This window comes from Anabrus simplex, chromosome 2 (assembly GCF_040414725.1).
Source record: "Anabrus simplex isolate iqAnaSimp1 chromosome 2, ASM4041472v1, whole genome shotgun sequence".
NCBI classification, from domain to species: Eukaryota; Metazoa; Arthropoda; class Insecta; order Orthoptera; family Tettigoniidae; genus Anabrus; species Anabrus simplex.
This window is the reverse complement of record NC_090266.1, coordinates 540,504,698-540,648,876: the sequence shown is the minus strand read 5'-3', so window position 1 is coordinate 540,648,876 and position 144,179 is coordinate 540,504,698. Positions and strand designations below refer to the sequence as shown.

Here is a 144,179-nt window from a genome sequence, read left to right as displayed (position 1 = left end):
TCCCACTAATTCGACTCTCATTAACTCAACATTTGTATAAAACTACAACTAGACGAGCACTAATTTTTCTTCGTTTTGTTTTTATTCGCTAAATTATCTTTGCTGGTCAAGATATAAGAGCTACGTTTCTCTCTTCTAACATGACTTTGGTGTGTCAACCAATGGAGCAGGACATTTTGGAAGCATTAAAGAAGAGATACAGACATAAACTTCTTTCTTCTCTTGTCTTAGCCATGGAGGAAGGATGTGACATGATCGATAAACTAATGAAAATAGACATGTTGGACGTGGTGGGGAGAATATCTGAATCTTGGAATAAAATCACGCATATAAGCCTCATTCGTTCCTGGAGAAAGTTGCTGGACCATTCAGGAAACAAATTTCAAGAAAGCAGGGAAGAGGCAGAAAATTCCAGGTTGTGAAAATGTTACTGGTGGTAGTGTTGGACAATGGATGGGGCAGGATGAAAACTGTGAACTTTTAAATAGTGTAATGCCCTCCCACTACAATTAAATTTGCTTTTATTTACCTCGTCATCTATGCATCGCCACTTCTACCTGCTATTGCCGGCTGCCATCAATCAACTGAACGCTCTGCCAGTCTACTCTGCTGTTCGCCACATCATTCTGACATCACGTTCTTAAAAGAACTCAATTCTTCAACATGTTCTAGTGCTTTTCTTCTGTGTCACTATATAGCACGATCCACTCCACTGGCACGTCAGTCCAGTTTCAACTCCGGTGTGGCGTGGAGGGACCCTGCATCGCAGCGTGTGGGACACACCATTTATTGTTCCCAATCATATGGACATCAGCTGTGTGACACTGGGTGAGCAAAGCTATAATCTTTGTCTTAAGATCCATATTGAGACTTTTCCCAAAGCCCTTCAGGCTTCAAGCAGCGACAGTACTTTGGCAGCCCTTATCTGTCAACGCAGTCATAAACTATGTCCGAGTGCGGCGCTTTGCTTTCCTTAAGTCTTGGACATTCAAAGATGAACTTTCTTGGTAACTAGTGGCAAGAAACATTCAAGAATAATTCACTACACCTATTTTCAGTATTACTGAAGAAGTGTTCTATGTGCCTTCATTTGAAATTCAATAAAATGTTTGCAGAAAGAATCCTCCTACACTACCCCTGATCCCTGTTCCTCTTCCTTCCTTACAATTGGGTTGAGCATTTTGCTCATGTGTTTTTGGCCTTCGTGCCTTTTCTTACGTACCTCCTCTGGAAGGAAATTTGTAAATTAATCTTTGAATCTTTGTTAATCAGTAATCAGTACCTCTTTTGAAATTTTTTTAATATGGCTCAACTACCTCAGAATTTAGCTTTGTTTTATCTTGTTAATGCTTGATTATCTAAAATACATGTTACTATTTCGTTGTTGAAGTTGAGCTTGTATTAACCGGTATATGAATATAGTTTTCAACTGATTCCCAACAAATCGCTAACTCTGCCTCAACGAGATTGGTTACATTATTATTATTATTATTATTATTATTATTATTATTATAATAGCCATTGCTGGTCTCGACTATATTTCGTGATACGAATTGGTACTAGATCATTGCTTATGCTAACAGTGCATAACAGATTGCCAGTAGAGTTTGTGCCCCTAACCTATAATGGTTTCAATTTGGTAACAGAATGTCACAGTCTGTTAGCAGAGTTATGTAACTTCCCCATTACATACTGTTGTTATTATTCTCCCTACAAATTGTGACCACCACAATAGTGAAACTGTTGCATTAGTGAAAGAGAAGGAGGAAAAAAATGGACGTGAATCAGAAGGGGAAGAGATGGCAGACAACGGAAAAGTTTAAAAGATGACTCACAGTGATGGACTAAAGGTCACCGCTGAAGTAATGCCCTGTTACATGGAGAAGCAGGGTGCATCTGCTATGGACATTTTGATTCTGCATGATGAAGATGCATGGAAGATGAAATGAGTGCGAGAGACAGTCAAGCATAACAACGTAAAAAAGAAAAAAAAAAAAAAAAAAAAAAAAAAGAACTAGTTATTTATTCAGAATTGTATGTACATTTCTTTTAACTTTTAACAATTAGTATTGTGTGTTAGAACTTCCGTTAGAGTAATAAGCAGTAAAATATTATTCAACATAATAACCCACCCCTTATTCTGTAAAACTCGACACCCTCTCAGTCCACATTAGATTGAGTTTGTGGGACTCTACTGTATTACACTTGTCAACAGCAATTGAAATTAGAGTATTTATTCACAAGTGTATCCGAGGGGTTTTAAGGTAACAATATAACAATTTTGGTTCACAGATATCACCGGCTCTTTTACGTATTGTGTAATTAAAATAGCAAAGGGTACATATGAATGCCATGCAGTGGCTTCACAGTTAGTTCCACATCTGCCAGATATTTTGAACATAATCTGTTCCATTACCCACAATGCAATGAGACACAAAAGGAAGCCAAATTACAATGCAGGTCCTATCACCACTAACCGGTGAAGTAGAACAAAGGCATATGATGCTGTTGATGGTGATTTGTCCATCGGATGGAGACGTTAAATCTTGAACAGACCCCTTGGTGTAATTCAACAGGAGTAGGCTATGTACCGACACCTCTCCCTGCCTCATTAGCATCACATGCCCATGGGCATCAAATAGAAAAATCTGCATTTGGCAAGCCAAAAGTGTCCTTGGACACTCCGAACACTAAAACCCACATGTTAAATAAATAAATAATAATAAAAAATAAAAATAATGTGAAAAACAGACTGAAACTACTATTAATTTTTTTGGTATTGCACTGACACAGATAGGTCTTATGGCAATGATGGTACAGGAAAGACCTAGGAGCGGGAAGGAAGCGGCCGTGGCCTTAATTAAGGTACAGTCCCAGCATTTGCCTGGTGTGAAAATGGGAAACCACGGAAAACCATATGCAGGGCTGCCGACAGTGGGGTTCAAATCTACTATCTCCTCAATACTGGATAGTGGGGATCTACTATAGACAAAGCCAATATACATTTGGATTTGGTGTTTGAGTTTGTGCTCAGTTTGATACTAGCAAAGAAATCCTCTTATACTGAATTGCTCATGTTGTTTCTTTTCTTCTTAATGGGCTTCTTTTGATAATTATGGGATTTAAGATCAAGATACCAGTAAATACATTTATTTCCTTCCAAGAGCTTACCATAAGTTAATATATTTTTGATACTTCCAGTTCAAGTAATGTAAGGTAGATATCAATCTACTTTTGCTAGTTGCTTTATGTCGCACCGACACAGATAGGTCTTATGGCGGCGATGGGACAGGGAAGGGCTAGGAGTGGGAAGGAAGCGGCCGTGGCCTTAATTAAGGTACAGCCCCAGCATTTGCCTGGTGTGAAAATGGGAAACCACGGAAAACCATTTTCAGGGCTGCCGACAGTGGGGTTTGAACCTACTATCTCCCGGATACTGGATACCGGCGGCACTTACGTGACTGCAGCTATCGAGCTCGGTATCAATTAATCTAAATCTATGAAGTTTTATATAGAAGTTTTATGTACTTATAGCCAAAATTTTAAAATAATGTTCTATCTGATTGTTATGAACAACCTTTTGAGAATATTTATGACTGAATATTATTATGTTTACAACTCAGCCTATATTTATAGACTTAGGAGATAGTCCACTTGGTAACAGGAGAAAAAAAAAAGAGAGAAAGCAGCTTCTTATTTGGTTACCAGTGGGCTTTTAATTAAATGGCTGGTACTGTATGCAAATTAAATTCTAATAACATTTAGAGACAAAATTTGTATAGCATTGTTATGCCATTCATCACAGCTCTTATGCTACTCAAATTACATAGCAGTTGCTCTCGTCAGAGAATGAACAATTTCCTCCAATTCAATACCAGAGAAAAGGATATGCACTCTTCTTAAATGAAAGAATCCAGTACAGAGTTTGCCACAGTTAATTTGCTCACTTAAATAAATGCAGCAAAGTCAGTGTAAACTATTGTTCAACTCTATCCAAACAATAAATAGGATATTAACCTTCAAGAAATTACCTAGTTAATTTCAAAACTGCAGCACTGTATGTACACAACATAAATTAAACACTGAATCCCAGATGAGGCCCTTTAATAATATCCTCACAAACTACAGCCAGGGATTAAATGACACTAAAAAAATATGTGCAAATTACAAAATGAAATATGGTAATTTATATATTGCTTTTCTACAACATGTAATTAAGTTCACTTATACACTTTAAAAGTAATTCAGCATTTCCCACACAATAAACATGAAGACAAATATAGATATGTTAACAAATTATATTGCTCAGACTTCAGATTCATCTTTAGCCTAACAAGAGAACAGTTTGTCTCCCTCATTGATATAGACATATTTGAAATCCCAGCACACTTACAAGAAAGTATAAAAATCTGTTCATATATACAACAATCTTTTTTTTTGAGATAGGGCAAAGGATATGCACTCTTCTTAAATGAAATAATCAAGTACACAGAGTTTGCCACAGTTAATTTGCTCACTTAAATAAATGCAGCAAAGTCAGTGTAAACTATTATTCAACACAGTAACCTGCTTAATTTTATAAGAATTACAGTCATATACTATTCAAAGTATCTATAGGATTCCAATGATTATAAAAACACATGATAGGAAATTAACATTAAAGTATCTTTCCAACAATTTCAGGACCTTAACATACACACGCCACTTCACTTCTCTTCTATGGGGATTGTTATCTAGATGTACTTCCCCCTAAAACAATAATCACCATCACTATCACTGGTTCCCTTCCATAAAACTTATGAGTGCAAGTTTGTTACAGACTATGATCCCTCTTTCAGACACTCCTTAGCATGCAGAGATTAATGGCCCAAGTTGTGAATAAATTATCTCTAATTAGGGGAGCACGAGTAGTGCAGTACCGGTAACTAAGTTGCAGGCTTACCGTCCAGATAGCCGATGTTCAAATCCGGATGGAAATCAGGATAGAGTATTCACCTGAAAAATGAGCCAGAGTGGCTCCAGCAAACCCAGAAATAACTGGGATAAGCTAAAGATAGTTTTAAATAACTCCAATAACAAATCAAGAATGAATTTTTGATTAGTGAACACAATACAAGAGGCTGATGCTTCCATATACATAGTGAAAGTTTACTTTGCATAAGGTATAATTCATAGAATAAGCCATTAGCTCATTCAGTTTCTCTACAATGGTTCTAGCAACATCTGGCAAAACATTACCTCAGTAAATTCTCATCTTTGATCAGAAATTTAGCAATTTCTTTATTACATCGATACCCAAAAACAACCCTAACATATTTGTATTCTTTTGCCTGTTTGTTTCCGAACACATTATTACACAAAATTAAAATTAGGCAGGATAGTCTTTTGGTCTGTTTCATCGTGGTTTACTTCTGAAAAAGCAGAGATCAGTCTTTGTGAAAAAACCAAGTTTTCTAGTAGATTCTTTTGTTTCACACAGTATACACCAAAAAGACTCGTGTGACTAGTATTCCAGGCCGTGAAAGCATAAATGAAAAACACTAGCATCTCTCAAAGATCAAATTGCATAGGACAATATTTTATACCGTCTTTACTGCAGGAAAAATTATTCTACCACTAAATGTAGCCGACACCTTTTGCAATCATATGAGCAGCATTACAGAAATTTTAAATAATTCTCTTCTTGATCTAAAGACAATGCTCTTTTTCTAACAGATTTCCATCATTCTATTAGTTCTATGTGTTAACCCTCAAAATATCTAGATATTTTATTTGTAGAATAACACAACTGCATAAATAATTTTAAAAATACAGTAGATTTCTCAAGTTTAATGGGCATGTTGAATAGAACTTAGGGGCAGGTAACTCTCTGCTGTTTCTGTTCATTTGTCATCTTTTTCCAGTACCATGAAGCCAGAATACAAACTGCTCTCATGAATAAACTCAAACATGGTTGTATTTGAGAATTTGGAACACTATATAATTTGCTTTCTTTGCTTGAACCATATAGTTCATTAATTTGAAACAGCAAGTTATGTGAATTCAGGATATGTTATTCATAACCTGAATGTAACATACATACATACATACATACATACATACATACATACATACATACATACAATATCATTATAGACTGTTATGCCTTTCAGCGTTCAGTCTGCAAGCCTCTGTGAATTATGTAACAGACATAAAATAATAATTCCTAGTACCAACAGGTGGGAACAATGGCAGAAAAGACACCTGTAATGAGGAGTTAAAAGCCAAGTTAAGAATAATCTCAATGGGGAGAAAGATGTATATGCAGGAGTCATCTTCAGTGATGGGAAAATATGAGGTGCATGGAGGAGGCTAGTTTACTTAGGAGAATAATGAACTCAGCCATGGAGGGTAGGTAATGCAGAAGGCGATTCTTTTTCATGATTTAAGAGTAATAGGAATAGAACTAAAGGAGGCCAACGAGCTACTTGCAAATAAAGGATAATGTAGGTGCTTAGTTAATTGCAGACAGAACACTGAAAGGCATAACAGTCTATTATAAAGATGTATGTACGAATACTAGCATTAAAGAGTATAAACACACCGTAAAAAAACCAAAGAACATATTTTAAATCAAAATTCAAACATAGAGATCAATTCATTATACACAAACTGACAAATTATACAGCAATTTATGCTTCAAATAATGGAAAACAATGTCGTTTAAAACTATAATGTTGAAATTACGTACTCATCTTTGCTCTGATTACTTCTTGACAAATACGTGGCATTCTTCTGGTTATAGACATGATATTGTACAGGCTCTTGGGCTTGTGCTGTGTCAAGAAAATATGGTGAAATTCTTAACGTCGCTCATGTCTCTCATTGAACACCTGTTCCCTGAGGACATTACTAAGCTATTTTACCACTGCATGACATCGAGCTATTTCTTGTGGGATGGGAATTTTTATGAACAGACGGACAGAGTGGCTATGGGAAATCCACTTTCGCCCGTAGTGGCTAATTTCTTTATGGAGCATTTGAGGAGGAGGCTATTGCTTTGGCGCCTGTCAAGCCTATTATATGGTGGAGGTATGTTGATGATGTATTTGTGATCTGGACAGAAGGTCCTGAGAAACTTCATCTATTTCTAGACCACCTAAATCAGCAACATCCGTCAATAAAATTCACTACGGAGATGAGTCAGACGGATGCCTTCCTTTCTTGGATGTTCTAGTAAGAAACCGGACAGCTCCTTAGGACATTACACGTAACTAATCTTATGATTGGGCCCGTATTGAAATTTGCTATAAATGCTTACAATATAGTAACTATTTCAATCCACCTATTCAATACAAATTGTATTGAATTTGTATTGAATAGGTATATTGAAATAGTTACCTATTCAATACAAATTGTATTGAATTTGTATTGAATAGGTGGATTGAAATAGTTACTATATTGTACGCATTTATCCTTAGGACATACCGTCTATCGTAAGCCTACCCACACAAATCGCTATCTTCATGCAGATTCTCACCACCATCCAGCATAAAAACAGGGCATCACGACACTCGCCAAGAGGGCGAGATGAATTTGTGAGCCATCACATATCCAGATGGAGATGGATACGCTGAAAGTCGCGTTCAAGGATAATGGTTACAGCGATTTGCAGATTCATACAGCCCTACATCCCAGAGAAACGACCAAGCAAATCTCACAGAAGGAAGAAGTGAAGGGAACTGCCTACTTGCCTTACATTCACAACACCACAGATCGAATTGCCAAGGTCCTCCGCAAACAATATATAAAAACCGTGTTTGGCACCGCCACTAAAATTGCTCATAGTCTGAGTAAAACCAAGGACAAATTGTCCCCACTTGTACATCCTGGGGTATACGAAATTCCCTGTATGTGCGGTAAAGTATACATCGGCCAAACATGCCGGTCCATTGGTACCCGTATCCAAGAACATGAACGTAATATTCGTCTCAATCAACCTGACAAACTGGCAATAGCTGAGCACGCTCTATCGTCGGGTCATGACGTCATGTTCCAAAATGCTCGAGCTCTTACCCACACTAGACACTACAGGTCCGGAATTATACATGAAGCTGTGGAAATACGTGGAAATCCTAACAATGTCAACAGGGACACCGGCTATCAATTGAGTAATACCTGGTTGCCAACCATTAAGAATTTACGACCGAGCTCGATAGCTGCAGTCGCTTAAGTGCGGCCAGTATCCAGTATTCGGGAGACAGTAGGTTCGAACCCCACTGTCGGCAGCCCTGAAAATGGTTTTCCGTGGTTTTCCATTTTCACACCAGGCAAAAGCTGGAGCTGTACCTTAATGAAGGCCACGGCCGCTTCCTTCCCACTCCTAGCCCTTTCCTGTCCCATCGTCGCCATAAGACCTATCTGTGTCAGTGCGACGTAAAGCAACTAGCAAAAAAAAAAAAAAAAAAAAAATTGAAAAAAGTACGTAGGTAGTTCCCTTCCCTGCCCATTCACTATTGTTATTTTGTCTCGGTGTTTTTCTCCAAATTCGTACGTTCCTCGTCGCGAGATGTTTCATTCCAGACTTATGTCTATGTCTTACACCTGTCATATGTTATACAAACAAGTTATGTGAACCACTTAGTCTGATTGTGATGGTTCGGTCAGTTTCCGCTTCAAACGCTAGTGTTGTGCCACGTCCTGGGGTCCATCTGGTGGTGAATGAACGTATCATTTCCACTTCTACTTCTATTATAACGTTCCAAATTCAAAAGTGTCATTGTTTAAAAAGCCTTTCTCGTGGACAGTCGAAAATTCTTCTGAGGACGCAGAACACAGTTTTCTGCGAAACGTTAAGAATTTCACCTTATTTTCTTGATACAGCACAAGCCCAAAACCCTATACAATATCATGTCTATAAGTACGGGCCGTGAAAGCATTAATGGCAACATTCTTCTGGTTAATTTTCCCCAACATCTCTGTGGTTACAGTTCCCAATGCTTGCAAAATGCATTGCCAGAAATCTTCACAACTGTTGACAGGAGACTGATTTGCCTTATGGTTGAGTTCATCCCACAATAACTTGATGGGTGATAAATCGAGTGACTGATGGGGCCAAGTCATTACTCGAACTCCTGACGATTCCTGACGATTCTTTGTTTCATACATATTTATTGTACTGCTTTAACGTTTATTTTGGGTTGTTGTCTTGCTGCAGAACAAACCTCCTTCACCAAAAGTTGAGTTCCAGATGGTAATGTATTGCTCGATAAGATGCAATGGTTCTGCACCTTCCTGAAGGTGCCTTCCACTCTCACCAAGCCTCCCACCTCACTGTTACTGAAACAACCCCAAACCATGATACCAACCCCATACTTCAGAGCATTCTTTCTCCTGGATAACAGCGTGACGATGATTTGACCCAAACTTTTCAAATTTTTACTCATTAGTCCATAACATACGTTTCCACTTGTTAATGGTCGACACTGAAGACTTCCGGGTTTTAAAATAAAGTGGTTTAACGTCGCACTAACACATCAAAGTTTTTCGGTGATGGAAGGATGGGAAAGGGTTCGGAGTGGGAAGTTAGGAGCCATGGCCTTAATTATGGTACAGCCCCAGCATTTGCCTGGTGTGAAAATAGGAAAACCTTTCAGGGCTACCAATAGTGGAACTCCGAGCAGCTTTTTGACAGATACGCGTCCACACAACCCATCATCACATTAACTATATTTCACAGTTGAAACTGACGAGTCTCTAGTTCTGTTCATGACAGATATCCGCAGCTGTAAGCATTTCGTTATACTTGCTTAAGATCAAAATATGTTGATCTCCAGCAGCAGACGTTCTTCTAGGATGTCTACTACGTACTCCATGTATCTATGCGAGTATCTGCCTCTTGTCTTCAAAGCAGAGCAAATGCCAAACTCAGAAATTCTTCATTTTGAAGCAATTTACCAGTCTGACCAATCAACTGTCTTGTAGGTGCATGCCACAGTAGGCTTTTCTTTACTTATGCTAGCATTTTCCCCCATTTTCGCAGTGAGTCACTGTCCTCTAAAAATTGGATCAGTACTGAAGAGATGGAAAAATAGTCTAAACCAACACAGTCATTCAAAAAGGAGGTAAAGTACAGGGTCTCTCATATACACCCAGACCGAGCACACAGTTTTTGTACTCTGCACTACGGCAGCTGCCACAGCCAAACCTATGTCATGCACGGCTGCCTCGCTGTAAGCGCGTATACAATCTTACAATGAAATCTTACCTCATAAATGATGCTGGAAGTGTCGTCCTTCCTGGGCTATACAGGCATTATATCTGGTAATCACATTCTGGCTGACGCGAGTGAGTTCTGCCACTGTTATGTTTCCGATTTCATTCGTAATGTTTCTTTCAGTTCCTCCAATGTGTGATGATTTGTTCGATACACTTTTTCTTTCAGTTTACCCCACAAGTAAAAATCTCACACTGCATTTACTGTCAAAAATAGGCCCAATTATTCATCTTGCACTAACAGCACACGTAACACTAATCTTCCTGTCACAATGAGGGACTTCATAAACACCATTAGGATTGTCTGCACACCAGAAGCGACCTTCCTACTGCCATTATTGTAATGACCTATGTTGACTTCAGACACGTATGGTGACTCCCTGTCGTGTTTCTGGGGTGAAGTCAAGAGCTATGCAACTTTATACAATCTTACCCACAATGGGCATACTGCTCGTTCCAATCAGTGCCTCAGAGTAGGGATTGAATAGCTGGAATACTATGATGAAACAGTGTATTACGTGCCAGTAGTTATCAGCAAATTTATGAACCAGAGGAATGGTATGCTAAAAAAGAGAGTTACCTAACTCCCCAGATAGTTCCCACCAATATTCAGGGAGGCTGTTATACTTGATATGCAGCAGTAATCGCATTTATTGTAGACTAGCAAGGTACCCGTGCTTCACTACAGTATTATAATGAAATTTATAATTGAATGCTTAACGTTTTATATATAATCCGGCGAAATTCGCGATCTAACTTGTTCTCCGAGAGAATCCGGCAAAATTCGTGATCCGACTCTTTTTCTGAGAGATTGTGGCAAAGTTCCTCCCATTTTTCAATCTTTCTTTTCAACAATTGATTTCGTAGTTCCTGAGCTAGGTGCAGGTATTCCACCCGGTCAGTTGGATCCCTAAATCTTTGCCATCTTTACCTATAAGCATTTTTAATATGGATCAAATCCTTGAGGAGATCCGGCGTGGTGTCATCTTGGGTGCCTTGGCGGTACTGAACCCGCGGTCGGATTGCAACCGTAGTCATAACCCGGACAGGACCCGTTTCCAGCGCGGTCCGCACATTTGGTGACAGTCCAGAACATTATTATTATTATTATTATTATTATTATTATTATTATTATTATTATTATAGATGTTATGGACCCCATAGCAAGATGCAAGACCGCTACTTGGCGGTAAATTACATCTGCTGCCATTGTCATTGCCGACAGTGTGACCAACATAATTGTCGCGCGTAGGCAAGTGTGCGGGATTTCTGACGATACGAATGATATACTTCCGTGCATTATTGACCTTATTATAGAGATGAACAATTGCACGGTCAATTTCATTCCTATCATTTACTTCAAATGTGTTTAAATTTTTATTTATATGCCAGGAGAATCTACTGTAATCTAACTTTGTTTTCTCCAAAGGAAAAGATGGCTCTTGAAAACGAACGCAGGGAATATTAAAAATGATCAGTTTATTATCAGAATAAGTACATTACGAACAGTAAAAACAATTGGTCTCAACTCCTTTTTCACCCCACCGCCGTTAAGTTGATTCCCCCCCCCCCCAAAATGAAGGCGTGTTTATGTTTAAAGGAGATTTCCAGTACCAACGATCACGTCTGTTACCTTCAGTTCTGATATACAAGTATCCCCATAAAAAGAACTCACTTTTTTCACTTCATTTCACACTCCCCCCCCCCCCCTTTAAGTGAATTTTCCGGAAAAATACTTGTTTCTTTAATAGTAAAGGATCTTCTAAATATGAATTATCACTACTCTAACATCTTCAGTTTTTGAGATGTGTCCTAATAAAAGGAATTCAATTCCTATTCACCCCTGTCCCCCAAGATGATTTTCCCACAAAAACGCTATTTTCTTTGTTTTTAAAGGAGATCCAAATACCAATTTTCACGTCTGTAACAACTTTAGTTTTTATTAGATGTAAATATCCTCATACAATGAATTCAATTAATTTTTCAATTCATTCACCTCACCCCCCCCCCCCTCTTCATTGGATTTTCCGAGTATACAGGTTTAATTTTAAAGCAGATTCCAAATACCTATTTTCACGTCTGCAAAATCTTTCCTGTTTGAGATAATAGTACTCTCATACAAATAATTCAACTAATTTTTCAATTTCCCTCTCCCCTTTAGGTGGATTTCCGGAAACAAAAAATACGTATTCCAAATACCAAATTTCACGTCTGTAAAATGTTCAGCTTTTGAGATATCAGTATCCTAATTAAAAGAATTCAACCCCATTTTCAGTCTGTTTTACCCCTCCACCAAAGTGGTTTCTCAGCAAACAAAAAATACATGTTTCTTTATTTTTAATAGAGATAAAACATACTATTTTTCACTTCGGTAACATGTTAAGTTTTTGAGATATACTGTAGAATTGCTCATTTTAAAATTTCACCCCCTTTTTAGTTGCCCTTATGTGAAGTTTCCAAAAACGTGCGGTAGGGTGGCCAGTTCCTTTCCCTTCCTCCAATCCCTTATCCCCCACCAACAGTGCGTGGCAACCCATCCAAATCTTGACCACGCCCAAATTTGCCTAACTTCGGAGATCTCACGGGATCCGGTGCTTCAACATGGCTACGGCCATTCCAATAACATAGGTATATAAAAATTAAATTTTATTTGCCTACCCCTAAACTACCATTTCAACCAGGGTGGATAAAATTATTTATAGAGTAGACTGTAGTTCCTTTTTTCCCGACTGTACATACTGATTTTCATTAAATTGTGTTTAGTCATTTTTGTGGCTCGGCACATATTCATGAATATCTCCGTAATCATAGCTGGTACAGTAAAAATGTATAAGACATAAATGATTGGAAATTTAATACTATATAACTTTAGTTCTGTAGTATTTATCAATAGGACCGCTGATAACATAAATATTCGAGAATTACATTTTCGGCCTTCCCCTAAAAAAACAATTTCACTCAGCGTGAATAAAATTATTTATGGCCTAGATTGTAGCAACTTATTCCCAACTTTACATAGCGGTTTTCATTAAATTCTCTTCTGCCATGTTCTTGTGATGTGCGTACGTACATACATACATACAAGACAGTTGTCTGTAAATGTGTATCAAAACTCAATGGCAAAACTTCAGGAATGGATTCCTCTCTAGAGAAAAGAAAAGTAGAGTATAATATGCTAATTACAGAGTAATCCAATTTTTAGTAATACTAGTGCAACCCGACACTCCCGACAGACAGAGATGATGGAAAATTAAAAAGTGCATTTCCTTGTTACTGTGGACACGACCGATAAAGAAATGCCATTCTTTTTCAATTCTGAGCAATGTACAGACAAAACTCTTGTTTTATATATATAGATTTATTTATTTACAATTACGTGAATCTGTGCTCATGACGGTGGCGCTTCACCAGGAAATTGCTGACCAAATGCATCGTGTAGCCATCAAGCTGATTCGTAGATAAAATAACTTTTAAATACGAAAATAACTGTCTCACAATGTTAGCAGCTGATATTCAGACTGGTGACTGCTAGGTACAACAAGTGCACGCTCCTTGCAAGGTCAAGAACCATGTGTGCGCCTCCCGTACTGCTGCTCAAGTCTCGGAGAGTAAAAACGCCGCTGGACAATCTAGGTTTATATTAGAGACCCTGTAGTTTGTATTGTAGCTAACAATAGATGATTTCAACAACAAAGACTACACAGTCTAACAAGTTTAGAAAAATTCTTTGTTATAGTAATATACTGCTAACACAATCTGGGCTGATATTTCATACACACAGGCTGAAGATTATACAGGATGTATCAAAACTCAATGGCAAAACTTCAGGAAGGGATTCCTCATATAGAGAGAAGAAAAACAGAGTATGACAACATGGATCCGCTAATTACAGAGTAACCCAACCTTTAGTAATACTAGTGCAACCCGACACATCCAACATGAATTTTAATATAATTGGTTGTGTTATTGGAAATTATAAATCTTCCAGCTAACTCATTCTTGGTTGTCAGTGTGCTAATTTGGACTCAACAGTTGGTAACTAGCACACTTACCAAGGTGCACGCCAAGTGCGTAGGGTACTTGGAGCCACCTGAAATATATGCTTCATAACTGGTCCTTTAAATGGTCAAATATTTTTGGTTCCCTAAGGGAATCAGAATCTGTATCATCTGATGGCCTAGCAGGCATCAGTTTTTATAAAGAGACCAAGTCTCTCGTAGTGCATTGGCACTGTCTGTGGTTCCAAGTAGCCTACGCAGTGGCCTCCACTATATGCACTAGCCATGCGTCTTGGTAGGTGTGCTAGTTACCAACTGATGAGCTCAAATTGGCACACTGGGCCAAAACGCTGGCAACCAAGAATGAGTTAGCTGGAAAACTTACAATTTTCAATCACAGACAATTATATTGGAATTATGAATTTACTCATTCAGGACAAATATTTCATGTTCCTAAGGGAATCAAAATCTGTATCACTACCAACACTATTGCACTGTTACACTGAATACGTCTGTAATGCCAGCTGGAACATGCTGTACAAGTATCAGATGAAATGTTCAAAAAGACCTCCTCCAGCCTGAATTACAACCTCTATTCAGCTTCACATTAAGTACCGAATACGATCAAAAATGCCAGTAGCAGTACATACTATCTGATAGGCAGCCATAATGTGCGCACAGAGAGTTGGTTCATCATCAGCAGCAGTTGAATATACTATAGATGTTACGTGTCACCAAAGGTAAAAGTCCAGTGGGTTTAAGTCAGGACAGTGTAGTGGCCAAGCAGAGGTATGATAAGGCTAATATTATGCATTCCAGGAACCATGCTGATATAACTCTTTCTTCTCACTCTCTCTTTCTCTCTCTCTCTGCTGTTGAGTTTTGATACACCCTGTATTACAAGTATCACTCTCCAGATACCTAAACAATAATTAAATGTTATATTTTAGTGTGTAATTAATGAAAATAGACAAATACCTGCAGCAGGAAGTAGATCAGATAAATCTCAATTAAGTATCAGTTTAAAAATTATACAGAGAATTTCATGGGCGAGTTAAAATTTTTTATACTGGTATATATAATGTACGTACGTATGTATGTATGTATGTATGTATGTATGTATGTATGTATGTTTTTTCTGTTCTTCACATTCACATACATTTTATTTATTTTCATTGTCAGAAGCAGTAGATAATTACTACACAGTTGTATTAGTGTTATGTAAGACAGAAATTATTTAATGCACTCTGCAAGCAATGCTAAAGCACTTGTAGACTCTTGGACACCAGGCTTTAATACATAGTGGTATAATTTAGTAACAGGACTAGCAATGGGAAAAGTACAAAATAAAAGTAACTGGCTTCAATTACAGGAACATCAAAAAAAGTGTACTTATTTACAATTACTTCATAGAGCACGAGTGTTTAGGAAATCACTGACATTTTTCCACATAGGGATGGAATTATACCAAAGTTGGAAAGGAAAAAATACATCACTACATTTTGTGTTATTTAGTATAGACACATTAAGTGACTCATCACTAGGTGAGACAAATCAGACTTTCAAAATTATTTCTCCCAATAAAAATGTGCATGTCACTTTTGTGTTTGCATTATTTTCAGGATGACTAAATAAAAAAATATTGATTCAAATAGGGGATTGGAAAAGCCTTAACCCCTCTACCGTTACTTGTTTATTCCGGCTTCACTCTTGATCACATAACTTCTGTGGGTTGGGGCAGTAAAATAACATCTGCAGTATCCTCTGCCCAACATTAGAAGCAACAGAAAGGGAGACTAAGGACTCTCAATTTGAGAGCATGGGTGGGCGATCACAGTTCCGCTAGGTGAGTCTGGCATTGCTTCCACTTCTGTCAGTGTCCTTGGTCAACTATCGTTCTTTCCCGGAGCCGACGATATTAGATTTTCGAAGCATAGGAAGTCTAATTTTCACACCCTCCATAGCCCGTCGCTATCTTTTGCCGATATCTTTACTTTTCAAAGTGTAGGTCCTCCTCCATTTCTTCCTGATTAGAGTTAGTACAGGATGGTTCCCCACTTGTACTTCAAAACAATAATCACCACCCCCACTATCTCGACCATGTAGTACACGATTGTCCAAATCCCAACCAGTAACCACTACAACCTGCCAGTAAATGAACAAGTGTGTGATGTACCCTGGAATAATATTGGTTTTACATTCCCTTAACTACGTTTGCGGTTTTTGGAGATGAAGTGGTGCCAGAATTTCGTCCCACAGGAATTCTTTTATGTGCCAGTAAATCTACGACATGAGGCTGAAGTATTTGAGACCATCAAATACCACCGGACTAAGCCAGGATCGAACCTGCAAAGTTGGGGTCAGAAGGCCAGTGCCTTAACCATCTGAGCCACTCAGCCCAGCTATCCTTGAGAGTGCTGGGGCTCCAAAGTTGCTAAGCTCTTGATGCAACATGGAATGTAACAATTACTAAAAATGTAACGATTACAATTTTATTTCAAGAAGTAAATTACGAGTAAAAATTACGTTTCATGAAAAGTTACGGTTAAGAGTAAAAGTTACTTAAAAAGTAATCATTACAAGTAATTCAATTACTTTCACTCAGAGACTTCCTAACTCTAACCAGGACAAATAGGAAATTATCACAATGCAAAAATGTTTTCAGAAAGAACCACGTCAAAATCAAAATATAACAATATGCCTTGTAATTCACAGTTTTCTTAAACACTAATTTCGTCTTTTTAAAGACAGTTACTGGTGGCATTTAACTCCACACAATATAATCAGTTCTAATCAATTTCTTGTAACATACACTTCCATCATCACATACATCAATCATCAAGAATGTGACTGTGTTAAGAATTCAGTAGGTTTAACTTATACACGGCACAAATTCCAACTAGAAATCAATACTTTCCCAAAATTCTATGCATTAAAACTACAAATGAGGATGAATAATTTGAATTTCAATCTCTTTTCTTCACCATACCTTAAAGTTAATAATTTATTTATTTTACAATTTGTTTAACGTTGCACTGACACATATAGGTCTTATGGCGACAACGGGATAGGAAAAGCCTAGGAGTGCGAAGGAAGCGGCTATGGCCTTAATTAAGGTACAGCCCCAGCATTTGCCTGGTGTGAAAATGGGAAACCACGGAAAACCATCTTCAGGGCTGCCAACAGTGGGGCTCGAACCCACTAACTCCCGGATGCAAGCTCACACCTACGTGTCCCTATCTGCACGGCCAACTTGTCCGGTTAAAATTAATTTAATACAGCAATTGCACATAAGGAGACTTAAGGAGGGATAAGACCTAGGTGCTCAACCACCAATAGAGACCGGACATACTTGTAGCTATTCTCATGGAATTATATCGAGATCATAATCAAAACTCCAGTTCTTTCTCAAGACTGCGTTGGTGATGGTGAAGATGGTGGTAATTGGTGTTTAAAAAAAGGGAATATAAGATAATTATTCCTCTTAACCCATATCTGCTCAAATTAGTTTCTATGAAATAATGTGATATATTTCGTTTGGTACCTTTTCCAGTCTGGAAGTTGAAAAATTTAAGAAACAAGATTTTCACTTCCAGAGGTGGACCGAGTCCTGGGGTTGACTCAGCCTACACCAAAAATGAGTCCCAGGTTAATTCCCGGGGGCAAAGAAGGTGACCAGGCATACAGCTAACCACTCTACCCCATGAAGTGTGAAGATATGGATAATGGTAGCCTTCACCTTCCATCCCACCAGGGGCCGTCATGGCCTATACGGAAATGACTTTGCTTTTAGTTGTATGTAACCTAAACAAATGGGTTATGATAATTTTTAGATTTTACTAACATAGGGTATTTAGAGTAAAAGAGATGTTCAATGAAGGTGCATTTTTTTCACATTTTAAGGCTTATATGAATGTAATAATCAAGAATTTAGTATTAGGCCTAATCATGCAAATGTTGAATAAGCAAATATAAATAACAAAATACAGGATTTAAAACATAACTGAGGGACAGTTTGGTCTCTGTTTAGAATGCACACTGTTTCAACACAATATTAATCTGTTTGTACTGCTTGTTATAAAATACCAAAATTTCAACAATTATGGTCACTCTGCACATAGCAAAAATGCATAACTGCAAACAGAACATCAGAACAGTTTAGTCTGCATTTTGAGACTCCATACTCTGTTTTTCTTAGTCCAGTCTATTTTAACTCAAGTGAAATGGCACTAAGCAAAAAATATGGCAGCCAGCATAACATTTTTTGCACCCTTTCCTGGCTGCTTTACCACACTGCACGCACCGTACTTGCTTCTTCCTTGTTTTGAGGTGGTGGGATATCCCATCCACGTGAGGATGCTTTCATACTCAGTCTCCCTACGCTTGGATGTGAGATGGCATAAGATTGAATATCTGCCATAACTATCTGCTGTGTGAAGCCAAGTAGGTTGAGATTCTCCTCTTTGCCCTTTGGGGTCAAGAGGTAAAGTTGCCGTTCAGAAGGCGATCAGAAGAAACACAATTAGAGGCCAGTACCATTCTTTGTTTTGATGCTAATGCAATAACAAGATACATTTTAATCCAATCAGTTAGGTTGCCCGGCAATTAAATAACTTGAATACGTATACGATACTGGACCAGCTGTTTCTCCCCTAACATGACTTACTTAATTTTTACTCCAGTAAACCATACTGCACAAAGATCATACCATTTTCAGTTAGTTTTGTACACACTTATTTCAGCACCAGCTAAAAGATGATTCCCAGATAGATTGTTTATATCTCCAAACTACTACTCATCATCATCATCATTGCTATCCTCATCAATATGAAAAGCATTTTCAGGTGGGGGTATGAATATATTAGCATCTAAGATGTCTTCTGATTCCTCCAGGATACTTAACGATCAGCTTAACAGTCAATATGAGAAGAATAAATGACAACTCTATATTAGTACTGTCTGCCTCTGTAACCTAACAGTTAGCACTATTAGCTGCCATCCTCAGGGGCCCAGGTTCGATTCCCAGTACTGCCAGAAATTTAAGAATGGCAGGAGGGCTCGTATGTGGTTAAAATGCAGCTCACTCCCATTGGGAAGGGCAAAGACACAAGTTTACTTTATCAGTACTGAGGTAATTCCATTCACGCCCACTACTGACGTATATGTCAATGTGGAACTCTGCTAGAGAAAAACAACTAGCAATATACCATAAATTATTTAAAAAACTGTTATATGTATATTTCGTTATCACAAACAGTTCAATTTCACTCACACAAGAAAAAACATAATAACAAAATAGTAGTCACCATGATGGAAGCTTCACCCTTTTTGTTGTATACAAAACAATATTTCAAACCCAGTTACTTGATAAGGCACGAAACTGAGCGTCTCGTGATTTGGTGTTGTGCAGTAAGTGTCAAATAATGAACTGTAAACAATGCAGCTCAAAAATGTTCTCCCTCTTTACTGCTATAATATAAAAAAATTTCATATAAGGTTGACATACATGGCGGGCAGATATGGGTTAACCCTAATTGCACAATAAAGTGGAATAGGTCTATTTCTTTCAAGAATGAAGGATACTGATAAAAGTACAAGGCATAAGATGTGTGAAAATGAAAGATGTCCTAGACTTTGTAATCTCAACAACACTGTGTTTGGAAGAGAATAGAGCTGACCAAGCAAAGTCAGATATGAAATCTAAATGTAAGGACCCTACATGCATGTCCAGTAATCGTCACTAATTCTTACTGTGCTCTAAAATTGTATAACAATGCCTGAATACTCTCACTACCACAGAAATTTCATGGTTTTCATTACATTGTTATGTTTTATTAATAAGTTAGCAGAGATGCGACTTTAATAGTTTTTCAAATGTCAACAATATTGTAACAACACACTAAAAAACTGAGTGATGTCTAAAATAAAACAAACAGCAATAAATTTAGTAATTTTGTTATAGTGCAGAAAATAAATAACAGAACCAAAATACCACATATTTTATAGAATTAATGGTCATTTAAAAGCAATACAAATTTGTATTCATGCTGGAGAATCCAGCCAAGCTGTATTCAATGAAATGCTGTACTGATTTGCGTAATGAAAGGTACTTTAATATTTAAAAATCTGTCAACATATGAAGAAATGGAAGAATAAGAAGAAGAAGAAGAAGAAGAAGAAGAAGAAGAAGAAGAAGAAGAAGAAGCAAAAGGAGAGTTTTTCTGTTTATAGACAAAATTAGACTGAAATGGAGGTACCCAAGCTTTTGCAAAAATACAATCAAGAAAAATATGCATCTGCACAAATCTCCTATGTCGGACAATCCAATGGATTCAGTGATGGGAAAAGTACAAAATAAAAGTAATTTGACTCAATTACAGTTACCTCAGAAAAAAGGTACTCAAGTACAATTACTTCACAGAACATGAGTCTTTAGGGAATCACCAACATTTTTTCACGGGGGATGGAATGATACGAAAGTTTGCAAGGAAAAATACTCCATTTTGTGTTATTTAGAACAGAGATATTAAGTGGCTATCATCACTAGGTGAAACTAACCAGATTTCAAATTATTGCTCCCAAGAAAAATTTGCATGTCACTTTCGTGTTTGCATTATTTTCAGGATAATTATTTCAAAATATTTATTCAAATAGGGGAATGGAAACGCCTTAACCCCTTCACTGTCACAGCAGTGAAGGGTCTGGCTCCATTCTCAACCACGTAACCTCCGTGGGTGGGGGCGGTAAAATATCATCTACAGTATTCCCTGCCTGTCGTTAGAGGTGACTAAAAGGGAGCTCAAGGACTCTCAACTTGGGAGTGTGGGGTGGCGATCACTGTTCTGCTAGGCGAGTCTGGCATTGCTTCCACTTACTTGTGTCATAATGTCCTCGATTAACTATAGCTCTTTCTTGACAATATTAGGTTTTCAAAGCCGAGGCAGTCCTTAATTTTCACGCCCTTCCCTTTCCTTTGTCAACACCTTCACTTTTTGAAGTGTTATACCTCCTCCATTTTCCTTCTGATTAATATTAATAGAAGATGGTTGCCCAGTTGTACTTTTTTAAAAATAATCACTACCACTACCATCTTGACCACGTAATACACGATTATCTAAATCTCAACCAGTACCCACAACAACCTGCCAGTAAATGAACGAGTGCGCAACATGCTGGGGCTCCAAAGTTACTAAGCTGTCGATGCGATGTATATCGATTGCTGGAATATAACAATCACAATTTTATTTCAAGTAGTATACTACGAGTAAAAATTACATTTTGTGAAAATTAACGATTATGAGTAAATATTACTAAAAAATTAATTGATACAAGTACAGAATCTCCCATATAAACTAAGACTGAACGCACAGTGTTTGTACTCTGTGCCATGGCAGTTGCCTCAGCCAAACGTATGTAGCATGCGGCTCCCCTGCTTTAAATTTTTATACAATCTTATATGAAATCTTACCTTATAAAAGATGCTGGAAGTGTCATCCTTCCTGGGTTACACAGACGTTGTATCTGGTAACTACATTCCGGCTGATGCGAGTGAGTTCTGCCACTGTAATTTTCCTGATTTATACTGTACAAGCAAGGGCTGAATCTTGTTGAAACCACCCACACGATTCTCACTCCAATAACTGATGGAGGAATGGCGTCGAAATGTCACCTTGGTACCTCTCTGCATTTACTGTTGTCTCAAAGAAATTAGGCCCAATTATTCGTCTTGCACTAACAGCACACCAAACACCAATCTTCCTATCATAATGTGGGCTTCATAAATACCATTAGGATTTTCTGCATACTAATAGTGAGCGTTATGACTGTTCACACGACCATTACGATGATACCAGGCCTGATCAAAAAAAAAAAAAAAAAAAAAAAACACAAGCTGTGGGTTGAATAAACGATCATTCAGTGATGTAAGATACCACTCACAATATCTCGACTCTTGTGGCTGGATCAGCACATTTTAAACAATAGGCCCATGTAAACCTGTACGGTTTGAAGCGTAACAACTTTGTAACTCTGTGTGCAGAAGAAACCAAAAGCCCTACTTGTTCTGCTAATTTTGTGAGCAATTTATTCAGTGCCCATTCATGATTCGCACCAATGTCATCTAGCTTTTCCTCTGTTAAAACTGTTCATGTGCATGCACACTTTTTATTGAGCACTGTGCCAGTAGTTTAAAATTTATTTATAATTACATGAATCTGTGCTTATGAAGGTGGCACTTCACCAGAAAATTGCTGAACAAATGCATCACGTACCCGTGAAGCCGACTCAAACTTAAAATAACTTTTACATATGAAAATATGGTGTTGCAATGATAACTGTCTCACCATGTTAACAGCTGAGATTCAGACTGGCGACTGATGCTTGCGAGTTCAAACACGTGCAGGCTGCTTGCAAGGTCAAGAACTATGTGCGCGCCTCCAATACTGCACCTTACGTATCGGTGAGTAAGAACGACACTTAGATTGTCTTAGTTTATATGGGAGACCTTAATTCAATTACTTTTACTCAATTATTTTCTATCTCTGAATGGATTGAATCTGAAATATGCTGGCAATATCTTTCCACTGGAAACAGATGACGGGAGCCTGGTAAAGACCGATCAAGGCATCAGAGAAGAAATGAAGAACTACTTCAATACTTTATTAAATTGAGAAAGTCCTCGAAATGATACCAGTGAAGACTGTGGTTTAAGTGTGAGTGATGGAGCACAACACCAGCTAACATGGCTAGAAGTGGAGTCTGAGCTGAAGAACATGAGAAATGGGAAGTCCCCAGGGTTTGATGACCTTAATCATGACATGATAAAGGCAGCTGGAGCAACAAGGAATAGAGTACTTGTATAGACTTCTCTCTGTCATCTGGAAAGAGAGCAAGATACCAGAGGACTGGACACAAGGTATCATTATCCCCCTGTATAAGAAAGGAAACAGGATGAAATGTGGAAATTATAGGGGCATCACTCTACTTTCTCACTGACTTAAACTTCTGGAGAAGATAACCGAGAGAGGAATCAGGAATATAGCGGAACCATTATTGGAGGAGGAGCAACACAGGTTCAGGAAGCGCCAAAGCACTACAGATCTGATATTTGCCACCAGAATGCTAACAGAAGCACTTAGAATACTGTAAGAACTTAGTGATGGTTTTCATGGATATCAAGAAGGCCTAAGACAGTATGCCTAGGGAGAAAATCTGGGAATGCCTAGAAGGTATAGGTGTGCCAAACTTCCTGACTGATAAAGTAAAGATGCTCCATCAAAAATGCTTCAGCTGTGTCCAAGTAGAGGATGGAAGATAAGATTGTTTTGAAACCAAAAGAGGAGTCAATCAGGGAAGTGCCTTGTCATCACTCCTGTTCATCATTGTCATGGATCGGATCATACTATCTATTAAAGAACATTGCAAACAGCCTAACACCCTAATATTTGCAGATGATGTTCTGATCTCAGGAGAAAATGAAGCAGAAGTACAGGAGAAACCAAATCTTTGGAATGGCAAATTTAAATAAGTTAAAAGACTTTTTCTTAACACTTCAGTGAAACAAAAGCTGTTGAAAATACTATCAATAGGAAAGGCACAGTTTCAAACATTGTCCTGAAGGGAACTTCATTACAATCTGTTTCTAACTTCAAATACCTTGGAAGTATCATTTCAAAAGAAAACACAATAAACCAAGAAATACTTAATAGGTCTTTCAAAGCTTCTCAATTTTCTTTTCAAGTGAGAAATCTACTCTGGGATGATAAAATACCCCAGAAAGCAGAACTGACCATGTTTCAGACTTACTTCATTCCAATTCTCACCTATGGACTGAAAACACATACCCTACATAACAAGGCTAATAGTAAAGTCCAGTCGTATGTATGTTCAGTCTTCAGCCCAAAGGCTGGTTGGATCCTTAACAGCTCTGCCACCAACAGAAATGAAATTCATTAGAAAAATGAACCTAAAGACAAGGAAGGACAAGATTAGAAATGAAGCAAAGGGGAAGGAGACTGGCATCAAAATACCTCTTACTGAGCTTTTTGGAAGACACAGGCCATGATGGTTTGGACATGCTATGAGGATGGACAGAACGAAAATAGCAGTCAATTACATTGACCAGAGAAGTGAAAGGGGAGAGGCCAGTAGGCGAGGCCAAGAAATCGATGGACTGACACAGCGAAATCGGAAGTCAACAAGAGAAATGCTAAGTGGGAGGAGATAGAGGAACAGAAACTATACTTTGACAGGAGGACGTGGTCAGCACTTGTACAGCACACCCGGGGAACTGGAGCTGGTAAATGGTGGTGATGATGGTAACCCAATCACAAAGTTATGTAAGTTGATAAAAACAAGATGATGATGATTGTTGTTTAAAGGGGCCTAACATCTAGGTCATCAGCCCTTGGGAAAATCAATCTTCTCCCGATTTTTGTGACAGATCCAGGGGTCACAAGTGTTTCCTTAACTACTTTACATGGCTCCTATTTTACCTTCATTCGAAACCTTCTCTTATAAAGGGGACTTTACATTCTAATTATGTATTATGCATAATCAAATACATTTCTTAACATAAGTCTTTCATTTTAAATGACAAAATACATGTGGGAAACTGAGGCTCATTTCTGTCAAGTGAACTGAATAGTTACTCCTAAGTCAAGGTAAAACATAAACCAAAAATTTTTCTTAAAGCCTTACATATAACAAATTGGTGATTTTTTTTACTTGGCATGTGTAGGCATTGAAACATGTACGTCTGAGACAAGGTCAGAGGAGGTGATAGTTAACAATTTAGTCAGAGATAAAATTTTGCTTTCCCATGCATAAAAATTATGCTTAACTGATAAAATTAATATGGTGTACAATTTCCTGTTTTAAATTTCAGATGAAGTAATATCAGAGTGAATAATAAATAAATAAAATAAATATATGCAATGAACAAAAATGAAATTCAAACATCTCTTTCGTATCTAGTTCCGAGTTTACTACAACCATTATAAGCTATATCAAGACCTGCACATTGTCAAGTACATTACTGCATTAAAGCAATATTATCACGTGATAAACTTAAGTTAAATTTTCATATATACAATTTTTTTTATACATCCAATGCAGATTACAGTATATTTACAAAAATTAATTAGACACAAGAAATAACAGTGCTGTAACTGCCTGACTCTATATATTTTATCAAAGAAAAGTACAACAGAAGTCTCTCTACAAAAAACACTGTGAATATACGAAAATATTATGGGATCTCTACCGAAATGACATTTTTAGACTCAAATAATTAGGAAGTTTAAACTTGCTCTTGCACATTAAATTTACTTCATTACTAAGATCTGAGGAAAAATATATACATGTATATGAAGACTGAAAAATAACTTCATAAGTAACAAATTGAACAATACTTGTAGCTGTAATACTAAAATAATTAAAATTGCACTGCATGAATTAAAATAGCATAAATGAGAGTTATCCCTATGGATACACAAAATGAAGAAAAGGTTTTGTTAACTCTTGTCTCTATTATCAATAGGAAAATGTTCCCACACATGCCTTGACTCATAAAAATAGAGTTTTATATTTTGCTTTGTAAATTGCTTTAGATGATATTGCTCGAGCTTCACAATTTCAAAATATTGTACCCAAAACATCTCATATAATCTCAAGTAATCAAGAAATATTTCACTGCAATATTAAAGGCTAGCATCTGCAAATTCGAGATTTTCATGCTTATCAAAGCACTTAATTTCATAGCTGCAAACACTTCATATATATTTTACAAAAACAACTATGTACGGAAATCTCAGATTTAAACAGTGTTAACTTTATTATCAGAGCAATTAACTTACCCTCTCATTCATGAATTGAACATATAATCAATTCTGTCCACAAAATGCAATTCTACTTATATTGTTCCTTCCCTTAGTAATAAACTGACATGATAAAGCAATATATACCCAATGAATATATCTGGTAAAAATTACAAAAATTTGTCCAGAGCTTTTTGAGCTAAATCTGAAGTAAGGGAATAAAGATCTGTCACTTAGTGAACTCACCATAAGAACTGTAAACAAAATAATGATAAGTTATCTCAAAATGAAACAGTGAATTATATTCTTTTAAAACAGTAATAAAACAGAGCAATTATGATCACAATTAATTAACAAACCAATAAAATTTATGTTTGATGAATGTTAATTATGCATTCATGATCTCATATTTATATCCAACTACCTTACAAGCAAAACACTTTCTGGAATTCTAATAATAATGATTCACTTGTTAAAGTTTACTATCCACTTTCTTTGTTAATATAATGAGAGAGAGAGAGAGAGAGAGAGAGAAAGAAAGAGAGAGAACAAAGAAGTGAGAAGATAAAACGAGATCACATTTGGTACAAGGAAAATCACTTATTATTAAATTCCAGATGCCTTAGAAAATTTGGAATGCTTTCTCTAAAAGAAGCATGGTAATGCAAAGCAAGATATAAAAATAACAAAACTGTAATTTATTGTCAAGTGAAATAAATAGAGTAGACCCTATAATAAAATTAAACTATCTCTGAGAATTCAACAAATTATGTTAGTATAAACCAATTCATTAATCCATGGTTACTATGAATTTGACTATTTACAATGGTAATTTCATTATGACTGATAGCTCCACTACTAAGTTATGAATGTGCTGATATTTGTATCTTTACATGCAAACAAATTATGCACACAGCTTAGCTTCATCATCATTTACGTGTGACTGACACATGTACACATACACACACTGACATTTGAAATTTGCACCCTTGGCATTGAGAAAGTGAATCCTGTAAGAAAATATTTGACAAAATTCTCTCCTGTTAAAATTGTATAAGTACAGAGAATATCAGATTACTTCACATCCAGCATATACTTCTCTCTAAGTCAAAATAGTCCAGACTGTAAGAGTGCAACATCACAACATTAACAGATAAGGAGCGATTCCTGACCATTTAAGTGCATTTTACATTGGTTAATGTTTGTTTTCAGAGCAAACATGTAATTTTCAGAGTTTTTTTCTGGATGGTTTAATGCTCAGACCTAGAAAGCACAGTGAAAATGCCATGCAAGATGTGAAGAAGTCAAAATAACGCAGCAATATTACAGTATCCAATACTGCATACACTGTCATTGACATACCATTTACATCCAGAAGTCACCCACGGTAAGCCACGAGTGTGAATTTTTTAGGGTGTAGAGTGGGTGAGTGGGGGGTGGGTGTGCGTGTGTGTACACGTGCTTCTACAGGAGGGGGATGTATATAAATATATATTGCACACCATATTTTTTTAAAGGTTGTGGTTTATTAATCTGAAGCACTCCGCTCTTTGTTTGCATGTATGCAGACATATTATAGTTAAGTCATTCACATATTTACAATGCATTAAGGAGAGGGAGAAAGATTCAAGAGAGTGTACCATTTATGCCTAATATAGAAATTAACATGAGGTAATCAACCAGTAGTGAATTTTAGACCACATTTCAGATTACATATCAAAAATGATACAAGTTACTGAGACTCAACAAAATTATCAATTCATTATTCTTCATAATATGCATAACCAGGAAAATTTAATTTCTAAAACTTTCTTTCGTTCTCTGGAAGCCTGTAACTTCATAGTGTAATGGATACTTTGTCTAGCACTAAGAAAAAAAAAAAGTAATAGATGACTTAAGCAGAACATCCTTTGCTCTTAGGAAGATTATGTCACTGGTTAAGTTCTGTATGTAGTAACACTTCTGCATTTAAATATTAAGTACTTAATATCTCACAAAGATGAAATAATTTATTCTCTCAGTGATATTTTTTAAATCAAACTACATCCACAAAATGCAATCTGAAAAAGAAATGAGGCATTCAGATATGATTAATTCTTTGATGGGCAAGATTTTCAATAATGATGCCTTTATTATGCTTATTGAATGAATCTTTAGGTTCCAAATAAAGGAACCATCTCAGTTGGTCAATATGTTCATTGTGATAGGTCATTTGTCTTCAATGGTTAATAAAATCAAATTCATACAATACCACACAAAAAATATGTATAAATAAGACAAATGATGTCTTGAAAGTAAATCTCAAAAACGGAAAAATATCACATTTTTATACACTGCCAAAGTATGCAGGAAGCTATAAAAGTACTCTTAAAGAGAAAAAGTGTGATTTATCCAGGGCAAAAACATGAAAAATAACCAAACACACATAGCCAAGATGATCCTGAACATGTACCATACAATAAGATGCAACTTAAAATATTTCTTTTCCCTGTTCTTACATACTTACTAAGAGCATGTCTTCCCTAGGTAAGTCACACTTTCTCTCAATTTTTACCATATCCAGCTTGATCTGCTGTCAGTATTCTGCCTTATATTACTGTTATCTTTATAGATCTGCAACATCCTTTACATACAGGGCAATTTCATCCTTACAGGCACAGATGAAGAGCACAAGAGCAAATACCAACGAATGTATTGTTCCCCCTCTTACAAGTATTAAGTATGCCAGACAATGGATCTATCTAAAATAACATATTGACCAACCAGGTGAATATGTCTCACCAAAAGGATTTTAACAGACAACACCTACAATTGTAAGGTTAACACTTTTCTCCTAGCTGCTTTGAAAATTAAACACTAAAGGTGACCAGAATTTCTCAGGACCAATATCTTTACATACAAATTGTTAAAACTCTATAGGAATCAACTACTACAACTAAATATTTGAGTTCCTGTAACCTAGTTCAAATTAAAATTAATACTACAAAATTATAGCTTCATAAGAAGAACGACAGCATCAAACAATATGTAAACGTTTTACTGTAATTCACAACGCACTGGAGTCAAGTTACAAATTACCATTTAAATCATGTCAAATAATCATTATTTGGTAGAACATAAATACATATATATTAGCAGTAAAAGCCCATAAATTATAAACTATCAGTTAGTTTCCATATTTCAAACAAATGGTACAAAGGGTCTCCAGAGGAAACAATGTGTTTGCAATTTTATTCAATGCAAAAGAAACAACAATTACGAAAATACTCATCTCCGCATTTTCTCCCTCACCTTAAGCATAAACAGAAGCCCATATGCCAGATGACAGTTGAGCAGCACAATATCTTTGTGGAGACTGGACTTAGAGGTAATATAACTAAAATAATCTATAAATACAAAAAGTTGTTATTGATAGTTGCAGTGTGAAATATGTCATTAGACTGAAGCAGTAATGTTAGTTACTTACTGATCAGTAATTGAATTACTGACTGAAGTCCAGGCACGTCATGTCTTCATACCAACGATGGCAAATCAATGGATAATGCTTCAATCACAAGTGCACCATCAACAGTAAGTATTATAAAGGGGATGTCCACTTAATTCAATGCACACCACTCCAGATTTGAGAAGTATCTACAGGTACCATATTATAGCCATGGAGAAAGTCGCTGTTATAACTCCATATCTTGAGCTTCGTCCTCACTAAAATCTGACATGGAAGATTCACTATCTGATGACACACCTTGATTTTCTTGCTCTCTTAGGGCTTCTTCCGTGGCATACTTTCTTACATACTCTGAAAACAAGTACAAATGTATATGTTTAAACAATAACTGGACTATCAGCATGGTTTTTCTGAACCATGAAGTAATAAATGGATAAGCTAAGGTCATTATTCTTTGCTCTTCACTCTCCAGTCAATTTTTTTGTCCAATTTCATATGTAATTTACTCAACAATTCACCCATTCAATTTCCTCAGGCTGTTCAGTTTATGATGGGAACCATGAATTTTCATCAACATTACAAGTGTGTAAGTACTATGAAGCCACTTGTCAATCATTTCTACTTCAAGAATATTTCCTTTTTAAACGGTGATGGTAATGACCAATGTGTCATTGGGATTAAACTATACAAAACATTCATAATTTAAATGACATATTTGTGTGTTGAATGTTTCACAGAAGATGGCAAGTTTAATGATAATTTTATTGGTACAATGTCTCACTATTTTTTTAAATTTTTTTTTTACAGTTTTTGAAGACGCTGAGGTGACGGAATTTCGTCCTGTGGGAGTTGTTTTAAGTGCTAGTAAATACATTGACACAAAGCCGACATATTTGAGCACCTTCAAATAACACCGGACTGAGCTAGGATCGAAACTGCCAAATTTGGCTCAGAAACCCAGTGCCTTAACCGTCTGAGCCACTCAGCCCGGTGGCGAATTTAAAGATGTACTTCAAAGACTTTTGAGAAAACAGTCCAAACTCCAAATATGAGTGAATGTTTAAAACTGAGGTAATCAATCTGATACTCTCAAGAACAAAATGTGCTGTATATTCAGATAAGCCTGGTGTACACCATAAAATTGTCATCAAATTCAAGATTTCACGAAGGATTTCTAATACTTAACAAGTTTACTTGTCAAAATGCTTGCAATACTTGATAGGTCTTGCAAAGTCTTCAGAAGTCTTGAAAAAGAATTAGAATATATTCTTATCGGTCAATGAATTGCCAGTCTTTGACAGAAATGACCAATAGAATTCGGGTAATAATGGTGCACATTAGGCATGCTGGAATTGCTGGGAATCAAAACAACAAAAATGGCTGCGTCTTCTTGACTGAGGGATGTTGCTAAGTAAGAGGCATATCCCTGCCTATATTCAGTGGGCTCCGTAGAGTACTACAGTGAAATGATAAAACGGCAACGTACGAGGAGATTGCTAGATTAATATTTCAAGGAAGCGGTCAGCTTTTATGCTTATTACTATATAATAACCTGTAAGTAAACACTATCAGCAATGTTTGATTTATGACTATCTTTGCATATTATAGAACTGTTGATTTGATCAATTAATTGAACCAATTAACAGATTAATCTAAAAATCTAATTAACCGATCAATGTGCTTTAGCTGATTAATCAAATCGATTAAAATTGTAGTGTGGTGAAGGAAAAACATAACTGTTTTGCAGGGCACCAATACCTGTGTATTGTATTATTATTTGTCATTTCGTGTGGCTAGCTTCAGCTATTGTATGAATGACAGGTCATTTAAGTAAGTTGATGTTCATGTCTTTCTTTCACAAAGGTAAAACAATACCTCCTTAACGGCTTTCTTCTAAACGAGGGTTATGTCCGTCCCCGCGGTGTAGGGGGCAACGCGTCCGCCTGTCACCCAGCGGCCCCGGGTTCGATTCCCGGTCGGGTCAAGGGGTTTTTAGTTGTAAATGATTAATATCCCTGGCCTGGGGACTGGTGTTTGCGTCGTCCTTAACGGTCTTTTCCTCACATTCAACACTCTACACTTCCGCAATTCCAAGTACACTCAGGTTCATATCATATGGTGCAAGTAGTGGCAAATGATCTCTAGAGGTCGACGCAAAAAAACACGAGGGTTATGACCATTGCTTTTACAAACTACTATAGAGGAAATACCAGACAGGCTATTGTAGACCGTTAAAAGAAAAGCCATGCAGCATAATGGAGAGGGGTGGGGAAGGTACTTGAAGGGACTATCATTTAGGAATTCAGGTAATGTGCAAATGGACAGATATCAATTTCTAGAAAAACACAGTAAAAAAAAGTGACAACTTAAACCTCACTTTGTGTGTAGTTACCATTCAGAAGACAGTATGTATGCACATTCAGTGGTTATGAACTTCAGTTACAAATATGGCTTATGAACTGATTTTGAGGAAAACTTGGTGAAAGTTTCGGTTTTCAACTAAACGAATGTGGTAAGATAATTATTTACGGTGTTAGTTTCCAGCATAATATTCTAGTCTGAGAAGTGTGATGACATTCTGATACAAAAGTGGTCGTGTCATGAGCATTTCGCTCACTTGTTCAGTTATGTTAGTGGTCGTGTGGTGAGCATTTTGCTCTCTTCAAAACCAATACTAAAATCGGTTTTGTTTATTGTTTATTTTACTGTTTATCCTTTATTTTGTTTTATAATTATCTTGAAGTGGACTTTTAATGTATTTATTTTACAAATGTAAATAATACAGAAATAGAATATAAAGCAATACAATGTTTGTAATAAAATAATGCACTATACAAGTGATAAACACAAATAACCCATGACAATTATACATAAGTTCCGATACAAAAATTACAGATTTTATTTTCTTCTCTTTCCGACCAGAACCGTTCATCATAGTCATTCTCTTTCTGAGCGGAACAGTTCATTCATCATCGTCGCCGTCTACGGCATGTTCGATGCCACAGTTGCTGCAAACTCGTAGGGTGTGTTCCTTACAAATTGGACGGTTACAAGTCGTACACTTTGTGACTTTATATTGATTGTTTTTTTGTTTTTTTTTTTTGGGCACGACTAACAATTTGCCTTCCGATGGGGTCTTTTGCTACATGAGTAGCTGCTTTCTCTACCGGCTCACCGTTTCTCTTCTTTATTTGCTGCCGTAGTGAAACTGGCAAGTAGTCCACTGTTACTCTTCTGGCCATATGGGGTTTACAGAGCTCAATGCTGAGAGTCTTCAGGTAAGCTGCTCTTGGGCCTATATCACCTGAGTTGAACATCAGTATCAAATAGCTGTTCAAGGCTCCAATGTCTAACAGGGTGAAAAATAGCCTGAGCGGCCATCTATTTGTTTTTCTCGCAGTTGTATACAGGCTTTTTAACCCTTCTACAACATCAACACCACCTTTTGTTACGTTGTAGAAGGTAATGACCTCTGGCTTAAACTTTTCGTCTGTAGTCTTGTCAATGAACTTACCACTGTGCATCATCGAAAGCATAAGAACATTCCTAGATGGTCGCTTCTTACAAACGTAAGATACCAGTAGCACGTCCTGTCCATGGAGAAACATTGTGCTTTGCTTTATAAAGGCCGTTTGCTGTCAAGAAAGACAGAAGGTATCTCTGCCTTATTTTTCCTGAGAGTTCCCACTAGAGTTAACCCTTTCTGTTTCAAGTCTACAGCGAGAGGCACTAATGTGAAGTAATTTTCAGTTGTGATGTTCCTTCCAGTATGTTCAATCGGTTGGACCAAACATTTAACAACTGCAGCAGCAGAGTTCTCCTTTTGGAAAGGGCCAACCGGTTATTGTCCAACATACACTTCCATGTTGTAAGTGTAGAACATCCAAGCATCGGCTAAACAGAACACTTTCAGACCATATTTAGCCAGCTTATTTGGCATGAAATCGAAACCCACACTTTTCCCGGAATGATTCTAGCATTTCACCGACTGTTAGGTATTCATATATATATATATTTTTTTTTTGCTACTGGCTTTACGTCGCACTGACACAGGTATGTCTTATGGCGACGATGGGACAGGAAAAGGCTAGGCCTGGGAAGAAAGCGGCTGTGGCCTTAATTAAGGTACAGCCCCAGCATTTGTCTGGTGTGAAAATGGGAAACCACGGAAAACCATCTTCAGGGCTGCCGACAGTGGGGTTCGAACCCACTATCTCCCGAATACTGGATACTGGCCGCACTTAAGCGACTGCAGCTATCGAGCTCGGTCTTTAGGTATTCATGAGGTGTGTAATGTTCCTGGCATCGAGCTACAAATTTACCACACACTTTACGGATCGGGGCCAATTTGTCCTCTTTCACTCTTTCTTCTCTTGAACGTATATCATCGAAATGAAGGGCACGAATAATAAGACGAAAACGCCTCAGGGGCATAGTTTCGCAGAAAATTTCAGGTGCAGTGCCATCTGTTGCCCAGAAATCCTCTGCATTTGTATACGAGCCTTTCAAAATTCCAGTCAAGTAAAGAAAACCAAAAAGGGCCAAGATTTTTCCCTTATCAGTGTCCTTGGCATCTCTTTCACATTCGTATTTGCTCCTTATCTGTGCCATTTTAATGTTTGTCATTGAGACTATGTCATGTAACGTTTCAGAGGGAAAGACTAAATTCCAGGACTCAAGTGGTGATCTGACAAACTTGGCATTTCTTTTCACGCCTGGTAACTTACGGATAAGGTTGATGTGTCTTGTCTTTGACGCGCTGGGTGCACAATGGATGTCCCACACCATGCAGTTGTCCTTTCCAATATAACGAGGTACTAGTACACACTGCTCGCCTTCCAGCTCTTCTCCCGATACCACTGAATCAATATTATGATCACTGTTTTCCATGTGGTCACTCTCACCCTCACTTTTGCTGTCGTAAGGATCACCAAATTGTGCCAAATCATTTTCACCAACCGTATTTCTTAATTGCTCTAGTTCCTGTTCCATTTTGTCCATCCATTGCAGGATTCGTTGTTCTTGTGGATTAGCCATTGAATAACTACACAATGTTCACAACTCGGTAAATCACTATTGAAAGAACACCCTAACAAATAAAACAATACACCAGAGATACATTGTCGTGTTATAATAAAACAGTAACACTAGTGGTCGCGTGCTGAGCAAATCCTTCACCGAGCGCACTGCATACTAAGAACAAAAATAACTCTTCTCTAGTGAACGGCTGACTCATACTGAATATCCTGAACGGAAGATAAGAGATTGGCCGAGGAATACCTAGAGGAGAGGGGAGCTGCACACATGGGTTGGGCAATGACAACACTTCATTTCGAGAAGTGAGAGATTCACTCACCACGCGACCACTGCCGGATTAAGCAGCTTGACGCGCAAGTTTTTCATCCTTTGGTCCAAAAAAAAACCAAATTTCAGTTCTTTATTGAGATGATGTGCTTCACAGATTCTTTTACCTCATATTACTGAAGCATAAATAACAGACATTTTCTATAAAGGGTAATGGTGCTAATAATAATAATAATAATAATAATAATAATAATAATAATAATAATAATAATAATAATAAAGTTTATCATTCTCTCTTAGGAGATACAGGAAAAAAAAAAACCAGAATTTTGTTACAAAAAGAAATTTCCTTGAAGTGTTAGGCATGGGTTAAACATTCTTGAAAGCCAATGGTAATCGGATCACTCCTGGGACGTTGAACAGAGAAGGTAAGATGATACAGATTTAGAACCCCATATGTAACTTGAAATATCTGTCCTGAATGAGTAATTTCATAATTCCAATATAATTGGTCCATTATTGAAAATGAAACATTTTCCAGCTCTTGGTTGCCAGCGTTTCATCCCAGTATGCCAATTTTGCCTCATCAATTGTGAACAAGCACACCTACCCAGATGCATGGCTAGTGCATGTAGTGAAGGCCATAGCACAGGCTACTTGAAGCCTCAGGCAGTGCCAATGCACTATGAGGGACTCTGTCTCTTTTACATAAATTGATGTATGCTAGCTCATCAGATGATATACACTTCCGGTCAAAAGTTTTCGATCACCTTTCACAACTATGGATTTGTGGTTAAAACAGAGATGTAGTTTTAAGTAATCTATCATAGCCCTGTTCTGATAATAAAACAAGCATAAACATGTAGAGACGGAACGACTCTGTTGTATATTTGACCGGTTCTCTGCATGGAGGGTAGCTGATGAGTAACCACAACAACACTGATGTGTCTTTACCCAAGATGTGTCCACTCAAATAGGCCTCATTCCTTCAGATCTCTGTGTAGCAAGCAGTTCACATTAGATTTCAGTACACTGTGTGCAGCTAGCAGTGTGTTTGTGTATCTGATCAGGTGCAAACCACATTACCTCCAAATGGGACGGAAGCAGGAGATTGGAATTGAAAAACGTCCTGTAATTGTAGCTCTGCATCACGAAGGGTATTCTAGTAGGACAATAGCAACAAATGTTGGCGTAGCCCAATCTACAGTGGTGTACACATTGCAGCGGTTCAAGCAAACCGGTGCCAATGCAAGTGTTTCGCAATCTCAAAGACCCCGTGTAACATCATATAGGGAAGATCAGTTCATATGTGTACAGCGTAAACGTCAGAGGACTCGTACAGCACTTGAAACTCGCGATGAAGTCAATAATATGCGAGCTGCTCCAATCTCTGTCTCAACAGTGCAACGCCGTCTTCGTGAACAAGGTTTAAAGGGGTGCATAGCGGCCAAAAATCCTTTATCACGGACACAAAATGAGGTGAAAAGAATGCAATGGGCACAGCAACTTAAAAACTGCAGCGTGCAGCAATGGTCCAAGGTGTTATTCACGGATGAATCGAAGTTTGAAGTATTTGGGAGCCATCGTTGAATGTTTGTTCGTTGACTTCGTGGAGAACGTGTGAAGAGTCAGTGTGTGACACCTATGGTGAAGTATGGTGGAGGGTCGGTTATGCTGTGGGGATGTTTTGCGGGTGATAAAGTTGGTGATCTAGTGTGAATTAATGGAACATTAAAGAAGGAAGGATATCACAGGATTCTGATCAACAATGCAGTTCCATCTGGCAAGGGGCTTATTGGTCGTGGGTTTGTTCTGCAGCAGGATAATGGCCCCAAACATTCTTATAAATTGTGTAGAAGGTATGTCAATAGAAAAGAGAAATGTGGGGAACTAAAAAATATGATTTGGCCAAGTTAGTCACCAGACTTAAATCCCATTGAACTGTTATGGGATGAACTTGACTTGAACTGAGGTCAACTAATGTAGAAGAGCTATGGAATCATTTACAGAGCTGTTGGACTGCAATATCTACACAAACACTATAAAATCTTATTTCCAGAATGCCAAGAGTTTGCGCAGCTGTTTGGAGGGCAAAGGGTGGATACTTTGAAGAGGCTAAAATATAAACCATATTGTATTCTACTTAATGATAGAGAGAGAAAATATATATTTTGTTGGTCTATTTAGTTTTTACGATGTGTTTGTACATTGAAATAAAGTATCTAGTTTTGTGTATAGGAGATTGAAAACTTTTGACCGGTAGTGTAGATTTCGATTTCAACAGGAACTTTGTAAATTTTCCAGCTAACTCATTGTTGGTTGTTAGCGTTATTATGAATTTACTCATTCAGGACACATTTTTATTTATTTATTTATTTATTTATTTATTTATTTATTTATTTATTTATTTATGAAGCACAAGATACAGCTACACTGAGAAAATTTCACTTGTATTGTCAACAGACTAATTAACAAGTGTAAACTTTCATGATAAAATATAACAAACATAGCAAAAGGTAAGTTTAGGTACACAGCCTACTAAGAACAACTGTCCAAATCGAGAACCATGAGTATTACTATTAAATTAGGTAAGTTGCAACAAAATACAACAATTCTTAGCAATGAAATCATTCATTTGGAAAAGATAGAGTGAGTGGAATTAGAAATTATTCTATTGTTGGACGCGTTTCTGAATGGTCGGCTGTTGAGAGTGCTCTTGCATTATTGCAGTGATAAAGTAGTTAAAACCTATTGAAATGGTTTAATTTTGCATGTGCGTGTGCATGATCCATTTAGTGCTCTTTATATATTGATGTTTAGTGCTTGTTGGTAGACACTGGGAGTATTGATATTTATTTGGATTTTATATCAAGTAGTTCAGTTGGTGTTCAGTAGATAACGTTTTCTAGGTTAAGTAGGCTAGCCAGGTGTACTTTGATTCGAATTTAGGTAATAATATGAACTTTTTAATGTTTTTTAATAATATCCATAGGTTCATTGGTATAATACTTACAAAAGCACATTATTATAAGGAGTTGTGACTTCCGTAGCTTTTATATTCGTGCAGACAATAGACCCGGTATTTTGTATAGATATCTGTTAAAACTATCACAAAGGTAATAATTTATTCAATTAAATAATACAATACGCCTATAAACTTCAATTTAAGAAAAGAAGTTAAAGAGAACACAAGGTATTACACTGGAGAATTACTCAAAAGTCTTTGGATTGTTGACGATTGTTTGCTGCATTCCGACGAGATCAAAGAGTAGGCCTGTATGGTAGTTGAGTAAGCAAATACAAGAATCAGCTGATCTTCAAAGGATAACAATTTTTTTTTTTTTTTGCCCAAGCTCATGTTTTTAAACTTAAATATCTATGACCTAATCATAAGTTCTTAAGATTCAATCACAAGTCATTCTTCAAGATTTTAGACATATCAAATGTTTGTAAACATTTGAGAGCAAACTCTTCCTACCATAATTTTAAATTTATTTTTATCAACTTTTCCACTATTAAGTTCTAGTTAATAAGGCACGTTACCAATGATTCTAAATTCAATGATATTAGTAAAATAAGTTTAAGATTGTAAAATGTACAAATAGTTTTTAAGTCATTAGTTGTAAACATAAACCAACCTTTGATATTCTAGATTGGTCGATGATGCTCTATAAGGGAGCGAAACATGTCCCGTTTATAACTTCATATTGATGATGAAACTCTAATGTATTGAATAGGTGGTTTATAATAAAACATTGTTTATTGTAATTAAACAGACTTTCAATACAGATTAAAACATGAGGTTAGTTACTTGTAATCGCCAGTGTTTGCGGATTCTGCTTCTCTGCACACTGCCTGCTACGTGATATTGTGGTGTTCCTTAAAATGCTGATACAGAAGATGATTTCACTTGAAATTACAGTAGCAAATATGAAGCACACTGTAGACACACCGAAGTGAGAGAAAGTGAGGAAAGCTACCCCTGTACGTTCTGGAAGACGCGCTCTATTACGATGTGGATAAATTTTGAATTTAAATTACTGTGTAAAATACTACTTTCTTAAAACTTAAAGGCAGTTTTGAATTAAGAGTCTGAATTTCGGTAATGGGACCGTCATTGTTCTTCGAATTACGAATTATCCATGTTTCGAATTAAACAATTTAAATAACATGCAAAACCGTACCTCACGTTTCCGGGAACGAGAGCTTCTTCGAATTAGGCGGGATTTTGAATTGACCGATTTCGAATTATCGAGTCTCTACTGTATAGGGCTGATCAGGAAGGGAGGGGATCAAATGAGGTGGATAGGGTTGAGGCTGTTGCCATGGGGGATTCCATTGTTAGACATGTGGGGAAAGTGTGTGGAGGAAAGGGATCCAAGGTAGAGTATTATCCAGGAATTAGGTTGAAGCAGATGTTGAGGGAAGTAGAAGACAAGGAGGAGTGAAAGGAGAAGGTGGTAGCGTTTCACCTTGGTACCAACAACGTAAGGCAAGCAGGTGTAAGTAAGTACCAACATAGTTGGGGACGTGTGGGATATGGTAAATGCAGTATGGGTGAAGTTTAAGGAAGCGGAGATTGTTATCAGTAGAATACTGTGTAGGAGGGTTACTGACTGGAAGGTGATTGGGGATTTAAATGAGACTATGGAGTGGGTATCTGGGAAACTGGGAGTGATATTTCTAGATCCTTTTTTTTTCTTTCTTAGCTGCTTTACGTCGCGCCGACACAGATAGGTCTTATGGCGACGATGGGACAGGGAAGGGCTAGGAGTGGGAAGGAAGCGGCCGTGGCCTTAATTAAGGTACAGCCCCAGCATTTACCTGGTGTAAAAATGGGAAACCACGGAAAACCATTTTCAGGGCTGCCGACAGTGGGGTTCGAACCTACTATCTCCCGAATACTGGATACTGGCCGCACTTAAGCGACTGCAGCTATCGAGCTCGGTTTTCTAGATCCTAATGGGTGGGTAGGAGATAGGGATCTGGCCTTCACTTAAACCACAGTGGTACGTATAACCTAGGAAATTTGTTTAGAAGGATTATAGGGAGATACATTCAGTGAAACAGGGTGGTCAAGGGAGCGGTGATAAGGGTACAGGGGTCTGTAAATCAAGTAGGGATGACGTAAAAATGTTAGTGTTGAACTGTAGAAATATTATAAAGAAAGGAATAGAATTCAGTAATTTAATAGATATATACTAACCAGATATTGAAATAGGAGTTGAATCATGGCTGAGAAATTATATAATGGATGCAGAAATTTTCTCACAGAACCGGAGTGTTTATCGTAGAGATATGGTAGGAATGGTAGGAGGGGGAGTATTCATTCTGGTGAAAGAAGAATTTGTAAGCTACGAAAAAGTTTCTAGATTTGGACCCTAGAGCTAATTGCCTACCTTAATGTTTACATCACTTACAGATTAAAACTTTGTGTTCAGAACCAAGAAACCATTCGCATTACAACTGTAGGGACTGTGGAGTTTTGACTCATGAACTATCTTCTACTTCTAAGCTGAGTAGCTTAGGAGGTATAGCGCTGGTGTGATGTGTAGCATTTGGTGAGGCCTGCTGCTGGTCTTTAGACTTGGTGCTGTACAGGCGACCTGGTATTTGGAGACCTTACCTATGATGAAATCTAATTCTAACACCCAAACCTCTTCCAACTTTGAAAGCGGCCTAGCTGAGGGGATAATCTCTTTGAAAACTGCACAGCTATCAGAGAGAGGTGACAATGAAATTTAGCAGCAGGCCTATATCAAGTCTATGGATGTCCTTGGACTGAAGACTAGTGTAAGCTAATAGCTATACAGCATACACACAAGTGAATTTGGAACTGCAAACAGATACTGACATGATACACTACATAAAATCATTTACATGTATTAAGTCTTAAGTCTTACTGAGTGAAGCACAGTACATGTGAGGTTGTGACTACTTATTACTTCGCAGCACGAACTAGACTCTAAAAGCAGGCTCAATAGCCTTGAATGAATTTGCTGAAACTTTTTTTTTTTTGCTAGTTGCTTTACGTCGCATCGACACAGATAGGTCTTATGGCGACGATGGGATAGGAAAGACCTAGGAGTTGGAAGGAAGCGGCCGTGGCCTTAATTAAGGTACAGCCCCAGCATTTGCCTGGTGTGAAAATGGGAAACCACGGAAAACCATCTTCAGGGCTGCCGACAGTGGGGCTCGAACCCACAGTCTCCCGGATGCAAGCTCACAGCCGCGCGCCTCTACGCGCACGGCCAACTCGCCCGGTTTGCTGAAACATGAAATACAAAGTTGATTGCTTCGCATTTAGCCCTGAGCTCAGATGGAGACGTTACTTAAGACATTATCTAATTCTGAATACCGTACAAACACCCATCCATCGTCCGAGTTTGAAAATGGCCTAGGTGAGGGGTAAGTCTCATTAAAACTGTACAGTCTTCAGGCTAAAATGCTCATCTAAGAATGACAGACAGAGGTGATCTTTAAACATAGTAGCATATTATGTTTATATAGACTTCAGCTGTGTAGCTCAGGTAGCAGAGCGCTAGTCTTTTGTGTCTTGAAAACTGCACAGTCATCAGCACAAAGGGATGATCTATGAATGACAGAGGTGATGCCGAAATGTAGCAGCACATGAAGTCTACTTAGAATTAGGCTGAGTAGCTCAGGCGGCAGAGCGCTAGCCTTTTGAGTCTTGAAAACTGCAGTCACCAGCCCTAAGAGCCAATCTAAGAATGACAAACTTGATATAGGCCTACTGCTAAATGTCAGTGTCACCTCTGTCTGATAGCCATGCAGTTTAAGAGGTTACCCGCTCTGCTAGGCTGCTTTCAAAGTCAGAAGAGGATTGGGGGTTAGAATTAGATTTCATCTTAGGTAAGATCTCCAGATATGCCTGCACAGCATCAAGTCAAAAGACTAGCAGCAGGCCTCACCAAAAGCTACACACCACACCAGCGCTATACCTCCTAAGCTACTCAGCTTAGAAGTAGAAGATAGTTCATGAGTAAAAAATCCACAGCCCCTACAGTTGTAATGTGAACTGCATTTTGCTCTGAAAACAAAGTTTTAATCTCTAAGTGATGTAAACATTATGATAGGCAATTAGCTCTAGGGTCCAAATCAAGAAGCTCGAAAATTTAAAAAAAAAAACTGAGTGTTCCAGACACTAAAAACACAGTGTTACACATCAGCTCAGACGCTAGCACAGTTGACACTGTGGTCGCTCAGCTCCGAGACCACGAGAGAGCCCTCCAGAGTTGTGCCCATATAAGCAATGCATACGTTTTAGGTCCTACGGTAGCCCTTCAGAGAAGGACCTGTATACGCAAGGCATACATATTAGCTCTTACACCACCTCCCTAGTCCCATAACAACATTGTATAGCCGCCATCTTGTTCAAAAGTCGTAGCTCAGCTCTTAGCCTTTCTTCCAATATTTCTCCATTAACATACGGACACTGAAAATTAGGTCTATTGTGGATCTCTTAAGCCTGAAGTCATAATGTTTCTCGTGAGCCTGGAAGACATCAGGAATGCCAACATCCAGACACTGGTATCCTTTATAGGAGCACCAGTGCTGGACTAGGCAAACCCGTTTAGGGACACAAAGGGTCTTCACAGACCTACGTGTGGAGCCCTCCGAAGGCAGGGCTCACCCATTCTTTATCTATCTATCTATCTATCATCCTGTTTCTCTTCAAACTGTGGCTATAAGATGACTCCCAATCTGCTCTCTAACATCCTCTTGAGAATTTCTAACGCCACAAGTGTTATTCCCTGGTAGTTGGAGCAATTTTTGCATTTTTCCTTTCTTAAACAGGGGGATAATGACACCCTTGCTCCAATCAACAGGTATCCTATCATTCTTCCACACTGCATTGAGCACCCTAAGTAGCCTCTCTAAACCCTGATTCCTGCTGCTTTAATCATGTCGTTAACTCTGATTTCTTGGGCATCTTCTTAAGGACTCTCTCTGTTTCTACCCACATAATGGGAGGTTGCTCTGTGTAAGTTTCAACAGCTGGTTCTTTTGTTCTCTGATCTGATTCTGACCTGTTCAATAGGTGATCAAAATGATTCCTCAGAACCTCTCAGATATCCTCTTCTTTCCGGGCCAGGTTTCCGTTGGGATAACTCTAAACAACTGTTTCATATCGCCTCTGCTGTCTTCCTGTATTTTTTTAGTAAAGTTCTCCCAGCACTTTATCTTCTCCTCTTCGACTACTATTTTAACTCTCAGTTTCTTGGCCCGGTGAATTTGCTCGAGGTCTCTGATCTTCCCCTCCACCTGAGCATCTTTTTTCCGTTTACTCTTGCAATAGTCTTCCTGAAAACCTCAACTGCTTCCTTTATCAAGGTGTTTAAAATTGGTTCCAGTGTACCTTACCACTCTCCACTTCTTCTACAGTCCAGATAATTGGCCCTCTTTTCAATCTGTTGTAGTTCCCACACTTTGATCTTAGGTAATTTCCTAGATGTTATCTTAGATACATTAATGTCTTTGAGATCTGCTACTAATAATTGGGGGTCGTTATTGTGGTTCTCACTACGAATCACCTTGACATCAGTTACAAGTCTACTGCTTTCCTTATCTGTAATTAAGTCAACGACCATCTTCCGCTGTCCATCCCAGCTGTATTGGGTAATCTTGTGACTGACTCTTTTGTTGAACCAACTGTAGTTTACTACCAAACAGTTTTTTATGCAGTAGTCTAAGAGATGTCCCCTTCTAATTTTTTTCTTGATGGCCGTGTGGTTCATCCCTTTCTTATTGCTTAAAGATTCCAATTATGATTCGTGTAATATTCTTTCAATCACAACAGATCTTAAGGCACCAGGGTATAGGAATTTTGATCAACAGGAGTTCTTTAACATGCCAGAAAGCCACCGACGCAGAGTTGTTGCATTTAAACACCCTCAAATACCAACAACCTCAGGCGAGATCAAACCTTCCACCTTGAGAATAGACTCACCAAATGTGTCACCACGGTTGGCTTGTAGATTCTAATTGTGTTGGCTATCCTGATAATTTACTTTGTAAGCAAGATGATTGTGTGTCATTAAGGATTTGACAAAGAAAGTATTATTTCTGGAAGTGGTTATTATTTAAAGGAATGTTATGAACTGGAAGAGGAGGATACAAATAGATACATAAGACCACTGAATCTTAAACAAGAAACTTGAGTGGGACTACAGATGCCCACTCAAGTGTTTTGAGAATATTTCTCATGATATTAGACAGTATATCTTTTTGAACTATTGAAAGCTGAAGTTACACGAGTTAAACTCTCATATTTATGGCCCTATCAGTATGTACACCTCCAAGAGGTATTTTGTAAATGATATGGAAAAGAGTAAGGCACAGATTTTCCAGTTTACAGTGTAATGATGGCCAAAAATAATGTGTGACAATATATAAGAAATAATTTCAAACAATCCATGCAATTTACCTTAACTATTTACAGTATCAGATATTTCCAATTAAATTAGCCAATGCATGCAACAAATTAGGCATACTAATATATGCACTTATCATCCAAGCGTACGACAGAGAGAGAGGAGAACCTAACATTGATTGATACTTAAAACAGGTGTTTGACAATGTCAAACATTACATGGCATAATCAGTCTTAAAAATAAGAAGTAAAAAAACTAGATATCTGGTTTTTGGTACATCAGCCTTCTGCACAACAGACTTACAGTTATTAGTAAAGACAGAGAAATAAGCTGCTTCATTGTCTTTCCATCAGTTGAACAAAAAGAAGTTATTAAACAAAATGTGAAAATTAAGAAGTCATTCAAGTATTTAACACTTTAGCGTCGACGTGTACATTTGCTTTTTTCGTGGTAAACTGCTGAAATGCGATATACATTTTTCAGGTTGTTGTCAGCTACGGATGTTCGTAATTTCATTCGTAGATGATAATCAGAGACATAATTCATGTTCAAAGTTACTATTTTTGTGTCTTCCCATTGGGATGACATATGGTTAACAGGTTGACTATGCAACAGAGAAAGCGCACGTCACCCCTGTCACCCCTACAGGGGTGACAGCCTTTTTAACTTTGTTGTTGTGGAACACTGTGCTCTGTGTTGTGAGCTGTTGATTTACGTGCATTTCAATGAGTTCCTTGTAATTTACAGTTTTGTGACAAGAATTTAATTCCTGTTATGTGTTTCTGTGTTGAGTAAGCCAATGATTACCGATAGAGAGATAGAAGAACAACTTGAAAAGGGTTCGAATGTTGAATCAAGAGATGTTGACATTTAGGATTTGCAATGTGATGCCACCTTTTCCAAGTCGGAATTCGACAGTAGTTTGTGTAGTGAGGACACATGCAAAGATTCCGGTGCTGCATCGGGCAATGATTCAACCAAATCACCAGCCAGTGAAAATTACTGGGGAACATTCTCAGGTTTGCAGGAACATTGTATTTATTTACGCGTAGCCCCGGTTTACAATTTCATCTGAGTGCTAAATCTCAACCAGTATGTAAGAATAAAGCAATAATAAACTCCAATCCACATTATTTTCCTTGCCATTAATAACTGAATTCTGATGGTTGCGTATATCACCCCGGGGGGTGACAAATGTCAGAGAAATTCCCCTGTCTGTTGTGCAATGCACAGCATGCTGAGAAAGGAATGGGCACTGCACTGCACTCTATGAACACCTTACGTGAACAAGCAATGCATTACAACAGCGAATGGTAGCGCTAGTTTCGTGCGACAGCCTGAAGTTGAGAGGCCTGGACACACTACCGTGTCACCCCACGAGGGGTGACACGCTATATTTTGTATGAGGGTCCGTCACCCCACATGGGGTGACATTGTCTTCAAAGTGTTAAAAGTATTTGTCAATTATTAAACAAGATAACAAAAATAATGTTAAGTACCAGATAGCAGAATATATTATTGAATGAGGTCTCTATGATAAAGACAAAAATAAGAAATGAGTTTTTACGTATTCAAATGGGTTCATTGAAGAGGATTATTCAGCAGACATATGAAAAAACTTAAGAAGATAGCCCATCATTTGCTGGCAATGCAATAGAAAAAAGTACAGTGGCAGAAGGACAACAGATCCAACTAAGGCAATGGACTTATAAAACTAGTTTTATAGGGAGCTGACCCTAGACTTGTTTGATGAAAATGGCCATTTGGGAGTGCTAAACACACCTGAACATTGCTGTCTACTGTAGTTCATACAAAGCTCTTTCGTATTCAGGTTCTCCGTCTTAAGATGTACATTAGTGCATTAATGATGCTTGCTTGTGGTTAATATTCTCATGGTGCTAATTGACAGTTTTAGTGCTTATGCATAAGTCTTGTTAAGGGGATTATTTTGTACAGTGTTATGCTGCTTTGCATTTAAAATACAATGGAGAAGAATGATAGGGAATGCATTCTGACTGAAGAGAAAACTGATATGATGCTTTGATATGCATGCAGGATGTAACTAGCAAAGGATTTGAGAATCCTACTTTCTACTCTCTACATAATAAGAGAAGAAAATGATAGCACCTCTTTAACTTTTCATGTAAAATTGTAATCTTATAGTGATAAAAAAGAAAATATAAGAGAAATTATGATGAACTGGATGCATGAATGAAGGAGTGGTTTGTTGGCATTACAACCATGAACATTTGGATCAATGGCACCATACACTGAAATAAGACCTCAAGAATTACAGCAAGTTTGAAAACTTAAGATTTCATTGGTTTTAAAAGGTTCTATACAAGACATAAAGCTCTATGAAGTAACGCCTTAGTAGAGAAAAACAATGTTGGAAAGTCGATTGTTAAGTGGAGGGAAAAACTTATGAGCCTTTGATAAAGTATGACGGTTTGAACATTTTGCAACAGTCAACTTCAATGAACTAAAAGACATTCTGCCCTGTTGACTGTCCTAGTGGAGCCATTTAACATACTTCTCTGGAGTCCAAATAATAGTTGGATGTCACCTCTCTCACCTTGAACTGATAACAGAAGATATTTTGTAAATTTTTATTTTATTTACAATCTGCTTAGTCGCACTGGCACAGATAGGTCTTATGGTGGCGATGGGATAGGAAAGGGCTAGGAGTGGGAAGGAAGTGACCATGGCCTTATTTATAGTACAGCATTTGCCTTGTGCAAAAATGGTAAACAACGGGAAATCATCTGCAGGGCTGCCGACAGTGGGGTTTGAACCCACTATCTCCCAAATGCAAACTGATAGCTACGTGACCCAAACAGCATAGCCACTTACTCGGTGAAGAGATGTTAAGTGCATATCATTTTTAAACAATATTTCTACCCTAAGATACAAATCACTTGTAGAGAAGCAATCCTCTGTCATTTCAAGGATTCTAAAAGTCTTGTTCTGCGACAAACCACGTGTATTTACAGCAATTTTTTGACATGGATGTATGTACTGTCCTCAGCCCGAAGGCTGGTTGGATCCTCAACAGCTCCACCATTATCTGTCATAGATGGCCTAGCCATCACTGAAGAGTCATACTATGGAAATAAGGAGTGAGGTACACTCATGTTCACAAAAACAAAACACCTTGAGAGACTAGAGATAGGAAGTTCATATTCAAAGGACAAGTTCATTAGTATGTTCTGTAGAAACGATTAGCATTTCAGTCACCTAGGTTCTCCATGGGCACTGATGACTTGTTCCATGTGTGATGGCGTCGATGCGTATAAGGCGCGAATGGCGTCCTGGAGTATAGCCATCCACACTGCAGTGACCTGGTTCCACAGTTCATTTTCGGTGGTTGGCATGGGGTCACAGTGCCGCACCCATCGTTTCACCTTATCCTGCACATTTTCAATTGGTGACAAGTCCGGTGATTTGGCAGGCCAGGGCAACAGTTTGATATCCTGTGACAACAAGAAAGCACGTGTTTATGCAGCAACATGTGGTCGTGCATTGTTCTGCTGAAATTAGGCGTCTGGGGTGTCGTGCAGAAAGGGTACGGCTATGGGTCGCAGGATGTCATTCACATAGTTCAAACTGGTCACAGTGCCCTGGACACTCACCAACTGTGATTTGTGGTTGTATCCAATAGCACCCAACACCATAATGCCTTGAGCTGTCCTGTATGTCTTGTGTGAATACAGTCAATGCAATGCCTTTCCCCTTGTCTGCAGCGAACCAAAATGTGGCCATCATTTTGAAACAAACAGAACCTGGATTCATTTGAAAACACTATCTGCTGCCATTCCTGTCCCCAGTGACATCATTCCATACACCATTGCAGTCTAGCATGTTTATGCACATTAGTCAAAGGTAGGCGGAGAAGTGGACGACATGCCAGTAACCCAGACGTAATAAACGGTGACAGATTGTCACTCCTGATAGTGTATGATGTGTTACACTGTTCCATTGTTGCCACAATGCCATTCAGATGAGCTGTCAATCTTCTCGGGGAGTGGTCTAGGTGGTGCGACCAGACCCATCTCGTCATGTTCTACGGCCTTCTGTGAACCATTCTGTACACACCCGCCAACACACTTCGTGCCACACGAGTATCAATTTCCCGGATGGATGCATCACGTTCTCTCATGCCAATAATGCGCCCTCTTTCAAACTCACTCATTTGACGGTACGGTTCTCGCATGCATCTGCGAGGCATCCTGCATGTCTGCTCAAGTCACACTGATCCATTACCTTTGGTTTATAGCAATAACGACAGCCCCAGGCACATTTTACCAGTCGGTGGTGGTGCGCCGAGATATCGCGGACCTTGAACCTGAGGGCCGATATGGTTCAAATGCTAATCATTTCTTCAGAACATACTAATGCACATGTCCTGTGAATATGAACTTCCTATCTCTAGTCTTTCAGGGTATTCTGGTTTTTATGAACATGAGTGTAGTTTCCCATTGCTTTCCTCACTGAGCCAGAAGTTGCTACTGCGTATCAGTCCGCCAAGCCCACTGAAATGCATGCACAAATTGACCCTATGAGCAACAATTTCACACCATTCATAGCAGGGACAGGCTGCATATGGAATGGCATTATTAGCACTGCTAATATCCCAGTCACTTTCATACTGTCAAAGCCAAGGATAAGACTGAAGACAGATCAATGAAAGTAACAAAAATGTTCTAGCCCATATAGAAGACATAGTGCACTTTAAACTCTAGGTCTCGCCAGTAAAGGCATATCTGTTTGGTTCCGGTCAAATTTCAGTTGAGAAACAGATTTGAACAATACACTGTATCAAAACCAATGCTCACTTAAATGTTGGATTTTTTGGACATGTTTCTTTTTACCTGGATGCTTCCCATGTGCCAAGTGACCTAACAAAATCAGTCAATGCATCTGATCAAAGAGTAAAGGAAACAGGTGAGAGTCCCAAAGCACAACTTTGCAATCCTTCTTCTTATTTTCCCACATCTGTGGGGTTGGAGGTGCTAACTATGTAGCACATATAGACTTGGCCCTGATTTATTGCTGGAAGCCCTTCCTGATGCCAACCCTATATGGATGGATGTAATCACCACTGAATGTTTCTGAGGGGGTTGGTAGTGTAGTGTGTTGTCTGAATATGAAGAGGAAAGTGTTGTGACAAACACAGACACCCAGTCTCCAAGCCATAAGAATTTATCAGGCATGATTAAAATCCCCGACCGGACCGGGAATCGAACTGGGAACCCTCTGAACCGTAAGCTTCAACAATGATCATTCGGCCATTGATTACTTTGCCTTAAATACATTTATAACATTAACAGAACCTTATTCAAAGATAATTTCTGAGAATTATACATTGAAGATAACTTCTGAGAATTACATAACAGATTTATGTTTTTGAAAAATATAATTCAAAATGATACAGTAGTCATGAAGGAAATATATTTACCTAACAAGATCTTGAAGGGACAGACTTGATATAGAAAGATTTCAAGAGAAGAGATACAGGATCATACCCACAGGGTTAACTTCAAATATGGCTAGAGGATGCACTTAGCATGCTTGTATATTGAGAGGTTAAAGGTATTAACTTTTTTTTTTGCTAGAGGCTTTACGTCGCACCGACACAGATAGGTCTTATGGCGACGATGGGATAGGAAAGGCCTAGGAGTTGGAAGGAAGCGGCCGTGGCCTTAATTAAGGTACAGCCCCAGCATTTGCCTGGTGTGAAAATGGGAAACCACGGAAAACCATCTTCAGGGCTGCCGATAGTGGGATTCGAACCTACTATCTCCCGGATGCAAGCTCACAGCCGCGCGCCTCTACGCGCACGGCCAACTCACCCGGTAAAGGTATTAACATCTATCACAAAATATCATATGGTATACTTTCACAGTACTTCCTCTGGGCATATACTGCTCTAAGAGGACCCTTGTGATCCTAGAAAACAAGCGCTATGTTTTTACCAGTAGATCACTGCACCTGCAACTACTTTAGTTTAGGGACCAAGGCGGGGTGAAATTTCAGGCTGTGCCATTTTCATTCTGGCTCATATAACTCTACTTAGTAAACATCCCCATGATAAGCTGCAGAAAACTTCACTTTTAGACTCATACCAGCATAGAAGCTCCTGGCAAGTAACAACAGTATCTCAAATTTCAGGAGTCAATTGCTTGGACAGCCACCTTGTAAACACTTTTGTTAACTTCAGCTCATTATGATGTGATAGGTTGACTGAATACTAATGCCTCATAGTGATAACGCCTCCTCGACTGTGATGGGGCCATTTTTCCGCACAACATAGGCCTACTCCTGAGCTGCAATGCTGCGTGTTTTTTTTTTTTTCAAATGTCAGTCCTGTGAGAGTAGAACTCTCTAAACCTTTTGCATTTGTTAAAATTGTTAGCCCATTTATTCACTTGTCATTATACTGATTAATCTTTTTTAAGAATTATTTTGCTTTATGTTGCACCAACACAGGTAGGTCTTATAGCAACAATGGGATAGGAAAGGCTTAGGAGTGGGAAGGAAGCAGCCGTGGCCTTAATTAAGGAACAGCCACAGCATTTGCCTCATGTGAAAATGGGAAACCATGGAAAACCATCTTCAGGGGTGTCTACATTGGGGCTCGAACCCACTATCTCCTGGATGCAAGCTTACAGCTGTGCGCCTCTAACCACACAGCCAAATCGCCCGGTACTGATTACTCATCCAACAATGAATCTCTATAGGTTTCATGCCCATGCTGTTTAAAAATCTCACAACACTTCACTGTTCCTGCTTGGTGCACAGTTGCAACGGCATAGTTATCTTGCTGGACTATTTCTTAGGTTCTTGTGCATGCTAATGCCTTCCATTTGTAGCTCAAGGCCCAATCTATGCATACCCGACACAACGATATTGGTCATTCACACAATTATTTAGCAAAGTTGTCAGGTTTCCATAGAATGAACCTTTGGTATGTAGGCAAGTCCATGAATCGAAGGAAAGAACAGTTTTTCACCAGGTATTTAACCATCAAGTTACACGCACAAACTAAAGAGTGTAACTATTAAAAGTAGTTATGCAATAATTACTGGAAACCAATGATTTCACTGTATCTGAAAAAGGCTATAATACCAAAATAATCACTTAACTTTTTGTTCTATTTACCAAGAGAAACGTACACAACATTTGGCACATTCATCCTTCCTGTATAAAAAAATATAACACCTAGTTAAGACACTCTAGGAATATTTCTACATTATATTTCTAAAACAGAGTTTGAGATCTCAACCAATTAGGTATTTTTTTTTAAATAATACCTAATAAAACTCTCAGACTGTGGGTGTCAATGAGAGAATATGGCAGCTGTATGGTTAACTGTCAGTTGTCACTCACTGTAGTACTTAAAAAATCCCACCCTTGCACACATCCACTATCCACCTACGCAAGCCTAATCCCTTATGCCTCGTGAAGCAAACCAATAATCTGACACATTTATCCTTCATGAGTAAGTAACAAACCACTACTCCCATCATCTGAGAGTTTTACTTAATTCTGCAACAATATGAACAGAGGCTAATTAAATACCTTGAACTTTCTTCTTGTAGTCCTCAGGTTTATGCAAATACATTGCAGCTGCATCACCATTGAGAGGATCAATTGGATTTGGATAAGTCAGTAACTGAGGAAGGAACGACTCAAAAATGTTTGATAAATCTGAAAATAATACAAATGCTCTCATACAGCAGGAATAACAGAACATGTAAGAAGTGAAACATTCTGAATACCACTTTAAGCGAGTTAGCTTTTGTTCAGGTTATAAGACCAATGGTACAAACAATTTACACACAAAATTAAATAAGCTGATCTAACACACATTTTCACAAATATGCATGGCAACACACATTCAAGACTTCAGTAAAATTAAAACTAACAACTTAAAGACATTACTTCTCTGTGAGTTCTCCGACAACTCACGGCTGTCAAAACATGCAAAACACTATTGAAGCACAATCTAGGACTTCGAAGACCAGCACTAACCAACTAAGTCACACTACCAGACTTCTTCAAGCAGTAACAACCATTTTCATCATCTGCAATAGGTACTGTCAAAAAATGAAATGGTGTATGGCTTTTAGTGCCGGGAGTGCCCGAGGACAAGTTCGGCTTGCCAGATGCAGGTCTTCTGATTTGACACCCGTAGGCGACCTGTGTGTCATGAGGATGAAATGATGACGAAGACAACACATACATACACCTATCCCCCGTGCCAGCGGAATTAATCAATTATGGTTAAAATTTGCGACCCTGCTGGGAATCAAACCCAGGACCCCTGTGACCAAGGCCAGCACACACCATTTAGCCATGGAGCCAGACATACAGTAGGTATTGTCAATAAACAAGTGACAATTCAAAAAATGAGTAACAGTCTTCCACCTCCATCTTCACCCAAAAAAATGAAAGTTTATGGTATCAAACTTGCCCTAAAGATTTTTTTTCTATTTTCAAGCAACAAGAGCATGTACATGTGACCATTTCTAATAAGCACTGAAAAATTGTGATATATTCTGTCTGAAAATACAGGGTCTTTATTTTATAACTGTGCATCAGAAACCAAACTAAGTTGTCGCATTGACACTCTTCCACTGTCTGGTAAAATGCACACCATATCTGCATGCTACTCAGTGACAAATTACAGTAACAGAATGCTCTTTCAGGTGAAACTAAGAAACTAAAATCTTACCGGGCATTAAAGGAGATGTTCAAAGTGACATCCCTTAGCTCTCAAATATGTTTCCTCCTCCTAAAACAGGTTTATAATACAGTTGACAAATCTCAGCAAGAGAGACATTCAAGAGAGCTTGCCAAATGTTCTCCTGTAGTTCTTCTCTTGGGTGTGGGTTGTACACATACATCTCTCCTTTCATCACCACCCACAGGACATAATCACAGGGATGTAAGTGGGAAGATTTAATGAGTCAGATAATCACAAAACCCTTTAGAATGGTTCTTATTACTGCCAGGGATCAATAACTAGCAAGGGGTGTAATGTTATGACCAGCCATGCATGCAGGCCCAGACCTTTAAGAGGCCCCAGAGACTCCTTGACAAAAAACACCTAATGCCACTCTGCCCAGAAATGGTCAGAAGGCCAGATCATGACAGTTTTATAGAATCAGTCAAAATACAGCTGAACCTGAGTTATGCGTACAGAAAAGTGAAGAGCAGATACCAGATTTTACATATAACTAAGAATTATTTACAAACCAGGTTTAGTTATTATGTCGTATAATTATTCAAATAATTTTTTCTATTTTCAGGAAAAAGATTAAAGACAGGTTATTTCAGAGGTATAAGTTAACAGCCAATTTGTGGTTATGATTTTTTAATATCAGGTTTGCAACATTATTAAGCAAAATTGTTGATTTTGCATCCAATTCTTGAAAATTTCTTTAAAACAGTTTCTCTTACTAATAACTGTGCCACGTCAGGTATAAACAATTACTACATCTCCAGCTATTTTGTTAAGAAGAAAGCCATACTATCCAGTGTCGACTCAGTTAAATGTAACTTAAGAGCTCCTCAGTGTATCGAACACACAGGTTAAATATAAATATTATACTACAACATACCTGTAAAAAGCACATTGTTAAACAAGGGATAAAAATATGAACTATTAAACTGCTTACAGTTAAAACGGAAGTGTGTCCTGTGTCCCGAACATGTGTCTTATTATCTTTTTACTTTAGCTTTATGCCGCACAGTCACTTCCTATGACCTTTGTTACACCACTGCATCCCTCTGACATCTGCAGATGAAGTCCCACCACCAATAACGCCGACTCCAATGTATCGCATTTCTAACTCGCCTGTGTTTAGATCAGAGGAAATGCATACGTAGGCAACATTATTTTAACATTTTTACATTCAAATAAACGAAGATTAGAATGAATGATGAAATACTAGGCACAGAGAAATGATTGATTCAACGTAACCCAAAGAGGGTGAAACAAAAGAAGAGGAAACTGCATTTAACAAAAATTAAAATGTATAACACTGAATTACGTATAATTAGGTTACACACAATCTTTCCTACTTTTTGGTATTGGCTTTACGTCGCACTGACACAGAGAGGTCTTATGGCGACAATGGGACAGGAAAGGGCTAGGAATGGAAGGAAGCAGCCGTGGCATTAATTAAGGTACAGCCCCAGCATTTGCCTGGTGTGAAAATGGGAAACCACGGAAAACCATTTCAGGGCTGCCGACAGGAGTTTGAACACACTATCTCCCAAATAGTGGATATTGGCCACACTTAAGAGACTGCAGCTATCGAGCTCGGTGATCTTTCCTACTTTTAAAGACACCACTCAAATTAGTCTACTAATGTCATTCCACGCCATCTTTCCACTGACAGCTCAGAGCACAAGAACAATAAAACTTTGATTTCCACCTATTCAATACAATAAAAGCAATTATAACATTAGGATCTCATCCTTATTTTGTTTAACTGTTAAAACCTAGGACACGTTTCGTTCATATTATGAACATCTTCAGCTGTACATATTCATACAAGGTTACATTGATGACATTGTTCTAGAACGTACATTTATGGTTTGCCATTAACAAACTTACCCATACTAAACTTTCAAAAAACTCTTAAATATGAAGCGTTTATATATTACGTCGTCTTATTGAAAATAATGTGACTATTTATTGAGTTTGAAACCTTAAAACCTTATTCTAATATTTAAAATACAATGCCTTTAGTTAGTCTCTGTATAAATACATTTACAATCTGTTAAAATGCACTGTATTTTAAATATTAGAATAAGGTTTTAAAGTTCAAATTCAATAAATAGCCATATTATTTTCAATAAGACGACGTAATATATAAACCCTTTATATTCAAGAGGTTTTTTAAAGTTTAGTATGGATAAGTTTTTTTTGCTACTTGCTTTACGTCGCACCGACACAGACAGGTCTTATGGCGACGATGGGACAGAAAATAGCTAGGAGTGGAAAGGAATCGGCCGTGGCCTTAATTAAGGTACAGACCCAGCATTTGCCTGGTGTGAAAACGGGAAACCACGGAAAACCATTTTCAGGGCTGCCGACAGTGGGGTTCGAACCTACTATCTCCCGAATATTGGATACTGGCCTCACTTAACCGACTGCAGCTATCGAGCTCGGTATGGATAAGTTTGTTAATGGCAAACCACAAATGTAAGATCTAGAGCAATGTTATCAATTTAACCTGGTAAGAATTAGCTGAAGATGTTCAAAATATGAACGAAACAAGTCCTAGGTTTTAACAATTAAGCAATAAAATAAGGATGAGATCCTAATTTTATAATTGCTTTTAATGTACTGAATAGGTTGAAATCAAAGTTTTATTGTTCTCCTTTTAACATACCACTTAGACAAGCAACTCATCTTCTTTCTTCCAAGTCTTCCAAGCCCAAACTTTGAATCATTTTTGTAACGCTACTCTTTTGTCGGAAATCACCGAGAACAAATCAAGCAGCTTTTCTTTGGATTTTTTCCAGTTCTTGAATCAAGTAATCCTGGTGAGGGTCCCATACACTGGAACCATACTCTAGTTGGGGTCTTACCAGAGACTTATATGCCCTCTCCTTCACATCTTTACTACAAACCCTAAACACCCTCATAACCATGTGAGGAGATATGTACCCTTTATTTACAATCCCATTTATGTGATTACCCCAATGAAAATCCTACCTTATATTAACACCTAGATACTTAAAGTGATCCTCATAAGAAACATTCACCCCATCAACGCAGTAATTAGAACTGAGAGGACTTTTCCTATTTGTGAAACTCAGAACCTGACTTCTAACCCTGTTTATCATCATTTTACAACATTATCCAGGTCATTTTGCAGTTGCTCACAATCTTGTAACTTCCTTACTACTCTATACAGAATAATATAATCTGCAAAAAGCTTTACCTCTGATTCCACTTCTTTACTCAATCATCTATATATATTTAAAATAACTTGTCCTGACTGACTGATTCATTATCGCTGAGCCAAAACTACTGGACATAAACAAATGAAATTTTGGGGATACATCCATATTAACATGTAGGTGCTCGCTAAGAGAGGATTTTTGGATATTCCGTCTCTAAGGGGGTGAAAAGGGGGGAAGGGGGGTGAAATTTTAAAATGAGTGTATCTATCTCTCAAAACTTTTAAAGATTACAGATGTAAAAAATTGGTATTTAGAATCTTCTTTATAAATAAGGAAACACATATTTTTTTTGTTTTTGTTTTTGGAAAATCCCAATGGGAGGGGTGAAAAAGGGTGATTAAAGGGGTTGAATGCCTTTAATGAGGATACTTAATCTCTCAGAAACGGAAGATATCACAGACCTGAGAATTGGTATTTGGGATCTTCCTTTAAAAATAATGAACCAAGCTCGATAGCTGCAGTCGCTTAAGTGCGACTAGTATCCAGTAATCGGGAGATAGCGGGTTCGAGCCCCACTGTCGGCAGCCCTGAAGATGGTTTTCTGTGGTTTCCCATTTTGACACCAGGCAAATGCTGGGGCTGTACCTTAATTAAAACCACGTCCGCTTCCTTCCAATTCCTAGGCCTTTACTGTCCCATCGTCGCCATAAGACCTATCTGTGTTGGTGCGACGTAAAGCAAATAGAAAAAAAGGAAAACCAATAAAGAAACACGTATTTTTTTTCTTTTTGGAAAATCCAATTAATGGGGGGGGGGGGGGTGAAAAGGGGGTGAATTTTTAAAATGAGTGTATTTATATCTCAAAACTTTTAAAGTTTACAGATGTAAAAATTGGTATTTCGTATCTCCTTTAAAAATAAAGAAACACCTATTTTTTTTGTTTTGTTTTCAGAAAATCCCAATAGGAGGGGTGAAGAGGAGTGAAAAAGGGTTGAATGCCTTTAATGATGATACTCATATCTCAGAAACTGAAGATATTACAGACCTGAAAATTGGTATTTGGGTTCTCCTTTAAAAATAAAGAGACATGTATTTTTTTGTATTTGGAAAATCCAATTAATGGGAAGGTGGGTGAAAAGGGGGTTAATTTTTAAAATGAGTGTATCTATATCTCAAAACTTTTAAAGTTTAAAGATGTAAACATTGGTATTTAGAATCACCTTTAAAAATAAAGAAACACGTATTTTTTTGTTTTCAGAAAATCCCAATGGGAGGGGTGAAGAAAAGTGAGAAAGGGTTTGAACGCCTTTAATGACGATACTTACATCTCAGAAACGGAAGATATTACAGACCTAAAAATTGGTATTTGGGATCTCCTTTGAAAATAAAGAAACACGTATTTTGTTTTTGTTTTTGGAGAATACAATTAATGGGGGTTAAACAGGTTAAACAAATTGGGGTGAATTTTTAGAAGGACTATATCTACAGTATATCTAAGAAACGTAAAATGTTACAGACGTAAAAATTGGTGTTTGGAATCTCCTGTAAAAGTAAGGAAACATGGGTGATTTGTTTTTTGGAAACTCCACTTAAGGTGTACTAAAAAGGGGGTGAAATTTTAAAATGAGAATCTCTACAGTATATCTCAAAAACTTAACATGTTACCAAAGTGAAATATAGTATTTTTTATCTCTACTAAAAATAATGATACAAGTATTTTTTGTTTTCTGAAAAACCACTTGGACGGAGGGATAAAAGTGACTGAAAATAGGGTTGAATTCTTTTAATTAGGATACTGATATCTCAAAAGCTGAAGATGTTACAGACGTGAAATTTGGTATTTGGAATCTCCTTTAAAAAAAAAATAAAGGAATAGCATTTTTTTCTTTTTTTTTTCAGAAATCCACCTAAAGGGGGGAGGGAAAGTAAAAAATTAGTTGAATTATTTGTATGAGGATATTAATATCTGAAAAACGAAAGATTTTGCAGACGTTGAAATTGGTATTTGGAATCTGCTTTAAAATTAAACAAACACGTATTCTCGGAAAATCCAATGAAGGGGCCGGGGGGAGAGGTGAAAGAATTGAAAAATTAATTGAATTAATTGTATGAGGATACTTACATCTAATAAAAACTAAAGATGTTACAGACGTGAAAATTGGTATTTGGATCTCCTTTAAAAACAAAGAAAAAAGCGTTTTTGGGGTATCTCATCTTGGGGGGCGGGGGTGAAAAGGAGTTGAATTCCTTTTATGACGACACATTTCTCTAAAGCTGAAGATGTTAGAGTAGTGATAATTCATATTTAGAAGATCCTTTACTATTAAACAGACAATATTTTTTAAAAGGAAATTCATTTACGGGGAGGGGTGGGAGTGTGAATGGAAGTGAAAAAAAAAAAAAAAAAAGTGAATTCTTTTTAGGGGGATACTTATATCTCAGAACTGAAGGTAACAGACATGGTATTTGGAATCTCCTTTAAACATAAGGAAACACGACTTTTTTTTTGGGCGGGGTGTGTGTGTGTGTAAATCAACTTAACGGCAGTGGGGTGAAAAAGGAGTTGAGAGCAATTGATTTTACTGTTCATAATGTACTTATTCTGATCATAAACTGATCATTTTTATTAATCTTTCCTGGGTTTGTTTTTAAGAACCATCTTTTCCTTTGGAGAACAAAGTTAGATTACAGTAGATTCTCCTGGCATATAAATAATTTGAAATAAACGACAGGAATGAAAATGACTGTGCAATTGTTCATCTCGATAATAAGATCAATAATGCACGGAAGTATATCATTCATGTCGCCGGAAATCTTGCGCACTTGCCTACGCGCGACAGTGGTGCTGGTCAAATTGTCAGCACTGACAATGGCAGATGTAATTTACCACCAAGTAGCGCGGTCTTGCATTTTGCTGTGGGTTCCAGACCATCAATGATAATAATAATAATAAAAAAATAATGTTCTGGACCATCGTCAAAATGTGCAGACCGCGCTGGGAACGGGTCCTGGCCGGGTAATGACTACGACTGCAGTCTGGCCGCGGGTTCAGTACCACCAAGGCACCCAAGACGACACCACGCCAGATCTCCACAAGGATTTGATCCATATTAAAAATGCTTATAGGAAAAAATGGCAAAGATTTAGGGACCCAACTGACCAGGTGGAATACCTGGACCTAGCCCAGGAAGTACAAAAGCGATTGCTGGAAAGAAAGATTGAAAAATGGGAGTAACTTTGTGTAATCTCTCAGAAAACTAGTTAGATCGCGAATTTCAGCAGATTAAATAGAAAACTTTAAGCATTCAATTATAAATTTCATTATAATACCGTAGCGAAGCACGGGTATCTTGCTAGTTTATATTTATAAGAAGCCCGACCCGTTGGCTGAATGGTCAACGTACTGGCCTTCGGTTCTGAGGGTCCCGGGTTCGATTCCCGGCCGGGTCGGGGATTTTAACTTTCATTGGTTAATTCGGGGGCTGGGTGTTTGTGCTGTCCCCAACATCCCTGCAACTCACACACCACACATAACACTATCCTCCACCACAATAACACGCAGTTACCTACACATGGCAGATGCCGCCCACCCTCATCGGAGGGTCTGCCTTACAAGGGCTGCACTCGGCTAGTAACAGCCACACGAAATTATATATATTATTTATAAGAAAACATAAGGGTCCAATAATACTGCCTTGAGGAATTCCCCTCTTAATTAGTACAGGGTCAGATAAATTCTAATTCTAAACTCTAATTCTCTGAGATCTATTTTCTAGAAATATAGCAACCCATTCAATCACTCTTTTGTCTACTACAATTGCACTCATTTTTGCTAGTAGTCTCCCAGGATCCACCCTATCAAATACTTTAGGCAGGTCAATCGCAATACAGTCCATTCGACCGCCTGAATCCAAGACATCTGCTATATCCTGCTGGAATCCTACAAGTTGAGCTTCGGTGGAATAACCTTTCCTAAACCCAAACTGCCTTCTATTGAACCAGTTATTAATTTTGCAAACATATCTAATATAATCAGAAAGAATGCCTTCCCAAAGCTTACATGCAATGCATGTCAAACTTGGCCTGTAATTTTCAGCTTTTTTTCTTATCATCCTTTCCTTTATACACAGGGGCTACTATAGCAACTCTCCATTCATTCGGTATAACTCCTTCATGCAAACAATAATCAACAGTAAGTACTTCAGATATGGTATTATATCCCAACCCATCGTCTTTAGTACTTCTCCAGAAATCTTATCAATTCCAGCCGCTTTTCTAGTTTCCAACTTTTGTATCTTATTGTAAGTGTCATTGTTATCATATGTACATTTTAATACTTTTTTAGCATTAGTCACCTCCTCTATCTGGACATTATCCTTGTAACCAACAATCTTTATATACTGCTGACTGAATAATTCCGCCTTTTTAAGATCCTCACATGCACACACCCCTTGTTCATTGATGATTCTTGGAATGTCCTCCTTGGAACCTGTTTCTGCCTTAAAGTACCTATACATACCCTTCCATTTTTCACTAACATTTGTATGACTGCCAATTATGCTTGCCGTCATTGCCGTCATGTTATCCTTAGCTGACTTCTTTGCTAGATTCAGTTTGCTAATAAGTTCCTTCAATTTCTCCTTACTTCCACAGCCATTTACTAACTATTTCTTTCCAATCTGCACCTCCTCCTTGGTCTCTTTATTTCTCTATTATAATAAGGTGGGTCTTTACCATTCCTTACCACCTTTAAAGGTACAAACCTGTTTTCACATTCCTCAACAATTGCTTTAAACTCATCCCAAGGTCTGTTTACATTTTTATTTACCGTTTTCCACCTATCATAGTTACTTTTTAAAAACTCCCTCATGCTTGTTTTATAAGCCATATGGCACTGCCTAATAGTAAGGCCTTCCCTTCTATCACATTTATTTTTAACTACAACTAAAACAGCTTCATGATCACTAATACCATCTATTACTTCTATAGAGCTCATCTGGTTTTACCAGCACCACGTCCAGGATATTCTCCCCTGTAGTTTGTTCCATCACTTTCTGAATCAGCCGCCCCTCCCCTTTGTGTAGGAAATGACATTAATTCACCAGAAAGGAGAATATGTTCAGTGGTTTAGATGAAGGAAGAGGACCCCAGTCCCAATGGCAGATAAAACGGAAGAACTTTCTCCTGTCAGCAAAGTCTGTACTTCAGTGAAGCGGTTGCAAAAGGCGTCTGTACTCCTGATCCCATCCTAATGATAACCTAAATATGAATACGGTACTTGTAAAGTTACCTCGGAAAACATTAGGGTAAACCCTGTAAGCGCCACACAGTCCTCAGGTGCTGGGAGAACTGTGAAAAATTGGCGACCAATAGTCAACGTCATGAAGGTGGACACAATCAACCTTATGACCCTGACAGGAAAGGCAAAAGAAGTGGTGGATTTTTAGGAGAAAAGTGGTAGAGCAATGACGGGGTTGAGCAAAGTTAAATGGAAGGGGAAAGGAAAGAAGAGAATGAGGAAAGAATATACACTATACTGGAGTGGTGGATGAGAGGTGAAAAACTGAGTTGGTCTGATAATTTCAAAACAGCTGGAGTACGTGGATATGGCAGAGTGCATAGGCAACAGGATAATGAAAATTAGACTGAGAAATAGGAATGAAATGAAGGACTTCATACAAGTGAATGCACTACAAACAGGGAACATAAGGGAGGATACTAAGGAATTCCTGAAGAAACTAGAAAACGAGGTAACTGATGTGGAAGTGATTATAACGGAAGATTTAAATTCACAGGTTGAAAATGAAAGACAAGGAAACAAAGTTTTTTTTTTTTTTTCAATTGGCTTTATGTCGCACCGACACAGACAGAAGGAAGCGGCCATGGCCTTAAGGTATAGCCCCAGCATTTTCCTGGTTTGAAAATGGGAAACCATGGAAAACCATCTTCAGGGCTGTCAACAGTGGGGTTCGAATCCACTAACTCCTGGATGCAAGCTTACAACTGTGTGCCCCTGACCGCACAGCCAACTCGCCTGGTAATGAAGAAGTAATTGGACCATATGGAAATGGGAAAAGGAATTAAGGAGAGAAACTAGTAGAGTTTTGTTTGAGGAGTGGAATGATTGTGGTCAACACATGCTTTCAGAGGAGAAACAGCAGACTACATGGCTGGGGCGATACATGAATAAAATACAGTACGTGATTGATTATTCTGGTGGAAAGGACAAATCACAGACGGTTGATAGATGTAACAGCTCGTTACCAGGAGAAGCATTCGATGGAAATCACTGAGCTGTTATAGTAAAACTGAGAGTTAGGAAGGAGATAAGACATAGTAAAATAAGAGTGTGGAAATTAAAAGATAAGAATGTAGAGGAAGAATTTCTGGAGAGACTGAAACTACAAATTCAAGTAACTGAAGTAGGAAATGTGGAAGATGACCAAAACAGCATTTGTAAGTGGGGCACAGAGTGCCTGTGGTAGAACATCGATGAGAGTGAAAGGAAAGGAGACCATGGTGGAATGGAGTAAGTGAGAGAAGCAGTGAAAGAAAAGAAAGCACGACAAGAATGGAACAGAGATTTTAAAAAAAAACGAAAGAAAGCAAAAGGAAGTAAGAGGGACAAATTACAATTTGGTTTGCATCGCACCGACAGAGATAGGTCTTATGGCGACGATGGGACAGGAAAGGCCTAGGAGTAGGAAGGAAGCTGCCGTGGCCTTAATTAAGGTACAGCCCCAGCATTTTCCTGGTGTGAAAATGGGAAACAACGGAAAACCATCTTCAGGGGTCGACAGTGGGATTCGAACCCACTATCTCCCAGATGAAAGCTCACATCCGCACGCCCTTAACAGTATGGCCAACTCGTCCGGTAAGTGGGACAAAAAAAAGTGTGTGATAATTATACTGCCCTACAAAACTTAACAGTCGTAACTCAATTTTCTAAATTTCTATCTTTTTCCTGTTTAGTACTGTTGGAGAGTTGCCCAAACTTATTCCTAAGCAAGAAGGTTGTATCTTATTTTAAAATGGTAGATAATTGCTAAAGAGACCGAGTTCAACCATTTGAGAGCAGTGTTATCGGTGTAGAACTGGAACTTCCTTCCCTCCAAGTTGCCTCTGAATTTGCCCATGGCCTACACCACGGCTAAGGCTTCCTTCTCAGCAGTGCAATAGTGTTGTTCAGTGGGAGATAGCTTCCTGCTGGCATACTCGATGTCCCTTCCGCCGTCACTCCTCTCCTGGAATAACACTGCTCCTAAGCTGGAGTCGCTGGCTTCCATCTGCAGGCACATCTTCCTTTGAGGGTCGGTGTGGGCTAGACCGGGAGCGTTGCTTATCACAGCTTTACTGCCTTGGAATGCTGCTTTTTCTTTGCTGGTCATCGGAATGGGCGGTTGTTATGGAGTAGATATTGGTAGTGGTATTGCCTTCTCTTCCAAGTGTGGCACGAAGCTGCTATACCATCCACATAAGCCAAGGAACTGACGTACTTGTCGCTTGCCCGCGGACATTGAGCCTCTTCGATAGTTCAATTCTTCTTTGGTTGCCTTTCTAAACTTTCCGATGTTAGGACATGCCAAGATATTCTATGCGGGACTGGGCGAAGTGGCACTTCTCCAGTTGGCAAGTCAGTCCATGAATCTTCAGTCGTTCCAGTACTTTCCTCAGATGTACAAGGCAATCTTGAAAATTCTCGCTGTGAATTAAAATGCTGTCGAGATACACTTGGCACGAATCTTCAACTTATCCTGACAATACTTTATCCATCAGTTGCATGAAGGTGGCAGGAGCATTCTTCAATTCGAAAGGCATTACTGCAAACTGCTACAATCCTCTCGGTGTCATGAAGACGGTCAGTGGTCTAGAACTTTTCGACCTCAACTTGCCAATATCTGGAGTTGAGATCCAGTGTGCTGAAAATCCTAGACCAGCAAGTCTTTCAGGTCAGGCATGGGGTAGGCGTCACTAATGGTCTTCTCGTTCAACCTGCGGAAGTCCACACACAGTCAATACTCCCCATTCTTCTTTTTCGGTAGGATGATAGGTGAAGTTTAACAGGATGTAGAGGGTTCGATGAGACCTTACCCTTCCATCTCTTGAATCTTCTGAATGATGAAATTGCGCTTATCCGGACTGATTGGATATGGACGTTGCTTGATGGGTGAGGAAGTGTTGCATTCAATGGTGTGCGTTACCGTGGTAGTCCGTCCTATTTTATTGGTGATTACCTCCGGAAAGTCCTTCAAGGTGCGTTTCAGCTCCTCTTCTTCACTTGGTTGAAGATGCGTTAACTGGATATCTCCCAGGTCTAAGCCGACTTCCGCATCCCTGTGAGTCCGGAGATTTCCATCATGCCAGGCAACCCTCAGATGTCTGTCTTTTCCCACAAAGACTTCATGAGCTGCATAGACTAGGATCACCTTGTATTCCCCCAGAAAGTCATGACCTAATATGATGTCCGGTATTAGGTTCTGAATCACTGCAACGTCAATTACAATAGGCAGGTCCGTGCATTTAGTGGTTAGGTAGTCTGTCATTGGATGGAGTAGGTTACCCCGTCCGCTGCTCCCACTACCCTTCTGAGATGGTGATACTTCATAGGCAGTAGTAATCTGGCAACAGTCCTGTTGGACAAATGAATGGCTTGCTTGGGTGTCGAGTATGGCTGAAAAATTCTCGTTGCCTATCCTTAAGATGACAGCTGGGCAGAGTTGGCCTGTTCTACTCACAATCTGACCTATCCCTCTCTTACTTGACCAGGGTTGATTGTCCTGTCTTGAGGCTTATTCCTGTTCCTCGTCCCATCACCCCTCAATCCAGATTGGGCCAGACCTAGTTTTCCGACATCAAGGCTGGGCACTTGTTCTTCAAGTGTCCCGTTCTTCCACACTGGTAGCACTTCCTATCTGCGCTGGTCTCTTCCGTAGCTTTGCACTTGTGTTCCTCCTCCAACTGAGCAATGATTCTACGTAGATCATCAAAGGATCTCGGTTGTGAGACTTTCACTAAGGGTCGAATCTTTATTGTGGAGTAGCTCTGTGATATCTGGCAAGATCTTGTTCTCGCTTACTTCCGGGTGCAGATACTTGAAGAGCTTGTACTTCTGTAGGAAGAAGGCGCTAGCTCTCATGCCAGTGGGTTGTGCCTCAGTTCGTAGTTTCCTTCTCACGGAGCTCTTCACCCCTTCAGAATTAAACCTAGAGAGGAATTCCCCCTTGAAGTCCATCCAGTTTAAATTTAAGCCCTTCAAGTTATTCCACCAAGTAGTGGCTTGCCCCATTAATCGCGGTGTGATGAGCTGCACGAACATGTCCTCTGGTAGATTAGTCCTTCCTAATAGACAGACCGATCCCTCGATGAAGCTAGTCGGGTTCTCTTACAGTCACCCGTGGAATTCTGGAAGGCTCTCTATAATCAAACAACAAGGGAGATGTGCAGAATATAAGAGAAAGCTTCCTTCATGCAGTAGGAGATAAATTAACTCAAACGGGATGTATCGCCACACCTCTAACCCCCTCAAACTGAACCGGTAGTACAGCACACCTAGACCCGAAGGTGGTTTTCTAACCTTCCTTCAACAGCAAAAACACAGTTTTCAAAATTTCCCTTGATGGTAGAAATTCTCCCCTCAACCTGTTGCTTTATGCCGGAAACCTAGATTTCCACCTCTTCCTTGAGTTTCGAGATGTGCCCTTCCAGCTGGCTTACCCTACTATCGATCTGTTCAACCTGTCCCAGTTTTGACCTGATGTCTGATACTTGCTGCATTAATCGATTGGTGATGTCGCTAAGTTGGGATGAAATTTTAGTCATTTACGATTGAAATTTTCGATTCTAGGCCCTGTTCTACTTGGTAAACCTGTGTGTACACTTGTGATTGTCTGGTTAAAACTGAGTTAGCTTCAGAAATTTTATCTGAAATTTTGTCATTTACTTTCAAAATATGCTCTGCAAACTGTTCTGTTAGGCCACAATTGAAGTCTGAAATTTTGTCATTCTGGTCATTGAGTCATTGCATCATGGTCATTAGGTTAGAATACAGGTTTGTTATATTTACCTCCTCTTCTGACTCCTCCAGATCTTCATAGACATCGATGAAAATCTTTTCGGGATCCTTGCATTTTTCTAAGAGATCTTCTCGTAATCGCGTCTGCAGTGATTCTTCTTGCTGTTCGTCGGAAGATTTCTCTTAGCGAGTTCACCTTTGAGTTGTTGAATGGACATCTTTTCTAGTTAACACTTGCATTTTGTTCTATTTCATACTACACTCTTAATTCACTCATAAATTCATACGTCATGTCCGTGGTCACCAATGACGTAGCCACAAAGACGCACACAAAATGCTGTCACCCGTGTACACGGCTTTTATTTGCAATTATTTACAGGTTATACATTAACCACACAAATCAACAAACCACCATTTTTATCAAATGCCTATCACAAAGCACATGCGGATTGCAACCTTGAAACAGTTGACTGCTTACATTAGCATGTCGGCTTAAACACTACATGTGTTCACAAAAACAACTCCAGCTAACCAATAACTCAACTCCATTACCAAGACCACTTCCTTATATATGTTGCCTGGCCAGGCTTCTAGAAGGATATGTCACAACATATCTTCTAGTAAATTCTACAGTGCTTAATACATAGTTACAATTGGAAGGAAGGTTCTATATAGTTCTTGTCTTACCTAGTGTTATTCTGGATATTACAATGTGTTGCATAATACTGTAGTGGATGACCCATCATATATACAGGTAATAATAAATTATATACTATTAATTACAGGTTCTTACACTAACTAAACTCATATAAATATGTATATATATACAGCGTATGTTTCATGACATAACCTCACAAACAATGCGATCGTAAAGATCGTAAATAATGATACTAATACAAATAAGTGGATGTAAACACTTTATAGCCATACATCACAAGTCATAATAATAATAATAATAATAATAATAATAATAATAATAATAATAATTGTTCCGGGGATACCCATGGAGCAGAAAGAGGTTAAAGAAGGTGCCACGGTGAATGGGTCTATCTACAGTCTCAAAATTAATTTAAACTTTAACAAAGGTTATATTTCTTAAGAATTTCAAAAATCAACAAATAACAACATAACAGGTACAATTAGCAATTTTGAAACTGGTCAAGGAAAACACAATATTAGAGAATTCTCCAGGTCCTGGGCTTCAAGCCCCTCACTTTACAATTCTTGAGCTCCCAGCTCAAATTTAAAAAATAGCATGAATTTACTCAAGGGCAGAAATCCCCTAATTCAAGAGCACTTGCTCCCCAAAATACAATATCAAGCCTTCCAGAGGCGCTCGTTACAATTACAAAACTTGAAAAAGAGCTAACAGGCTCTCAGTTTCTCAAGCCTACTCAAGGCAACATCAACTTACAATTACTGGCCTCTCAAGGCACAACTTACAATTTGAAAATAATTTATACAGGGGTATTTAATAACCAACCTACTGGGTCTTCATGGAAAAAGAACAGGTTGGATAACTGGCCCAACCACAAGGTGAATGGAGGCACACTGCACTCCAATATATTGAACACTAAGAAAACCTAAAGGGCTTTAGGCCGATGAAAACAGGGGCTAATCCCAAGCTACTGAGGTGACTCGTATAGAAATTATTTTAACACATTACGGAAGGAAAAACAGTTACGAAACGTAGTCACCTCAAACCAAGATGAAGGGGAGCTTGAGAGGGTACATCACCCTCTCTCTATCCCCGATTTGCAGTTAAAGATTTTATGAAGTTTTTACATTAGCCAGCAGAAAGTTACATTTTTAGAAAAGTAGGTTACATAGTTCACAATTTGGACCTTTCCCTCGGATTAAACTGCGGAGGTAGCAAGAAAGAATAAAGTTATGTGGCCATTACCTTGTAGATGTTCTGTTGACCGATGAAAGAGGCCGCCCGCCTCCTGCTTTGACACACACACTCAGCAAGATGACGATTAATTGGTCAAGAAATGAGAAAATCCGCAGTTTATAAACCCTCAGGGAAGGTTTGAAATCATTCAAGACTAAACTAGCCACACCCTCTCAATTTTATTGGATGAATTCAAAGTAACACTCAGAATCGAACAAGAAGCCTGTAATAGGTTGAAAATGAATTACAGAAATTTGTGATTGGCTAGATTCAAAACTGGCAGAAAGAAAAAGGAAATATTGCCAACCCAAAAATAAATGAACATCAATCAGTTACAAAAACCTAGAAATACAAAACTTCTTTAAATTATAAATTCTTTCACTTTGCACCAGGGTACATGATCATAGTTTTTTGATAGTGTCATCTGTGGAGAAATGTCCAAACTTCTTGATGAATGTCAAACAAAACGAGTAGAAATTCACTTAGGTTAGGAAACTGCACAATAACAAAATTACATCATATTTCTGTGGTGATAACTTCTGAGTAAAGTTCTAAGTTGGTATAGTTTCAGTTTCACTTTTTACCAATAGAGGAGTTCATTTAGGCGCTAGTTTTGAATGCGCGGCGTTGAGGTGTACCTCCCGGTACAACAACAATAATAATAATAATAATAATAATAATAATAACAACAACAACATCAGTCATAAAAAATAATAAAAACTTGAGCTCGATACTTGGATTATTTACCCATGGGTTAAAGAATATTTTTTTCAATTTATATCAGTTTATTACACTTGCGTCAATGTGAAGCAATCCTGACTTTACCTCTGAACTTAGAAAATCGAATCATGAAGGGCAAGCCCACACACATGGCGTTCGTAGATCTAGAAAAGACATTCGATAACGTTGATTGGACCAAGCTATTCGAGATTCTGAAGGTGATCGGGATCAGGTACTAAGAAAGAAGAATACTACAATGTATATAAAAATTAGTCTGTAATGATAAGAATCAAGGGTTATGAAAAAGAAGCAGCAATCCAGAAAGGGGTGAGGCAAGGCTGCAGTTTGCACCCCCCCCCCCTCCTTTTCAATGTTTATATAGAACGGGCAGTAAAGGAAATCAAAGAAGAATTTGGAAAGGGAATAACAATGCAAGGAGAGGAAATCAAAACCCTGAGTTTTGCTGATGATATTGTTATTTTATATGAGATTGCAGAAGATCTGGAGAAGTTGCTGAATGGTATGGTCATGGGTGATGAGTACAAGATGAAAATAAATAAGACCAAAACAAAAGTAATGGAGTGCAGTTGCATGAAGTCAGGTGATGCAGGAAATATTAAATTAGGAAATGAAGTCTTACAGGAAGTGGATGAATATTGTTACTTGGGTAGTAAAATAACTAATGATGGCAGAAGTAAGGAGGACAAACTGCAGGCTAGCACAATCAAGGAAGGCCTTTCTTAAGAAAAGAAATTAGCTCACTTCGAATATTGATATAGGAATTAGAAAAATGTTTAAGAGTTTTGTTTGGAGTGTGGCACTGTATGGAAGTGAAACATGGACAATAACTCGCTCAGAAAGAAAGAGAATAGAAGCTTTTGAATGTGGTGTTATAGAAGAATACTGAAGGTGAGATGGATAGTTCGAATCATGAATGAAGTGATACCGAATTGAACTGGTGAGAGGAGATCGTCGTGGCTAAATCTGGCGAAAAGAAAAGATAGAATGATTGGACACATCTTAAGACACCCAGGACTTGTGCAGTTGGTTTTTGAGGGAAGTGTAGGGAGTAAGAACGGTAGGGGTAGACCAAGGTATAAATATGACAAGCAGATTAGAGCAGATGTAGAATGCAGCAATGTAGAAATGAAAAGGCTAGCACAGGATAGGGTTTGCATGAAGAGATGCATCAAACCGTCTATGGATTGATAACTCAAACAAAAACAACAACATGTTCAATATTCCCTAACTAAAAATCCTTCTTATAATATTATGTTCTTACATCTTAACAAAATCAAATTATATTCACTATTTTATACTACAAATTACTTTACGAAAATTTCCTAACCTAAAATCGGGGATTGTATTTTTGTATGGTTACAGTCTGGATGCATAGTACATAGAATGAGAACATTTTTGTTTGCCTTGCCTTGATAGATCTTTAGTGTAGCATCATTGGTCTTCAGCAGTGATCTGGTATACAACTTTTCCTTTGCCTTTTTAACATAGACTGGTAGGCTACTTCCCTACAAGCTTTGTTCATAATACCAACAAGGGCAGTTGAATTAGTTTTCAAGGTAAGAGAAATAAGCATCCCCAAACATCATCTACTACACACTGCAGATGTACTGTGAATATCACTCACTGATTAAAAAATATGAAACTGAATTTAAATGAAACTATATTAAAATATTCATGAAATAAAATACCCAATCATTGGACTATGTACTCGCACTTAGTACTCACGTGATTACTTACCCATACAATTGTTGATGGGTGCCAGCTACACATAGATGTAATGATAATACAATGAGAGTCTTGAATATCTCTAGGGGGTAGGGTAATAAGCTTACTTTGACAGCATAACATATAGGTTCTGGGAAAAGGAGATTGGCGTTCGGTTTCCCCATTAAAATTTGAGGTTATCTGTGCTACTATAGAAGTGAAACAATCAATTATATTCGATACTAAACAAAATATATATTCTTTGAAAATTTATTTTAACGAGTGAGATTTATTGCAGTAATTCAAAAGATAATATAAAACTCTGACATTATAACTGAAGGAAACTCTAGGCATAAAATTTGAAATCCTCTTGACCAGACATTTAAAAGTTGTACAAGAAATTTATCCCTCACTGGTTCACTTTACAGTATCCAAGGTTATGAATTCCCATATCAAATTCACATTAGAATTAGAAAAAGATCAAAAGATCAACTTCCAAGATCTAACTATCACAAGACATTCAGATTCTTTAACTTACAAAATTTTTAGGAAACCCACCCAATCCGCTACTATTATTCATCAAGACTTAACGCACACCCAATCCCATAAAAGAGTGACATATAATAGCTTAGTTCATTGAGCGTTCAGCATACCTATGGCCAAGAAGAATCTCTCTATCGAACTGAATACTATCCGCAGTATTGAAAAATTCAATGGCTTCGATAATCACATATCTATATATATAAAGTAGCTTGTCCTGACTGACTGACTGACTGACTGACTGACTGACTGACTGACTGATTCATCATCGCCGAGCCAAAACTACTGGACATAAAGAAATGAAATTTTGGAGATATATTCATATTAAGATGTAGGTGCTCGCTAAGAGAGGATTTTTGGATATTCCGTCGCTAAGGGGGTGAAAAGGGGGGTGAAATTTTAAAATGAGTGTGTCTATATCTCAAAACTTTAAAAGTTTACAGATGTGAAAATTGGTATTTAGAATCTTCTTTAAGGGACACTGGGACTGAAATTTTGGCGAAATATATGTAAAATATTGATTTTCGGCTTTTTCCATATTAATACACCCCTAACCCCCGCGGATCAGATAGCAGTGTTTTCATCCAAATTCCTCCATTTTTAAAGCTCTAGCGTAGCTTTTAAATGCCTGGCATGCCGTCCTTTAAACGCCCACTTTCGTTCGACTCACGATCAGCACACATTAGTGGTGTATTCAAGCAGATTTCACGATTTCATTTCATAAGAATAATTCAAAAAGGCCTCCTACATCTGTCGGTCTGCATTTTGCTGCTTTCTAGTGGAGGAAGTAGGCACTTTTACTACGTAAACTATATAAGAACTACAAAAGTTTGAAAAATCTGAATGAAAATTACAGGTGGCCTTGCATAATATATTGAGTAAATTTTTATGCCTATTTTCAAAGACAGTGATTACTTATTAAAGAAATATTTATTAGTTTCAACATTATTTATGACTATTTCCGTACATACCATGTGCAAATCCTGTTTGTTTACAAACAAGTTGTTTTCCAGTTTGATTGTGTTGAGGTATGCGAGTATTTTCTACTATTGTTTGGTGGTGTTCTGTGGTGAAATGCATACAGTAAGTTCTCGGTGGCATAAGCCAAAATCCAAAAGTAGGAGAAAACAAGAAATTTCTTTGAGATTATCAGCTGGCAATACAGGTTATGAGCATTGTCCATTATTTTAAAAAATTGCTTTTTTCTCTGTTTCACTTTTTCAGGCATTCAAAATGTTACACGCGTCATAAATCTTATGATATTGCTTTCAAAATTTGCATGTATTATCTTCATTGCATTGACTATAAACCTGCGGATCGATTTTTGGATTGCACTTTTGGTCTGGCTGCAAAAAAATTTCAAACTTAAAAAATTGAAGATTTTTGTAGATTAAAAACTTGGATATGAAAAAAATTTATTTCTTCATACTCATTAATGCAATTCAAAAAAGAATCCGTAGGTTTCTTCCAATTGTATTAATGCAATAGAATATTACCTAAAAGTTACACTATCTTGATTGGTTTAATGCGGCAGACCTTTATAAATATAGAATAATTTGCACATGAAAATGTATAAAATAATTAATATCTCAAGAACTAATCAACTTGCAATGCTCAAATTTACCACAGTGGTTTATGTTATGACTATTCATAAGCATACAAAATTTCAAAGCTGTACCTCAGTTTATATAGAATTTGGAAATTTCAGTCCCAGTGTCCCTTAAAAATAAGGAAACAGGTATTTTTTTGTTTTGAGACAATCCCAATAGGAGGGGCACAAAAGGGTGAAAAATGGGTTGAATGCCTTTAATCGGGATACCGGTACTTATATCTCAGAAACTGAAGATATTACAGACATGAAAATTGGTACTTTTGATCTCTTTTAAAAATAAAGAAACACGTATTTTTTTGTTTGGGGGAAATCCAATTAATGGGAGGGTGAAAAGGGGGTGAATTTTTAAAATGGGTGCATCTATATCTCAAAACTCTTAAAGTTTACAGATGTAAAAATTGGTACTTAAAATCTTCATTAAAAACAAAGAAACAGGTATTTTTTGTTTTCGGAAAATCCCAATAGGAGGGGTGAAAAGGGGTGAATGACTTTCATGAGGATACTTATATCTCAGAAACTGAAGATATTACAGACCTGAAAATTGGTGTTTAGGATCTCCTTTAAAAATAAAGAAATACATATTTTTTGTTTTTGGAAAATCCAATTAATGGGGGGGTGAAAAGGGGGTGAATTTTTAAAATGAGTCTATCTATATCTCAAAACTTTTAAAGTTTAAAGATGTAAAAATTGGCATTTAGAATCTCCTTTAAAAATAAAGAAACACGTATTTTTTTGTTTTCGGAAAATCCCAATTGGAAGGGTGGAAAAGGGTGAAAAAGCGGTTGAATGCCTTTAATGAGGCTACTTATATTTCAGAACCTGAAGATATTACAGACCTGAAAATTGGTATTTGGGATTTACTTTAAAAATAAAGAAACAGGTATTTTTTTGATTTTGGAAAATCCAAATAATGGAGGGTGAAAAGGGGGGTGAATTTTTAAAATGAGTGTGTCTACATCTTAAAACTTTAAAAGTTTACAGAAAAAAAAATGGTATTTAGAATCTTCTTTAAAAATACAAGAACACGTATTTTTTGCTTTCTTTAAATCCCAATAGGAGGGGGTGTAAATGGGTGAACAATGGGATGAATGCCTTTAATGATGATACATATATCTCAGAAACTGAAAATATTACGGAAATGAAAATTTGTATATGGGAGCTCCTTTAAAAATAAGGAAACACGTATTTTTTTGTTTTTGGAAAATCCAATTAATGGGGGTTAAACAGGACTGACAAACTGGGGTGAATTTTTTGAAAGACTATATCTACAGAATATCTGAGAAACGTAAAATGTTATAGACGTAAAAAGTGGGTATTTGGAATCTCCTGTAAATGTAAAGAAAGATAGGTGATTTGTTTTTGGAAACTCCACGTAAGGGGAAATAAAAGGGGGTGAAATTTTAAAAAGCGAATTTCCACAGTATATCTCTAAAACTTAACATGTTACAGAAGTGAAAAATGGTATTTTTATCTCTATTAAAAATAAAAGAAACGTGTATTTTCAGCTTTCGGAAATACCACTTGGGTGGAAGGGGGGGGGGGGGTAAAAGTGACTGAAAATGGTGTTGAATTCTTTTAATTAGGCCACTGATATCTCAAAAATGAAGATATTACAGACGTGAAATCTGCTTTGGAATCTGCTTTAAAAGTAAAGAAACACGTATTCTCGGAAAATCCAATGAAGGGGGGGTGGGGGGGTGAAAGAATTGAAAAATTAATTGAATTAATTGTATGAGAATACATACATCTAATAGAAACTAAAGTTGTTACGGACGTGAAAATTGGTATTTGAATCTCCTTAAACAAGGAAAAACGCGTTTTGGGGGGCGGGAGTGAAAAGGAGTTGAATTCCTTTCATGAAGACACATAAATCAAAAACTGAAGAAGTTAGAGTCGTGATAATTACTATTTAGAAGATCCTTTACTATTAAGGAAACAAGTGTATTTTGCCGGAAAATTCACTTACGGGGTGGGGGGGAGGGGAGTGTGAAAGGAAGTGAAAATAAAGTGAATTATTTTTATGGGGATACTTATATCTCAAAACTGAATGTAACAGATGTGAACATTGGTGTTTGGAATATCTTTTAAACATAAAGAAACACGTCTTCTATTTTTTTTTGGGGGGGGGAGGTGTAAATAAACTTAACGGCGGTGGGGTGTAAAAGGAGGTGAGATCAATTGATTTTACTGTTCATAATGTACTTAAGGAGCCTCCGTTGCTCAGGCGGCAGCGCGCCGGCCTCTCGCAGCTGGGTTCCGTGGTTCAAATCCCGGTCACTCCATGTGACATTCGTGCTGGACAAAACGGAGGTGGGACAGGTTTTTCTCCGGATACTTCGATTTTCTGTCTCATCATTCATTCCAGCAACACTGTCCAATATTTCATTTCATTTGTCATTCAACGATCATTGCCCCAGAGGTGTGCTTCGGCAGCCGGCACAATTCCTATTGTGGCTGCTAGATGGGGCTTTATTCATTTCATTCCTGACCCTGTCGAATGACTGGAAACAGGCTATATAGTTTCGATGTACTTATTCTGATCATAAACCGATCATTTTTAATCTTTCCTGGGCTGGTTTTCAACAGCCATCTTTTCCTTCGGAGAACGTTCTTAGATTACAGTAGATCCTCCTGGCATGTAAATAAAAATTTAAACACATTTGAAATAAACGATAGGAATGAGATGGACCGTCAAATTGTTCACCTCTATAATAAGGTCAACAATGCACGGAAGTATGTCATTGGTATTGCCAGAAATCCCGCACACTTGCCTACGCGCGACGATGGTGCTGGTCACATTGTAACAATGACACTGGCAGCAGATGTAATTTACCGCCAAGTAGCGATCTTGCAGCTTGCTGTGGGGTTCAGAACATCTTTTAATAATAATAATAATAATAATAATAATAATAATAATAATAATAATAATAATAATAATAATGTTCTGGACCGTTGTCAAATGTGCGGACCCCCCTGGAAAATGGTCCTGGACGGGTAATGACTAAGAATGCAGTCCGGCCGCGGGTTCAGTACCGCCAAGCCACCTAAGACGACACCACGCCGGATCTCCTGAAGGATTTTATCCATATTAAAAACGCTTATAGGAAAAGATGGCAAAAATTTAGGGACCCAACCGACGGGGTGGAATATCTGGACCTAGCCCGGGAAGTACGAAATCGATTGCTGGAAAGAAAGATTGAAAAATGTGAGGAAACATACCGTAATCTATTAGAAAACGAGTCAGATCGCGAATTTTGGCGGATTCTCGCAGAAAACGAGTCAGATCGCGAATTTCGGCGGATTATATATCTAAAACAATTAGCATTCAATTATAAATTTCAGTATAATACCGTAGCGAAGCACGGGTATCTTGCTAGTAAATAATATAAATAATTTCATGAATATGAAATATTACGTGTGATGTAGGTGAGTAATAATTAATACAAGTACATTATACATGCTAAGAATTCTGGAACAAAAGTACAAATAAGGTGCTCTGTGTTGTTAAAATTTGTAGACTCATGGAATTCAGTAGGTCCTGGTGATACATAACGGTTGTGGACCGAGTGCTATGACAATAAGAATGAACACAAAGTAAACTGACACATATATAAAAATATACAGGTATGTACAATGTCTGAGTAACAAACTGTGTGGTTGATACTCTCTGGAAGAAGAGTCGACTAAATACTGTATCAGCTTAAGCGGATAATTTGGCATTTGGTGAATTGAGTAACCAAGTTGTGTTGATGGGCTGCATGGTTGATTGTTGTGCAGAATGTGAAGTTTTTGGATTCTTGTTGAGAAGAAAGTAGACACTGCGCGTGGGTGATATTAATTGGGAGAATTCTCAGTTCATAGCGGAAAACAAATTGGACCTCGCGCTGTGGTGTGTAGCTTAGCTGATAGTGTGCGACCAATAATAACAGTTTGCACATTCTACATAACACGTCACACATCAACAAGGTCAACAGTTATGCAAAATGAAGTGTTTACAGGCTCAAATGTAAGTCATGTACTAATATTTCTTATGTACGGCAAACCGGGAGAAGTTTTAATATAAGATATTCTGAACACATCAATGCAGTTAAATATAATAAATTTTCGGCTATCGGCCAACACATGGTCGATTACAATCATAATTTCACGAATATCGAACAAGATATGGACATCCTGGAAATAGCTAACAAGGTTCCTCTGCTTATTATAATCGAGAAATTCTACATAAATCTGGACAAGTATTTCAATGCTAACTACAACCTTCATGAAATCATGGAAAAATTCAATATTTTATTTTATTTTATTTATTTATTACTTTTCTCAGGAAAAACAATTTAGCCGATCAAAAATAATTCTTAAAGTTAATTAAAGGTCTTTCGTCGAAACAATTACCATCACACCTGCATCCTTCGGCCCCACCTTAAGTTACTCCCCTACTCCCCGACCCTCCCTTCGCACCTTGCCCCACGCTACCCGCTCCACCGGGTTGCTCCTCCACTTACCAACCTCTTCCCCTCTTGCTTTCCTTGCCATTCCCAATGCATGCTTATTCCAGTTGCACACTACCGGTCAAGCCGATCACATTGCCGCGCAAGGTAAGTATTCTTTCTCTTCTTCTTTTTCTCCCTTTCTTTTCTTTTTCTTTAATGAACCTCGCGTTAATGGAACCTGATGATAATAGAAAATTAAAATCGATTCCATCCTGGATTGGGAATTTAACCTCTCATCATATGCAGAACTCCTTATACTATAAGAAGTTGCTTATATTCAGCCTGTATACAATTTCTGAATCATAAATCATTGGACTTTAAGCAAGGTAAATACCTTCTGCGCCTATGTTGTACATAACAAATATTCAATATTTCGACAGAAGATGTAACTGAAAGATAGAATTCACTAGAGGCATCTGGACTTTATATTCAGACTGGCATTTTATACTTTTTTCATTATGCAATTTTAATGTATACGTAAAGTGTAATATTTCAACCATTATTGTAAAAATCGATGTGGTACTATATTTTAAGTACCGGGCGAGTTGGCCGTGCGCGTAGAGGCGCGCGGCTGTGAGCTTGCATCCGGGAGATAGTAGGTTCGAATCCCACTATCGGCAGCCCTGAAAATGGTTTTCCGTGGTTTCCCATTTTCACACCAGGCAAATGCTGGGGCTGTACCTTAATTAAGGCCACGGCCGCTTCCTTCCAACTCCTAGGCCTTTCCTATCCCATCGTCGCCATAAGACCTATCTGTGTCGGTGCGACGTAAAGCCCCTAGCAAAAAAAAAAAAATATATATTTTAAGTCTCACTGCTATAAATGTAAACTTGGACATTTCACTATCTATAGATCAGTATCACGATATAATTTTATCTCACATAACATTTCATGCATTTCACCATTTTATATGCACATTATCACATTACACATATAGCTCATTTTATTAATTTTATTAATGCACAATGAAATATTGTTCCGGGATATCGACAAATAAAAGTGTACCTTATTTAGGCTGATGACCCACACAGGGTCGAAACTAGTCCCCTAACAACACATTGTAATGTATACATAGGCATTACAATTATTGTATAGCATTGAGTAGGTGGAATAAAACTTTGTTAATTACATTATATGCACTTTACAGTACAGTACCTTCAACACTTTGAGTGTTATTACGATGTAGTCCTTTGAATTGGTATCAGCTATAGGTATCTCAAGCCTAATTTGGTGATGTATCCCTTTAGTTTCACAAACGAGATATAGGATGGCTTGAAACTATACTCACACTTCACAATCAAATTTACAAGTAATTCACTGATAAATGTTAGTCTGCATTACGACGACTCAATATTCAGCTGTCACCGAATTGACACAAGAACTAGACCGAACAGATGCACGAAACACACTCCGAACATATAATCCATTTGGTCACTGACGATTACATATCCATACCAATGTTCCCCATTAGTCTCCTTCCAACCAACTGAACTATCCAACTGACTGCCGCTATAGGATACAGCCCCTATATATAGCCATTAGTTGCCACATGGTAAAACACCCATGTCATAGCTCAAAATAGATATGATGTCACTCCCACCCAGCTACAAATGTTACATATTGTGTTGAAATAGCCTCAAGCAAACTTGGAACTCCCTAAATATGATCTCATTGCTGAAAGCATACAATGACAGAGCGATGACTCGACAGTTACGGTAGCAGTATAAACCATATGTTGCAATGTCAAAAGGTTTCACAAAACATATCCATATCTGATATTAGGCATTAAGTCTCACTCTTCATTATTTTGATGCTAATATACACACACACAAAAATATATATACACAATAAATTAACTACAATGAAGCAAGTGATAATTAATTCATAGCAAAATCAGATTATAGAACTGAATCAAACAATAATAATTACAATAATAATAATAATAATAATAATAATAATAATAATAATAATAATAATAATAATATAGATACAATAATAAAAATACAAATGAATGCTTGTAATGGGATTTGAACTGTTACAGTACATCTCTACTCGAAACTAGAGGTTCCACTGGTGGACAGGTATATGCCTAAATTGCCATAAATTCTATATACATTAAACAATCCCACCAATAAAGGTAAGGAAGCCCCAGGAATTAATGTGGTATTCATTTCTGTTATATTCTAACTGACCCCATGGCCATGTGCTTTTCAGAAGACAAAACTGAGTCCATGTTCTTCTGGGTGAACTGACCATGCCTTAGTGGCCTCAGCTAGGCTATCCCCCCATCAGGTAATTAAAATTAAATTATAGCATTCTTCACATAGAATTTCTGAAATCAGGGCCTTTAATTTTACAATACACCATTTGACAAAGAAATCAAATGGGTCCTACATGTAGGCTACATTTCCATATTACAGTCATCTTTTAAAATGTAAGATATTAGACAGGCCCCAGTTCAACAATTCTGTTGTGCTTCAGGACAATAAATTTTAGAATCCTAGTTTGTACAGATTAAATAAGCATCACTGATGCAGTGGATCTTCTCTACTGCCAAGTACAAAGTATGTATTTATTAAAATATACCCTGATATAACTATCCTAAACAATTATTTAATTATATCTTTCATAAATTATTATTTATTATTCCATTGTTCAGTTTCATATCTAAGATGCAATGAATACAAATATCAGTAAATACCTATTTTGGATGATTAGCAAATTGATTACAGTAGGCAATATGCACAATTTTATTTGATGGACTCAGCCGCTGAATGGATGTTTTTTTCAAACAAAGTAGTCTGGCAAATGACTGACAGAGGGTATGCTAATTGCAGAAGCTAGGTTATGATGACAGGTCTCACTTAAGGCAACACTGCGGAGATAAAAAGATATTTTTACCTAATGCATGAATTTTCACGAAAATTTGTGGGAATGTCACCTACATAAAAGTAGATATATCACAAACATTTCTTTTATATAGAATTAATCATTTTTACAAATATTCTTTTTTTTAAATTTTTAATTCAAATTTTTCATAAAATTTAATTAACATCTTAATGTAAATTTGTAATTAGGTAGATAATACTTCTTTTAAAAGCACTACATATCAACTTTTCTGTACATAATTTATACAAGGAGATATATCATACTAAAGTTTGTGTAATTTTACATTCTAAAATTCTGGACTAAAAAATCCCTACCACTTGAAAAAATTATTCAATCAAAAATTCCATATGCAGGTTTCTTAATATAGCTGTGATACATATACCAAACAAATTTGGTTACATTTGGCAGAATATTACTGGAGAAAATGGGATTTAAATGTAAAATTACAATTGGCAAACAAAGCATTATTACAGTGATAAATTGTTTGAATTCAGCAGAATAACTTTGTGACAAGAAAAAAGAATCTCAATCCTTTCAATTTCAGTCATAAAAATATTTCATCAAAAAGACCAAAATATTTATTTTTATCTCCGGAGTGTCGCCTTAACCTGATCAACTGAAAGTACAACACTTTCAATTCTGGTGCCCCAGTGCTACAGTTGACTCCTTGGCTGAATGGTCAGCATAGTGGACTTTGGTTCAGAGGTACATGGGTTTGATTCCTGCCTAGGGTGGGGATTTAAACATTAAATTGTTGGCCGCGAACATCAACAAAAATGGCACTGCTACTGATATCCTTCACCTTCCACACATCTGGCAAATGTGTTCCAGAGGATTACACAGAAGGCTTGTAGAGGTGCAATGGTTCAACGATAAATGGTTTTGTATATACAGTATGCATATGTTGCCACTACTTTCTTTCCTAGTCCTCATTAAAAAACCTCATGATATTTGTAAGGTGCACTGGCCTCTCTCATCTCTTTTTTCAAAATTTGCCACCAAGTATGGCATTCAAGAGATCAGGAACAAGTTTTTCCCAAATATTATAATACATTTCATAAGAATTTTGAATTTCAAAGCCCGCTTACTCTTATCTCTTGGCAACAATAGACTACAATTAAAAGAACATTTCCACTCATCCAAACTCCCATCTCCAAAGGACCTGTCATTAATGTGAAGGAATTTGGATGGGTATAAACGCCATAGATTCTAATTTCATAATGCATCATGACAAACAACCTCCAAAGCATCTACAGAGTTGTAAGAAAACAGAAACACCGTAACACAGACCACTGATATTAATAAAAGTAGTAATAATGTTATTGGTTTTTGATCCCCCTAGAGCAAGGTGCCAGAAGTTTGTCCTGTAAGAGTTCTTTGTACCAATTAACCTACCAACATGAGGCTGGAGTATTTGAGTAACTTCAAATACCACTGGTCTGAACTGGGGTCGAACACACAAACTTGGGCTCAGAAGGCCTACGCTCTAACATCTGAGATTATCAAAAGTATAGGAAATCTTATTATAATTATAAAAAACAAATAAAATTCAGTGCAATATCTAGTCAAAAGGGAAACCTGTTACATTAACATTCTGAGTATGTTAAAAGTATGTTAAAAAAAAAGTTTATAGGGAACAAATATATATCTCACCATACAAGGCGGTCCAAGCTTGATTTATAACATCCAGGCACACAGTTCCAGAGACCTCGTCGATGTTCGGATGATACACTTTATTCATAAAGCCTATTGATGGAGATTTAAATGGGTAGTGTTCCGGCAAATGTACTCTTACTTTCCAGATGCCACCCTCATATGGAGCTAGAAAAATGAAAACAGTAGTAAATATATTACAACAATGCAGGTAGTATTACAATTTTACAAATCAAGAAAAATGAAAACAGTAGTAAATATATTACAACAATGCAGGTAGTATTACAATTTTACAAATCAAGACGATGAGCAGGATCCAGACAACTAAAATGAAGTTTGTCAGAAGCATGATTGGAAGTCTCGTCCTTGACTTTGACAATATGAAAGGTTCCCTATGGGAACCAATATCTTTATCGACATGAAAGTGGCCGAATTATAAGCAATGCTGGTGATGCCTGTCCTTATGCAGCCATTCCCTGCAATGAATGGTATGGAAGTGGTGCTCATAGGGTCGGTTGGTGTGTGCAATTCAGTGGGCTTGACAGATTGGTACGTAATAGCATTGTCTGGCTTGATGAGGAAAGCAATGGGAAATCACCTCAATCCTCACTTCCCTAGTACTTCTCTTCAGTGATGCCTACGCTGTCTCTGACAGATGGTGATGGAGTTACTGGGGATCCAACCAGCCTTCAACACAGACATGAGACTGGCGTTGTATGAGAACATACAAAGGATGAGTGTACAATCTGCAGCTGTAAGATAGTGACCTAAAACATGATATATGGGCATGATAAGAGGGAACCTGGGGAAGAGAAAACTTAACTGAGATAGATTCTAGTAGGAGGAGAAACAACACAAGAGAAGTTGGTGCCTCTTCTCATGATTACACAGGGTAGTTAATAAAGCAATGTTAAAAATTTTCCCTCCCAAATAAATTTCTAGGACAATGACAAGGAAAACAGAAACTCTGCTAAGAAATGGAGACTTTGCTATTATAAGTACATGCAATAATTAACTCATATGACACTCATTCTCACTCCAGCATTTAGTTTATATGTCCCTGTGAATGAAATAAGCGGAAAAATTAGGACTAATAGAAACAATTAAAACAGACCAGAATACCATACTGTTTATTTTCTATAATGAGAAGTATTGTGCTACTAGGTTTTAATTCATCTAAGGTAGTATTCTGTTTCTGAATGTAAGATACGTTTATAATGTAATATTTTTTGAATTTAATTACACTATTCTGCTTTACTGACTTGGTTATGAAATTACCTATTGTTTGGGATCTTCTGTTTGCCAATTACATGAATACAAGCAATTTGCTAACAATTACTTCCTAACTGTTAACTTAAGACATTTCGTGGAAATGATACACCAACAACATATCCATGCCTAAAGGACACAGCGTTTTAACTTTGCGCTGTACCTCGTACGTTACTGCAAAGCACACTAAGGAAGAACTTCCTGCACAAGTTTTGATACACAAAAATCTTACACCTCTCACTATAACTTACTGTGTCACTTTGTAAGAAAATTCAGCCCATGATCACAAATTGGTTCACTTCCTCCAGATTGTGTCTATTATCTGGCATTTCTGCCTTTGCTGGCAAAATGGTGTACAGTGCACTACGTCTTCTGGTATGGGCTAGAACAAATTTGCTGGGCTGTGCAGCTCAGATTGTTGAGGTGCTGGCCTTCTGACCACAACTTGGCAGGCTCGATCCTGGCTCAGTGTGGTGGTATTTGAAGGTACTCAAATATGTCAGCTTCGTATTGGTAGATTTACAGCCTCATGTCGGTAGATTTACTGGCACGTAAAAGAACTCCAGCGGGACAAAATTCTGGCACTTCGGTGTCTATGCAAACCGTAAAAGTAGTTGGTGGGACATAAAGCCAATAACATTATTATTTAGAACAAATTTATTACTTTCACTGATCTGTCTCGGTCTCATCCCTTGCTTTGACTCCATGAAAGTGACTGAGATATGAGCAATGTTAGTATGGCATTCCTCATACAGCCAGACTGTTATGAATGCCATGAAATGTTCCTCATAGGGTTGGTTAATGTGTGTATTTCAGTGGGCTTGACAGGCTGATATATAATAGCAACTTCTTGTCAATGACGAAATGAATGGGCAAAATACCTCACTCCTCATCTCCCTAGTGTCTCTCTTCAGTGATGCCTAGGCCATCTATGACAGCTGATGGCAGAGTTGTTGAGGATCCAATCAGCCTCTGGGCTAGGTACTCAAACATACATACACTCATGTTCATAAAAAACAGAACACCCTGAAAGACTAAAGATAGGAAGTTCATATTCACAGGATATATTCATTAGTATGTTCTGCAGAAATGATTAGCATTTCAGTCACCTAGGTTCAGCATGTGTCCTTCTGCCTAGTAGGCATTAGGTCCTCCATGGGCACTGATAATTGTTCCATGCGTGATGGCATCGATGCGTATAACGCGCGAATGGCGTCCTAGGGAATAACCATCCATGCTGCATTCACCTGTTTCCACAGTTCATCTTTGGTGGTTGGCATTGGATCACAGCGCCGCACCCATCGTTTCACCATATCCCGCACATTTTCGATTGGTGACAAGTCCGGTGATCGGGCGGGCCAGGGCAGCAGCCTGACTTCCTGTGACAACAAGAAGGCACGTGTTCATGCAGCAACATGTGGTCGCGCATTGTCCTGCTGAAATATGGCATCTGGGGTGTCATGCAGAAAGGGTATGGCTACGGGTCGCAGGACGTCATTCACGTAGGTCAAACTGGTCACAGTGCCCTGGATATGCATCAACTGTGATTTGTGGTTGTACCCAATAGCACCCCACACTATAAGACCTTGAGATGGTCTTGTGCGAATACAGTCAATGTGATGCCTCTCTCCGTCTGCGGCGAACCAAAATGTGGCCATCATTTTCAGCCAAACAGAAACTGGATTCATCCGAAAACACTATCTGCTGCCATTCCTGTCCCCAGTGACGTCGTTCCATACATCATTGCAGTCTAGCATGTTATTAGTCAAAGGTAGGGGGAGAAGTGGACGATGCACCAGTAACCCAGACCATAATAAACGACGACGGACCGTCACTCCTGATAGTATACGATGTGTTACACTGTTCCACTGTTGTGCCAGAGCTGAGGACGATATATATGACCTGCAATACTATTAGGATGAGGTGTCTATCTTCTCGGGGAGGGGTCCTGGATGATGCGACCATCTTGTCGTGCTCTACGGCCTTCTGTGAACCATTCTGTACACACACGTTGCGCTGCCGACACACTTCGCCCCACATGAGCAGCAATTTCCCAGATGGATGCATCACTTTCTCTCATGCCAATAACGCGCCTTCTTTCAAACTCACTCATTTGACGGTACGGTTCTCGCATACGTCCGCTCAAGTCACACTGATCCATTACCTTCTATTTATAGAGATCTCAAGAGCCGCAGTAACATTTTACTAGTCGGTGGCAGTGCGCCCAGATATCAATGTGGATCTTGAATCATTTCTGTTCTACATAGCTCTATCTCTCGTAAGATAGGGAGTTTAGAGTGTTCCACTCAGTTGCAGCCTGATCTTTGGCTCATTATGTCATTCCTTATGCAACCAGTCCCTCCAATAAACAGTGTGGAAGTATGGCTTACGCTTTTTTGGGGATTTAGCAGGCTGATAAGTAACAGCAATACCTAGTACACCTGTTTAGTGATGCCTTGATCTTTTATTGCTGAAGGTGGAAATGCTGGGGATCCAACCGGCCCTTGGGCTGAGGACTCAAAATATATTATCATTCTTTAACAGTCAAACGCTGTTCTGAATTTGTATGGCTTATTTTGCATTCTAGTTACAGCAAAGATTTTCATGGCGCTGAGCGAGTATCAGGCTCATGGTATTTCATGTATTTTGCAGGTTTCAAGTGGACGTATAGTGGTGAATATGTGGTGTGTGAAACTAACAGTGAAAGAGGGAAGTGTAATGTTATCTTTGGTATATTAATTAATCTATCAGCATGAAAAAAGATTTTTAAGAATGAAATGGCACCAATAGGAAGACAAGAACAGCAGCAGCAGCAGCAGCAGCAGCTGCGCTACCAACTCTGCCGAGAATGTTGTGCGGAAGGTGATGGAAGAATAGATATTAATGAACATCTTTCATGATTTTGTAAGACATCAAGTTTATATGAAAGTATGTAGGATTATTGATCAGTGCACAATTAGAAATACTGCACGAAACAAAACAAAATAACTTGAGAATATACCACACAAATATCAGAAGTTTACCTAAAAATAAAATTAGTTTAGTCAAAGAGCTAGGAGCATATAGATAGATAGATAGATAGATAGATAAATGTCTTTATTGGCATAGTTAAGGCCATTGGGCCTTCTCTTACACTAAATCAATTAGTATACATTGTCTGTTTGACATTGTGGCTCTGATAAAGGCCTGGAAATGAAGTAATTTAAATATAAGTAAGCATGATCATTATAGAACTTTCTATAATGAGGGATACTGTATTTAGTAAATGTGACAGTGTTGTTTGCAAGGTAAACCATAATCTGGAGCAATGGCTTCAAATTCCTCAGATTTATGTATTGATAAGGTGGAGACTTCTCAATTACTTTTATGTTGTAGTATCTATCAATACGGACATGAAGCTAATAGATTATAATATAGCAGAATCTATCTCGAACATGCATTTATTCAAAGTAAAATTCCTAATGGAAACATTCTATCGATTATATCTCAGCCTACATTAGTTAACATTAATTTAGAAGAAGGAGGAGAACATAAGAAAGACACTAATCATACTCAATACATCTTACAAGGAAACCCTTCCAAATGCAAGTCTCCGATCTGATTGAGATTTGGTTCGACTATTTCAGTAGGAATGTTTTATTCAGCCATATCAAAATTAGATGCCCAGTCATATATTTAGCACCTGTTTTGTTCATTTAAGCACTGCACAGATAGGAGGTGAGCGGCGGGAAGCAGATAGAGGCGGGACGGCCGTCCAGATCGTGTGTTATGTTCACACTCCTTGTTTCTCACATACACATTACTTCCCAAGCCTCGGCAATCACTGCCTTTCCATGAGGAGGATGTGTCCGTGCGGCCCTCAACACAATAGTTTGCAGTATTCGTGGAAATATCCAATGTTTATGATCATGTGACATGAACTGGCTATGTTTAATTCCAATGAGTGGTAAGTTTATGTATATACAGTTGTATATACAATGTATATGTAAGCAATTAAGTGCTGTTACTGTTTACTTGTGAGTACTTATGGTTGTGTTTAACTATGAACAGATAACACAACGAATGATCACATCCTGCTATCTATTAATGCCTGGAAAGTCGTTCACAGCTTAATGGCATGAAGCTACAATAAACAAAGCAAAAGCTGATCTGACTTGAGATATACAGTAAGTTCCAGCACAAATTCAATTAACAAAAACAGAGAAAGACCACGTGTTAATTATTAATTAATTAATTGATTTATTTACTGTCTCCCGCCCAGGTCTTACACAAAGTGCTAAGAACAACGCATCTGTTGATGTAATTACAGAAGTTCCACTACAATTTCTTGATCCAGATAATTACTGATGATGACACCACTGAATATGGAAATGATGCTTGCTTGTTGATGCTTGTTGTTTAAAGGGGCCTAACATCTAAGGTCATCGGTCCTAATATGGAAATGATATCCTTGACGCTGCACAGTGGGCCACCATACAATTCTAATGGGACAAAATTACTTAGCATAAAATACAGTTTGAATAGGTTCTATAATGATTTAATATTGTATGGTGTGATTAAGTAAGGTAAGTTAACATAAAAGTCATAAACAAAAGAGAATGAGAAGCAACAAATTCTCCTGAGCACAGTGGTCAGCCATCCCAAATGTTACATTTTAGAAGCAACCAAACTTACATTTGGAAGTGTGGTAAACATCTGTGGCATTTGTCATCTGCCCCAGTCACATCATCATCATCATCATCATCATGGGTAGATCGAATCACAAATGAAGAGATACTGAATGGAACTAGTGAGAGAAGAATGATTTTGTGAAATTTGACGAAAAGAAGAGAGAGAATGACAGGGCACATCTTAAGACCCCAGGTCTAGTTCAATTAGTTTTTGAAGGAAGTGTAGGCAGTAAAAATGGTAGGGGTAGACCAAGAAATGAATACGATGAACAGATTAGAGTAGATGTAGGACGTAGCAGTTACGTATAAATGAGAAGTTTAGCACAGGACAGGGTGGTATGAAGAGCTGCATCAAAACAGTCTATGGACTGATGACCCAAACAACATCAGCATCAAGTTACTTTAAGAAATAAGTTGATTGCCACATCAAGAAAGTCGACATCCAGCTCAACAATACTATACATATCATCATGTAAGTCTATTCTGTAGCTCATTGCCCCATCAAGTTTGTGCCATTTTAATGTTTTTATCCAAGAATTAGATAAGATTGTCAAATCCAGCACATCCCATCCACAGAGATGTAGCGGATCTTTGGAGACATAGGCTGAAATAATGCCATCCATCTAAGAAAACAGCCAAGAGGCCAATAGATGCTCCCTTCAATCCAACAGCAGAATGGAGACAGCAGTGGATGTATGTAGCTCCGGAGTGGCCCAGTTTCTTTGAATCAAACAATGTTCCAGATGGTTTTCAGCTCCCAGAAGGATGCAGACATCTCAAAACAGATTCTGCCAAATGTGGCTACATTGCTACATCAAGAACTCATCAGGATGCGATTGTGGAGCAGAGTTCCAGGCCGTTTTGCATATGACAAATGATTGCCCTCTTTGTGCATACTGTGGTAGCCAAGAAGATATTGGCAAAATGCTGTCACTGTTGGTACTGAGGCTAGAAGACCTGGATGTACAGCACTAGATCCGTGTTTTCCCTCAGCATACAAGGTTTATACATGTTTGTAAATTGTACACTGGCAGAAAATAGAATCCCAACACCAAGAAGTTGGGCTAGATGAAACAAAATTTGGTACGTGTTTACACATCTGAAAGATGACACCTATTCATATTTACCCACTAGTCGACTAAGAGCGGTGCTATGACCTTGCAAAGCATGTTTGCTTTAAATACAAGCGGCAACACTTCGTGAGCTTTAGTCATCATCCGGTATTGACGTGAGGTCAGTGCGAGTCAAACATGCTTTTAAGGAGATGAAGAAGGAAGTATCAGCAGCTTACTGAGTTTGAACGAGGCTGTGTAATAAGGCTAGGCTACGAGAAGGTGGATGTTCTTTCTGCGATGTGGCAGAAAGATTTGGCAGGGATGTACCCACAGTGCATCGGTGTTGGCAACAATGGTCACTGGAAGGCACTGTCTCAAGAAAACAGTGGTCCGGCCGCACATGGGCCACTATGGAGAGGGAAAACCGCTGTATTCACTGCATGGCTGTGGAGGATCATACTGGATCTGCAGCAGCCATTAAAACTTCACTTGACACCAGAGTGATACAGCGAACTGTAACAAATTGATTACGTGAAAAGCAACTCCCAGCCAGACGTCCAGAAGCGTTCATGCCACTAATTCCGAATCACTGTTATTTGCGGCTTCAGTTGTGCTGCCATTCTTCGGCAGTATTCAAGGGTTTTTTCCAACAGTTTACCAGTTGTCCTCATACCACTGCTGTCACTCAATGTGCTGTATAGAGTGTCAACCAGTTGCCTTGGCCTGCAAGATCACCAGACCTTTCGCCCATTGAGCACGTACACATCATTACAGGACAACAAATCAAGTGTCGTCCAATACCAGCATTAATCATTGTCAATTAAACTCACCAAGTGCAACAGGCGTGGAACTCCATCCCACAAAATTACATACGGCACCTGTATGACATAAGGCACGCACGTTTGCAGGCTTTAATTCAAAATCGTGGCAACTACAGCGATTATTATTGTACCACCATGTCACATGTACTCGCGAATACTTGAATGTATGACCTGAAAACTTTAATCAAATACGTTACCTAGGCAATTGTTTAACACATTCACTCCCACAGACGCCATAAAGCATTAACAGCAGCCTATGTGCGGGACCATATCCGAGTTAAGGCGCTTAAGGTTGCGCGATGTAAACGTTGTTCCGAATTTAGTGCTATATTCTTATGAAGTCGTAGTTTGTGTTGAAAACCATAGATGGCACACAAATGAACAGTCCCTCACCCTGACTACTTGAATAGTGGGGACATTCCAATGCTTTCCTTCTTTCTTTGAGTAAATACAAACCTAACCCAGTTACGGTATTCTTGTGAGGGTGTGTAGTGAAGCGAGTTATCGTGCCACAATTACATGACAAGTTACAAACACAGTATACGAAGTGAGGAAATTGAAGACATACTACTGAACGATGATTCTGGTGATGAACTCATACCTGATTTCAGAGATAGCGAAAGCAATTCCGATGATGATATACGAGACTCTGGGCAAAATGACATTCAGCACATTCAAATAACCAATACGCATCCGTCTTATTGCTCGCCTGCAATCAGTTCACTGGCCGGGTAGGATTAAATGTTGACATTGAAAATAGAAACGAAATTTTGTCTTTCGTCAATTTATTTGTAAAGTAATGATGATTTCCTTGAATATGTATGCCATCAGACAAACCTCTACGCAGAACAAGTTATTAGTGCAGCACCGCGTCCATTCACTAAATAGGCCTATTCTTTTTTTCAGACGTGGAAACCAGTCAACGTAAATGAGATGAAAAAGTGTTTAGGACTAATGTTTGTACCCAGAATAATTCAAAAACCAGTTCAGAAAATTTATTGGACAGAGGACACTATTTTCAGCTCACTGATTTTTTCAAAAACCATGGCAAGAACCCCGTTCAAAAACATATTATCATTGCATTTTAACGACAGCAGTCATTATGAGGGGAATCCTGATAGGCTATACAAAATTAGGCCGATTCTTGAAAGGCTCAGCAACCGTTTTCATACAGTAACATTTAATGTAAAATAAGCACTATAGAGATGAGGGGATTTAAAAAGACTGGGCTGTAGGTTTAAATCACCCGCTCAGGAGCTGATAGTCAACGTGTTAAATTGCATTCTTTTAAACTACGAGGCAAGTTTTTTAAGTAGGTACCATTTTGATATAGGAAAAAAAGTAATGCAATTTTTTTAACAATTAATTTTTTTTACATATAAGCCTGTACCTTAAACTATTTCTTAACATCGTTTCCAAGCATATTAAGGCACGTCATATCATCAAACCAATTACTGAATTCCATCCCCATAGAAATCTGCTGCCTGGTGTACCAGCCACTGAAGCACAGTTATTTTTAGGTCTATATAACAAATTCCAGCTTGTACGTTTGAGAAGTTCCAACTTTCCACTACTTTAAAATCTTACTATGTTCTTAGATCATCACCATCGTTATTATCATCATCGTGGCGCTGACCTACTAGATGTTTTTCAAGTGCAGGAACCAGTGGTAGTCACTAGGCACTATGTCAGACTACAAGAAGGATCAAATTGTTCCCAACCAAATGAACTGATGAGGTCTCGAATCTGATTAGCTGAGTGAAGTCGTCTGTTGTCATGAAGCAAAAGAATCCCTCTTGTGAGCATGCCACGCCGTTAGTTTTGGATTGCACGACAGAGTTTATGTAATGTCTCACAATAAGTCTCGGCATTTATTGCGTAACCCTCATGCAAAAAAATCCACAAGCAACACACTCTGCCCATCACAAAATGCAGTGCACATGAGTTTGCAAGCTGAAATTGTTTGCCTTCTTAGGGTGATGTTGAGTGTCTCAATTCCGTGGATTGCCGTTTTGATTCCGGCATAACATTAGCCAGCCATGTTTCGTCGCTGGTGACAATTTGGCTTACGAACGCATTACCTTCACTTCTGTACCGCTCTACATGCTTGGTTTTGTGCATCCCTGTCAGTATTCTCGGTACCCAGTGCGAGCACTACTTCCAATAATCTAAGGCTCCTGACACAATTTCAAAGAGAACACTCCTTGAAATTTCAGTCAACTCATAACTTAATGACGAAATCGTAAAACATCTGTTTTCTTGAACCTTTGCACCAAGTTATACTCAAGACACATTTCTCCATCCTGAAGAACTGAATAATTATTTCTTAAACTCTGTAAAAGAAACTGGAGATCAAATTAAGACAACAGGTATGGCTGCGAGTGACTTTCCTCACAATCAACCCCCCTGCCGAAACACTTCTCATTGGGTTGAAATCCCATCTGATGAAGTAATTAATGTTAGTTTAAAATTATCAAACTCAGAGTATGGATTGTTATTGGTTATCTAATTACATCATCAAAAGAATAATACATTTGATTTCTGAACCTCTAGATATTATTTTTAATAAGTGTTTAGAGTTTGGAGGTAATCCTGATTTACTTAAAATTTCTAAAGTTATTCCAGTATTTAAAAGTGGCGACAAAGGATTTCTTCAGAACTATCATGCAGTCTCAATTGTTACAATAATTTCAAAAATATCTGAATCACTTTTGTACGATCAACTTAGCAACTATTTTGGAACTTACTATTTCACCTGCAAAGCTGCTGAAAGTTGATATAGAAGCCAGGAGAAAATGTGTCAACAATTCTGTTTTACCTTTATCCATATTTCTTTGTTCCATGACATTGTTTTTCTGCAATATTTTCCCTTTGTAATTCGAAAATGTCAGTCTGTTAGGTCATCAGCCCAGAGGGTGGTTAGATCCTCAAATATCACCACCAAAGGCTATGCAGATATAGGAATACCACAAAAACCAATGGCAGCATCAAAATGAGGCATACTAGGCAAGATGAGGAGTGATGTACACTGGCGGAAAAAACATGCAACATCCTCAAGGGCAAGGTCATTTTATTCACAAGCGATGTGACAGGTAGTTTATCATTGCAGGAGTATATGATTACAAATTCAAACCAAATGAAACACGTCACAGTAAAGGGTGCCCAAACAGTTGCATCAATACACAGTACACATGTATGGAAACAATCATTAAGGTGCCAAGTGGCATCCTACGATAGATTGTCCCAAGCATCTTGCACTTTTTGATGCAATTCCGCAATGGTTCTTGCAGGCTCTGGAGAACATGTAATTTAATATCATTTAAGAAAATTTCTCTTAACTTCAACCTATTCAATACAGTACAAGATGTTAACGTATTAGTTAAACATTGTTAAAATAGTTTAAACTATTAAGATTCTTTCAATTCAGAGGAAATGATTTTCATTACTTGCAATGAATGAGTAATTTCCCGCTCCATCATGTCCTGTGCGTGTTCAATTAGCGAGAGATCCTGTGATCTTGCTGGCCAGGGCAGTTGCTGTACACCACGTTGAGCAGGATGCGTTGCAGCAGCTGTATGTGGATGTGCACTGTCCTGCTGTAAAAGCACATCAACTTCCTGTAGAAGAAATGGCAGTAGCACGGGGACAACAACCTGTGTAATGTAACGGGCTCTGGTTACGTTACCGTGCAGAAACACTAACTGTAACCGCAAGTACTGATGGCCCCCTAAACCATGAAGCCTGGGGTGGGACCTGAGTGTCGTGGACGAATGCACTCTGGAATAGGCCGCTCACCAGGTCTATGCCATTACAATTCATACTTGCATACAGACAGAACCTAATCTCGTCTCTGAAGACAACAGAGCACCATTCCACTCTCCAGTTGACTCTTTCACGACACCAGCGTAGCCATGCTTGGTGGTGTTGTGGTGTCAGTAGTAGCCTGGCCAGAGGCTCACGTGATTGTAATCCTGCTGCAAGTAGACGGTTCCCAATGGAGCTTGGTGACAGCAGGTGCAACATGTGACCAGATTTCGTTCCTGGATGATGTCCGGTCGGCCACCTCTGCTCGCACAATGTGTCGATCTTGATGTGCGTCTGGACTGTGGGGACGTCCAGAGCATGGTCTATGGGTGTGGGAATGTTCCATAGACCACTGCTGAAAGTAACAACACACCACCAACACATTGTACCCAACATGTGTAGCAACCCATCGATATGTCAATCCAGCTTCCCGCAGGCCCACAATGCGACCCCGTTCAAATAACTGCAGTTGTTCAACAGGAGCATATACTCGTCGGCGGGGCATGGTTGTTCCTTAGAATGAATGTTGCAAGCACTGTTCACCTATAACTACAGCAAAGTTACTGCTTGCACAGTCAAAACAGAGTGCGCATGGACAGGCCTCCTGAGCACCATCTGATCGCCGATGTACGTGACAAAAGAATCACTAACACAACAACCACTCAGTATGCACATATTATATCCTGGTGCCACTGAACACAGTCAATGGGGATGTTGCATGTTATTTTTTCCAGCAGTGTAGTTTGCCATTGCTTTCCTCACTGGGCCAGACAGTGCTAAAGGTAAATATACAATAATTATCCATAATCTGCAATAGTCGGCACCTCTGCCATACTCTTCTTCTTCTGCTTTTCCCACATCTGTGGGGTTGTGGGTGCGAACTGTGTAGCACATGGGGATTGGGCCTGTTTTACGGTCGAATGCCCTTCCTGACACCAACCCTGTATGGGGGGGATGCAATTTCTATTGTGTGTTTCTTTCATGGCTGGTAGTGTGGTATGTTGTTTGAATATGGAGAGGATTATGTTCGGGCTAGACACAAGCACCCAGTCCCTGAGCCTGAAGTATTAACCAGAAGCTGTGAAAATCTCCGACCAAACTGGGAAGTGAACTTGGGGCTCTGTGACCCGAAGAGCAGTACGCTGAACATTCAGCCAAGGAGTCGGGCCGCCTCCTTTTCTTTCTGTGCCTTCTTTTATCACATTCTCTCTTCTATGGTTCAGTATGTGACAAGTTTTCCACAAATGCATAGTTTGATTATGCCTTCCCCCCCCCCCCCCCCCGCCCCTTTTTTTACTTTTTTCTCCTCACCTTCAGCAGCCTTACTGATATTCATAAGGACTGTCCATTCTTTGACTTTTGAGTTTCTTTCACTTCTTTAGTTGGTCCTCAAGCAACATATTCCTTGGAACATTGCCTCGCTTCCTTTTTTCTTCAACCTATCAATACAGAAATACCAACCTTCAAAGGTGGACATCAGTAGTATTCAGTAGGGTGAATTTCAGAAGGGATGGTGGGGAACATGACAAATTATAATATGAGATTTCAAACAATATCAACACGTTTTTCTAAAATTCCTACACGTTGAAAAGAAAAATTATTACATACATAAACATAACTAAGTTACTTTCCTTGCAGCATCATCACAGTTGCTTCTGGTGAGACTCAAAATCTTGGGCAAATTATAATATGCAATTTCAAACAATATCAATATACCTTTTTATTCTTTTGTGTTAAAAAAATTATTAAACACACTAACATACTTAAGTTGCTTTTCTTGCAGCACCAGAGGTGCCAACCTCTGAAGTGACTTTTCGGTAATCTTCAGCCCTCTCAGAAAATTTTCGAGTCAAATACAAAACATTCTCCTCTTTTCTCAATAATGACCCCCCTTTGCCCCTCCTGACAGTAACCTATTCTAAAGTATATCATATTACACAATACAATTTGCACATTACGAGTTACTTTCACCATAAAACATTCTTTGTAGCTTGTTTTGAACCCAGCAGCTGCTTTTCAGTATAGGTTTTCTTGAAATCATCCTTCGCCCTGTGACATTTTCGCCTTCTGAACAATAAGCACAATTCCAGTATAGATGTACTTAATGTACTGAAGTCCTTCAGTTGTTTCCTATTAACATTGAAAAACACTTTTTGTGGGAGAGGTACTGCCAGGTAGACATAATAGTGCAATAATACAACATTACATTTTATAGTGGAGAAGAGCAGATTGGAGCTCCTTCATTCACATTCACAATGTTTATGGGTAGCAGAAGGAAGTGACGATCGAAGTATCAATGGCAACTCAAAATCATTAAAACGAGGATGGTTGAGAAGAAATGCTCGAAACAATTCACTTTTCGTTCTTTGCTCTCTTTTTCCCCATAGAAATAACATTTTTTGTGATAATGTCGCTTTTCTGTAATATTTTCTCCTTTGGCCATAATGCCGTAATTGTGAGGGGAAATCCAGAACAGTTGGCACCTCTGCAGCATTTTCACAGTTGCTCCTTTTGCCTTACAGAGATCCTTCTCAGAAAACTGCTTTTGATGGATGTCAGAGCATGATAACATTTTTATTTTTGCCTCCAGGAGAACACTAAGAGTCCTGGTACTCAAATTTAACCAAATTCTTGCAAATACTGAATATTTCCTCAGTTTGAAGCACTGCTGTGAGGTATCACTAAAACGGCAAGCACTCACTAGAGGAAGAACCGAATACTTAATGTTTCCAGAAGCACCTTTCAATTTTGAAATTTTTGCCCATGTTACATCCATTGTTTCACATTTTAAAATGTCTTCATTTAATGCATCTGCTTGGTATGAAGCAAATTCGACGTCCAGTTTGTATGGGTCAGTGTTCTGAATTATATTTTGAAACAATCAAAAAATGATGAATACAGAGTAGATGCTCTCAATGAAACATCCGCTACTTCTGCGTGCTTCACCACAGAGTCATGAATAGGGAACTTGTCCAAAATGTAGCTAGCTGCATGCTGTAGAGAAGAAATTTCTTACCTATCTGAAGAACTGTCTCAAGTCATCTACAGATAAAATGCCAGCCTCACTTCCTCACTTAACATGCTGCCTTGATGTAACTCCACTTACAATATCACTGTCATCTTTCTGACAAATCCTGCCACTGAACTTTATCTTGGTAATGCACTTCAAACTTCCTTCTAGCTGCTTTCCAATCTTTTCAGCTTTCACAAACCTCACCATTAAATCCTTCAACAATACACTCACGTATCTGGCCACTTTATGCATGGAGGGAGCTTCTACTTGCAACATTATGTACTCTGTGAAAACTGGGAATATGTTCGGCAGAAATAAAGTACCAAGTGAGTTGGTCATGCGGTTAGGGGCATGCAGCTGTGAGCTTGCATTCGAGATATAGTGGGTTCGAATCCCTCTGTCGGCAGCCCTGAAGATGGTTTTCAGTAGTTTCCCATTTTCACACCAGGTAAATGCTAGAGCTGCACCTTAATTAAGGCCACAGTCGCTTCCTTCCCACTCCTAGCCCTTTTGGTAGCCTTCTGGGCAGCTAAGTGAAGTAGGGAATACATACATTGTCGCATAACCACTGAATGATTCCGTTTCGAAAATGCTGACATTCCCTTAATTTTACCTACCATTATATTTACATCGTCACAACCAAATGATAAAACAGTTTTCCCATTTCAGCATCTTGATTTTTAATTTCTCTATCCCACACCTGAAATATTCCTTCCCCAGCGTTATAATCATATTCCCCCAAAGCAAGCAGTAGAGTAACAATCGATTCTTTTTTTCTCACGAAAGGGAGTGAACATCAACGGATACAATTTGCAGCCATTCTTATCATTACTAGCATCAGTAGACAATGAGTAAGGAGCATTCTGAAGACTATTTCATATATTGTTGACAGACATGCTTCTCACTATTGCACTTCATCAATAAATCACTACTGATCTGCATTTAGGACAGTCGCCCAGGTGGCAGATTCCATATCTGTTGTTTTCCTAGCCTTTACTTAAATGATTTCAAAGAAAATGTTGGCAAGTTATTCCAATCCCTAACTCCCCTTCCTATAAACAACATATTACCCAGTTTGTCCTCCTGAATTCCAACTTTATCTTCATATTGTGATCTTTACTACTTTTAAAAACACAACTCAAACTTATTCATATACTAATGTCATTCCACGCCATCTTTCCACTGATAGCTCGGTACATACCACTTAAAATATTTTGCTAATTTACCTTTGAGATTCAGATATCTGTTCTTTTCGTTTGTACTGGCCTGGTTGGCCTTTTCATTGCAAGTAACTAACCTCATCTTTTAATCCGTATAGAAAGTCTGTTTAATTACAACGAACAATGTTTTATTATAAACCACCTATTCAATACATCAAAATGTTATTACATTTAGAGTTTCCTCATTAATATGAAGTTATACGCGGACACCGAGCTCGACAGCTGCAGTCGCTTAAGTGGGACCAGTATCCAGCATTCGGGAGATAGTGGGTTCGAACCCCACTGTCGGCAGCCCTGAAGATGGTTTTCCGTGGTTTCCCATTTTCACACCAGGCAAATGCTGGGGCTGTACCTTAATTAAGGCCACGGACGCTTCCTTCCCACTCCTAGCCCTTTCCCTTTCCTGTCCATTGTCACCATAAGACCTATCTGTGTAGGTGCGACATAAAACAACTTGCAAAAAAAAAAAAAAAAAGAGTTATATGCGGGACATGTTTCGCTCCTTTATAGAGCATCATCAGCCAATCTAGAATCTCAAGGGTTGGTTTATGTTCGTAACTAATGACTTAAAAACTATTTGTACATTTTACAACCTTATACTTCTTTTACTAAAATATCATAGAAGGCCCTCCCCTGTGAACCATGTGACCTTGCCGCGGAGGGGAGGCTTGCGTGTCCCAATGAAGCAGATAGCTGAGCCGCAGGTGCAACCATATCGGATGGGTATCTGTTGAGAGACCAGGCTAAGGAATGGTTCATTGAAAGGGGGTAACAGTCTTTCGGAAGTTGCAAGGCGGCAGTCTGGATGATTGACTGATATGTCCTTGTAATAATATATATTTTTTTTTTGCTAGGGGCTTTACGTCGCACCAACACAGATAGGTCTTATGGCGACAATGGGATAGGAAAGGCCTAGGAGTTGGAAGGAAGCGGCCGTGGCCTTAATTAAGGTACAGCCCCAGCATTTGCCTGGTGTGAAAATGGGAAACCACGGAAAACCATCTTCAGGGCTGCCGATAGTGGGATTCAAACCCACTATCTCCCGGATGCAAGCTCACAGCCGCGGGCCTCTACGCGCACGGCCAACTCGCCCGGTGTAATAATACTCAACATGGCTTAGTTGTGTTGATACTGCTGCACGGCTGAAAGCAACGGGAAACTACAGCCGTAACTAACCCCCGAGGACATGCAGCTCTCTCTGTATGAATGATGTACTGACGATGGCTTCCTCCCGGGTAAAATATTCCAGAGGTAAACTAATCCCCCATTCGGATCTCCGGGTAGGGACTACACGAGAGGGGGCAATCATCAGCAAGATGGCTACTGACATTCTGCGAGTTGAAGCGTGGAATGTTAGAAGTTTGAATCGTTGTGGTAGGTTAGAGAATCTGAAAAGGGAGATGGATAGACTAAAGTTAGATGTAGTTGGTATACGTGAAGTATGTTAGCAGGAAGAACAAGATTTTTGTGCAGGTAACTACCGAATTATCAACATAAAATCAAACAGGGGAAATGTAGGAGTTGGTTTAATAATGAATAAGAAAACAGAGCAGCGGGTAAGCTACTACGACCACCATAGTGAAAGAATTATTGTCGTGAAGATAGACACCAAACCAATGCCCACCACAATAGTGCAGGTCTATATGCCTACTAGTTGACCGGATGGTGAGGAAATCGAAAGAATATATGAAGAGATGGAAGATTTAATACAATATGTAAAAGGTGACAAAAATCTAATTGTGATGGGAGACTGGAATGCAGTGGCAGGCATAGGAAGAGAAGGTAATACAGTAGCAGAATTTGGATTGGGACAAAGGAACGAAAGAGGAAGTCGGCTGGTTGAATTCTGCACTGATCATAATTTAGTCCTTGCCAATACTTGGTTCAAACACCACAAATGACCGTTGTGTATGTGGATGAGACCTGGAGACACTGGAAGGTATCAAATAGACTTCATTATAATTAGTCAGAGATTCAGAAACCATGAGCAGACATGGACTCTGACCACAACTTGTTGGTCATGAAATGCCATCTGAAGTTGAAGAAATTGAAGAAAGGAAAGAATGCAAAAGGATAAGATCTAGACAAGTTGAAAGAAAAGAGTGTGATAGATTGTTTCAAGGAAGATGTTGCAAAAGGACTAAATTAAAAGGCTGAAGGAAACACAATAGAGGAAGAGTGGATAGTCATTAAAAATTAAGTCAGTAAGGCTGCTTAAGAAATGTTAGGAAGGAAGAAAATATCAACTAAGAATCAGTGGATAATTCAGGAGGTACTAGACCTGATTGATGAATGAAGGAAATACAAGACTGCTAGAAATAAAGAGGGCAGAAAAGAATACAGGCGATTAAAGAATCAAGTGGATAGATACTGCAAGGTAGATAAGGAAGTATAGCTGAAGGAGAAGTGCAAGGATGTCGAAGGTTGTATGGTCCTGGGAAAGGTAAATGCTGCATACAGGAAAATCAAGGAAACCTTTGAAGAAAGGAAATCCAGCTGTATGAATATTAAGAGCTCAGAAGGAAAGCCACTTCTAGGGAAAGAAGACAAAGCAGAAAGATGACAGGAACATATCCAACAGTTGTATCAAGATAAAGAAGTAGATAATTTGGTTCTGCAACAAGAGAAGGTTGTTGATGCTAATGAAATGGGAGACCCAATTTTGAGGTCAGAGTTTGACAGAGCCGTGAGTGACCTAAATAGGAAGAAGGCACCTGGAATTGATGACATTCCCTCTGAATTACCGACTGCCTTACGAGAAACCAGCATGGCAAGGTTGTTCCATTTTGTGTGCAGGATGTATGAGACAGGAGAAGTCCCATCCGATATTCAGCAGAATGTTGTTATACCTATTCCCAAGAAAGCCGGTGCTGACAGGTGTGAAAACTACCGCACCATTAGTTTAGTATCTCATGCCTGCTAAATTTTAACACGTATTATTTACAGAAGAATGGAAAAACAAGTTGAAGCTGAGTTGGGAGAAGATCAATTTGGCTTCAGAAGAAATGTAGGAAGACGTGAAGCAATCCTGACTTTACGTCTGATCATAGAGGATCGAATCAAGAAGGACAAGATTCAAGATTCTGAAGGTGACTGGGATCAGATACCGAGAACGAAGAATTATCTACAATCTGTATAAAAATCAGTCTGCTGTAATAAGCATCGAGGGCTTTGAAAAAGAAGCAGCAATCCAGAAAGGAGTGAGGTAAGGCTGCAGTTTGTCCCCCCTCCTTTTCAATGTTTACATACAACAGGCAGTAAAGGAAATCAAAGAGGAATTTGGAAAGGGAATCAAAGGAGAGGAAATCAAAACCTTGAGATTTGCCAATGATATTGTTATTTTATCTGAGACTGCAGGAGATATCGAGAAGCTGCTGAATGGTATGGATGAAGTCTTGGGTAAAGAGTACAAGATGAAGTCCAAAACAAAAGTAATGGAGTGCAGTCGAATGATGGCAGGTGATGCAGGAAATATTAGATTAGGAAATGAAGTCTTAAAGGAAGTAGATTAATATTGTTACTTGGGTAGAAAAATAACTAACGATGGCAGACGTGAGGACATAAAATGCAGACTAGCACAGCCCCAGTACCTTAATTAAGGCCACGGCCGCTTCCTTCCCACTCCTAGCCCTTTCCTGTCCCATCGTCGCCATAAGACCTACCTGTGTCGGTAGAACGTAAAAAAAAAACAAAAAAAAAAAAAACATATTGTAAAAAACTACAATGAAATATTTCAAAAAAATTTGGGAAGATATTGGTTAAACAAATCTCTTGTTCGCTTATTGGAGTAAACATTGTTTTAATGCACGACAATGCCCGTTCTCATGCTGCTCTGTGCGTGTCAACATTCTTACAGGAGACAGAAATCGACACACTCGACTGGCCAGCACAAAGCCCTGAGCATACATGGGATCAGCTCGGGCATCAAGCCTGTTGACAAGATTTCCATACTCTGCCTGAACTGCGGGTGGTTCTTCTTCAAGAAGGGATGCTATACCACAAAACGATCTCTTCACCTCAATTACCAGCATGCTTCAAATGGCTGCAATACCTGTTTAATAAGAAATGTCTGAAGAATTCATGAAGATATTTTGCATTCTAAGTACCACTTTAGTACATTAAATCTGTATTTCTCCATACAATCCAAATGTTATGCTTTCTTTGCTTGTCAGTGTACTTTATTCTGAAGGATTTGTTAGGCACTGCAGGTAGTGGAAAGTTGAATAGTGCAGAAGAATGTATATGTCTTCAAAATGATAAGAAAAGTAGTGTCCAATTCTCTCAGTTTATAGCTTTTGCTTGAGCACACCTGGTTCAAATGCCTTGTTAAAAAAAGTATACCATACATGGACTGGACTGGCATTAAAATATTAAAATATTTGTCCCCCAAATTTAATTACATTTGAACTTTTAATTTAAACTGCTCAACATTTTCATGCAAGAGTTTTTTTAAATAATAATAATGTTATTGGCTTTACGTCCCACTAACTACTTTTCGGTTTACGGAGACACCGAGGTGCCAGAATTTAGTCCCGCAGTTCTTTTACGTGCCAGTAAATCTACCGACACGAGGCTGACGTATTGGAGCACCTTCAAATACAACCGGACTGAGCCAGGATCAAACCTACCAAGTTGGGGTCAGAAGTCCAGCACCTCAATTGTCTGAGCCACTCAGCCCGGCTTCTCAATTTTTTAAAATTTTAAGGAGTGAATAGTAAGCTACTGAAAATTGTTGGTAGCCATGACAAATATAAGCGAAACTAACATGGGAAATGTATAAGAAAGTGTAGGTGTAATTATATTCTTCATATTGTTTGTGACAAAGCTTGTGTACTGAGATTAGGTCTCCTAATTGTAAATAATTTTAAGAATGCTCAGCCTGGGTTTGAATTTTATTGTTTATACCTATCAGCATAGAGGTGTACATCTTCGTCATTACCTTTAAAGAAAGTAAAAGTAAACTTGTGTCCTCGTCCCGAAGTGGTGCAGGTCATTTCAGGCACACCCCCAATGAAGGTATGCTGAACGTACCATTTTAATCACATACCAGCCCTCTTATAGTTTTTAAATCTTTGGCAGTACCGGGATCCAAAACCAGGGACCCAAGCGGCAGCTGTTAGTGTCAACCGTTATGCTACAGAGGTGGACGTTTTTAATGTAAAACTATAAGAAGCCTTGCATGGGAAAAACAAGAAGATAGGGGATATGATGTCTTGCAGATTAAAATTTCTTTGGATAACAGCCAGGTCTGGCACTCAATGAAGAATAATTATTGTACTACAGTCATTGTGGCCCATCTGGACGGTGCGACTGGTCTGTCACCATTCCTACCAATGACATATTAGTCTCAGATGATAGCTGATATCATTAGCTGGAATTTTGAAAGGCAACAGTGGCAAGGTGACTGCCTCTCTTGAAGCCTAATCTGTTTCTTGCTACACTCATGTGGTATGAAAGCCATTCAAATATAATGTTGTGTTCCCATGGGGTGTGATAAGCTTGTGTCCATTATACTGTTATGACTGCTCCACATCAGCTTGTGCTTACTGGAAAGCATGGTCCATTCTCACAGGAGGAACGAAGTGGTCAGTTGAAAGAAGGCCATGGACGAGTTAGTTGCTGAAGGATGTGTAGCTATGTGTTCAATTTTAGCAAATGAAATGGTTAGTTTCTTGCAATGAAAAAAATCACAGGAGAAGGAGATAGTGGGTTAGGCAGTTGATATTACAATGCAAGGCTTTGACAGCTTCCGCATTTATTAAAGGAGAGCTTAAAATCGAGAGGATTTAATTTGTTTTGTTAAGAATGACAGGAGTACAGTTCAAGGATTGGTTATAGTGATTTCGAACTCCTAATAACAAAATAAGATACAAATAGGAGACAACAATTGCCAAAGTAAAATTAGAAATAACCCCATGTTACTTAGCAACAGGTGATTAATTTAAAACAGAATTATTTTTCCGTGCTGCTAAAAACACTATAAATTCATGCCGTACACCTGACAAGCCATCCACAGCTCTCCGAGGGAGTTTATCCAGGTAAGTAAACATGAAGAATGGTTTTCATAAAAATCAAACTTAAGAACATTCTTCCTTTATCTTTAATACGTTATAAAATACCAGTACAGGACAATGTTATAAACTATTCTAAAAATTATATATTTACTGCTGAACATCATTTAGTGATCAAAATAAATATTACAAATATAGCCTGGAATATTCCTTGTCATCAAAAGGAGAATACACATTTACAGAATCCTCTCCATCACTACAGGACATAGTTTGTCTGGATGGGTTATTCTGTGGAGATAATCCACATATTCTGTTAGTAATTAAAGTTTATAATTTCATGTTGCAACATAATAACATCTTCTTTAATTGTACGTGGTAATATTCAATGCATTTCCTGAAATAGTCGTAGATATTCTCCTTTTCTGCAATATGGAAAGCTGTTTTGGATATGTTTTGCAGTTTATCTAGGGCATTCTGCATTAAACTAACATCCCAGGACATGCCACTGTTCGCTTTCTTTCTTCCTTTACCAAATTTTTTTTCTCCGACTGAAGGCGGTGCTGAAAGTTGAGTATCATCCCAAACAGAAATCTCGATCTTATATTGAACACTTACTTCCTATGTCAGGATTTATATCATTACTTTGAATGGTCTTGTTGAGACACACCTGGAAAAAAAATTATATGTTTCAGGTACTAACACGAGATGAAGACTGGTAAATTATTGTACGGTTTCTGAAATTACTGGAACATCCCAGCATCCTTAGGGGCCCTTGATGGGAAACATGCTGTCATAAAGGCTCCCCCAGGAAATGATTCAGACTACTACAATTTCAAAAGAAACTACAATGCTGTGTTACTTGCACCAGTCAACAGTGTTTACTGCTTCCACTATACTGATGTTGGAGCCAAGGGAAGATTATTGGGTGGAAGCATTTTTCACATTTGTCACTTTGCATACAGATAACATAACATTACAAAACCTTACAGCAGATGAAATTTGTCTCAAAATAAGAGGATTTACAACTAGAGAGAGCCCGAAGAGTTGTTGGAAACACATTTAGAATACTCATTAGTAAGTTTAGTGTATTTAGAAAACCAATTTCCTTGAAAACAGAAATACTGGACAAAGTGGTCTATACTTGCGCTTTACATCACCAGGCGAGGAAAAAACAATCCATGCTATATACCTACAGGAATGACTGAACACAAAGATGACAACCACTTTATTATTTCCAGTACCTAGTGACAATATACAATCGATGGATTAGAAAATTTCCCATTAAAATGAAACAGGCATGCAAACTGTAAAGCAGAAAGAAAACAGGGCAATTACTGTAAATACTTTAAGGGAGAAGGAGCAGTACCATGGCAACATACAAATTTTACTTTGGCAGTAAAAAACTTTGATAAACTAAAATACAGTTTGGAAACCTCTCAAAGAATGTTATTTCCAGAGACAGTATTGCTACAGAAAATATTGGCAAAATACTAGCATTACGTTAGTATTTACCAGCAATGCTATAGGAAACCATAAATTGTTAATAACTGTATTATGTCGTAACAGGACATGCATACAGGTATAATACCAGTAAAAGTATCCAAATTAGAAAAGCAAAACAAATACTTAAGAAGGGATTTAAGTAGTTCTGATAGGCACTGTCATTACTGTAGCCTGGAAGCTCAGGCATTTATTTTGGCTAAAACAGGCAGGCAAATAAGCACTTAAAATTTAGGAAAAAGCCAGTAAAATATTTTAAAATAGGCATTGATAAAGACAAAAATGGGCACTAATAGATAGTTTAATGTAAGCTACACAATGCACCTCTGCATCCCATTATACTGCTTAATCTTATGTCCTTCTGTGGGTGGGAGGGATAGAATAATATCAACGTATCCCTTGCCTGTCGTAACAGGCGACTAAAAGAGGGACCAGAGGCTCTCAACTTGGGCGTGTGGGTTGGCAGCAACGGTTCCCCTAGCTGAGTCTAGCGTTGCTTCCACTTACTTGTGTCACATTCCTCACTCTCATCTTTCATACCTAAACTCCCTTGGTCAAATCCTGTCCTTTTCAAGGCCTAGGGAGTCTTTCATTTTCACGTATTTCGTGGCCCTCACCTTTGTGTTGCCGATATCTTCATTTTTCGAAGTGTCGGGCTTCTTCAATTTTCCTTTTGGTTAGCGTTAATAAAGGATGGTTACCAAGTTGTTTTTCCTCTTAAAACAATAACCACCACCATTTAATCTTACGTATCAGGAATGGGACCTGACAACCCTCTCGACCATTTGGCTTGTGGAGTGACTTTTCAGTAGAGATTTGTGTAATATAAAATATTGATTGTGTAAATGTTATGTTTTATCAATTAAATTAATTTTTTTTTGCTAGTTGCTTTACGTCGCGCCGACACAGATAGGTCTTATGGCGACGATGGGACAGGGAAGGGCTGGGAGTGGGAAGGAAGCGGCCGTGGCCTTAATTAAGGTATAGCCCCGGCATTTGCCTGGTGTGAAAATGGGAAACCACGGAAAACCATTTTCAGGGCTGCCGACAGTGGGGTTCGAACCTACTATCTCCCGAATACTGGATACTGGCCGCACTTAAGCGACTGCAGCTATCGAGCTCGGTGCAATTAAATTAAAAATGAAATTGTCTTCCTTATTATTAACACAGTACATTGGAATCATCTTTTCTTTTCTTTCCATTGATTAATTTTAATATTTAACATACCCTATAAAGCTTATGTGGCTTAGGCGGCAGCGCACTAGCCTCTCACCGCTGGGTTTTATGGTTCAAATCCCGGTCACTCCAGGCGAGATTTGTGCTGGACAAAGCGGAGACGGGACAGGTCTGGGTACACCGGTTTTCCCTGTCATCTTTCATTCCAGCAACTTTCTCCAATATCATTTCATTTCATCGTCAGTCATTAATCATTGCCCCAGAGGAGTGCGACAGGCTTTGGCTGCCGGAACAATTCCTATCCCTGCCGCTAGATGGGGGCTTCATTCATTCCATTTCTGACCTGGTTGAATGACTGGAAACAGGCTGTGGATTATTTTCAATGTACCCTTTTAAGTTCCTAGGGTTATGGGTACAATAAATAACAGCAGAAAATATCCACAATTCAAATGAAGGCAAAAAAAGGCATTAAACTATCAAATAGGCAACGGAAGCTAAAATAGGCACACAAAAAAAGGAAAATAAAACTGGTCCTACCATTCCGAAACGTACGGAAACCTGTTTGTCTCTATCTGCCACTTCGATATAAACACCCAAATGAAAAAGGCATTTTGCCTAATTTCTGGACTCTAAGTCATTACGTTTACATGGTAAAGAGGTAGCCCTTCTGATCGAATGCTCAATGTTTTGTTGAGGTAATTAACAACCTGTGCAGGCTGCTGATTCGTTACGTAGTGGGGGCAATCAGCAACCTTTATTTGGGCTGCAATCGTGACATCTGTTGTGTGGCGAGCAAGTTAAAATGGGTAGAAAACAAATCCTGTACACCGGTATTTTGAATATCAGTGAACATTAAACACATCTAGATGCATAACAAACACAACTGCTTGTGCGTTGTGAAGGTCTGTACATTTTATAATAATAATAATAATAATAATAATGTGGACTCCTGCACATCAAAGGCTTACTATGCTGAGAATATAACAATATTAATGCAAAGGACTAATTTATTTCTAGGGCAATCATGGGAGCAATTTGGAAGCACATTTCAGCAACATGCATACAGAAGAGTTTATGACACTCAAATGAAAAAGAAAAGCCTAAAAAGTCAACAGAAATTCACAACAAATTCAATGCAAAGAAGAGTAAACAAAGGAGTTGATAAGTCATTGCGTAAATCTGGTCACTGTTCACAGCAGACCATTTGCACTGCTAGATGACTCAGCTGCCCGTAATATCATTGGTCTGATTCCTCTGGACGCACATGCTAGGTGAGCATTTTTTGTTTTGTTTTTGATATTTGTTCGTGGCTTCGACCTCTGCAGATCTTTTGCCACTACTTTTACCATATGATAGGAACCTGCATGGAAGTGTAATTGCGGAAGTGTAGTGTAGTCCCCAGGCCAGGGATATTAATCATTTACAATTAAAAACCCGACCCGGCCGAACCCGGGGCCGCTGGGTGACAGGCGGACGTGTTGCCCCCTACACCACGGGGCCGGCCAAAAAGGGAATTGAGCCAACAGCACATGATGTTCCTAAGCGGTCACCCATCCAAGTACTGATCACGCCCAATCAAATTCCATTGTTTTTTGCAGAAAACTCTCTAAATTTAAGTTACAACACAATCATATAATGGTTTCATATGACATTGTCAACATGTATTCGAATATACCTATAAACGAAACTATCAGTATAATTAAAACTAATCTTTCAAAACAGAATAACTTAAGTAAATTCGAAATAGAAGAATTCATCAAACTACTGAAATTTGTTCTAAACAATAACTTTTTCACATTTAACAACAAAATCTACCATCAAAAGGTCCTTGCAATGGGTGACCCAATTTAGGGTATTCTTGCCAATATTTTCATGGACAACTTAGAAACTAATAAGATAATTAACAGAATCAATGGTCTTCAATTGTGGCTGAGATTTGTAATGATACATTCGCTACCATCGACAAACACCAAAATAACAGTTATAATAAAGTACCTCAATGGCATTGACAATAATATTAAATTCACTAAAGAAGACGAATCCAATAATTCTTTGAATTTCTTGGATTTAAATTTAACAAGGGCTAATGATAAATTTATATTCCAAATTTAGAGGAAACCTCCGTCCGCTCCACTGACCAAAAAGAATGATTCTTTGCATCCACATTCTCATAAGCAAGCAACTTTCTACAGCTTAATTCACAGGGCTCTAAAAATCCCACTTTCTAATGCTAATAGAAAAAAAAAATAGTTATATTAAAGATTTAGCTGAACTTTTTTTTTTTTTGCCAGGGGCTTTACGTCGCACCGACACAGATAGGTCTTATGGCGACGATGAGATAGGAAAGGCCTAGGAGTTGGAAGGAAGCGGCCGTGGCCTTAATTAAGGTACAGCCCCAGCATTTGCCTGGTGTGAAAATGGGAAACCACGGAAAACCATCTTCAGGGCTGCCGATAGTGGGATTCGAACCTACTATCTCCCGGATGCAAGCTCACAGCCGCGCGCCTCTACGCGCACGGCCAACTCGCCCGGTTTAGCTGAACTTAACGGCTATCAACCTGATAGGGTCAATAAAATTATAGGTAAAATCAAACTAAGAACCGCTTCAAAATTAACCCCTGAAAAAAAAAAAAAAACAAGTTTCGCTTCCTTTACCTTTACTAACCCGACTATATATCATATAACCAACCCGCTAATGAAATATGTCAAAATTGCGTATAAAACTTAAAATGTAAAACTTTCAAACAAATTTATTAAAACAACCCACCATTCCAATACTTTACAATCTTTAAGATACAAATAATACATATACGTTAAAATGGGACATGTTCCACTTAGGCTTTGTAAGCATCTTCAGCCATACTTAATCTAAAGCTAAGCCAGGGCCCTGAACTGGGTTTCTCATTAAAGTATAATACATGCTTTAATACAAGATAAAAAGTCATAAAATCTAGTCCACAGAGAAAGCGATTCTTAAAATGCAACTAAAATTCAATAATGAACTTGTCAAAGTATTATATGTACAAGGAATGAATACTAGTGTTTGTCTAAAAAAGTACAAGTCGGTTATTTGTAGAACGAGACATAGTCATAATGATCTGACATACATTTGGATTGTACAGATTATTTGATATTAATGAAGCGTGGATTAATTAAAATATCGAAAAATAAATCTTCGAACGTTGTTGATTGAGAATCAGGTACGTAGAATTGCAGTAGAGTTGTTAACTGCAAGTGGTTGCGTGATAAGGTCAAAAGGCTCCTTCTAGAATAATCTTTGTAATAGATTGTAGTCGTGAGCTGTTTAGCGTATATTCAAAAAATAGGGTGTTCAATAAAGCCTTAGATGTAGAAGAATTCGCAATGTAGCACGTGTTGAAAACTGAAATGTGTAAGAAAATAAGTGTAAGTTTTGAAACATAGAGAACATTCTATTAATGAGTGGAAGTTTAATAACGCTTACCCCTAGTGTTGACAGAGAGGTGACTAGCCTTGTTGGTTGTTTGAGACGATCTGGCAGTTGTTATTCTACTGCTACATGTATTGTAGGGGTGTGTCTGTGAAGGCGGAGAATGAGTCAGGAGAGGGGAGGTAGGCGGAGCATTGAGGACATTAGGAGTAGGCGGAGGGGGTGTGGCGTGAATCGGTGACTTGGGAGTGGCTACTATTGCGTTAGGGAATTGCTGACGTATATATAATTAAATATTTTCAAGAAATTATTTGCATTTATGTTGAAGGCTGTGAGTAATTTAGGGATTTGTTCAATTAATGGGCTATTAGTGTCAAGAACATCATTTAGATTATTATTAATGTATAATGCTGGTTTAGAAAAATGTAAGCGTTTTCAAACTCTATCATCAGTTTACTCTTCTTGATGTCAATGGCTATTTTGAAGTGTACTTATAGCTTTATTGTTGTTGTTATTATTACACTGACTGACAGAGCAAATGCAACACCAAGAAGGAGTGGTCAGAACTTTATGCCAATTGCAGGGTAGACTGACGTCATTGAGGTATGCTCATGATGTGAAATGCGCCGCTGTGCTGCGCACGTAGAGAAAGGTTAATGGGACACGGCGTTGGCGAATGGCCCACTTCGTACCGTGATTTCTCAGCCGACAGTCATTGTAGAACGTGTTGTCGTGTGCCACAGGACACGTGTATAGCTAAGAATGCCAGGCCGCCGTCAACGGAGGCATTTCCAGCAGACAGACGACTTTACGAGGGGTATGGTGATCGGGCTGAGAAGGGCAGGTTGGTCGCTTCGTCAAATCGCAGCCGATACCCATAGGAATGTGTCCACGGTGCAGCGCCTGTGGCGAAGATGGTTGGCGCAGGGACATGTGGCACGTGCGAGGGGTCCAGGCGCAGCCCGAGTGACGTCAGCACGCGAGGATCGGCGCATCCGCCGCCAGGCGGTGGCAGCCCCGCACGCCACGTCAACCGCCATTCTTCAGCATGTGCAAGACACCCTGGCTGTTCCAATATCGACCAGAACAATTTCCCGTCGATTGGTTGAAGGAGGCCTGCACTCCCGGCGTCCGCTCAGGAGACTACCATTGACTCCACAGCATAGACGTGCATGCCTGGCATGGTGCCGGGCTAGAGCGACTTGGATGAGGGAATGGCGGAACGTCGTGTTCTCCGATGAGTCACGCTTCTGTTCTGTCAGTGATAGTCACCGCAGACGAGTGTGGCGTCGGCGTGGAGAAAGCTCAAATCCGGCAGTAACTGTGGAGCGCCCTACCGCTAGACAACGCGGCATCATGGTTTGGGGCGCTATTGCGTATGATTCCACGTCACCTCTAGTGCGTATTCAAGGCACGTTAAATGCCCACCGCTACGTGCAGCATGTGCTGCGGCCGGTGGCACTCCCGTACCTTCAGGGGCTGCCCAATGCTCTGTTTCAGCAGGATAATGCCCGCCCACACACTGCTCGCATCTCCCAACAGGCTCTACGAGGTGTACAGATGCTTCCGTGGCCAGCGTACTCTCCGGATCTCTCACCAATCGAACACGTGTGGGATCTCATTGGACGCCGTTTGCAAACTCTGCCCCAGCCTCGTACGGACGACCAACTGTGGCAAATGGTTGACAGAGAATGGAGAACCATCCCTCAGGACACCATCCGCACTCTTATTGACTCTGTACCTCGATGTGTTTCTGCGTGCATCACCGTTCGCGGTGGTCCTACATCCTACTGAGTCGATGCCGTGCGCATTGTGTAACCTGCATATCGGTTTGAAATAAACATCAATTATTCGTCCGTGCCGTCTCTGTTTTTTCCCCAACTTTCATCCCTTTCCAACCACTCCTTCTTGGTGTTGCATTTGCTCTGTCAGTCAGTGTATATTTTAATTGTTTTGGAACGGCTTTTGATTAACCTTTTGTTGTTCTGGTCTCTTGACATACACCCATCTGATATGGCTGCACCTATGGCTCCACTATCTGTTTTAGTGGGGCATGCAAGCCTTCATCTCAGGGTGACGATTCACACGGGGGAGATTCCTATATAAAAAAATTAAATTTCCTTAAGCAAGAGTCCACCTCATCCAAGGTAATCATACGTCCTGTTTTTGCCAGGATGTCTGTTTTACATTTTGTCCCATTTTCAAAGTGTTTTTAATAATAAAATAAGAAAACAGTGTAATCTACAGTGTTTTAATAGCATAAGACAGTGTGAAGTTTAATGACCTTCTTTATATGAACACTCATTCAGAAGAGCGAAGAAATCATTTCTTCCTAAGCTCTGCCATCTTCCATGACTTTTTATTCTACATATCTTGATTACACTTTGAATTATGACTTACAGAGACAATGGGTATTATTACTACATCATACCAATTTTTAATTTAATTGAGTTTCTAGCTATTGAGAAAATATTTGTTTTTAACTTAATTTATAGTATTTGGTGGGTGTGGCCTCTAAAGTTAAAAACTGTAAGTAAAATGCTGATATATCTTTTAATTTGAAAGTTAACTATATGAGTAGTCCATTTGCAAAACCAGCTATGTGCTAGATAGGCAATTCGTGAGAAATCAGGAAAAACTAATAAAACAGAATTGTGATACAGGGCTGACTGTTTTTATAAACTATAGGTAAACATGATTGTAATATGTGTACCAAAGTTCTGAAATATCTGATGGGTAGAAAACAAGTTAGTAAAATATATTTCATTTGCATATATTATGTTTTGCAACTGTGTTGTTCGCATAGCAGGTTTTGCAACTCCAGTGGCAGTTCTAGTTTGCAAAACCAGCTACAATTATTGTAGTGGTGGAGTTTAATCACACACTTTTGATGCATGAAGTTATGTATTGAGTACATTACAATCCATAATGCATACACACGTAGATAGATAGATAGATAAGAAATGGGTGAGCCCTGTTTTCGCAGAGCTCCACACGTAGGTCTATGAAGACCCTTTGTGCCCCTTGAACGGGTTTGCCTAGTCCAGCCCTAGTGCTCCTATAAAGGATACCAGTGTCCGGATTTCGGCATTCCTGATGTCCTCCAGGCTCACAAAATGTGAGCCCAGGAATCGATGTCTAGCGCTTGCAAAAGCCTCGCACTGACATAACACATGCGCGGAGGTCTCCTCCTCCTTACCTGAGTGATTTTCATGATGTGTAGGTGTCTCTGTAAGGTATTGTGGCCTGTTAACAGTCCAACTACCATTCTCATTCTGGTCCTATTCAAATTCATTAGGACCTTTTTATAGCTTTGACTAGGCCCTTTGATAAGTTCACGTGCCTGTCTTGCTATGGTTAACCTCTTCCAAATATCTAGGTGAGACTGGTTTATCCATTGGGATATTGCCAGTCTCACACTTCGGAGTGACACTCCCAGGAAGGGCTCTGGTCCTATGAAGGAACCCATTGAGCCCTGTTTCGCTAGTTTGTCAGCTTCTTCATTTCCACTGATACCTGTGTGCCCAGGAACCCATAATAGGGTAACTGAGCTATACACACGTAATGGAAGAACATACCGAGTAGAAGGGAGAATATTAAAACGTAAAGGACATACACAGTTCAGAATAATTCTGTGTGTGTTAATATAGTATCAAAGTACAACAAAATAAGGGGTTTAGGTTATGTCTGTTTCATCAGCTTCCATTAGTTCAAAGTCCAAAGTGTCATCACGATGATCATCATCTGCATCTTCATTCAAACTTTGAGTTCTGCAAAGACATCGGCATAGAATTCCAAATATGGATTACTGCCTCATGCTTCTCCAAAGTGAAGAACAAGAAGTCTCTTAATATCTTTGATCTTAGCCGATTTCACAACAACACCCCTCGAGATATCAGGGCTGTGAGAAATCTTAAAATTCTTCCATTTTCCGTACAAACTTTTTGTTTCACCTATGTCAGAATTGTAGAAGGGTTCTCCTCGAACTAGGAGAGATTTATTGCTTTTGTTTCTTGTGACTGTTAATCTCTTTGCTTTCTCTAATCGGAAATGCCATTGTCCATGGTTTTAAAGAATGTCATCTGGATATACTTTCCAATCCTCAGCAAGGGGATCTTCTCCTATATGTGTTACAATTCCGTCAGCTTGTAGGCAGCATCCACAACAATGAACTCAGAAAAATTGGCGAGCAAGAGAAACAATTGCAAGCAGAATTTCACACCTGAATCTCTACACTATGCAGTACAGCTCACCTAACTATCTACAATAGAAATAAGCATTTTATCATTATTTTCTTTGACAAAGAGGAGTGCAATACTGTTCTTATGGAAAGAAAAATAGCAGGTTTTGCAACTCTCCTCGAAGGACAGCCATGTTAGTTAATAGACATATAGCAGGTTTTGTAAACGTAAACAATGGCCTGTCAATTTAGCAGGCTTTGCAACCGTTTGCCATTTTTTATGTCAAATTTAAACCTATTATAGCTAGTTTTGGAACCTGAAACATACCTAAATTGGAAGCCAGGATCATAAAGCAACATGGGATACCATTATCTCATTTTCGTAATTTTACGCACATAGCTGGTTTTGCAAATGGGCTACTAAATATAATATTTAGAAGTTCATAGCTGCAATTGCAATATTAAGACATCAAAATAAATTACGGTACACACAACACATGTACTCCCGCAACAAACTGTACCATTACATTGCTCATCCAGGAAATTTTAATAAGAATGACTCTTTGATTTGAGCATAGTAAATCTTAACCACAAGGAGACTGTTAACTTAAAGAGGCACCGAATGCTGCAAACTTTACATTCTAATACTGTTTTAGAGTGCAATATATTGTATATATATTGCCTAATGCGATGAAATAAGCTCATGTTCTGAATTAGGATAAACCACTTTTCTTTCATCTAAACTTCTTTTCCAAGAAATTCTGAGATTTTTGCTTAGGTAACATGTCACGTCTCTTTAACATATTGCTGCGACTAACGTGCGCAAAACTTTTCCAAAATGAGCAAACGAATAAGTCGTCCAGTATTCTTGAACACAAAGACATCAGATACAAATATTCAGATTCAAGTGCTATCCATCAGATATGTGCTGCAAAAATAAAATAAAATAAAACAGTGTTCAAAGAGGTTTTTTTATAGTTCCTTGAGCCTCAATCCACTAATCGACCATAGTAGACTATGGGAGATGGGACAAGTCAGATATAATCGAACACTGTCCATCACGGGAGGCGAACGTATTAAGATGTTCTCATGGTACCAAGTTTTAAAAAGTTTTGGGAACAGATGTCCCATTTTGGATTTTGTCAAACTATTTATATTATTGGGAAATATTATGAAGACTAGAAGTATATGCACCAATTCTACTAGGATATTCCATAAACAAGAAAGATCCGATGTACAGAGTCTCTCTTATGAACCCAGACCGAGCGCACAGTGTTTTTGTACTCTGCACTACAGCAGCTGCCTCAGCCCAACTTACGTCGCACGCGGCCGCCCTGCTTTAAGCACGTATACAATCTTATACGAAATTGGAAGAATTGTCATCCTTCATAATGAGGGACTTCATAAACACCATTAGGATTTTTTGCACACCAATAGCGAGAGTTATGACTGTTCACACGACCATTTACATGAAACCAGGCCTCATTCGAAAGTAACACAAGCTGTGGGTCGAATAAATGATAATTGAATGAGGCAAGATACCACTCACAATATCTCACTCTTGTGGCTGGATCTAAACAATGGGCCCATATAAACCTGTATGGTTTGATGTGAAACAGCTTTAAGCTCTGTGTGCAGAAGAAACCATAACCTCTACTTCTTGTGCTAATTTTATGTGAAACTGGCACTTCACCAGGAAATTACTGAACAAATGCATCGCATACCCGCCGAGCCGACTCGTGCGTAAAATAACTTTTACATACAAAAATACGGTGTTGCAATGATAACCGTCTCTCACCATGTTAACAGTTAGAATCAGCCTGGCTACTGATGCTAGGTCGAACATGTGCACGCTCTTTACAAGATCAAGAACTATGTGCACGCTTCCCGTACAGCTGCTTGGGCCTCAGAGTAAAAATGCTACTGGACAGTCTGGGTTTATAAGACCGACCCTATATGGTACATTTTATAAACAACAATAATTACAATGGACCATACATTCTATCTGTCAGTAGGCAAGGGCAGGGACTACAAAAAAAAGCGCTGGGATGGCCAGTCACCAGTGGTTCTAGCAATGAGTGATCAAGGAACAGTAAAAATCTCCCTGTGTAAATAAGCAGGAAAGTATGTTTAGTTTCTAGACATTAGCTTACAACATCAGAAATCTAGTTTCAAATTGAAATTACTGCTTTTCTGAACTGAATCAATCACACACACATCCTCTAAACAAAAGCCAGTTGACTGTATTCCTGTTGCTGGCAATCATAATTATTTAACACTTCAGGTGAATTCTACAAAAATAACAAACATACAAACTAAATTTACAGTAAATTTAATTAACATTTTGAATATACTTACTGCCTCGTGGTCCATAAAATTTTACTGAAAATTCGTTGAGACCTCCTAAGATAGTAACTTCATGTTTACTCTCAATACTGAGAAACAGTTAAAGAATAGTATCAGTAGATGTATGTAAAAACAAAAGTAATAAACTTCAATGGTAAGGAAAAGAAATTGGATGCTCAGAAAGTAAACCAATATCACCTATGACTGAATTAATTTATTTCACAAAATATGAGGGCTATTGTTTTAAGGACTGTTTTGCAATGGAATATAAAGTACTAAATATTTTTGGCCAATTGATGTTTCATCTGAATATACACACATTCAACTACTTTTTCACATATTCTCTATTTTTGTTCAAACGTTCTTCATATCGTGACATAACTTTTTGTAAACATAACGCTAACAAAAAAAATTTATTTTTCAATCACAATATAGTTAATGCAAATAAAGATGGATATCAGGGTTCTAGAATATAGGCCTATAGATTAATATGCACACAGTGCAATTTTTCATATGTTGCCATTGATGCTCTCACAGCCGTACTTATAGACATGATACAGGCTTTTGGGCTTGTGCTGTGTCAAGAAAATAAGGTAAAATTCTTTACGTTTTGCAGAGAACTGTGCTCTGCATCATCACAAGAAAAGAGTAAACTGTCAGAATTTTACTAACCTTTTCATGTAGGTAATTATTTGTTGAAATTTATTTTGGCTCATAGTTTTTTGAAATATCTGAAGGGCATTCACCCATAAAACTGGGCCAAACCCACCCACATCTACCTATCCCAAGAAATTGGGGAAAAGGCCAGGGAAAAGAAGAACAGAACATGTTTTTAGTCATCCATTTCATATCTTCTCATTTCTTCGTATCATGACAATAACGAATTCTGAACAAGCTGATTCTTGAGTAAGGTATTACAACATCACCTGTAACAACAGCTTGCAGTAAATTTCCAGTAGACCGAGGTCAGGCGACCGGTCACGCCATGCTAATTTTAGCCCTTTACTAGGAAAAGGACTTCATCTAGATTGCAAGACTGCTTAGCCCTTCCATATTCTGAAGAGACGGTTATAACTTGATAACTCCTACTTTTCGAAGTTTGCTACATTACGCTTTGATTGCCCATGAAATTTCAACCTATGTGAATGAACGTTATGAAACAAGATGATATATAGACAGCGATGGATTGGAGAAGGGATGGAACATGAGATCTTACTGGACCATGTGATATGAGAGATGGAGACTTTGGAGCCTATATACATCAACGACCAAGCTCGTAGGGGTCTTAATAGCTGAATAGCTTAACTACTTAACATCAGAGAAGGCCTTTTACATCAGAGCGTCTTTACATCGGAAGAGGTCTGAACGTCTGAGGTCTTAAATTAGTTCACTTCGCATCTGAGTAGAGCACTACTCAAAGTTACTCTCACTGAGACCTGGTTATCTCAATGGTGAACGACAAAGTCAACGACAGACCGGTTTTGACTTGTCTAGAACAGGAGATATCTTTGTCATGTATTTAGTTACGCTACAATTCTGTAACACGGAAGAATACAAATGTATTTTCTCCATGAACATAACCCAATGTGGTTCTGATATTGAAATTAAGGCTCGTTACCACATTATGTATGAAGTATCACCAAAGATGCACACAAAATGCTGTCAGTTGCGTACACTAGTTTATCTGTTTTTTGCTAGTTGCTTTTACGTCGCACCGACACAGATAGGTCTTATGGCGACGATGGGACAGGGAAGGGCTAGGAGTGGGAAGGAAGCGGCCGTGGCCTTAATTAAGGTACAGCCCCAGCATTTGCCTGATGTGAAAATGGGAAACCACGGAAAACCATCTTCAGGGCTGCCGACAGTGGGGTTCGAACCTACTATCTCCCAAATACTGGATACTGGCCGCACTTAAGCGACTGCAGCTATCAAGCTCGGTACTAGTTTATTTACAAATTATTTCCACATTAAACACACATCAATAAACCACCATTTTGAACAACTCCGAGTCTCCCTGGCTCAGGCGGCAGCCTCTCATCGCTGGACACGTGGTTCAAATCCCGGTCACTCCATGTGAGATTTGTGTTGGACAAAGTGGAGGCGGGACAGGTCCTTCTTCGGGTACTCTTGTTTTCCCGGTCATCTTTCATTCCAGCAACACACTCCAATATCATTTCATCTGTCAGTCATTAATCACTGCCCCAGAGGAGTGCGACAGGCCCAGGCAACCAGCACAATTCCTATCCTCACAGCAAGATGGGGGCTTCGTTCATTCCATGTCTGACCCGGTCACTGACTGGAAAATAGGTTGTAGGTTTTTTAACAACTGCCTATCATGAAGAATAAGAAGACTGCAACCAATGCACGTCAATTACTAACTCAACAAATCCAATTCACATACTTCAAACACTCGGTAGCACGACTTCCACAGAAGTCTCATCAAAACAACTCCTCTCTGCCTCTTATATATGTTGCCTGGCCAGCTTCTAGAAGGATATGACACAACATATCTTCTTGTAAATTCTACAGTGCACAATAGCATGGTTACAATGTAAGGAAGCTTCTACAACTATCTAGTGCCAAAGATACGTTATTCTTGGTATTACAGTGTGTTGCACAATATTGTAGTGGATTATAAATCATATATACAAGTAACAATAAATTATATACTAGTAATTACGTGTTCTTACATTGAATAAATCATATTAATATGTAGACAGCACATTTCATGACATAAGCTCACGAATAATATGATCGTCCGAACATAACTATGTAAATAATAATAATAATATTAATAAACGGATGTAAACACTTCATAGATTTTGGATTTAATAGCGAATATTTGGACATTTACATTGCATAATATGACTTTTCTTCGGACTTTGGTGCATAAATGATATTAACCTGCATGACAGTGAGTTTCATGAATGTTGGTTTACAGAATTTGTGGCTGATTTACCATATTATATGTCTATTATTGAGAGGAGGAGAGAAAAAGAATGTATTCTTGGCATTCTACCTGACAACCAAAGTTAGTTACATAAAGGTTCTATAATCAAATTAGCCAAGCACTTTCTTATCTGTTGTTGGAATAAACAATGACGTAAGATGGAAGGCTGTAATTCTTAGAAATGAAGTGTCCCAGTACAAATTGCTATAAAGTAAACCAAACTGTGCATTACTAAATTAACTAAACGAAACTTGAATAACACTTCTGTGACACCATGTTACTGAGAGAGTGGCTTACAAATACAGGCATGGCATCGTTGCAAAAAGTTCTGTCGTATCTGTTTGAATATCCCCGGTGTCGTTTAAACAGCGTCGCAGGCACCAAGAATTATCACCAAGAGATCCTCTTCAGTCTTGACAGGTGTCTCCTACACAATATTTTTCACACGACCCCGGCATGTTAAAGAACTACTGCGGGACGAAATTCTTACACCCCAGTGTCTTAAGAATGGACAGTCATTAAACAACTTGGATTATTAATATATTTTGGCTCGAATGTTTCCGGACTATGGTTCCTTATCTCAAATTGATCCATTTGCCGCCCTCCATCATCCCTGAAGGTTTGGAACATCATTACGGATACATCCTGTATATACAAAAACTGAAACAATTTATGCATTTTTTCACTGGTTTAAGATTTCTCTCATCCACATTTCTCCACCCTGTCTTTCACGCAATACGTCGTCTTGGCGAATTCTTCCATCTTTTCTTTTTATCCATGTACACTTGTCTACTAGGTGTCTCAATGTCTCTTCACTTTCTCTGTAGATTCTACATTTCTTTTTATCTTATTTAACCCAGTACCTGTTGGCTAGAGCTTCATTCCCGTGCCTCTGGCAATTTAACTTAATTTAATTTTACTATTTCTGGAAAACACACCTGTAAGGGAAAAAAAAATTTGTTTCCAAATTAAATGTTCAAAAATGTTTCAAGTTGATCAACATAAAACTTCAGTTTTACACATTCCGAAAATAAAACTATGAGAAGAAACCAAAACGGAATGTGTCCAAACATTTATTTCTACAACACCAGGCAAGTCAAGCCCAAAGCCATTTTTATGGATTAATGTGATGCTCTACTCGGTGCAAATATAAAGCTTGAAAACTGGCAAGTCCCAATATCCGTTCTTTTTCCATGCAAGTTTGAATGTTTCTGCTATTTAGGAGAACTGGATGGACATCATAAAGATGGACATTGCAGATCGGGGAGGGACACTGGAGGACATCATTAACAACACAACGTATCTCAATAAGACAATGGAAGAGGTTCGGCATTGGTACCCGGGAAACTGGAACTGTAATATTATGATGATGATGATGATGATGATGATGATGAGAAAATTCATGCATAATGCATATTTGGAAGATTTTTGGATTTAATAGCAAATATTTGGACATTTACATTGCATAATATGACTTTCCTTCTGACTTTGGTGCATAAATGATATTGGCTAGTTGCTTTACGTCGCACCGACACAGATAGGTCTTATGGCGACGATGGGACAGAAAATAGCTAGGAGTGGGAAGGAAGCGGCCGTGGCCTTAATTAAGGTACAGCCCCAGCATTTGCCTGGTGTGAAAATGGGAAACCACGGAAAACCATTATCAGGGCTGCCGATAGTGAGGTTCGAACTTACTATCTCCCGAATACTGGATACTGGCCGCACTTAAGCGACTGCAACTATCGAGCTCGGTAAATGATATTGGAATCATTTTTTGAAGAGTGTACGCAACATATCATCCCAGATCCAACAACCTTCAGGATTTGAAAAATAACTTTCAATACCACATGCACTAGTACTGTAAGTGAAAACCAGAAATTCATCTTTGAAAGGATATATTATCAAACTTACTTTGTTTTCATGAATAGTATTTTATTTACGATTTTACCACCAAGTAGTTTTAGATAAAATTCATAGTGCAAAGTTTTACAAAAGAATATTCTTCAATTCCCAACTTCTTCAACGAAGGAAAGAGTGAGCTGTCTCATTAATTTTAGTAAATTACCATACAAAATTTTGTGTCGTGTTTTAAAATGTAAATGAATTTTAATCCTTTTATTGATATTTCAGGAACTTTTGGCCAAATAATTTAGATAAGGAAAGGGTTCTCCTACTATTGACTGATGCAGCGCCATACTTGGTGAAAGGCCGGTGAAGCCCTTGAAGTATTTTACTCCAATTTAAGACATGTTACATATTTAGCGCTGCATCGTGTGACGGAAACAATACGTCTTAAGTATGAAAACATGAATACACTGATTTCTTCCATAAAGAAAGTAAATAAATGCATAAAATATCAGTAGTGTCGAATAAACTCTAGGTTTAATTAAATCATGTACTGTACTGAAAAGCGATAATTTTATTCTTAATCATATACTACCAATATTTTTTAATATTAAAGGTATTCCTGAAATCTCCTGTTCATGTTACTGTATATAGAGAGAGCTTGCCAGTTTGCCTTTTCCACCACAGCCTATTTTAACAAAACGCAGTAGGGCCTATCTGTCTAAATACGACAATCTTTTACTGCTATAATTTTGAAGCGGTTAAGTCAGTAAGAAATAGTTAATCTGGATCATAGGTTAAATAGTAAACTTATTTAATTTTTCTAATTTATCATAAATTAAATTAATGCCACGATTAGATGTAATACTGCTTAATTGAATTATTATTTCTGGTTTAGGTCGTAGACAGTCTTCCAGTATATGGCGTTGCCTGCATTAAAGATGCGCAGGTGGCATTCAATAAAAACAATATACAGCAAGACTTGATTTATATAAAATCAAATTTTTGCAAATTGCCTGCTGTGATAACGAGGTTGGAAGCTACAGGTCTACCCCATGTCCAATCGTTAGCAATTATTGAAGACATTTGAATGTGTTTGCAATCAATGCACGGAGAAGTAGGTGTGATAGCTAGAGATAAACTGAACAAAGTGATCCTTCCAAATAACTATTTTGAATTTGTCAAGCTAACAACAGATAAAGATGTAAAATTTGACCTACTATATCCCTACTGTCTTCATTTAGGTATGCACCTGCCACTTTTTGTGATGGAGAAATATAACTTTCTGTATAGAATGTGCTGTCAAATAAACGTGACTCAAGATCGTTTGTAGAAATATCAGTTGTAAGATTTTTCAAAAGGAAATGAAAATGTAACTATGTTGAAATGAATTTTGATAGCGGATATTTTCCAGTTTATTGCGCAAGTTTTGTTACATGATAATGTATGAATGCATGCATATTTTGAGATTTGACAGTGCATGGAAATCCGGGCTCTACTAATTAATACGTTGACTACAAGCTCCTCAGCGGGTGATTTAAACCTCCAGCCCAGCCTTTTTAAATCCCTTCATCTCTACAGTACACTATTTTACAATAAATGTTACTGTATAAAAACTGGTCGCTGAGCCATTCGAGAATCAGCCTAATTTTGCATAGCCAATCAGGATTCCCCTCATGACTGCTGTGGTTAAAGTGCAAAAATGACAATATGTTTTCGAACCGGGTTCGTGCCATAGTTTTCGAAAAATTCGGCGAGCCGAAAATAGTGTCCTCTGTCCAACATATTTTCAGAACCGGTTTTTGAATTATTCCGGTTACAAATATTAGTCCTAAAAACATTTTCATCTCATTTATGTTGACCGGTTTCCACATTTGAAAAATAGAATAGGCCTATTTAGTGAATGGACGCGGTGCTGCGCTAATAACTTGTTCTGCGTAACGGTTCGTCTGATGGCATATATTCAAGGCGGGCAATAAAACGGATGCATATAGGTTATTTGAATGTGCTGAATTTCACTTTACCCTTAGTCTGGTAAATCATCATCGGAATTGCTTTCGCTATCACTGAAATCAGGGATGAGTTCATCACCAGAATCATAGTTCAGTAGTATGTCTTCAATGTCCTCACTTTGTATACTGTGTTTGTAACTTGTCATGCTATCGCGACACAATAACTCACTTCACTACACACCCTCACAAGAATAACATGACTGCCTTAGGTCCGTATTTACTCAAAGAAAAAAGGACAGCATTGGAATGTATCCTCTGTTCAGGTAGTAAGGGTGAGTGACTGTTCATTTATATGCCATCTATGATTTTCAACATGAACTATGACTTTGTACAAATTTAGCGCTATACTCGAAGCAACGTTTACATCACGCGACCTTAAACACCTTAACTCGGATAGGGTTCCGCACATAGGCTGCTCTTAAACACATTAAGGCGCCTACGGGAGTGAATGTGTTAATGTTGGGTACAAATGGACTTGACACTTAAACCCATTTAATAATAATAATCCGACTCCTTGGCTGAATGGTAAGCGCTGAGACCTTGGGTTCAGTCGGGGATTTTAATCATATTTGATTCATTCTTCTGTCTTCGGAAACTGGTTGTTTGTGTTTGTCCCAACATTCTCCTCTTCATATTCAGACAACACACCACACCACACCACACTACACTACACTACCAACCACCATAGAAACAACCAATAGTGATTACATCCCTCCACACTGAATTTGCGTCATAAAGGGCATCCGGCCGTAAAACAAGGCCAAATCCAGGTATAGGAAAAGCAGTTGGAATAATAATAATAATAATAATAATAATAATAATAATAATAATAATAATAATAATAATGTTATTGGTTTTACGCACAACTAAATTATTTTTTTGCTTTTCAGAACAAGGTGAGGAATTTTGTCCTGCAGGAGTTCTTTTGTGTCGGGTAAATCTACCAACTTGTAGGGAATTCATCGATTCAGCAGAAGATTGTCAGGAGTTGGAAACAGAAACAGAAGACAGAGTGGGAGAAGCACAGAAGGAAACAAGAAGCTTCTCATTCAGAAATGAGAATATTTTCAGAGAAATCCTGCTTCCTACAAGTGCTTGTTCCCTACCCACTCCTTTGTTTACATGGCCTGCCTGCTTCCTCCTGCGTGTCAGTGGATGTTCTACATCAGACATTAGAGATTACTTCTTTGCCTGTGGTCCTAAATCAACTTAAAGACATCATATTATGATAAGATTATAATCAAAATTTTTGTTATATGTATTTTAATGTTATAATTATTCCTGCAACATTATCTTTGTCTGGTATACATATGTTTTAGTTATCACATAATGTTTAATTTTTATTTGGCTGAAGATGGCCACTAAGTGGCTGTAACTAGTCCTAAGACTGATGTAATATCATTTACTTGATATATTGTATTCAACAGATGAGAAAGCAAGTTTAGTAGGGAAATAATAGATTCAGAAGAAGATTGTCAGGAGTTGGAAACCAAAACAGAAGATAGAGAGGGAGAGGCACATAAGGAAACAAGAAGCTTCTCATTCATAAATTAGGATATTATCAGAGAAATCCAATTGCTTCAGCAAGGAAAAGCAGCAGGGAGTGATCAAACTACTGGGGAGGTATTAAAGACAATGGGGTGGTACACAGTGCCTTATTTAAAATTTCTCTTTGAATATGTCATAAATAATAGTGTAACATGAAAGGAATGAGAGGCCCTGTATAATAATAACAATATATAGAGGAGAGTAATAAAAGGAAACCTGATAACTACAGACCAGTGAGCCTGACCAGTGTAGTTTGTAAAATACTACAGTTTAATAGCAAAGTATATTAGAGGGGTATGTGAAGAGAAAAATTGGTTCATGCGGAGCCAGTATGGATAGAGCGAGAAATTTTCTTGTGAGGCACAACTGGTGGGATTTCAGCAGGACTTATCAGATCAGTTGGATTGCATAGCCATAGACCTTTTCAAAGCATTTGACAGAGTGGAACATGAAATAATATTAAAGAAACTGGAGGGAATACAATTGGACATAAGGGTTACCGTATACGTTGGAGAAGAACATTTTTAAATTCAAGAGTTCAGAAAGTAAAAGTAGGAAATCATGTATCACAAGAAGAGAAAGTCTGGAAGGGAATTCCACATGGTAGTATAATCCGTCCATTACTTTTCTTAATACTGTATACACAAACGATTTAGGGAACAATATATCATCAAAAATAAGATTGTATGCAAATGATATAACTGTTTATAGGGAAATAAAAAACATTGAGGATTGTTCAGATTTACATAGGGACCTTGACAGCATTCAATAATGGGTTGAAGAGAATAATATGAAGGTTAACGGAGGTAAATCAACTGTTACAACATTTACAAACAGGAGCTTAAAGAAAGAATTTAAACATACTTTGGATGAGGTAATTGTCCCAAAAGATGGCAACTGCAAATACCTACAGTAGGTGTGAGATTTGAAAGTAATTTGCACTAGAAGGGTCATGTTGATGACATTGTTGGGAAACTATAATCTATCAGCTTTAATGTAGATAACTTTAAACATTTTGTAATAAAGTATTGATTAGGTGGAAATCTCATTCTTCATACTTGCATTGTTGGGAAAGCATACAGATCGTTATACGTCATAATGAGGCTACTTAAAGAATGCAACAAAGAATTAAAAGAGAAAAGTTACTTAAGTATGGTTCGTCCATTACTGGAATATGCAGACAGTGTTTGGGATCCTTACCAGCAATATCAAATAATTTTATTTTTTTTTTGCTAGGGGCTTTACGTCGCACCGACACAGATAGGTCTTATGGCGACGATGGGATAGGAAAGGCCTAGGAGTTGGAAGGAAGCGGCCGTGGCCTTAATTAAGGTACAGCCCCAGCATTTGCCTGGTATGAAAATGGGAAACCACGGAAAACCATCTTCAGGGCTGCCGATAGTGGGATTCGAACCTACTATCTCCCGGATGCAAGCTCACAGCCGCGCGCCTCAACGTGCACAGCCAACTTGCCCGGTAATACCTAATAAATGAAATAGATGACGTGCAGAGGAAAGCAGCAAGATTTGTAACAGGGGATTTCAGGAGATAAAGTGGTGTATCAGAAATGTTAGAAGAACTTGGGTTGGAAACTTTAATAAATAAGAGAAGGGAGGAAACTAGACTTAAAGAATTATATAGAGCCTATACAGGAGAGGAAGCAAGGGGCAAATCCATGAGAGGCTTCGGTTGGAAAATAATTACATCGGCAGGGCTGACAAGTATAAAATTAGAATGTATTTTAGCAGAAACTATTGGGGTAAATTTTCATTCACTAGGAAGGGTGTGAAGGAGTGGAACAGTTTACCCGGGGATCCTTTTCCAAAATTTGTACAGATAGTCAAGAAAAGAATAAACAGAAAAAGAGAAAAGAAATGTTAAGAGGGCATTTGACTTGTGCAGGTTATTGTAAATACAGAATTTTTGTGAATAAATTACAGTAATTCTATCCCCTAGTCTATGGAGATTGAACAGCCGAAGTAGGGGACTTCCTGTAGCGGTGAAGTACAGTGGGGACTTCCGAGGGTCCTGGGATCGCTAAGATAGCTGTGAAGGCCTTTCAGGAACTTGAAAAGCGGTGGCAAAAGGGGCTCTGGTTAAGACGCAAAAGGTTGTTATGCTTGCTAGGTACCAAAATGGTAAAAAAAAAAAAGAGCAATGTAAATTTAAATCTTATAGCAGCTGTATAATATTATTAGAAGTAATTCCACATACTGTATATGAGTTGATTATGTTTGTAAGTACAGAAGATATCCTGAGTAGAATTTTGTAAATAATATAAATTTATTAAGGATGAGTTGTTGTGTTTAATAGAAAAATTGTTAGTGTAAATTGTATAATACTGAATTTTAGGAAAATGTCTTCTCTTTTTAATTTAAGATGCCGTGCTCGATAATAATGTGTTTTTGTGTACTATTTGCCACTGAGGTAGACACCTCATTTACAAATGAAGCGATTTTGATTTGATATTGACAGTTCTGCACACCGCGCGATCACGTCTGCGAGAAAGAAAGAAACAACAGTCATACTGCGCCTAGATATATGCGATGTAACTCGTGATTCATGGTACTAATGTTGTGTAGCACAAGGTAAAACTTCGCCCCAGCCTGTTCCTTGAGGACAGTGATATGGAATATAAATATGCTTCTCCACACATGGGGCGGCCTAGCTGAGGTGGTACAGCCAAGTTCAGTCCACCCAGAAGACTGCTAATCCTTATCAGGAAGTAGAAAAATGTAGAAAATGTAGGGGGGAGAAGGCAGCCAAGCACAGAGAGAACCATTCTATCCCACTAACGCCCGAGTGCACCAAGCTCGGTAATTATCAGCCTTTACGAAACCATGGTAAAACTTTTACCGTGGTATTGTCGTAAAAGCAGTGCACCATTACTATCGCCCGGTTTCGTTACCGCGGTTTCTAGACGCTTGATTTTCTCGCTATTATTCCCCTCAGAAGAAATTCGAAGTAGTATTCAGGAAGCAGTGATCATTTCGATAGTCACTTGTCTTTAGTTTATCCAGCCGGCAGTGATCGTTTTGACAGTCACTTGTCCCTCGTGTTTACATTTTGAGACAGCGCAAGCAAGTTATCGACTCCTTAAAATAGAAAATAATGTTCGACAAGTTTTGAATGTTACATCGAAGTCCGAAAGACATGGAAGGAGACCTCCTTTTCCACACACAATATTGTCTCTCGACAACATTCCTTGTGGCAATATGGGCTCTGTTATATCGTTGTTCTGCTGGGGAGGTGGGATTCTGAACAGGTGTAAGGAGGAAGGATTTACATGGGTAACCTCCACCACTCAAAATATAGCCATTAGCTATTTCTCTCGTCTCGAGACGCGCTCTCAGCCGAGAATTGTGAAATATTGTGCTAACATGAGTCGACCCTGGCCATCTTGCTACAATACCTCGTATCGTGAGGTTCGAATCGCTCACAGTTTGCATGTTTAGCGAGAAATAACCTTTCCTATTTCTAAATACCTCCCCATTTTCACCTCCGGGAGACTGTATTCGCACATGAGTGCAGTCCAGCGCACGCAATGCACCAAGGAACCCAGCTATTGTATGAAACCCTTCCATAACCTCTCTTTGTTCTCGCTGCGTAAGTGAAAGTTGAATGAACTGTGGCGATAACGACGCAAGTAGATCAGAAACCTTGTGTATTATGCGGCATACAGTTGTTCTCTCAACATCACAGACGTCACCGATCACTCCTTGAAATGTTCCAGTTGCATAGAACCGCAGCGCTATTAAAAGACGATTTCTAGGCGACATAGGACAGTTTCTCCCAGTCGGGCATTCCAATTGTTCACCATTTAAATCTTCTCTGGAACGAAACATCGCTTAATTCTTCAAATAAATCGCGTCTCTCTTCTATAATTCTCCCTTCATTTCTTTCAAACTGATTAAGATACTGGAAATATAACCTATAGGCTAGTTGTTAAGCTCCATCTTGGAATCTTTAACCACAGAGCACAAACTTTACCGCGGTTTTCTTAGTTAACCGCTCGCTCACGCGCGGTAAACATTATACCGCGGTAAAATGTCGGTAAACTCGAAACCGAGCTTGGTGCAACAGAAATACGACTTTACCCTGGTAAAGTTGTGAAGTTTACCGCGGTATTCTCTTTACCGAGGTTGGTGCACTCGGGCATAAGTGTCAGGGTTACAGAGAGTGTAAGTCTTTATCTTCCACTTCTTCAAGGGCTTTCATGGTCCATATGGAGATGACTTTGCTTTACTAATCCATAAATAAATTCCAAGTTGGAGTAGGGAACATCCAAGAGAAAGAAGCAACATGAAAAAGTAGAAATTCCTCAATGGTAAAATCGTTATAAAATATAATCTATATACATAAAATAAGAGTTTTGTCTGTACATTGCTCAGAATTTGAAAATAATGGTATTTCTGTACTGGTCATGTCCACAGTAACAAGGAAATGCACTTTCTACTTTTCCGTAATTTCTGTCTATCTGTATGTATGTACTTGCATCACGAGAAAACAGCTGAAGAGAATTTAATGAAAATCGGTATGCAAAGTCGGGGAATAAGCTGCTACAATCTAGGCTAAAAATAATTGTATTCACGCTGAGTGAAATGGTAGTTAAGGGGAAGGAGTAAAATTTCATGCTCAAATATTTATGTTATTAGTGGTCGTAGTTTAAATGAAAATCAATATGCAAAGTCGTGGAATAAGTTGCTACAATTTAGATAGAAATAATTGTATTCACGCTGAGAAACATGGTAATTTAGGGGACGGCCGAAAATTTAATTCTCAAATATTTATGTTATTAGTAGTCCTATCTTTAAAAAATTGGTATGCAATGTCAGGGAATAAGTCGCTATAATCTAGGCCATAAATAATTTTATTCACGCTGAGCGAAATGGTATATTCATTAATTTGGATTTTTGTTACTAAGTCCATATCTTTTTTTTTTTTTTTTTTTTTTTTTGCTATTGGCTTTACGCTGCACAGACACAGATACGTCTTATGGCAACGATGGGACAGGAAAGGGTTGGGAGTGGGAAGGAAGCGGCCATGGCCTTAATTAAGGTACAGCCCCAGTATTTGTCTGGTGTGAAAATGGGAAACCACGGAAAACCATCCTCAGGGCTGCCGACAGTGGGGTTCGAACCCACGATCTCTTGAATACTGGATACTGGCCGCACTTAAGCGACTGCAGCTATCGAGGTTGGTAAAGTCCATATCATCGCCGAGTCACAAGAAAGTGGGTCAACAGAATTTAATGAACATCGGTATGTAAATTCGGAGAATAAGGACCTACAGTCTACGCTATAAATAATTTTACAAATTACAGAATCGAAAGAAAACTAAATGTGAAGGCCTTCAGTATAGAAAGCTCATAACATTCATCAATGATAACATGACATTGACCATTGTTTGTTGTAATGTGCTTAGTGTCTTCTGTTGCCACTCATCTCCAGTAGATAGGATTACTGCTGATACCGAGTATTTTTTTATTTGCTTTACGTCGCACCAACACCGTCTTATGGCGACGATGGGATAGGAAAAGGCTAGGAGTGTGAAGGAAGCGGCCTTGGCCTTAATTAAGGTACATTTCCAGCATTTGCCTGGTGTGAAAGTGAGAAACCACGGAATACCATCTTCAGCGCTGCCGACCGTGGGGTTCGAACCCACTATCTCCCAAATGCAAGCTCACAGCTGCGCACCCCTAATCACACGGCCAACTTGCTCGGTCGTACAGAGTAACAGCCTGCCTGAATATTGACGGGAAGTAGCTGGAGAGTTAGATTACTTTCTTCTTTAACATGCCATTCCTCTGGTTCGTAACTTTTCTGACACTACTGGTACGTAACATACTGGTTCATCATAGCATTCGAACTATTCAATCCCTACTCTGAGGCACTGATTGGAATGAACAGTGTTCATACTTAATGGAATAATATCAGAGGAGTGTTTACGGCAGTCTGCGGCCTGGTCATTCCAGCTCTGGAACTTTGGACTGTTAGGTTGGCACCGTAATACTGTTTGTTAAAAGTGATAAAATGTGGTTTTATTTATTTGATCGAGTATTTTATTTGATTACATTGCTTTTAATGGCTACATTCCTACTGACTTTTTTGAAATGACCTATGTAGACTTCAGTTAGGAAAACCACAAAGCCAGTCTTTCTGAGAAACCCGTTGCGAAGCACGGGTACATCAGCTAGTACCAGAAAAATCTAATGTTCATATAAAAGCTGCTGAGATAATATGGGCGGTGCTATGCATTAACAGGCTAAGAGAAAACTGAATAGGCCCTACTGGTACCATCTATTGCCTAAAAGGTCTATCTAACTGCTTGAATACTCATGGAACTCTGTATGAATTTAAACAGATGTAACAGAAGAAAAACCTAAGCACCACTATCATAATGCGGGGTTACAAGTTATGCTAGTTGCTTTACGTCGCACCGACACAGATAAGTCTTATGGCAACATGGGGTAGAAAAGGGCTAGGAGTGGCCGTGGCCTTAATTAAGGTACAGCCCCAGCATTTGCCTGGTGTAAAAATGGGAAACCACAGAACAACATCTTCAGGGGTGCCGACAGTGGGGTTCGAACCCACTATCTCCCAGATACAAGCTCACAGCTGCGCGCCCCTAATCGCACAACCAACTCGCCCGGTACAAATTATGCATCGACCATCTATCCGCCTCAATCAAAGTACTGATTCGTCAAGTGGTATTTGGCGTTCTGTAACATCCTCCCATATATCACAGGTATGTAATACGAGTTATTGCTATAGGGCCTACAGTGCATTATCATTAGTGCATGCTCGATTTTTACTGTATCACACTGTGTGTGTACAGTTGGCTGTTTGGACTTCAGTTACTTAATTTCACCAAGCAGTTAATTAATACATACAGCAAGGTTGTAAGCTTTCATTACGTTTATAATTACTTATAAGTCATCCACTTAAAGTAGGTGTACTAGCACAGGCTGTAAACAGGTGTACCCGGGAGGATGTCAGTTTGATTCCTTGTCAGGTAGTCAAAATTTAGGAATGATACTACCACTTCTTTCTTTTTCTGCTATTTGTTTTAAGAGTTTGATGCTTATTTACCTGTATGTTTCTGTGAAATTCTTATCCTCCTGAGGCCCAGCAAATTTTTTGAAATTAAGGTAATCATACTCAAATACAGGTTTTAACTATTCTATGATGACACATATCAATAATAGTGATAAAGTTCACATTTTTCAGCAGCAACAGTGATTTAAATAGTGTCCTCAATTGAGGACATTGGATCTGAAATGATACTTAACATTAACAACACAGAAATCCAAATCACATATTTAGAAATGGAACCGAACAAAGCAGTTTTGACCCTTCTTGAGACACAGGAACACTTTACACTTGATACTCTTCCAATAGCATCCTTCATGACGGCAACGTTGTGGGTCAAGTTCTTCCACAACTTCAGGAAGATGAACTGCCCCCTTTTTCCTTGTTTCTTTACACAGAACTTTAACTACTTTCCTAGGTGGCTCATCGTCACCATCTTCACTACTCATTTCGTTTGTGCTCTCCTTTCCTGTGATTAGTTCTTCAGCAAGAAGAATGCGAAAGTTCAAGGACTGCATTATGTTCTTTTGGGCAATTCCCCGTATCTTGCAATTTTCTCGATACTGGAACCAGGCGTAAACACAAGAAAGGTCAACGAAACGGTGAATTGGGCTGAGAGTACACCTGCTTGTGCGATATTTAATGCGACAACATGGAATCATATGGTCATTCAAGTCGACTCCTCCCATGAACTCATTATAGAATTTGACCACATTTATCATTCTCTTTCCTTTTTTACACCATCTCCTGCACTTGCCAACTGGTGAAGAATCTTGACAAGAGGACATGATTAGAATTCCATCGTACCGTTTTATTAAAGAAATTTTGCCATCATCACAGACAAATTGTTCGAAAGACCCATGGGACTTTTTCGAGAGTTCTTTGTCTGCTGTTAGAGGAACTATTGGAGCTCGGTTGATTTGAATGGTACCAGGTACATAGACAGATTTTTGGACCAGGAAGTCGACCAGTCTGAGAGATGTGAAATATTTGCCTGTGTAAATACATGATGCCACTGGCACACAAGGATGAATAACAGCCTTTTCACCAAACCCTATATCCCCAATGTCTTTAGAATTAGAAAATGATGTTCCTTTCCCACGATAAACAAAAAAGTCAAGTGCTAATCCTGGTGGCGATGACAAAGCAAAATTCTTTAGTCCAACAGGATTGGGTTTTCCTTTTACATACTGCTTGAGAGATGTGTTCCGTGTAAAGTGAATCATTTGTTCATCAATTGACATGTGTTTGGGACGTGGGAGCATCAAGCAGCCTGAGCGAACAGCATCTAATAATGGTCGAACATTCCACAGCTTATCTTTATCTTGCTGCTCTTGCGTAACATCACTGTCATCTTGAAATTATCAAAATACCTTTGCCTTGAAATAGAACTAGCAATCATAGGAACCCCAGTACTCCTCTTCCAGATCATTCTAATTTGTGGGTAATTTAGACTAGCCATAAGTATGCCAGCACCAACAAATATCTCAACTTCACCCTTGGTTACATTCAAACTCTTTCCATTATTATGTACAGATCGTAAGATAGTGTTCAAGGCCATAGTTTCACAAATGTCTTCAGTCATATATTGTTGAAACTAAAGGACGTCAGACCCCTATGTCCTATTATGAACATCCTCCTATGAAGGATGTATATCATCCCCAATTTCTGGATTTTGAAACTGGCAGAGTTTTCTCCATTCGTGAAGATGCAAATTATCCTTGGAAGAAACAGATGGCTGGATAATATTCCCTTCCAACTCATTTTCAGTAATTTCAGATAGAACTCCATCCACATCATCCTCCCTTTGAACCACTTCCCGATTCCCATCAACCTCATACGATACGTCAGGAAAGGAATTATTTGAAATGCTGCATTCAATATCATTGCCATCTTCAAAATCAGAGACAATTGGCCATATTCAATCAAATCCAGAATTTCATCATCAGATAATGCATTCCCCAATGACAGTCTCTTTGTAAATAAAATCATATTGTATAAATAAAGATTAAAATTCCCCAATCTAATCAGTAAGGGAAATTAGTCTAATTTGAGGACCAATTCTGCGATGACAAATACAGATCAGAATGTCTTCAATCACCTTCAGTAAATAATCACGGACTGAGAGAAAATTTCAAACACACCATATGATGATGATGATGATGACGCTTGTTGTTTAAAGGGGCCTAACATCGAAGGTCATTAGCCCCACACCTAATATGAACAGAGAATGATTGAGTAGGCCTACTAACAATCGTACACAAAGAGTATCAATAATTTGCTGTGGAGTATCTCATAGGTAAGCAATGTGACTTGTGATGTGAAATAAACAGATCTCGCCAATTCCAATTTTAAATTCTGTTACAAGAGAGCAGTCTAATTGTCCTCAAAAATGAGTACAGTTGGTATGGAGTATTGTCAATGGATTTAACATGGAAAATTATGACACTGAGGACACTTTATATAGCCTCAAGAGGTTAAATAATAAAATAGCAATTGGTATTGAAAACCTAATATTCTGTTGCCAGTTCTTGGTTATTAATAACAAAATATCACATAGTGGCTCTTAACTTGTTGTTGCATAAATAAATGCTCTGTAACCCTGAGCATCAACAAGTTAACCACCACAGTTTGGTGCTTAGCTGCTTGATGCGTATCTTTGGTCCACAAACTGCAAATACAGCTAAGTTAAATTTGAGAAAAACAAGGAAAATATTGCACTGAAAGAATTTTCTCTTGAATAATCGTATTACGCGCACCACATTATGTAACTGTACCAAATATTAATTTATTTTGACTAAAAGATCTCTTCAAAGATGGTTTAGCCCTGGAGAGGGCGAGTCACGGTCTTTTTGACCGGGTTCAGAGATAAATGTTTATAGTTATTAACGTAGCAGGCCACTAGCTTCCATCCCCTCAGTACCTTACATCGGGCCCATCCACTATCAGTGTGCGTAAACAAGTCACCCATCATGCTCGTCAGTTTCAGCCAAAGTGCACTGCTTAACGGATCCGGTCTAAAACTTCTGGCGCGCCCCATGACATATACGAATTTATGAGTTAACTTTTACTTTATTTTTTCAGTTAATATACTAAAACTAAGTCAGTTTTGTTTTATTTTTGTGTAAAATAGTGCCTTCATATATAATGAAGTCCAACGAATCATGTACAGAACAGGGAAAGAGAAATCGAATGACTTATAAAGAGCGTTACTCAGTTTCACTCACAATGGCCAATGACTTTGTTTTTTACTATCTTGAACATTACTCAAATTAATTCGTATATTATTTACAAGCATGCAACAGATAACTTTAACATTCAAAGGAGTAATTATTTGAAAGAACTAAACCAACAGCTATGCGCGAGATATTTGCAAGAATGGTATTCAAACTCTCCCAACGGGGCAAAAAAAGGAACATTCACTAAATGTTAGGATTGCCTTCTGCAATACGCCTACTGCGACAAAAAATAAACAGAAAAAACTGAGACTAGATGCTGTGTATGCCAGTGACATATCTACAAAGAACACTCGGCAGTGACATGGGTTTGGTGCAGTAGAGAAAGTCAAGAATCTAGTGATGACGCAGAATGAATATCAATGGTTTACGATCCGATTTTTATATAATACTTTTGATCATTAATTACTAGTTCATGCAAAATTATTTACTAGTTCTGCAACATTAAACATAGTTTTTGCATAATTTGCGCTATTTTTTCACGACCCGGACTAAAACACCCTGCACACCTCCTCACAGGATTATTTTTACGTGCCCTCTTCAGGGTTAAATATGAAAACCTTTGAATGCATTTTGCTCAAAACTAAGATTTGACGTACAGCTGCTTGATGCATAACACTGCCCATACTTGAAATTGTCTGAAAAAATACTGTGTATCTGAAGCCTCAGAACATGCTATACCTTTTCAGGCAATGATGCGGCCAATATTTAATTAATTCAATCAATTCAGTCACAACTGATCTGCATTTCGGGCAGTCACCCAGGTGGCAGATTCCCTATCTGTTGTTTCCCTAGCCTTTTCTTAATTGATTTCAAAGAAATTGGAAATTTACCTAACACCCTCCTTGGTAAGTTATTCCAATTCGTAACTCCCCTTCCTATAAACAAATATTTGCCCCAATTTGTCCTTTTCAATTCCAACTTTATTTTCATATTGTGATCTTTCCTACTTTTAAATACACCACTCAAACGTATTTATCTATTAATGTCGTTCAACGCCATCTCTCCACAGACAGCTCGGAACATACTGCTTACTTGGAATTGTATTGATTAGGTGGTCGAATTAATAATTTAACTTATTGTTATTATTCCAATCAAATATCATCAATACGGATCAAAAATGATATTTATCACATGTAACATACTGCTTAGTCGAGCAGCTCGTTGGTTGAAGAGTCAGGCAAAAACAAAGGAAACCTCACATACAATTTCTAAACGACACTCTTATGCAATTTCTAAATGATACTGTTGTGGTTTCCTAATAATATATAAAGAAGTTATGACTTAATTTGCTATAGTAATCCAAGCAAATATTGTGACTGAGATAGCTGATAATGTACTGCCTTTGTATAATAATAATAATAATAATAATAATAATAATACCAGCAATAAAAAATATGAAAAAAAACATATCTAAGGTGTTCTCTCGTCTGTTCAAAGAATTAGAGTATAACAGTCAACAATTGTGACTGGACAGTGGTTATAACAGATGTTCAAGAATACATAAAAATAAAAAAAAATTGGAGAGAAGACATTAAGAATTACCTCTAGCTGACAAACAAGGATGAAGTACGGGTTAAAATTTTCTGGTAACTGGAGCAAAGTAGACAGACAGGCAAGCAAACAGACAGACAGTTGTAAGAAGGGCTTAACACTTTTCCAACAGTTAAACAGCCTACCTGCTGTAACAAGACAATCATTTTACTAAAGAATATAAGTCTTCCTCAAGACACAATGAAAGAAAAATCTGAATTTACTTTCTATTGACTTAAACATAGATAAATCTGAAGATCTAGCATGCATTGACATGCTTTTGAACCACAGATACAAGACAGAAGATAAAAAAGCATTACATGAAAGAAGAAAATGGACAAGAAGAAAAAGAAAAAATCACATGAAGAGTGTTTTACAAAAGAACAAGTGCTGTCAATAATTACACCAAAATAGGGGAAGGCCTTGCATAACTACACTGTTATCAGTATACTCTGAAGTATTCCTCGCACACTTTTTAGTGATAGATTTTTGTACAGGGGCGAGGAGTAAGGAGGGAGCTCTCCTGGTTCCGGTAATACTGCCAACTGAATGGAAATTAAATATGAATTGAATCAATAATATGATCGATCGATATGAATTTTCTAAACCTTTATTATCGTAAGCCAACAACTGTGTCACACACATTATATAACATTTCTCGATGCAAATCTTGTTCCTAGCATGAATTCTATAGTTTGGCTTTGCTGTGTAAACAACAACATACTAGTACATAAAGTGTACGCCAGATGTCGCACAGCGATGCACAAGCGATTCATAGTTTGTGTTTCAAAGGTACCCAATTTGAATCTTGAAGATAACCAAGGTCGACCGATTCAGCACTTGGGTGACCATCTATCACTAAAAAGTGTGCGAGTAATATAGTACACTGCGGGCATTTTTTTACATGTTAGTATTTTGCATTAACAACTATGGACGCCATAAACATCAAATCTTCTGCGATTTAAAGGAAAACTACTAGTACCTAGAGATGTCATATGGACATATTGAATAAATCATTTTCAAATATGTATAGAAGAGTCAAATAATGAGAAAGAGATGCAGTAAAGAGCTTGTTTGCTGAGTGGATGTGTGTGCTGCCTAATAATCAACCCAGATCTCTTCTTCCTTTCTCAATGTTATGAATAAGCAATTAAATTTCAAGTACTGTCAATAATTATGCCAAAATAGAGGAAGGCTTTGAAATAAGTACACTTATCAGTATAAAAGTACTAACTTATTTAGTTTTTGTCTCTCTATGAGACACTTTAATAGTGCCCATTGAAAAAATATTAGAACCAGATCTAGTTGGTACTTTTATTTTTGAGCTGCCATATTTATATGCTTATAGCTGTTTATACTCTGAAGTATCGATGGATGATATTTTTTTCATTATTCACTGAAGCCTTCGATATTATATAAATGAGGACATTAATTAACCAGACTTGGCTAAAACCCCAGACCCTGCTGGAAATCGAACCTGGGACACAATAAACCGAGCCAAGGCTAAAAATGAATGCAGAAGACAATCCGTACATGAGCGGCATTATCAGTTGGATAAGTATCTGAGCTGCAACCAAATTAGAAGTCTGGGAAAGAAATGTTATTGCCTCTAATCACATGGATGTTTGAAGTAGCCATTCAGTACAATTGGATTTTGTACAACAAAACAATCTGAAAATGTATGAACTAGAAATAAGAAAAGAAAATGAATAATGTGTATTTGCAGAGGTATCAGGTGCTACAAAAGGTAGATGGAAGAATGTCTACATTGCCATCATCGTGCCAAGAAAGTCGCATATTAGATTCCGTGAGATACGATAAGATGAACCATCTTGTACAACACACGCCAGAGATGAAAACTGGGAAGAAATATTTGCAAAACTTGGACGTCAATAGCGAGAACACAGTATTCTAAATGCAATGTTGGTTTGCATATTGACTATTTTATTCCCTTTCGTTTTCACTAATTTGTGCATAGGCTTAGAGACAAAACAAAGAGTTACCCTCACGAAAAGTTTTAGAAAGATTTGTGAAGGCCAAGTGCTGAATTCATACCTGATCCTAACTCTGGCACGGCACACTGGACTGAAACCAGCATATAATGTCTCATACAAACCTGTCAAACTTGGAACTGAAATCAAATGCAAATTGTTTTTCTAAAGCTATTTTTCTGCATAAAAACTGTTTTGTAAAGTGCCGTAGATTTTAAAATCAGATTTATAGCAGGCCTATTTCAGACATCAACGTAAAGAAAGGCAAGAATAAGTGATATTTTCTTTATATTCTGATATGCAAACAATAACTGAAAATAAACTATTTCTGAGTAAACACCTAATGCTGCCATATGGCAATGGCAAATTCCTCAAACAGTATGTATCTTAAAATGATTAAACTGATTTGTACTATTTCTTAAAATATCTTAGAACAGAGAAAATTTTTTAAAATTTGAATTTAGAAGCTAATGGATTAACTAAATGTAAATCTTATCTAAACAAAAGACTGAGTAAAATACTATTCTCAACAAACTATTCACAGACCATAACAAACTTCCAAAAGTGAGTTTCTTATTTCAGAGAAGATAAATTAAAAACATAATAGGAATTTAAACTTGATTCCATAGTTCTAACAATTTATGATACAATGTACAAGGATGGTAAGGTACCCAAACAGTCAGGCAAAACTGACAATGAGACATACAATATAACACTGAACAAAATAAAATATACTTGCTAATAAGATTCTAGGTAAAATTACCGGTCCTAGGCCTACAATGGATTACAATTAGCCACAACAAAGATTATTACTATTACAGGAATTCAACTTCAAGGAAGCATATATCAGGATCAACTGCAAATGTGATTGGTTTCCACCGATTTGACTACCCATTCTAGATTTATGCACAATACTAAAAGTTCAACAAACTTCATAATTTTAGTCTGCTATATGTAAGGCGACCAGCTGAACGTCTAGGCCTATAAAATATTCATTACACTGAAGTAAATTTAATGGAAGCATGTAGAAATGATTGATAATGATGGCATGCACAATGTCAAGAAAAATATGACGGAGAAAATTCAACGGCAAGTCCTGCTGTAACGAACACTGAATCACCATCTTAAAATTCTAGATACAGCAACTCCTAGATACAAAGCACAATAATTCAGAGAGGGATACAAAACGTAGCATTGTGAATGTTTACATTAGCCACTACAATTTGAAACGACTGCTTCAGCTTTACGTCGCACCGACACAGATAGGTCTTCTGGCGAAGATGGGATAGGGAAGGAAGCGGCCATGGCTTTAATTAAGGTACAGCCTGGTGTGAAAATGGGAAACCACGGAAAACCATCTTCAGGGCTGCCGACAGTGGGATTCGAACCCACTATCTCCCGGATGCAAGCTCACAGCTGCTAGACTCTAACCTCATGGCCAACTTGCCCGGTGTTGAATGAATGAAATAACACACCCGACAGTGGACCATAGGAACTAGGAAGCTACCTTTAAAAATACCACACATAATTCCCAGGTTTGTAACTTTATCAGACTATGATAATCCGTCTTGTTACAAAGACTAACAGCCATTCTGTGTGTATAACTTACGTTGTTTCATTTGCAGCAGAATTGTGTAATCACCGAATAAAACTGACCCTTCACCTCATCAAAATAAATTTAGTAAAATTATGCCATAAAATAATTGTTTACATAGCAAAGATTAATAAATATATGGAGGTATCAAATATTATTAAAGCTAAAATTTTTTTAATTAAGTACGTAATATATATCTTCCCAGGAAATCTAAATCTAAGCGCACAATGGCAAGACAACTACAATGAAATGACAACTGCAGATACATAAAATTTCTTATTAAGTGAAGTAGTATCTGGTAAAAAAAAGAAATTGTCTACGGGAGTTTTCATATAAAATATTTCGTCTTTGTTCAGTGTACATAAGGAGAAGACTCATAAATATATTATCAACTCTGTTCAGAGACTGTGTATAGTAAATAACCTGCTGTCATAGACTGACAGTCAAATGGCAACAATAACAGACAATAATCTATGATAATTATGCTCCGGGCCAACATAAAATATAAGTTTGGTAAGTACAGCTGCCTCGGTTATTGTTGACAAACAACAAAAGATCAGCTACAAAGTTAACTTTCACACAGACTGAAGTCAGTCTATTTCGAACAATTAACGAAACTTTCAGTTTCCACAATTTCACTCGAGGACCATACAGCAGTAATGTCACCAACAGTCGCAAAACTCAACAGCTATTCTCAACAAAGGAAATCTTCAGGAAGGCTCAGAAACAAATTTTACATAAAAGGATACAGTTTAATAACATCAGTGTCCATACGTCGTTTCCCAGCACTGGGCGAAGACATGGTTGTTAATATTATCTTTCTGAGGCTTCAAACCCCAAATAAATAATCGCCAGAAAACGTTTGTACCTAAAATACACCGTCATTCAATTAAATTAATTCAAACATCCTAACAAATATAGCAACACACGATCACAATGGCGAAAACCTTTCTTTATACTGCTACACTGCCGTCTTGATTCTTTCTACAACACAACATAAACAAAGGCTCATGGAACAACGCAGTAACTGTGGTCCTTGCGCAATGTTCGGAAAGTCAGACATGATTCTTCTCCTTCGACCTATATTGGAATCAGAGAAGATTAAGTACATAACTACAGCCACAGACCAAGACCGACTACAATATATCAGACCAACGAGCTAGAATAACATAGAGAGGCGGAAGCGCTGACTGGGTGAACCTAATAGAACGAACGTCCGCCATGTTTCCTGTTGTCACACAAGCAAGGGGGCATAGCCTTTAAATGACGAAAAGTGTAGAAAATGCGCATTTTAGAATCGCTGGGGGAGAATTAAAGTCCGTTGCCGAAAGCTTGAAGCATGAAAGCGAATACCGCCACTTCATCATATTGCGGCACGAGGCCAACATCACGATCAGTTGATTGTAGGGTAGTTCGAAATCATCGCACAGTGACATACGAATAGGCCTCGAAATCGGAGCAAGAGCGTTACCCTGCTTGGCTGTTGTGGTTAAGCGTAAATTAGAATAAAAACGATGGACATAAATATTTATGACAGGAAACCTTAAAATCATAGGGACCTATAATATGTTACAACCTCATTCTGTTAATATTTTTAAAATTATTGCATCCTCATGAGTACTGTGTTCCTTTCTTAATCTGTTTACCCTCCCGGGTTGGTTTTTCCCACGGACTCAGTGAGGGATCCCACCTCTACCACCTCAAGGACAGTGTTCTGGAGCGTGAGACATTGGGTCGAGGGATACAACTGTGAGGGAGGGCTGCACCTGCTATGCTGAACAGGGGCCTTGTGGGGGGGAGAAGGAAGCGGCCGTGGCCTTAAGTTAGGTACCATCCCGGCTTTTGTCTGGAGGAGAAGTGGGAAACCACGGAATATCACTTCGAGGATGGCTAAGGTGGGAGTCGAACCCACTTCTACTCAGTTGACCTCCCCAGGCTGATAGAATCCCGTTACAGCCATCGTGCCCCTTTTCAAATTTCGTGGCGGAGCTGGGAATCAAACCCGGGCTTCGAGGGGTGGCAGCTCCTCACGCTAACCAGTGCACCACAGAGGCGGCCCATGAATACTTTACCACAATAATCGTTTAGTGTAATTATTTATTATAATATAGGGGGGTATCATGTTTCTCCCATTACCATATCATACTGGGATTACTAGCTTGAAAGTTGTCCATTATGAAGTGTGGCGTAGTTTTAAAAACCAAGGCAACAGACATCTACAATAAAGGCTGTATAAATTTCAAAAATAGCAGTAAAATGCTGTATTTATCATACTTGGTGTACGTTTGAAAGAAATAAGTGATTTTTTGTGGTTACGTTTTCTTGGTGGTGGGCGTTCCATTTCCTTTATTTGTAAATGTGAATGAAAATTAAATAGGGCTGGAAATGTACAGAGCATAAGCAACTGAATTGAGTGGGATACCATTTATCTCTTTTCTCCCTCACAACGCCTTGTTCAGTTAATTCCTTGTTCTTTAAACGAAATCTGAAACATAATTCGACAAATAATTACCGTGGCTATCCGTACTTTCGCTAAGTAAACAATAAAATGGATTTAATTACAAACAGAAATTACAAAAAGGAATCTCGGCTATAATTCAGTAATACTTACTTAAAGTACGATATATCCTTGGTTTTATTATTCCGATTAGTACAACCATACGCTGAGCTTACGGCTGGCATTCTTGAAAGCGAGAATCTCTCTTCTCACTTCTTAAAACTTAGGGAATTAAATTGGCAAGCACGATCTCCCTGTCACCTCAACATATGCTCTCGCGCCAATTCGCTTTGTTTTGACAACCGTTAACATGGCTGCCTCTTATCAACTTGCTTCAAGCAGGGAGCGCTGATGACAGGCTTACAGCCCCTCTATGTTATTCTAGCTCGTTGTATCAGACCTTAATACTATCGATTGGGAGGAAAATGGCGCTTGTGTGGGCGAACGTTTTAGACATGTGGTTGGTTCATGGTTGTGTTTACATTGTGTTAAAAGTGTTATCTTGATCAAGTAATTGAAGTATACAGTGTATATTAGGTGAAAAATAATCTATAACGGTTTATTAGTATGGTGCATTGTTAGGAGTGTATATAATGGTATTGTTGTTGTTGTTTGAGTCATCAGTCCATAGACTGGTTTGATGTAGCTTCCATGCCACCCTATCCTGTGCTAACCTTTTCATTTCTACGTAACTATTGCATCCTACATCTGCTCTAATCTGCTTGTCATATTCATACCTTGGTCTACCCCTGCCGTTCTTATCACCTACACTTCCTTCAAAAACCAACTGAACAAGTCCTGGGTGTCTTAAGATGTGTCCTATCATTCTATCTCTTCTTCTCGTCAAATTTAGCCAAATCGATCTCCTCTCACCAATTCGATTCAGTATCTCCTCATTCGTGAATCGATCTATCCATCTCACCTTCAGCACTCTTCTGTAACACCACATTTCAAAAGCTTCTATTCTCTTTCTTTCTGACCTAGTTATCGTCCATGTTTCACTTCCATACAATGCCACGCTCCACACGAAAGTCTTCAAAAACATCTTTCTAATTCCTATATCAATGTTTGAAGTGAGCAAATTTCTTTTCTTAAGAAAGCTCATCCTCGCTTGTGCTAGTCTGCATTTCATGTCCTCCTTACTTCTGCCATCGTTAGTTATTTTGCTACCCAAGTAACAATATTCATGTACTTCCTTTAAGACCTCGTTTCCTAATCTAATAATTCCTACATCACCTGCCTTCGTTCGACTGCACACCATTACCTTTGTTTTGGACTTATTTCTTTTCATCTTGTACTCCTGACCCAAGATTTCATCCATACCATTCAGCAACTTCTCGGGATCTTCTGCAGTCTCAGATAAAATGACAATATCATCGACAAATCTCAAGGTTTTGATTTCCTCTCCTTGGACTGTGATTCCCTTTCCAAATTTCTCTTTGATTTCCTTTACTGCCTGTTATATGTAAACATTGAAAAGAAGAGGGGACAAACTGCAGCCTTGCCTCACTCCTTTCTGGATTGCTGCTTCTTTTTCAAAGCCCTCGATTCTTATCACTGCAGACTGATTTTTATACAGATTGTAGATAATTCTTCGTTCTCGGTATCTGATCGCTATCATCTTCAGAATCATAAATAGCTTGGTCCAAACAACATTATCGAATGCCTTTTCTAGATCTACGAATACCATGTATGTGGGCTTGTCCTTCTTGATTCGATCCTCTAAGATGAGACGT

At 38.3% G+C, this 144,179-nt stretch overlaps 1 protein-coding gene across 2 annotated transcripts; it reads right to left on the bottom strand.

The window, feature by feature from the left end:
• Positions 1-25,417: 25,417 nt before the first annotated feature.
• LOC136864213 (ubiquitin-conjugating enzyme E2 H) lies at positions 25,418-141,077 on the bottom strand. Of its 2 annotated transcripts, XM_067140923.2 has the most exons (5): positions 140,696-141,077; positions 116,159-116,235; positions 81,673-81,840; positions 51,794-51,922; positions 25,418-29,864 (listed from the first exon to the last, which is right to left on the bottom strand). In XM_067140923.2, the coding sequence occupies exons 1-5, from the start codon at positions 140,746-140,748 to the stop codon at positions 29,740-29,742; spliced, it is 552 nt and encodes a 183-aa protein (XP_066997024.1). In that variant the 5' UTR covers positions 140,749-141,077; the 3' UTR covers positions 25,418-29,739. The 2 variants fall into 2 exon arrangements, 1 of the variants encoding a protein (XP_066997024.1); XR_010859286.2 differs by lacking the exons at positions 25,418-29,864; positions 51,794-51,922; positions 81,673-81,840 and adding an exon at positions 103,398-104,202 and having other exon boundaries at positions 140,696-140,756.
• Positions 141,078-144,179: the final 3,102 nt, after the last annotated feature.

Excerpts from the sequence above, each read along its gene's own strand:
- LOC136864213 (XM_067140923.2), bottom strand. The coding sequence starts at position 140,748 with ATGTCTTCGCCCAGTGCTGGGAAACGACGTATGGACACTGATGTTATT. Across the intron at positions 116,236-140,695 it reads GACACTGATGTTATTAAACT|TATTGAGAGTAAACATGAAG; the intron begins GTATCCTTTTAT and ends ACTGTTTCTCAG. Across the intron at positions 29,865-51,793 it reads CTACAAGAAGAAAGTTCAAG|AGTATGTAAGAAAGTATGCC; the intron begins GTATTTAATTAG and ends ACTTGTTTTCAG.